This window comes from Haliotis cracherodii, unplaced genomic scaffold, assembly GCF_022045235.1.
Source record: "Haliotis cracherodii isolate W230 unplaced genomic scaffold, xgHalCrac1.p SCAF_1, whole genome shotgun sequence".
Taxonomy (NCBI): Eukaryota; Metazoa; Mollusca; class Gastropoda; order Lepetellida; family Haliotidae; genus Haliotis; species Haliotis cracherodii.
Window position 1 is genome coordinate 34,652,914 of NW_027266264.1, and position 144,179 is coordinate 34,797,092.

At 38.5% G+C, this 144,179-nt stretch overlaps 2 protein-coding genes and 1 long non-coding RNA gene across 4 annotated transcripts in view; 1 reads left to right on the forward strand and 2 right to left on the reverse strand.

Moving 5' to 3' along the window:
* Positions 1-3,535: 3,535 nt before the first annotated feature.
* LOC139476717 (RCC1-like G exchanging factor-like protein) lies at positions 3,536-70,760 on the forward strand. Its single transcript, XM_071259432.1, has 12 exons — positions 3,536-3,837; positions 11,315-11,529; positions 12,867-12,964; positions 14,786-14,915; positions 15,998-16,126; positions 17,023-17,141; positions 18,063-18,147; positions 19,110-19,220; positions 19,860-20,018; positions 22,483-22,656; positions 23,884-23,969; positions 69,826-70,760. Exons 1-12 carry the CDS (start codon positions 3,728-3,730, stop codon positions 69,901-69,903), a joined length of 1,494 nt encoding a protein of 497 aa, XP_071115533.1. The 5' UTR covers positions 3,536-3,727; the 3' UTR covers positions 69,904-70,760.
* LOC139463898 (uncharacterized) lies at positions 34,800-36,314 on the reverse strand. The gene is made up of 4 exons (XR_011653079.1): positions 36,080-36,314; positions 35,842-35,905; positions 35,447-35,540; positions 34,800-35,081 (listed from the first exon to the last, which is right to left on the reverse strand). It is a non-coding gene; the product is annotated as an uncharacterized lncRNA (long non-coding RNA).
* Positions 70,761-73,680: 2,920 nt separating the features above from the next.
* The window catches only part of LOC139476690 (syndecan-like), a 70,744-nt gene continuing 245 nt past the window's right edge, over positions 73,681-144,179 (reverse strand). Inside the window, exons 1-9 of one of the 2 annotated variants that reach the window (XM_071259430.1) lie at positions 144,079-144,179; positions 96,398-96,445; positions 89,735-89,852; positions 83,690-83,911; positions 82,512-82,718; positions 81,692-81,795; positions 81,516-81,582; positions 80,442-80,534; positions 73,681-79,531 (exon numbers count right to left, since the gene is read on the reverse strand). The exon at positions 144,079-144,179 is cut by the window's right edge and continues 242 nt beyond it. In XM_071259430.1, the coding sequence (XP_071115531.1) occupies positions 79,365-79,531; positions 80,442-80,534; positions 81,516-81,582; positions 81,692-81,795; positions 82,512-82,718; positions 83,690-83,911; positions 89,735-89,852; positions 96,398-96,445; positions 144,079-144,171 (1,119 nt within the window). In that variant the 5' untranslated portion in view covers positions 144,172-144,179 and the 3' untranslated portion in view covers positions 73,681-79,364. The remainder of the gene's footprint in view (positions 79,532-80,441; positions 80,535-81,515; positions 81,583-81,691; positions 81,796-82,511; positions 82,719-83,689; positions 83,912-89,734; positions 89,853-96,397; positions 96,446-144,078) is intronic. The other variant, XM_071259431.1, reaches the window with a different exon arrangement.

Below are 144,179 nucleotides of genomic sequence, written 5' to 3' on the forward strand. Positions count from 1 at the left end.
TGTGATGAAGAAGTTTGTTATAAATCATTGTATCTCAAGTTTAGATCATTTCAACAGTACATACCTGCTATATATTGTGTGTCTGTATGAAAGGGTAGGCACGTGTGGTAAAACCTATGAGCATGGCAATGAAACGCCGTGGACCATAGTTAACGTGAATGAGGGATGATACCCGCGTCTGAACCCTTTCAGTAATATATTTTCAAGGCTGGTTCCTTGATTTTACAACACGGTGAAAAACAAAAACGTTTGGCATGGAATGTGTGCTTTGGGACAACCATTATCTTTCAGAGCTTGTGGCCGATTCATTTATCTTCTGACAATGACATATGTTTAACTAAAAGAAAAATAATAAATAATCATGATAATTGTATCCAACCAGGTGTCGGAACAGATATTAGATGTTACCACTGCTTTGACTGTTGTTTAGTCTTTGTCTGATTGCGATGAACCCAAGACTCTCACGGTTACAAATTGCTCAACAAATCCATCTGGATCTGCTTTAAAACGAAGCAAATTATCACGAGAGATGGAGAACCTGGAGCATTTCTCGCCAGGAATCGGAAGCCTTGGACCGCAGCGCTCTGAAACCTTGGTTATACCCTGTTCATTCGTGATTGTCAACTCTATAATGAGAGATGCCTACTGTGTTGGCTATGAAACGTGTGGTGAGTGGTCGAACATCCATAGTCATATCATGTATTTTATAAACATATTCCACAGTGGTGGATCTTCCTGATCTTGGATCATCTTCGAGTCTCTCACGAATGGCGCCATAAGTCATTGTGCAGAGTTGCTATGATCCTATGGTCAAGGCGACCAGTCCTTGTTTGTATCCCCTCAAAACCGAGCGCCAGACAGGGTAACAACACGTGCCATCTCTTAACACGTTTTGGTATGACTTTTCACAAATACAGTATACTGTGTAATCCAACATCTCCCTAACATTAGTACATGTATTTTGTATACAACCTTAAAAAAACACTCACTTAAAGCTTATCTAGGATTCATCTACAGTGATCCAATAACTGTTCATGATGCTTGGGGCAACATAAGGGTGCTATGATGCCGAGTTTTGCTTCAGACGCACATTTTCATCTGAAAAGTGATCGTTGTGCGAGAATTAGTTTTATTTGTGTTATTCAACAGTTCATTATACATTTTAAATACATGTATATATATATATATATATATATATATATATATATATATATATATATATATATGTGTGTGACGTCAGACGGTGAGTACTCGAGGAATGACGTAATACATTGTGCTCCTCGGCATGCAGTTATCATATACACTGCGGAACAAGAGGATTAAACTCGGAATGATTTACAAATTTGCAGCGCCATCTGGCGTTCTTTATTGTCAACGTCCTTTCGTGCTCACTGACGATATTTCGTACACATTGTTCTTTCTTTTCTCATGACGTCTTTTTGTAACATTTGACTATTAATATTGCGTACTTTTGACATTTATTTCAACTTTGTATGTGTTTGTTTTGTATTTTGACCTTTAATAGTAACATTTAGTTCTTTATTCGTAATATTTGACCTTAATTGCGTACTTTTGTCCTTTTTTTCAACTTTGTATTTTTTGAGCGAATGGCCGCCCATACAATTATTTGTTATTATTTGTCCGGTGAATTAAACAATTTAAATTGAAACAATTCATAATTCATCATATTATGAATACGTAACAACTTGTAATGTGTGTGAAATCGTACTAAATTACGCTATTTGAAGGCTCCGCTCTTCATTTTCATTGTACTGCACAGAACCTCTCACACAAACCGAGACCCGTGAAGATCCGGGGTAGAATCGGTTTTCAGCAACCCATGCTTGCGGTAAAAGGTGACCATGCTTGTCGTAAGAGGCGACTAACGGGATTGGGTGGTCAGGCTCGCTGACTTGGGTGATGCATGTCATCGTATCCCAATTGCGTGGGTCGATGCTCATGATGTCAATCACTGTATTGTCTGGTCCAGACTCGGTTATTTACAGACCGCAGTCATATAGCTGGCATATTGCTGAGTGTGGCATTAAACAACAAACAAACACCAAAACCGACATCATTCATGCATATATGTTTTTTGTCGTTTAATTTCAAGTAAATGCATTTACAGTACGTGCTACCTTCAACAGATACAGAATACAGTGCAGTAAAAAAATATATTCAAAAGGTGGTTCAGACTTCAATGAGCAATGTCCAGAATACCTGCCTGTCTAGATTACCATGTCAGAAGTATCTTGGTTGGACCATAGTATTTTAATATATTCAAGTCGCCCACATCCCAGTCTATATTGACATTTCCAACTTGTTCTACGTTGGGTATGGCAATATTCCGAATTTCTAACTTCGTCATAAGCACAACATAGAGTGATACAATCACGTGAGCCCATAGAAATATCTCCACTGTCATGACAACATGCTAACAATGTGTGTTTGTGTCCTCTGGGCCATGTTAATGTTAGGGTCCTGGTGAGACATACGTCCATCCAGCCAGACTACACAACTACATGTTAAACAATATCAAATTCGTGTAAGCTATGACTTAAAGGGCACGGATAAATTAATTAATAAAGTTCATGTAGGGATGATGTTGAATATTGAAACCCACGCAAAAAAAATCAGACAGTGCTTTTTATTTTTACTGTTGTCTCGGAGATCTTGGCTACAGGATGGAGAGCAGTGCAGGCACATAGTAGCTAGTCTGTCTCAATGTTATCAGACATATAGAAATATTGACTTTCAAATGTGCAACATGACAGTCTTTAATATGTCTGGGTGTGTCCTTTGCAATTTACTTGTAGACAGAATTGGATATTCAACTGAGTACAAACACCATCTTTCAAAGCTATGCCATTTTCATCTTTATTTTCAAAATCAAAACCGTTAAAACGTCATTGTAATGAATGATCTCATGAACATTCTCTAAGGGAGAGAAACTATGCCATGTACCACACGGAAAGACTCTATGTACCTATTGCTGTCCATATAACAACATATTACGTAATTCTCCCAAATTTCTCACCGTCGAACCAGAGTCTTATGATAGTGACAAATTTCTATAAATGGCTCACCAAAATGTTTTTTTTGTGTGTGCTTTTTTTTACCATTGAATCAAATCTTCATGATCCCGAGATCTCTTAACTCATTCACGATGAGAAAATCTGAAACCACAAGTTCTTGTTATTATACAAAATTGGGTCCAAAGAAAAAAAACGTATCTTGTGTCATATATAATATATACAGATACGGATAACGTTTAGAGACGGAACCCAGTTATATTGTTTGTATGCATATTATAAAATATGGACGGAACATGATTTTCAAAAGCGAAACATGATTAATTCAATATTGCGAGTCATGCGGATATGGAATGATTAGTGTTTATTTTGATGTCACAAAAGGGTATTTGTACATATTAAATCGGGGCGTGTAGGTAAATTACCATGAATCTTACAAATACTTTATTGTACTTTCGCGTTCTTTCGCCCTTTTGTCTTTTAAGTTAAACCCAAGATGTCAGCCCCCTGACCCATTGACTGAATGGAAAGATCAACACATGTTCCAGTCAAGTTTATTAGAGTTTAAAAAAACTAAGGTATTTCATGATTTTGAATTTTGTGCATGTAAACTTAATGGCACAGATCTGCATTTATATATGTTTTATGATTGATGACAACGCCGTTTCATGTACTAAGTGGGAATTTAACATCGGATGGAAGTTGCCGGGTGGGCTTCCTGCCTGATCCATTTTCCAAGATTCTTGATACGGCAACTCATCTTGTTTCTCAGCCTGGGATGCACAGATCACACTTCACCTTCTATGTACGTATTGCTCCAAATATTGTGTGTTTTCAAGGTAAAAGTAATATATTTAAACAATAGCCACTGTCAGTGTAGTTTTGACGGACAAGAAACATTTCAAGTTCTTTGATTCCCTACTTATAATCTGTATATGGTGATGACTGGTCTTTTGGTTTGACCTAAAATGATGCATCAACATAGGTTTTTTGTTGTTGCTATTTTAGACAATCCTATATGAAGGCAAAATGTAGTTGTCTTCAGTATTAATATGTCCCTTTCACAGATATTCTTAAATGTTCTGTAGAGTGATGTCAAGCTGCACTCAACAAGCCCAGATATAGCCTTACAATGTTCTCCCATCACACAACCTGCATAGACAATTTGTACATTCATTTTGGGGAAAGCTGTTTAGTTACCTGCCCCTGGTTACAAAGCCTGAAAATGAAAAAAAAAAACTGACATGGATGGTTCAAAAGTGGCAAAAGAGATTTTTTAAATTATTTTTTTACCTTTTGTCCACATCATGCCTTTCGTAATGTGTCAGATTCACAGGGGATTAAAATAGCTGTAGCCATGGCCTAAGGCTCTTCATACTTCAAGACGCAAGATGTGTGTCCAAAAGAAACAATGTGGTACGTTATAATCAAGTTCAATTTGACAGATTTGTGACCTACCAAAAAATAAGATTTAAAAATAAATGTTCTCAATCCCTACCAAGTCTGTATTGAAAAAGTTTTGAGAAACAAGAAAATTTTAATCACCCTTACCGAAAAATGTTTTGCTTTCAGGATGAACATGCTGAACATGAACACAAAGCCTTTTGTGTGCGAAATCTGCAACAAAGCTTTCACTGTGAAGTCTAGTCTCACAGTTCACCATCGTGTGCACACTGGGGAACGCCCAGTCCAGTGTGAAGTCTGTCGGGGGGAACCTTTTTGACTCTCCAGGGTTGCATAAACACATGAAGATTCATACAGGGGAGAAAAACCATCATTGTGAGATCTGCCTGAAGAGTTTTGCATTGCGATGTGGCCTATAGGAGCACCTTCAGTGCCACACCGCTGAGAAGACATTTAAATGTTATTTGTGTGACAAGATGTATTTTAGACAGAAAAGTTTAACACTTCACTTTACTACCCATTTCGAAACAGCTGATAAGAAACTCCATGAATGCAAAAAATGTGGTAAAGTTCTTTCATTGATATATGCATTGAGGGATCATGCTAGAATTCACTCTCAAGAGAGACCATTTCAGTGCATGGTTTGTTCTAAACAGTTCAGAACTTCTAATGAACAGTCAAAGCATAAACTGATCCATTCCAGGATCTGCAAGACGCAGTTTGCTCGAAAAAGAGATTTACTATCACATACCCATACCCACAGCACAGAGAGAATGTTCAAGTGCAGTTTGTGTGCTAAAGGCTTTGCACAATATGAGTACTTGAAAAGACACGTGAAAAGTCATCAAAAGGAAGACAAAACTTCACCATTAACAGATCAAAATGTAAAACCATACAAATGTGATCAATTTTGGACACTTGTTTTACAAAGATCTCACAATCAGAAGGCACATTCTTGTGATATTTGTTCTAAAAGCATTTGATGCTGTTGGAAAACTAAATCTGCTTATGGAGTTACGTTCATTATGTTTATCAGAGTCAAATGTCAGTGGTCTGATGAGCTGCTGAGCCCAGAGAATGTTATTTAAAAAGATTGTGTGAAATAAAGTATGGACTGATTATATGCAAATACTCCATGTTTTATAGAATGTCATTAATGAGCATTTCACTCTGATCCAGAAACTTCTTGGTGATTTGTAATTGAAACGATTCAGTTTCTGTAAAACGTTACAAATTAGAACGGCAAAGGACAAGGCATTATGAGGCATTAAGGGCCCTCGCCCACAGAGTTTGTATATTTTAGGAAGTGGGTGTAACAGGGTGTGTAGTCATCCCACAGATGACATCCTTACCTTGTGGGCCCAACGTTGGGCGCCAATGTAGTGGCCATAAAATTTCTGAGTCCCGTGATGGGATTCTAACCACGGACCTTCTGATCCGAGGTCGGACGCCTTGTCCACAGGACCAAAGAGGTTAACCCCGTCAGCAAGCTGACAAGGTAAGGATGTCATCTATGGGATGACTCCACGTCCTGCTACATGGGCAAAAGAGAATGTCATACAATTAATGATTTACCAGATGTGTTCATCATTTTCATATGATTAATAATTAGAAGTGTACTTGTTCATTTTTACCCTAGCAAGGTTTTGAACTTATAAGCCACTGAATGTTCAGATAGACTGTGCCAAAAGGTTTTGAGAGGTTTTCAGGAAGTGTTTTGTAATATTTATTCACAAGTAAGTTCACTGATCAAAGTTAGTTGCCTTAGGAGATGTAGATAAAGACAGTGGAAATGTAAAATCAGTGAATCATCTTGGATCACAGACTTGGTCATAGATCATGTTGATACTCACAAAGTTTGGCCATACTCACGTAATTGATTATGTCCGTAGTCCAAGAATTGTACAGTTAAGAAAGAGACTATTTGGCAGCACGTTATACATCATCTTCCCGAGGCAAGAGAGTTAACCGACTATAAAAGTCCAGTTTCCACCCTTGCCCAACTAGGCTGGTATTATGGAGTTACATTTTGGCTGGACTAACGAGTCCATGCATAGTCCAATCAAAATCGCGCTCCAAAATCGAAATCCGGTTCGTAAACTGTCATGCAGATTTAGGTCGATTGGATGATTTGCAAAGCATGTACAACGCCAACTCATTGTCAACAGATATTTCCTAAATCTTTTCATGTTTTTAATCAAGGTGCTTATGTGATTTAATACACTTCATGATATAAGACGATATATAGATCTTGATTATCGATCAGATCGTCTTGACTGGGCACCCCTTTTTTGTTTGAAACAAATGCAAGTGATATGATAGGTTGAAACTGATTGGTCCGTAGGAGGGACATAGAAGGGACATAACTAGTAATAACCACTGGTGGCGCTACGATCGAGCCCAGTAATTCCAGCCTAGTTAGGCCAGGGTGGAAACTGGACTTTTAAAGTAGGTTAACTCTCTTGCCTCAGGAAGATGATTGTACATGTCTGATAATCTTGATGTTGACAGTTCAAAGTTATCCATGACTTGAAGATTTGATTTTTCCAGTGGACCAATATGTTATGCTTCAACATCTGTGAACATACAACTGTCGGATATATTAAATGTTCGCAATCATTTCCCTGCGTGTTGTGTTTGATATTATTTGCCTGTTCATTCAGATCAATGATCATGGTTAGAAATTGATCTGCTAGTGTTGTCATCTAACGAATGGTAGAAGTGGTAGTCTACATGTAAATATCACTCATACTTCCTGAAACTTATTACTAGTCTCAGACTAAGAGGCTCATGTTAATTTGGAACTGGTTACCAGATCATCACGCCATGAGGACACTTGAGTCTGTGTTGCAGGAGGACAATCTGACTCTCTGGTGAGCAGATCATCACTGCCATTATGAGGCTGTTAAATGAAGACTATGCTCCACATCCTGGTGATCAAGTCTGATTGTTGTAAATGCTGCCATGTGTGGAACTGACAAAGTGCCTCCGTGTAGTCAGGCTCCACATTCTCCCTTGGAGATTCCATGTTAGAATTGGTCTCCAGATCTAGGCTTGGGCAAAACTGTAGTCTTTGTTGGTTTGAACTTGGTGTCATTCAAACAACACATTTCTTGTTAGCACCCAACACAATGGAGCCTTGTTCATGCTGTCCTTGTGGCAACCCCTTCTTTGACTAGGCCACATATAGCTGGAATATTGCTGACTGCTGTATAAAACAACATTCATTTATGAAGCATATGCTGAAATAGGTAGTTAAAATGTCAAGAAATCAACGTAATGTCCTAAGCAAATGAACACTCCTGTTGGACACATTAATTGAAGTGTGTTTCTTATTTTGACTGACCGCCTCTGTGGTCTTGTGGATAGAACATCTACCGGGCAGATGGTTGGTGGTTCAATCATTCCTAAAGATGTTAAAATTGGTACTTTTTGTTACTCTGCCTGGTACTCCACTCTAAGGTAAAGAAGCAAGAACTAGAGGGCACAGAGTACTCACTCATGGATGCATGCAAGTTGTTGTATGACTGCAATAATCTTTAACATGATGTTACACCCCATTTCTCCTTATTCCGACTATCTTTTTACATACTAGTAGGTCCAGGGTAGATACGTCTTCAGCAACCCATGCTTGCTGTAAAAGGCAACTATGCTGTCGTAAGAGGCGACTAACAGGATCGGGTGGTCAGGCTCGTTGACTTGGTTGAAGCATGTCATCGATCCCAATTGCGTGGATCGATGCACATGATATCAATCACTGGATTGTCTTGTCCAGACTTGATCATCTACAGACCGCCGTCATATAGCTGGAATATTGCTGAGTGCGGGATTAACAACAAACAAACAATAAGGGTTATGTAGCCTACAACTTAAAACTAGCTACGTATCTGTAGATCAGAAATGAATAAACTAAATCATTGTCAGCAGTTTGCTTAAAGACCAGGTTGAGCCATGTCAGCCAGCTGCGTTTTTATTGATTCACAATCTTTAGCAAACATTAACTAGGAACTAGAATTCTAGAACTACCCACATATTCTTTTATCAATACATATATATACGATTGATAGTGTGGTATAAGGGGAGGTAACTTTGTTACCATATATGTATGGACAGTGTAAGGGGGATAACCATAAAAGGGTGTAAGCGGGTGCATGGTAAGAATAGAATGAAGGAGAGGGGAGTTTTAGACCCTTAGGACAGTTGAATTAGTACAGTAATGAAATAAAGACGTGTGTTGATTGTAGTAACGACTAGCATGTGGTCTCTGGAAAAGTTTAATGATAACAATATATCACAGACACAACAGAAAGATCTCAGATTTGCTGGAGGAACAATGCAATAAGTACAAGTCACTTGTCCGTTTTCAGTCTAGAAGAGCAGGGTTCAGTCACTGTACGTTAAGGCACAATAGATTTTCAGCCAATGTTTTGAAATTTGGGAGGCAGGATTCATTTTATTTTGTTTTCATTATTGTTTAATTATGCATGGCATCTGTGTACATTCTTCGATTGATGCGATTCTCGTGATCAGTGTATGTGGTGCATTTCATCAAGTAACAAAGAATAGAACTTGCATAGGAATTTCATTACCCAATACACCTATTGCTGTTATTCGAGAACCATCTCCATAGTCTAGTAGTAGAGCATCCGCCCAGAGAGTGGAAGGTCCAGGGTGCTATCCACGGCAGCATCATATCAAAAGTTATCTGAGCATGCAAGTTAAATAATGATTTTAGACTACTCAGGCTTTGGACTAGTTGATTAAGTTCAGACTGCTTGCTTAGAAAAGAGCTTGGGCCTGTTTTGTTAAATAACATTTTGAACTCATGACTCAGATAGTGTCAACAGTGTGTGACAACTCATGAATATGTCACTCAGGTGTTGGTGACTCAGATGAGGAACCTCTGATGACAGAGTTGCCCCGATTACGATTCTGTGCCTGTCAGCACTATGGTTGTGGTCACTAGAGCTGTCTAGCGGAGAAACAACACATGTGCACCAGTGCATTGTGAGTTTTCATGCAGTGATTCGATACACGATACATTTAGTCTGTGTCGATACAAGCTGATAAATTTGCTAATATAAATTACTTTTTGTTTCATGACACACACCCAGCATTTTTGTCAGTCAAATATCGCAAAATGTATTGTAATTAGTTTTCTAGTTCATTTCTAAAATAACCACTATGAACATGTGTACTGCTAGCTTTTCCCTTTGAACCTGCTCGGAAATAATTATAGTCAAGAAGTTTCCATGCAATTTGACCTATACATCGTGATGCGTATCATATTGTGACCTTGCTGTATCGTTTCACTGCTAGAGCTGATACACCATGATGAACTAAGATAGTATTTAACGCTGTGTTAAACTAGAGGTACAGGCATAAGGTGAGTGAAGGAATGTTGTGTAATGCCTCGTGGTGACACATGGTTTTGTGCACACCGCACAGATCACAAATCAGGTGAAGTTAAGCAACGTCGGTCTCGTAGAGTATTTGGATGGGTGACCATGTTCAGCAGCTTGACTGCTGAGAGTTTCTAGGTCTTCGGGCCTGCCCCACTCTGAAGCACATGTACCACATGTGCTGTCTCCTTAGGCAAGTGACTTTGTTCGAAATGTGCCTCTGTTCACCCAGCAGTGAGTGGGTACCCGGTAAGATGAGATGGTAATGTGGCTGTTAACTTTCTAGCGCCTCACAGGCAGCTTGGGTTGTATACTCCCCAGGGCAATGAGAATGAAAATCGAGTGCTCACTGATCCATTGACCGGGGTAATAAAAGTGTAACGCTATGAGCATCTACTTGGTGAATGGAATCTGGTGCATTATAAATGCACTTATTATTATTATTTAGACATCAATGTTCCAGCAGTGTCATGGGTTACTATCCAGATTAAAATTGGTCTTCAGCAACCATGCTTGCAGTATGGGGTGACACATGAGATCCGGTAGTCAGACTTGCTGACTTGGTTGATGCATGTCATCATATCCCAACTGTGAAGGTGGATGCTCATGATATCAATCACTTGATGTCTGGTCCAGACCGGATTATCTAGTTTCAAGTCTTACATACAAACAATGTAAATGTTTCAAAGCACATTCATTGAATGTAAGATCGATTTAAGACATGACAAAATTCTAAACTACACACTGTACACAAGCGACCTTCAAGTTCCACCCAGCTACATGAGTGGAAGAAATATTGAAGATGGAAATGAAATTCTACATTTCTGCTGCCCAAAGATTGTGTGTTAAGGTCTGTCATTGTAAGCCTAGAGCGACACCGGGCTGGCAGTTTCATAGTCTTCAGAGAGTGACAGCAACGCTTACAGTGTCAACAATATTTTATAGCCCTACTCAGTATTTATAAGCTGAGTGTGAGTGAAATTAAACTCGCATAGATACGAAAGTTGGAATTAACTATTTATGATAATAATTTCTATATTAGTCTCAGAAAGTCTTGTAACCATAGTAACTAATATAATTTCTCCAATTTCTAGATTATCATTGATTTCTAAGGTTTTGGTAGAAAATAATCTCACAAGGATAATGAACAACCTATTGACAAAACCAGGAATTTGTTGAGGATCAGTAAAGCTTTGTATACAGACCATACGTATCAGTGAGAAATGCAATGTCAGTTCTTTTTCCATAGGTAACCTCCATCTAATGCTGCTGGTTCCAAATGAACTTCCCAGGCATCAAATACTCAATGAAAAACCTGTTTATCTCCTTAATGCAAGTACATGTATACATCTCTTCAGGGAAAAGTTTCTTCACTTTTGAGATGTACCCCTAAACCATTGCACCCCCCGCCCCATCTATGGAATCTGTTGTGTTAGAATGAAGAGGAACTATCAATGTTTTATCTATTTTGTTCAGAATGGCTCGTGTAGTGCAGAAGTTTCTATCCCGTCATCCAGACTTGATCTCCCAGCATTCACTAGTGGTGACTTGCTGTCGCCGCAAAGGAACATGGAAACAGAAGATATTGAAGCGCGAGGACAAGAAGGATCGGGTGGTTCAGTATGCTGCAGAGAACGCTAGACAAGCGGAACGTGTGTATGTGTGGGGATGTGCCACTACTGGGGCGCTCGGTATGTTTTATTTCTATGATAATGATTCTGTAGCAACTTGATTTCCAAATTGAAAAGCAGAGGTTTATCCAGAAATCAGTGTGCACAGAAATAAATTGTGAAATCAGTAAATGACCACACAAGATCAATGATATATATTTAGACACAGTTTTAGGTTTACGGTAAATAAAGACAATGCAATGTTTGCTGCTGTGGACTGTAGTTTAGATTTAGCCACTTGGTATATTTTACTAATATTTCCAAAAAATTCTGCCACTGACAATTGCTACTAATATATTCACACAAACATTACTTCCACAAGACAAAACTGTTATATCTCCATCTGGCATTATTTTACTCAGCACAACAACAAATGCTCTTTCTGGTTCTTTACTCCATTTTAACTGTAATTCAACTGACACTCATCCACTGACAGGGGGAACGGGTGGCCCAGTCGTCTATGGCGCCGCGATTCGCTGTGCAGAGTTGCGTCCCTTGGACACACCAGAAACCTATGATTGTGGGTTCGAATCCCAGTTCACCCTGATTATGTTTCTAGGTTTGTCAGCACCATACCCGTGCTCGTGGGTTTTACCAAAGTGGTAAACGTCTGAGACCTGCATCACTTCGGGCTTTCCTCCCACATTAAGCTGACATGCCGTGATATGACTGGAATAATGTTAAAAGCGTAGTTAAATCCAACTCACTCACTCACTCACTCACTCATCCACTGACAACCCTGTTACATTTTAATTCATATCCCTGTATGCTGCTATCTTTGTTGTTGTGAAACCTGTATCCTAACTCAATTCTTTCAGCTCCAAAATTCACATGCCTCCAGCCATACAATAGTACTGTCCATCAAGATATTATCATTCTACAGGCTCTGTGGTCTAGTGGTAGAGCGTCCACTTGGAGAGTAGAAGGTCCAGATTTCGATCTCCGGCTATGTGATATCAAAAGACGTTACAGGGTGGTACTTGTTGTTACCCTGCCTGTGCTCGGCATTAGGGGCTAAAACAAGGACTGGTCGAATGGGAGTCGGTATACTGTGTCTGAGTGGGGTATTCATGTTAAACTGCGGCATGGTATCTCAGTGGGCTAGCATTATAAAATCGGCACTATTCCAGACTAGTACAAGCAGCCACACACACACATGTGCAATAATCTTGAACATGACTTTAAACCCCATTTCACCTCACCTCTGTCTGCAGTTTCTGTGTGTTTGCCCTTTTATATATATCAACTATTGTTAATCAGGAATTCCATGGATGTTGAACACGTGTGTCTTCTGTAGGGATCAGTATCGTCACCATGCTGCCTTCATTAAGTTAGCTTCATGATGTTCTTGACTCCAGGAATTCAGACATACATGAGGCCAGACAACAGACAGGCTGCTATACCAAGACAGAAGAGACCTGCAAGATTAAAGTTCACTGACATCCACAACATCAAGGTACTGCCCTGCCCTGCCCTGCCCTGCCCTGCCCTGCCCTGCCCTGCCCTGCCCTGGTCCTTCCATCCCCTACTACAGCAATAGCTGTAAAACAACAACATCACGCAACACCAATATTCCCTTGATAATACAGCCTGTTGGAGGGAGATGCCATCACGCTCCAAAGTGACAGGATTTATTATATTATATATAACACAGTCTTTATTATTTTCCATTCAGAACTACCGGTTTATGTTTGTTTTCTGAATTACCAATTTAGTTTACTTCGATTGCTTGTACTGATAAGTTAGAATCTTCAATCCCAATGGGCGATAAGGACGCTCGTCTGACACAATGTGTGAAGTGCATCAGATGTTAATGTAGAGAGGTATCCTATGAGAGTAAAACATGTAAATGAGAATGAGCTGCATGTATGTCTCTGCATGTCTCTCTGTATGTCTGCTGCATGTCTCTCTGTATGTCTGCTGCATGTCTCTCTGCATGTCTGCTGCATGTCTCTCTGCATGTCTGCTGCATGTCTCTCTGTATGTCTGCTGCATGTCTCTGCATGTCTCTCTGTATGTCTGCTGCATGTCTCTCTGCATGTCTGCTGCATGTCTCTCTGCATGTCTGCTGCATGTCTCGCTGCATGTCTCTCTGCATGTCTCTCTGCTTGTCTCGCTGCATGTCTCTCTTCATGTCTGCTGCATGTCTCTCTGCTTGTCTCTCTGCATGTCTCTCTTCATGTCTGCTGCATGTCTCGCTGCATGTTTCTCTGTAGACATGTCTCTCTCTTCATGTCTGCTGCATGTCTCTCTGCATGTCTCGCTGCATGTCTCTCTGTATGTCTGCTGCATGTCTCTCTGCATGTCCCTCTGCATGTCTCTGCATGTCTGCTGCATGTCTCTCTGTATGTCTCTCTGCATGTCTGCTGCATGTCTCTCTGTATGTCTGCTGCATGTCTCTGCATGTCTCTCTGTATGTCTGCTGCATGTCTCTCTGCATGTCTGCTGCATGTCTCTCTGCATGTCTGCTGCATGTCTCTCTGCATGTCTCGCTGCATGTCTCTCTGCATGTCTCGCTGCATGTCTCTCTTCATGTCTGCTGCATGTCTCTCTGCTTGTCTCTCTGCATGTCTCTCTGCATGTCTCTCTTCATGTCTGCTGCATGTCTCTGCATGTCTCGCTGCATGTTTCTCTGTAGACATGTCTCTCTCTTCATGTCTGCTGCATGTCTCGCTGCATGTCTCTCTGTATGTCTGCTGCATGTCTCTCTGCATGTCTGCTGCATGTCTCTCTGTATGTCTGCTGCATGTCTCTCTGCATGTCTGCTGCATGTCTCTCTGTATGTCTGCTGCATGTCTCTCTGCATGTCTCTGCATGTCTCTGCATGTCTCTGCATGTCTCTGCATGTCTGCTGCATGTCTGCTGCATGTCTCTCTGCATGTCTCTCTGTATGTCTGCTGCATGTCTCTCTGCATGTCTGCTGCATGTCTCTCTGCATGTCTGCTGCATGTCTCTCTGCTTGTCTCTGCATGTCTGCTGCATGTCTCTCTGCATGTCTCGCTGCATGTATCTCTTCATGTCTGCTGCATGTCTCTCTGCATGTCTCGCTGCATGTCTCTCTGTATGTCTGCTGCATGTCTCTCTGCATGTCCCTCTGCATGTCTCTGCATGTCTCTGCATGTCTCTCTTCATGTCTGCTGCATGTCTCTCTGCTTGTCTCTCTGCATGTCTGCTGTAAGTCTGTCAGTTTGTGCAGAACATCTTTAGGTTCATTCAAGTTGTTTCACATATGTGATTCTCAATGTGCCCAAGTTACAGTGAGACTCTGCCTGTACAGGTGCAGAGCGTGGCCTGTGGGTACGGCTTCACAGTGTTCACAGCCAGGACACCGAGTGGACAAAAGCTGTTCGCGACGGGAATCAACACAGACTCACAGCTGGGGTACCATGAATATCCACGAGGTTCAGGTGATTGTTTGCTTCTAAAAAGTTCACTGTTTTTTGTTTAGATAACTGCCAATGGGAATTAATGTGGCTTACTTATGCATTTGCAACGCTCATACACTCTTTACACTATGATTGTTTAACAAGTGGTCCAGTGATCTAAGGCACTGCTGTGGAGAGTTGACTCCCTTGGTTGTCCAGGATCCCCTGAGCATTGGCACAAGTCACAGATTTGACCTGATTACTGTCCTAGATTTGTCTACGCCATACCCATACATTTATGTTTCACCAAAGTGATAGGCATTTATGAGCTGCATCACTTCAGGGTTTTTTTCCCACATTAAGTAGTTACACACTGTTAAGAGCAGTGTTAAACCAACCTTAACTCACTTTGACTTTGACTGATTGTTATAACAGATTACTGAGATGGAACAGGTGGTCTGGCTCAGATGATTGCCTGTCTTCATACCCAAACAACATTTGATTTAGCTCATAAATCAATCTCATTAAAAGCAGATCTTAGTTCTCGCTACCGCTAAACAAAGATCTGAGGACATCCGCTTACAGGTCAGGTCAGAGCGACCATTCATCTGACCAATCTGAGCGTCGCTTACCAGATCATGAAGGTGACAGTCAGAATGTGTTTTCTAATCATTCACCCTTGATATATTTAACACTGAATATTCCGAACGACAGTTATGGGCTTTATGCCTGAATCCATACAATCTAGGCCATCTATTAGCCATTCCAGAATGTTCTTTTGTTCTGTTTTCAAATTTGTAATCTAGAATTTGTCACAATATGTTTCATTCCATTGGTCTGTCAAAGTTCGCAAAAGGTCGTTCTGACGTGACCTGTAATAGGATTTCCTCAGATCTCATGTTTAGTGGTAGCGAGAATTAAGATCTTAATTTAATTAGATTGCTCATTAAGCTAACCTCTGATGTGTCAGGCCTAGAATCAATTATTCACAGGCCACAATGATATGCTCCTTGTCCTGGAATAGCGCTGACTGGGACCACCACAAACAATCTCTCATTTACTCTCACTCGTGAAGTGAATGTTATTTTGCACAGACCTGTTACTTTCAAACTGCTTTGTTTCAGGCCGAGTCCTTGACATCATAGTAGAACCTGTCCCTATTTCTCTCCCCTTGTTGTCCCCGGACACCACCAGGGTGCGGGACGTGTCGTGTGGTCGCTCCCACACTGTTGTCATCACAGACAAGGAGGGAGGTATGACATTCTATTCCAAATACAGACAAACAATGTTGTTTCGAACTTTGATGTGTCAAAACTACAGCTTTCACGAAGTAATATCTTGGACCCTGCGTACATCTTCTTTATTCATAATTATTTGACCTCTGATATGTCGGATCAGATGTGTTGAAGGTAAGGTTGTCTTGAAGTCATTTTCCAGTCTCAAGCATGTACTCATACTTCCATCCCAGATTTACTTAATATTAGTCGACATCTATTTAAGTTCCTCATTGTTAGTTGTCATTCAACTTGAATTGTTTACGTAGGTCCCTTTCACTTCGTCGCAACAGTGTTTGACTGTAAATTGCTGTTAGTATCATGTACTGGAAGAGCCGAACCAGAGTTTTTAGAAATGTATGTAGTGGCTGTGTTTTAGCTGGTGACTAAATATCCAGGTGAGCTACAGTGCCCTGGCACTAAGTTACAACAATTTGAAAAATTAAATAAATTCTACTATCAGCATTATTTGATATTCTTTTTTAAACACAAACAGCCTGAAATTCGTCTAGACCTTTGATATTAGAAGAGCTGCAGAATAGGTTCATAGTCAAAGCTTTTTTACTGTAATAATCCATAGTGTTTATAGTAATGGAGTGAAAGAATGGTCAGATACCTGAGTGAAAGGATGGTCAGATACTGGAGTGAAATGATGGTCACTGTACTGGAGTGAAAAGATAGTCAGATACTGGAGTGAAAGAATGGTCAGGTTCTGTAATGAAAGGATGGTCAGATATTGGAGTGAAAGGTTGGTCGGGTTCTGGAGTGAAAGGTTGGTCGGGTTCAGGAGTGAAAGGATGGTCAGATACTGGAGTGAAAGGATGGTCAGGTTCTGTAATGAAAGGATGGTCCTTCTTGACATTGTCTGTATCTAGTTTTCAGCCTGGGCAACAACTCGTGTGGTCAGTGTGGGCGGTCAGTGGTGGAGGGCGAGGTGTATGCCAAGAACCCAAACATCAACAAGATTCCCGATCTTCCAGACAATGTTGTGAAAGTAAGGAGGCATGTTGAGAAGTGGCTGTGGATGTTCTTGCCAGTTTACTGTTATCGATACATATCAGGTCTCCAGATAGGAATCCAGTTGCATACTCCTCATTAATATTTAGCTATTCATCATTTTGTTGTGCAGTAACTTCTTCTGTAAATCTTTGGAATTTGGATAGTTATTATTTGTAAGAAGTATGGGACATATCTACTGCTGTACCAAAGGCATAAGAAAACATATTTATCAATAGATGTATGCAGCATGATGAAAGAGATTAAAGTTAAACATCTCTCATGACATAGAAGTGTAACATATTTGTGTTCAGATATTTAGTGTGTCATCAATAAAGTGTATAAGATACTATATTTTCTTGGTTGTAATGATTCATCTATTCATCAGTGCATTGTAAACCCTACTATCAATTCATGTTTTTATTCTCTATCAGTTTTCAAAAAGTAAAATTTACATTTATGCAATGTTCCAGCCCAATAACAGTTAATTTCTAAGGCTAGTCTTATAATTTTACTGTCTTTTGCGAAACATAACGCTGAATCAATATGATTGCATAATACTATTAGAAAGGGCCTATATTAATCTGTTATTAAACAACAACCTTGTCAACCTAAATCTCAAAATTCCCAAATTCTATATAAGCAACCCCTAAAGCCCCCTCTTGGGTTGCACACACCACTTTTGCCCCTTTCGGAAACATATTAAATGGCCTGGCCGGGCCCGTGTGCGAAATACGCATCAGTCGGAAAGCGCACGTTAAATCTACAAAGTAAGTAAGTAAGTAACAACCTTGTGTCAGAAGGGCTATATTGTATTGGGACTGAATTAATACAATATGTTTCGATACATGAGGCTGACATATTGTGACAGGCCTATAATTTCTCTACCTGAGACCAGTCCCTGTGTTGGTTTGTCCAGGTGGTGTGTGGACAGGACCACACCTTGTTCCTGACGGACACTGGTCAAGTTTACAGCTGTGGGCTGGGTGCTGATGGGCAGACAGGTCAGTGACTCCATGACCTCTTAACTTATTCTACTCTTTGTTCAAATATTCATTTCAAGCAGGTGGCGAGGTGATTGTGATCTTAATGATTCTACAGGACATCTGGCATGTTTTTGTGTTTACATCAAAACATGGGATAGGTTTTATCGAAGATATCAGTCAAACTGACAAATATACAGCATTTTGTATCAAACAGGTCACATCATATCCTGACTGATTTATCATAGGCTCTCACTAAAATGTGCATAAGGTGTCGGGTGATGACAATGTGTCACATGTCCGTGTGTCATCATATCCAGACTGGTTTATCATAGGCTCTCACTAAAATGTGCATCAGGTGTCGGGTGATGACAATGTGTCACATGTCAGTGTGTCATCATATCCTGACAGCAAGGGAAGATACTCATGCTATCAGTCACTAGTTTATTTAGTCCAGACTTAGTTGTTTCCACACTACCATGACATAGATGGAATAATGATGAATGTAATGTTAAAAAACATGTAAGTGATGGTCGTCTAAGGCATCGCGATTTGCGGTTTGTCAGCACCAAACCTGTGCTCGTGGGTTTCACCGAAGTGGTAACCGTCAGACACCTGCATCACTTCGGGCTTCTCTCCCACATTAAGCTGACAAGCCATGATGTAACTGGAATACTGTTAAAAGCAGCGTTTAACCCAACTCACTCACTCACGGAAGTGATTAGGGGAGCAGGGGCCCAAAGAAACCTTTGAATCATGCTGGAGGTGAGGTGGGTTTCACCTTGCATTCAATAATATTGCACTTACATAGCATTTTTTAATGTCTTTTTATACAATGCAGCAAGGGAATCAAACCACATTCTTCCACTATCCACTCTCTCCACAGGACAGTTGGAACACTTCTGTTTAACATCGTGACTTGTCTGTGGAATACGTCTGACTGTAGCAGCTGTGTGATGTTGGTCGCATGGTCTCTGTTTCAGGATTGGGAAGTTACAAGAACGTGTCGGTGCCGACCCTGGTAGGCGGGAATATCAAGAATGAGAGGATTGTGAATATAGCGTCTACTGCCGACTGTGTGCTGGCTGTCTCAGGTGGGTGCACAACTGATATTAGGCTTTGTTAGGCTAAACAAACTTTTGCTGTTTGCTCAAAAAGCACCTGGATAAAAAGTATATTATGTCAGGGTATGAAACTCCCAAAAATTTCAGCCAGACCACAGGACTGGCTAGCTGAAATATTTACCAGCCCTGACCATAACCTGCCTGCCCACTATAATCATATGTTTCTCAGGATAATTTAATTACAAATATGAAATGTTAGCTTGTCTAACAGCTAATGGAGTTTCTTTTGGTTACATTTTATCATTCATCTTTACATGTGAATTAATGCTTATCTTCGGGAAATATTTAGAATATTTTCACCTATGAAATATAACCCGACTGTCGGGCAGGGAGATTTGAAAATCTGGCAGCCCGAGTTGAAATCAACCCGTTTCGGACGGTCGGACAGGCAGGTATTTCGAACGCTGATTATGTCTGTTTTCGGATAGAAACACCCAAGTAACACTGACACAAATCTGCTGTTTTTTGGCCCCACCTTTTTGTTAATCACCTCCCAAACAATCAGTTCAGCTTTGATGTGAGGCACTGGCGTTTGGTAGTGAGTGGGGAGTCGATGAAAATCTGATGATAAATTTAACAGAACTCCAAATCAGTTTGTCATTGTTTCAGACAAGGGAGATGTATTTGGATGGGGGAACTCTGAATATAACCAGCTCTCCATGGTAACAGACCATGCTCAGGTTTCTGAACCTAAACATCTTCCTGTGAGGAATTGTGGGAAAATTATCAAAGGTGTTGCAGCTGGCTCTGCATGTGCTATACTTAACGGTGAGTGTCAACATGTCTTTGTATCTGATACTTTGTACCTTGTGAACCATCCACAGAGAACCCCCTGTTTGAGGGAAAGCGAGTGTGTGTGTTTGGTTTAATGCTCCTTTCAACTGTATTACAGTTTTGTCACAGTGATGCAGTTCTTAGACATTTACTGCTTTGTTGAAAACCATAAGTGCTTGGTGCTGCTGCAGACCTAGATTAATTATACCTGTCAAATCTATGAAACAAAGCCACCACTGTCAGATTCTTGATTCAGTTTGAGATGGGAGGAAGCCCAGAGTTGTGCATATGGGTGGAAAGCCCAGAGTTGTGCATATGGGTGGAAAGCCCAGAGTTGTGCATATGGGTGGAAAGCCCAGAGTTGTGCATATGGGTGGAAAGCCCAGAGTTGTGCATGTGGGAGGAAAGCCCAGAGTTGTGCATGTGGGAGGAAAGCCCAGAGTTGTGCATATGGGTGGAAAGCCCAGAGTTGTGCATATGGGTGGAAAGCCCAGAGTTGTGCATGTGGGAGGAAAGCCCAGAGTTGTGCATGTGGGAGGAAAGCCCAGAGTTGTGCATGTGGGAGGAAAGCCCAGAGTTGTGCATATGGGAGGAAAGCCCAGAGTTGTGAATATGGGTGGAAAGCCCAGAGTTGTGCATATGGGAGGAAAGCCCAGAGTTGTGCATGTGGGAGGAAAGCCCAGAGTTGTGCATGTGGGAGGAAAGCCCAGAGTTGTGCATATGCGAGGAAAGCCCAGAGTTGTGAATGTGGGAGGAAAGCCCAGAGTTGTGAATGTGGGAGGAAAGCCCAGAGTTGTGAATGTGGGTGGAAAGCCCAGAGTTGTGAATGTGGGAGGAAAGCCCAGAGTTGTGCATATGGGAGGAAAGCCCAGAGTTGTGCATATGGGTGGAAAGCCCAGAGTTGTGCATATGGGTGGAAAGCCCAGAGTTGTGCATATGGGTGGAAAGCCCAGAGTTGTGCATATGGGTGGAAAGCCCAGAGTTGTGCATATGGGTGGAAAGCCCAGAGTTGTGAATGTGGGAGGAAAGCCCAGAGTTGTGCATATGGGAGGAAAGCCCAGAGTTGTGCATATGGGTGGAAAGCCCAGAGTTGTGCATATGGGTGGAAAGCCCAGAGTTGTGCATATGGGTGGAAAGCCCAGAGTTGTGCATATGGGTAGAAAGCCCAGAGTTGTGCATGTGGGAGGAAAGCCCAGAGTTGTGCATATGGGAGGAAAGCCCAGAGTTGTGCATATGGGAGGAAAGCCCAGAGTTGTGAATGTGGGAGGAAAGCCCAGAGTTGTGAATGTGGGTGGAAAGCCCAGAGTTGTGAATGTGGGAGGAAAGCCCAGAGTTGTGCATATGGGTGGAAAGCCCAGAGTTGTGCATATGGGTGGAAAGCCCCGGTTGTGCATATAGAGGAAAAGCCCAGAGTTGTGCATATGGGTGGAAAGCCCAGTGTTGTGAATGTGGGAGGAAAGCCCAGAGTTGTGCATGTGGGAGGAAAGCCCAGAGTTGTGCATATGGGAGGAAAGCCCAGAGTTGTGAATGTGGGAGGAAAGCCCAGAGTTGTGAATGTGGGAGGAAAGCCCAGAGTTGTGAATGTGGGAGGAAAGCCCAGAGTTGTGCATGTGGGAGGAAAACCCAGAGTTTGCAGATGTTAGACTGTTACCACTTTGATAAAACCCATGTGCACAGCTATTGTGTTGACAAACAAAAAGACATTTAGGGAGAACCAGTTTCGAACCAGTGATCATAGGCTTCTGGCATAGTTAAGGGATGCACCTCTGCACAGCAAATTGCAGCTATTGTGATGACTAGGCCATCTGTGCCACAAGTGACTAAAGGAAGACGAATTGTCAATACACTGGTTTGATGTGATATGGATATACGCACCTCGGTAAATATGCTAAGCGGTGAGGCAAAATAAAGAAATGAAATATTTTCAAACTGACACATAAAAGGGATCGGTCATTTATTACAGGAGTGGATGGGTCAGAGGATTTTGATGCACTGATGTACTGAAAATAATGCTTTAAATATTTAGGGACAACCCTTCCCATGACCTTGTGCATTGTTTTGATGACCCTCCCTGAAAAGACAATAGCAAAATAACTTTATATTTCATTTAAGATGTTTATTCGTCATGACCCTCCCCAAATATGTGTATTATTTTGTATGCCCCTCCATTAGAGACGGTCATATTTTTGGGTGACTCTCCCTGATTCGCTCTAAGCAGCCCCATCCTATGATAAATAACTGTTCCCTAATGCAGACTCATCAATAACTCATGATATGCACCAACCCTTCCACCCCCGTCTCCCTCCCTCCCTCACTCTCACCCAAAACCAATGCACTCACTCATTCACTCAACTGCCCGACCACCCAGTCACCTACTCACACACCTACTCCCACACCCACTCACACACCCACTCACACACCCACTCACACACTCACTGCTATATTTGTTCCATTGCAGACAAAGGGGATGTCTATGTGTGGGGATTCGGGATCCTCGGCAAAGGACCAGCTCTGGAGGCAGCAGATCGGCCTCAGAGGATTCCACCAACATTGTTTGGCCGGCATGAGCTCCAGCCTGAATCTAAAGTTGTGGATATTGTGTGTGGAATGGGTCACTTTGTCGCCAGGACAGGTTAGTTTCAACATTCTTTCAACCCTGTGGGGGAATCTAGTTGGGATTGTTCCTTAGCAATCCATGTTTGTCATAAGAGGCAGTTAAATGTCTCATATAAAATGGCATCATATACCTGGTATTTTACTGAGCATAGCATTAAGCAACAAACAAACGTTCTTTCAAATATGGGGGTACAGGTGGCCCAGTCATCTAAGGTGCCGCAATTGGCTGTGCTGAGATGTGTCCCTTGGGCACGCCAGATTCTATAATTGTGTGTTCGAATAATGTTTCTAGGTTTGTCATCTCCATACCCGTGGTCGTGGGTTTCACTGATGTGGTAAACGTCTGCCCCCTGCATCACTACGGGCTTTCCTCCCACATTAAGCTGACACGCCAAGATATAACTGGAATAATGTTAAAAGCGGCGTTAAACCAACTCAATCAGTCTTTCAAATATAAGGCACATAAGGTGTGACAGAAACTATTTCAAGCAGAGCAAAACCATATTCACAATGTGCTGGCATGTTGTATGTCTTACACAAGGCTGAAGTTAAGTAACATGTGTGTTTGGATGGCAGAATGTGAACAGCATGATGAATAATAAACTACAGCAAATTGTTGTCTTTTGTAATTGAAATGTGCAATTATGACAGAAGATTTCAAAACTGGTTATAAATATTGCTGCATCATCAGTCAGTTGGGGGTACAGGTGGCCCAGTTGTCACAATTCCTGATACAGAGTTACCTCCCTTAGGCATACCAGAAACCTATGATCATGGGTTTAAATCCCAGATTCACTCTGATTATCCTCCTAGGTTTGTCAGCACCATATCCATGTTCTTGGTTTCACCAAAGAGGTAAACGTCAATGACATGGATCACTTTGGTCTTTCCTGACAAACAGTGATAGAGCTGAAATACTGTTCAAAGCAAAAGGTTAAAAGTATTGTTGTTTGTGTAAAATAAACAAATAAATTAAATCCAAAAAAATTCTTTTGTCATGACAAATTCCTTCACTATTTCGACCTTCTTTGAATTTCTTGAATAACCTTGAAGAGAAAAGGACTGTTCTCAAAATAGTAATTTTATCCCCCATTTGTGAAATTTTGCTATCGGATCCATAAAGAATGTATAATTAATCAACACACAGTAGACTGAAGGAACTAAATGTCTGCTACAAGGGACGTGTTCACTTAGCCCTGAAGATGAGGATGCCAATGACATGTTTCACCACTTTTGTCTCCAGACACTGGTGATGTGTATACGTGGGGGAAGAACAGAGAGGGCTGCCTCGGGCTCGGCAAGACAGAAGACCAGTTTTTCCCTCTCAAGGTAGGTCTGCATGCACTGACTGCAGTCACTAAGACAGCCACTGTGACAAGAAAACATGGGATGTCACCATTAATTGAGTTGACACCTGACGTTATGATACACTATACATCTACCCATGTGTTGATTCATGTTTGAAGTCAATCAATTTTTAAAAAGTTAAATTTACTATGTTTTGCAATAACTTTGCCTGAGTGCTACTTGAGCTTCCATTTCCTTACAAGATGTGCAGAAGAAAACAAAATGCTAAATTTGATATCTGCATAAAACTATCGGAACAATCCTATATTAATCAGTCATACAAGTTGAACACAAACTGGATGATAGCAACAGTTCCTGTTAGACGTGCCACATAAAACGTGGAGAAATTTATCCTAAAATGATATCGCGATATGTATTAATATATGAGACACCATATTTGCCATTATAAACGCCCCAGGAGGTGCTTATTAAAACCACACACAAGTTAAAGTTTTCAAAGGTCAAACAGAAAATGAACTTAGTTCAAATATTGATAAAACTAAACCTATTTTCAATAATAGTTAAGAGGCAATTTTAAACCCCTTCTACGCTGCTGTATTTTCTGTAAATAATATTTAATATACACCAGAATACAGACAGTCTTGGAAATGTTTGGTCTAAGTTTTGGGTGCTAATAAAGATTACTTGAAATTTATACCCCTTCTACACTGCTGTGTTTTCTGTAAATAATATTTAATTTACAAAGAAAATATAGACAGTCTTGGAAATGTTCAGGCTAAGTATTGGGTGCTAATAAAGATTACTTGAATAGTCTGGAATAAGTGGTGCTTATTGAAGTGAGGTGCTTAACCGGCATATAACATAACCATGAAAATTAGGTAGATGTAATTCACAGTTTTATTGGGGGTAATTTCACCTCATGAAAATACTATCTTTGTTTAAGGCAAGGCTCCGGAATATTCTATATTTAATGCAAAAAAGTCCCTCACACTAGCTTGCACTGTTTACACAAGTGCCCATGCCAGGTGCTCGTCAACGCATGCCCATTTGGAGGAGGGGGCATGAGTGGCCCAGTCGTCTAAGGCACCATGATTCGCTGTGCAGAGTTGCGTCCCTTGGGCACGCCAGAAACCTATGATTGTGTGTCCGAATCCCGGTTCGCCCCGATTTTGTTTCTAGTCAGTACCATACCCGTGCTCATGGGTTTCACTAAAGTGGTAAACGTCTGAGACCTGCATTACTTCGGGCTTTCTTCCTACATTAACACATGATTAAACTGACATGCCATAATATAACTGGAATACTGTTAAAAGCGGTGTTAAACCCAACTCACTCACTCACTCATTTGAAGGACATACATGTTGTGACTTGGTTTTTAATAAAATACTTAAAGTTTGCCGAAATTGTATTTGAAATCAGGTGTCTTTGTAATATGTTTCTGAATCAGAAATTTGTCTTAATTCATGTTTACCGCTGTTATTATTGAATAAGCTATGCATATTTTAATTATGGTTATTTGGGTTTGCTGTTCTTGACATTTTGTTATGTTTTATATTTTTACCCTGTTTACAATCTTCTGTGGATTCCAATATTACTATGGACCCGTGAAGATCTGGGTTAGAATAGGTCCTAAGCAACCTATGCTTGCCATAAAAGGTGACAATATAATGCTTGTCGTTAGAGGCGACTAACCATTGGTGTCGTTGGGAGGATGTAAACAAGACACTCGGGCACGTGAAGCATACATACAATTTTTGTGGACTCGGTTATTTCTAACCCAACAAGTAATAAATAACATGGCTGATCATAGTACCTAAATGATGTACCCCGGTCCATGTGGAGAGTCTTTAACTTTTTCCAAGATAGGTATTGTTAAAATTTGTGTGATTTAATCAAGTTTCCAAATGAAAAAATGAGGGGGTTTATGTGCATTCTAATGTGCTAGGTGTGCTTATTATAAACTGGACAAAATTCACACTTTACCAGTGGCACATATGGAAATCACTCACTCTGTTAACACTTTTGCAAAAAAGCATAATTAATGATTACAAGATAATTGAGGTCGCTGACTTTGTTGATGCATGTCATCGATCCCAATTGCTTGGATCGATGCTCATGATGTCAGTCACTGCATTGTCTGGTCCAGACTTGATTATTTACAGACCGCTGTCATATAGCTGGAATATTTCAGAGTACACAATTCCTGTGATCCAATACTAAATATAAATATAAAACCAATGAAGGAATCGTGTAGTGATTGAAGCACCCATAAAATATATCATAGCACCACACTGCAATCAAGTCCAGATGCTGAGCTTCTTGACTAGGGCATGTTATCATTAGCCTGCTCTGATACTCAAATGTAATAATAAGTTCAGCTAATAATGGTCCATGCAATTACACTAAAATCTTATGAAAATGAGGGAAGAGACAAGTTAGTCTAGTAGCTTTAGATTCTGTATGCCATGTACATGTTTGTGCAGTCTGATGTCTGTGGTAACAAGTTACTGCCACAACACCAATATCATCTACATTTCATGTCGTCATTCAATTTGCATTCTGGGCATGGGTGGATGCAGAGAGGTATAAGGCACCATGATTCACTGTGTAGAGTTGTGCCTCGCCTCTCTTACACGCACATATTTTTTAACAAAGATTCACCCACTCTCATCCTCTTGTGTCTAGCAACCTATACAGATCCCCATTGCAGCTCCTAAATGAAGAGGCTTGAGGGTTCCTTTAATACTCATGACATAACTTTATTTCAGGGACTGTATGTCAGACAAAGTTACGTCCTTTTTTTGCCACTCACTCACTCACTCACTCACTCAGAAGTAATGCATGCCTAGTCAGAAACTTTAGTGAGTTTTAGTGTTACCATGAAGTCATTTAACAATATGTCACTTGACTAACCACATTTCCGGTAGTACTGTGGGTTAGGCCGCCTCCGTGGTCTTGTGGTAGAGCGTCCGCCCGGAGAGTGGAAGGTCCGGGGTTCGATATCTGGCCGCGTTATTACCCTGTCTGGCGCCCAACATAAAGGGGCTAAAACAAGGACAGGTCGGCTCGGAGTCAGTATACTGTGTCTTAGTGGGGTATTCATGTTAATATGCGGCATGGTATCTCAGTGAGCTAGCACTACAAATCGGCATCAGTCCAGACTAGTACAAGCAGCCATGCAAACACGTGCATGCACGTCGCTATAAGTGCAATAATCTTGGACGCGAGGTTAAACCCCATTTCACCTCACCTCACCTCACCAACCCCAGTTACCCGTCCCAGTCAAAACTGCTCTCTTCTAATAGCACAGATTGTGGATAAAAGGAAAGCCAGGGGGAGGTAACCCTGCTATTTGCTAATGGTATCCTGCAGAAGGAATGTTTAGGAAATCATCAATCAACATTTTCTTTTTTCAATCAGAAATATTTAGAATCGATCCATAATATATGCAGATAACCTCTAAATAACTTACCTGTGAATTGTTGTGACAATGTAGACTAAAATGTAAGTATATTGTTAAATGTGGGGTACTGAAACACCAAACTCGCCCACTCAACACTAATGGAATAGAAGGACATGGCAGTAAGAAATAGTCTTGATATGTGACACTGGTGTCTATGGTTCAGTGTTTTACATCATATGTGCATTATAGTATCATATATGTCCGTGTAGGTGTGATGTACTTTCAGCAATAACCTTTGGTAAATAGATTAGGTGTATTGATTCACTGGAGTGCTTGTCTGTTTGAAATGTCAGCGGGCTTTTGTTACTCTTCTGTAAGCAAAACATTTTATTGTTAATCAATCATAGATATTTACTTACTTTGACTGCCATCAGTGTATATAGACATAATCAGGACCAGCTTCAGTTTCATAATATTATTACCCATAAGGATAGAATAATTGTGTGTTAGAACTTTACAATATTTGCACATGTGCATTTTAGAGATTTTAATGCTGATTGGTCAGCTGAAGCCATACAACATCACAGTCCTTTATTATTGGAATAAATATGGTATCATCCATTGTTCGTGACGTCACAAATTGATTACAGTACGTCATCTGAAGAATAGGCTGCCTTCAGTGAGGATTCTCTTTAGTGTTGACATTTCATATGTTTTTTGTTTCATTTTCTCTCTTCCAAATGCAAACTTGTGCATTGTCAAAACAAAATGTGCACGCAATATGTTTCATATTAAGAGAGGATTTACTTAAAACAATGCAGATGTGGTGTCAGATAACATTTCCTTTCAGTACAACGAAAAATCAGAAAGATTTGTTTTCATCCGACTGTTACACAAAGATTTATCCTCGCAGCCCTGTCTGAAACATTTGTCTGAATCTCTTACCCTGATGCAGGAATTGTGGGTAGTTGACGCAAACTCAAACAATGCCACAAATAAAACAACATTCACTCACTTGAATCTGCTTTGTGATCAACTTCATAAACTTTCAGATTTTTTTTTTTATACTCTTGAATACATTTATGAATGATGACAATAGATGATCACGTTTTGATCAGGTAATTCAGTCGAATAGACAGCTCAAGAGTCACATATATTCGATAAAAATACTCCAAAAAAATGTTTCTGCCCAGTATGTTATTTAGAATTAGATGTGTTTCGTCAGCAATATAAACAGTGAACATGGTGTATACATAGTCTGGTGTGATTTGGACTGATAGCCTGGAAAAGTGTCAAAACTCAGGGACTGACCCCCAGATTTTGGTGGACGTGTTGATAGATTGGCAAGCACATCTGCAGAATATTTTGGCAGACCAACTGACATAGTTGTGAAGGTGTTTACATGTGGTGGTTAGGTTTCCCTGCCATCATACACAGATTCATTCACAGACAGATATCACAGTCTGGATTCATGAATTAGAAAAACAGGATGATTAAACTGTATTGATAATCTGCTTGGGTGTCACTTTTAAAGAGACCCTCATGTACCAGCAGTGATTGGGCTGTATAACTCTATCAAATATCTTAACCAAAACATTTGGACACACCTTTTTTATTACTTGATTTAGAAGTCTGGGTTTTGATAATTTGAATAAAACTGACATTTCAAATGTTTTTTGTCCAGCCAATTATGCCATTCACGCAATGTTCATTACATTTGTCTCGTCAGTCTTACTGAATCATCTATTTCTTATTTCTAGATGTACATTTTTTTTTTGTGGTTAACAACTGCTGCCACAATAAATTTATTATATGATTTGTGGCCAAACGTTTTAAGAAATGAGAACTGGGAAACTTTATATTTTTTTCTTATTACTGTTCAAGGAATTAATAACATTAACTGTTAATCAATATAATTTGCATGAAGCATGAATGTTTGGTAGGACTATGGTACATGGTATATGGTATATGGAACATGGTACATGGTACATGGTACATGGTATATGGTACATGCTTTATGGTACATGGTTTATGGTACATGGTGCGTGGTATATGGTACATGGTATATGGTACATGGTTTATGGTACATGGTACATGTTATATGGTATATGGTATATGATACATAGTATATGGTACATGTTGTATGTGGTACCTGGTATATGGTACATGGTATGTGGTACCTGGTATATGGTACATGGTATATGGTACATAGTATATGGTACAAGGTACATGGTATATGGTACATGGTATATGGTACATGGTATGTGGTACATGGTATGTGGTACATGATACATGGTACAAGTCCTCAAGTAAAGAACCAAGGAAACACATAGAAGAATTTTCTTGAGGAGGAGTGATTTGTAGGCTGGCAAGAATTAAACTCTAATGATTCATTTATTATGGCCTATGTTTGTGGTGGGGGCATGGGCGAATCAGTCGTTTAAGGCACTGCCATTTGCTGTGCAGAGCTGCATTCCTTGGGCATGCCAAAAACCTGTTAAGTGTTCAAATCCTGGTTGCCCCGATCATGTATTAGATTTGTCAGCACCATGCCTGTGTTTGTGGGTTTCATCGAGGTGGAAAAAGACCTTCATCACTTTGGGCTTTCCTCCTGCATGAAGCTGACACATTGTGATATAACTGGAATACTGTTCAAAGCGACATTTAACCCAACTCACTCACGGCTATATAAGGGTTTTGTCCTGGAACACATGCAAAAGGTATCTTAGCATTATGTATAACTATACTGTCAATATTAGCAGAATGTTACGGGAATCCTGATAGTCTAAAACTGCTTTGTGCATGTGGTCCTGGTAGTTTCAATGTCTCAAAAATTCACACAAATTTGTGTCATTGTACCACAATCGTTGGGTGGATGTTCATGCTATCAACCCCTAGTTTGTCCGGTCATGACTTCATTCCACAATATCATGGTAATATTGCAGACTGGGGTGCTAGACTTGTGTTCCATAATCGAGGTAACCAAGTTTCTGTATACAATTAAAGACAGGAAGTGATTTAATTTCACGCAGGGCTTTAATCACAGTGTCTAGACCTTCTTTGAAAGACTAGGCTCCAATGTCCACTGTCAGTTGTCGGTCTAGGAAATTAGAACCTTGCGTGAAATTGAGATGTTGTGTGTAGATAATTAGGCTAACTTGATCCTGCCACTTTGATCGCAATAATGAAACCTGAGTAAGCTGATGACGTCAAAACAAACGTATTCCAACTTCGATTATCACCATATATAGCCCTCTGACTGCAGTGTATTATTGCACAATCTTGTGTGTCAAATCTTATAAATAATTCTTTGAACATTGATATGTTTTACATCAGAGACGTTAGATTTATGTTTATTTGGTAGATGCAAGTCAGGATGAAATGACATTCTTTTATATCACCCTAAGGCCTTCCAAGCAAGTGAGATACAGTAGGTTGTTGTTCATTGTGCAATGTCTATTTCAAAACAAGCAAACAAAGCATAGTACATCAATTCAGGAGTTGTGCAATTTTTCTGTTGTTATGTTATGGAATTATAATTTAGATTTTTGAAAATACTATGTGCAGCATTACTATCCAATGAAAAGTACCATTACTAATTAGAAGGTTTGGAACACACTTAAAGAATAGAGGGAATCATTTGGTTTAGTCTTTAATATTTGCATTTTTTGGTATAAAGAGACATACTTTTTGTTATTTTATGGATGTATTAAAAAGGGCAGAGGATATAGATGACCTGTATTTATTGTTATTTCTGTTTTTGTAGCAACCAATTCTAAGCCATAGTATTTACTGCTGTGAATTAGAATCAACTTGCAGCTTTCTACTCCATCAACTGAACACCATTAGCTTTAACATTTCAGTGTATGTTATGTTTTGTACTGCGGTACATGTTATCATCAACATTATTTCGTGTTGGGAGTCACATCTAACATCAGGATCAGTCATCACTTCAATACAAGTTTCCAATGTTTCACTGCGGATCGATCTTGACAAGACACCTCAAATCAAGTGTGAATTAATAATTCAATCACCAAATGTTTGTTTAATCAAGCAGTAAATCATCCAGTTTGTTACACATATTACCTCCCGTGGGGATTCGGGGTAGAATAGGTCCCCAACAACCTAAGCAGGTTGTTAGATGAAACCCGTGAAGATCCAGGGTAGAATAGGTCCCCTGTACCTTACCTGATTGTTAAATGAAAGACCCATGAAGACCCGCGTTAGAATAAGCCTTCAGCAACCCATGCTTGCTGTAAAAGGCAACTATGCTTGTCGTTAGAGGCAGCTAACAGGATCTGGTGGTCAGGCTCGCTAACAGGTTGATGCATGTCATTGATCTCAATTGCATGGATCGATGGTCATGTCTATCACTGGATTGTCTGGTAGGCTCAATTATTTACAGACCGCCGTCATATAGCTGGAATATTGCTGAGTCAGGCGTTAAACAAACAAACAAGCAAATGTAAGATGAGACTAAATGGATGAAGTGGAAAGGCACTGTGACATGGTTTATTGTGTGTCATCGTACAACACCAACATGGATCGTTGCACTCTATGTCAATCATTGGATTATCCAGACTTGATTATAAATTAAGCAACAAACAAAACAGAAGATGTATTCCTTGTCTACTCTTGCACATCTTTATATAACTCATGTATCAAAGAAAGTGTAACTCACTGACAAAGAATGTATTTGTAGTATAAGTCAAAACATGTCCATGTAAAACCTGATTGATTATTTCAGTATAAAAGTTTAACAACGAGGTGTCGACTGTGATCATTGGGACCACAACTAATACTATTTCAATTGGATACACAAAAACACAGTGAGGATGCTATTATGTTAATACCAACAATTAAAAATGATAGTCAACCTGCCCTTGATAATTCCCCTTACCCCACTGATCATACTGAACATAAGGATGCCATATTCTGTTTTGAAGAGTTATGTCCCTTACCACATGTACCAGGATCCTATGATCATGGCTTGGACCCAAAATTTGCCCTGATTATTACCTAGGTTTGTCAGCACCATACCCATGATCATGTTTTTCATTAAAGTGATGACTCAGACTTGCCTCCCTTAGGTGTGCCAGAATCCTATTCATCCTGATAATGATTCTTGCTTCGTCAGCCCCATGTTCGTTGATTTCACTCAAGTGATAACCTCTACATCCTGCATCACCTCTGGCTTTCATCCCACATCAAGCTGACATGCTGTGATATTACTGGAATACTGATCAAAGCAGTGCTAAACACAATTCCCTGACTATTGTCAGAACCCTATCTGTCTCACAGCCCCTGAACCATATTATATTCCCCTCTGCCCTGCCCTTACTGTAATGCTGAGTCCTAAATAAAGCAAGTCTAGGTTTTCCCAGGTTCCGAATATGCCATCTCAATGGGAGCACCTTTTCAATGTAAATTATATGTTTTTAGAGACTTAGCGTTGGTCTATCAGAACCCCAGGAACTGTGGTTTTTTTCCACTCAAGTCGTCTGTCTGACAGTAACCTAGCTGTGCTGGCCTGCTGGTGGAAACAGTCCCCGGTGACCCATGCCTGTCATGGTTGCCTCTACAAATTACAATAAGGAGACCATATATCTAGGCAGGGTCTCTAATTATGTTGGCGACATCTTGGTTTGTCATAATACTCCCCCAGTGTAGTGGATCCATTCTCACTTCATTGGCTTTATATCTTTTGGGGTTTCTCACCCATGACAACCAAAAAAAGAAACAATTGTGTAAAAACTGGATATAAATGCTGTAAGTTTATTCTGCCACTGGCCTGTGAAAGTTGTCCCTTCAAAAAGATGCATACGCGAGAGTTAACTGATGACATAACTGGAAACTCTTTTTTTCTCACTCACTTTCAAGCCTCTTAGAATGAATAGTTTTAGTTCTTGAATATTGATGAAAATCAAACTTTAATATTATTCATTTTTCGAAAAAAATGCAATCATTAAAATAGGATAATTTAGAAAACCATGGCAGACAGCTTGATTGTGGAGAATGTTGCAGTAAATCAATTCATTGATTATATTTCTCAAGATGAAGTAGGAGCCATTTATTTTGATTCTAATAAAATCAGGTGGAGGTTTATAAAGTGAGTGGTTGGTAGTGCAAATTTTAATTAGTTCCTCATGGGCTAATCAACCAGAAGAATGCATATGATCATGCCATGTTCCTTATGGATCTGTCAGAAGCCTTCAACATCAAATCCCCAGCACATCTTGTTCATAAAAATATGTTTTAAATTCTTCTGGATCATTAAGTACAACTACTACTTTGGGATTTAATTTCGAGTAAAAGAAGATGCTCTTTTAAGATGGGCCTCTCCACATTATTTTAGCCCAACTAAGAGCAGAAACAATACATTTGTAGATGGCCATATGCGTAGCATCTCAGTGAGGCCCTGGTTAAATACTGTATATTTTCAAATTAATGTGTCTCCAATTTATTACGACTGCTGACCCCTAGCCAAAAGTGAGACTTAATATCAATGCGATGCACCCCAGCCTATCCCCAGTGGAATGATACATATCCTTACCTTAATCCAATCAAACAGCAAATAGCACCGCTTATTAACGCTGATTAGAACACTTGCGTAAAAAGAATAAACATTGTTATTTTTCTAAAAACAACCCAGCAGGCATTACAACGTTGAAACAACGTTGAAACAACGTCACTCTTCAACGTTGAAACAACGTTGCAAATTGGTTTCATATGAAAATTGAACTGACGTTGACACTTCAACGTTGTTTCAACGTCAGATGTCAACGTTGTTTCAACGTCAGATGTCAACGTTATTTCAACGTAGCTTCAACGTTGTATCAACGTTGATGTATCAGAGGACCCCTTGTAAACCTTGAAAAAGTTGGGGTTTTTCAGTACAGCATCAGCTCAAGAAGTGGTGGCCTCCCTGATATTTGAGATCAGTGAAATATTCTAGACGGTCATAATACACACCAAAAAACGAACCATTATGTTTTAGTTAAACAATAAATAAGCTGAGCTATAGCTAGCTTAATTAGGGTGTTAAGCAATTTCACTAACCTCAAAGAAGTGTGGAAAAAAAACTAATACTGTAAATCTGGAAATTAATACGACTGCTGACCCCTAACCAGAAATGCCTCTCAATATCAATGCCAAGGTCACTGATTGGTATGAGATGGCCTCAGCAGTGATAATTCACCAGCTGCCCATTGTGTAATTACCTTCCTTTGAATGGTTTGGGTTTCCAGCTATATGATGGCGGTTTGTAAATAATCAAATCTGGAACAGACAATCCAGTGATTGACAACATAAGCATCGACCCACGCAGTTCGGACCGATGACATGCATCAACTTAGTCAGCGAGCCTGACCACCCCGATCCCGTTAGTCGCCTTTTATGACAAGCATGGGTTGCTGAAGGCCTATTCTACCCCCGATCTTCACGTGCCTATTCTTTGAATGACATTGTTAAATACTTATATCTGATGCTGATGATGAATGAACAACAAAGATACATTGTTTTCAAAAATTGTATTCAAAGATAATTAAAAAAAACAACTTAATTTCAAATATATACAACATAAGCTCTTCTTTTTTCTGGGTGGCAAAGAGGTCCTAGTGCTTAGGCCTTCCATCTCCCCCACGTTCTGCCAGGGGGATATTTAAGAAATCGACTGATCATATCCTGAAGTTCCGTTTCCATTGTCTTTGGAAAGGTCAGGAGGACTGAATCTGAAATAATATTAACATGCAATTTAATACTATTATTAAGTTATTCAAAACTTGTGTGTATAACATTAAAACTAAAACGACAGATATTGTGTTATTATATATAAAAGAATCTTAATTATGAATATCCCCTAAGCTTACTCACTGAATGAAATAGTATCACAGATACATTTCCTTTTAGATTTCATTTCATGTGTACACAGTATCCTCAGATCTATATATATATATATGTGTGTAGTGGTAGCAAACACAAAGATATGATTTTAGTTTGAACAAAAGGTGTTATGTATACAGATCGCTTTATATGAGTGATGGTTTAATTTCTCTCATATCTCTATATAAAAAATATCATTATAATTACTTTGTACCTTTAATCAACACACACAAAGTAGTACATGAAACGCAGTCTTGGTTTTCTTCCCCTTCATGTTCATTTTGGACATGGGCGAGTTTGTCATCATTCTGAAAAATATCCAGTAACATATCTGAGGATGCAAATTCAAAGTATGGATCGATGTTCTTGATGTACATATATAATCATTGACCAACTGATTAATGATTTGTGTGTGGATTAACACCACTTCCTTATTATAAACATTCCACTTATCTTACAATGAGGCAATAAAAGTATATACCTTACCACATTTTCAAAACTCAAAAAACTTGATCCCTACCACTACTTGTACCAGTCTATATGGATCCATGGACCTGAGTTCTACCTACTGAGCTACTGTAACCTTTCACCAATTTCATTCTATTTTACCTTAGCATAGCCTTTTCCACGTGGTCATCGGCATTCGCCCCACCAATCCTCCTTAAGTAATTTTCTGTAAAAAGAACATTTGAACTTTATATGTGGTATGAAAATCATTATATAAGTATATTAATTCAACCAAAACTTATGGCATCTTACTGTTTACTTTTGTTTCCAAGCAATTCATAACAAACAACATTCTAATCTTACAATGTAATAACAGTACCATAACTTCAACTTGACTTACCAAGCTGGCCTGATATTCATCCTCTCTCAGTCTCCCCTCGAGAGTATCCAACTCATCCAGTGTATTGAGTTGCTCAATAGAGCTTACTGATACTGTGTCTGCCACTGAGTTGATTCTGTTTCATTAGGTTCCTAATTTCCGTCAAAAGATAGAGAACCCTTCTCTGGAATCCTGTGAAAAAGAAATAAATACATAACAATAAAAGATAGTTTGTTGTAGACATAGAATGTAACAGGTATAGATTCCTTTAGTGTAACTCAGAAAGTAGCACAATATGTAAAGCAAATTGCAAAGCCATAAATACCCTAATTATGATAAGTTAATCTGAGCGAGTATGTCTGTAGGCGCATGGTTTTAACATCAAAGTTGCCTTGACAACATTTCTGAAAAGGTATAATTAAACAATCAAGCAACTTAATTAAAACAAAAACAAATCACATTTAAGGTGCTAACAGAACAAACTGGAAATGATAATACCAATTGGTAAATTATATCTTTACTTCTGTTGGAATGTAAATAATTTATCTTTTTTGCCAACAAACTGAAACACCATTTACAACAGTCGCTATTTCATGTCTTAAGACCTGCATGCCAATGAAATGAACAGCTGATGGTGGTAGACATGCATCCTAAACGATCTATAATTGACCTTGCAATTAATTGTCCTAAAGTCAACAATGAACATATATATAAATATAAATCTAATAATGCATTAATTTTGGACACTATTGCTAATATTTTAAAATATTCATCGGAATAATAATGTTCAAAACTATCGGAGGATATATCTGTATAATCTAGTAACATTAATTGCAACATAATTTGAATCAAATACCGAATATCAAATAGTTTCCACATTGACAGCCAATCAACCAAATCTGACAACCCACCCAATTTATTAAGACCTAAGTATTGGCACTGTAATAATTCATACTGTCTAATGGAACAGTTTCATAATTTCTTCTTGTAGAGATGGCAAGTTATTAATTTGACGTTACACGTGCATTACACCCCGGACACCTATCCGCCATGTTTGTTCGATGCTACTAACGAAGCGGCACGTGACAGCATCAATACTTGAAAAAATAGGGCGATAAAGGTCAAAATAAGCAGAAATATTACCCCGCTTGCATTTCTATGGTTTAATATGATTTTACTTTGAAATTGAACATCAAAGCGATTCATGAAGTCGAAATTTGGACATCAACACAGAAAAAGTACCCAAAAATAGAAGGTAAATGATGGCGTGCACCGACCTCATTATTGACATCCGTCGGAGTGACATTTCAACAGACACGTTGTATTTTGTATGTACATTGGTAATACTATTTAAACATTTACTTACGAAAGAAGTTAATTCAAGCCGTTGTGTGTTGGGCCCCCTGTTAATTTAGCAAGGCGAAATAAATGTCGTCTAACGAACTTAGAAACCGTCACTGAGGAATGAGCTCGTGCACAAATGGCGCAAAACCCATGTCATTTTAGCGAGGCCACAAAAAATGGCGTCTGAAAAAATTGGAAACCATTAGTAAGGAATGAGCTCGTGCACATACCTTACCGAAAAATGGTAGGAGTCCGGTATATTGTATTCAAAGCAAGGCATTAAACATTGAAAATCTACTTCATGCAACATACTGATTGAAGATTTACACTGAAATACCGTAACACAGAAATTCGATAATGGCGCGCGGCAACCTCGATCAACATGGCTACACCCGCTCCGTGCATCGGGTCCACATTTCAACAACTAGGCCCATGTAGACCTGGTATTTTTCAGTAACTTAACTCAAACATATACGGATATAAAAACAATTAACTACACGTCAGTAAAAGTCAATTCATATATTCGCGCGTGCCGACTGAGCCATGTTGTAGCCCACTTACACAGCCTGCCCAGCCTATCAATGGACCGATTGGATGGGCTATTTATAATCTGTTCATCAAAGGTGTGTGCGAAAATGCAACTTTACGGATCTACGTGTCATAACTAAATGACCATTGAACTACAACTCATTTTCAACAAAAGAATGGAAACAAACATGCAAAGAATGTCAAATGTTACTTGAACTTACCTTCTCGATCGAGTGTCCGCCAAGTTTTGAATTTTCTGCGCAGTCGCAAATCCACTTCCTGTCCTCGCTGATGCTAAATATCCAACTATCATCAGCTGCAAGTACCGAGTTCAAGTCCACGCGTCAAGATATTTATTTTTCAGGTTAAACCCTTTTCAACTTTTTTTTTTCAACTTCTCCCTGAAGATAACACTGAAACACGTCGGGGAATCGTCCGTGTTGTGTAATTATTTTGTGAATTTCTTTACATATGTGCACGTATATATATAAAAATACACATATATAATTTAATATACCTGGCTTGTTCAAATTTGAATAGGCAGCCTAACTGATCATGCTTGGGTTTCAACGCAGTGTTTAAACAGGTGAAACGGAGTGGAAAAGTATGGTGATTTGTCGATTTTCGAATAGGCGTACGTCAAATTGAAATGATGTACGTACGTCTTAAATTCAAGGTTGTTGTGACGTCAGTATCACAACCATGGCTCAACGTTTAAGATTTAACGTTGATACAACGTTGCGTTTTGGTTGATCAACGTCACAACCTAAACGCAACCAATTTTAAACGTTGATCCAACGTTGCGTGCCTGCTGGGAACACACAGTTGATTTGTTTACTCTGTTGACTGGCATAGTTCAAAGGCAATAAACAACAGTTCACTGATTGGTATGCAGAGAAGGTATCAACAAGCTTGACATGAGTGGGAAGAACTCTTGGCCCCAGCAGTGATAACTCACCGGATGCCCATTGTGTAATACCTATTCTTTGAATGATATTGTTATGTACTTGTTACAGCTGCTGCTCAATAAACCGTATTTGTGTTTATATTCAGGTTGGTATTTCCACTATCCAAAGTGTGCAGTGAGGCCGCCTTATTGTTGATAATCATTTGGAGACATAAATGTGAAGTTAATAAATGCGAGCAAAGACCACTCGCATTTTTTGCATTTAATTCACGCTTGCGTTAATTCCAAGATTTACAGTACCTCAACCATGTAATAAATGAATAGTTTTTACTCATTTTCATTTTATTCTTATGCAAATAATTTTTTATCACTTTGCCTATAATTCCTCAAATACAGTTTATGTGTAGGATATTTATCGTAAAAAAGTGTGTTGAATAAGTAATTTATTTTTAGCTTGATACTGATGATGAAGTTTGACTATTTGCTTATATCATATACTGAAAATTAATTGTCAATGTTGATTTAAGCCAAATCAGTAATATTTAAACTATTTCAATGATACAGGTAAGTAATTGAGTCTTGAGCAGACAAACCAATGAATGAAAGCATGAAAACCAATCCACAACATCAGGTTATAATGACAGTCAGCTATGTTTCTAGGCCTGACTATCAGATCAATTTGAGTCAACTCTTGCAAGTTACATGGGACCAATTCTGCTGAAAAATATCCACGAGGAAAAAATATTAAAATCCAAAGTGCGAACGATATTATGGAAATAATTATGACATTACCTTCTCTTGTTTTCTGTGGCATATTTGTGTCTTCATGTGACTATTTTTAGTAATAATATGCTGTATATTTGGTATATGAAAGGGTAATGTAGGTTTATGCTGCTTTCAGCAATGTTCCAGGCAAATCATGGCAGCTGTCACCTGAATGAGCTTCACACATTGTACCAAACTTGGGTATTCAGCATGACAAGCAAGGACTTTTATCACCAGGCTGCCCCACAGTGTACTGTGGGGATTCAGGGTGGGTACCCAGTCCAATATGCTTGTCACAGGGGATTCAGGGTGGGTACCCAGTCCAATATGCTTGTCACAGGGGATTCAGGGTGGATACCCAGTACAATATGCTTGTCACAGGGGATTCAGGGTGGGTACCCAGTCCAATATGCTTGTCACAGGGGATTCAGGGTGGATACCCATTACAATATGCTTGTCACAGGGGATTCAGGGTGGATACCCTGCACTTCATGCTTGTCACAGTGGATTCAGGGTGGGTACCTTGTACTTCATGCTTGTCACAGTGGATTCAGGGTAGGTACCCTGTACAATATGCTTGTCACAGGGGATTCAGTGTGGGTACCCTGTACTTCATGCTGGTCACAGGGGATTCAGGGTGGGTACCCAGTACAATATGCTTGTCACAGGGGATTCAGGGTAGGTACCCTGTACAATATGCTTGTCACAGGAGATTCAGGATGGGTACCCAGTACAATATGCTTGTCACAGGGGATTCAGGGAGGGTACCCAGTACAATATGCTTGTCACAGGGGATTCAGGGTGGGTACCCTGTACAATATGCTTGTCACAGGGGATTCAGGGAGGGTACCCTGTACAATATGCTAGTCACAGGGGATTCAGGGTGGGTACCCTGTACTTCATGCTGGTCACAGTGGATTCAGGGTGGTACCCAGTACAATATGCTTGTCATAGGGGATTCAGGGTGGGTACCCAGTACAATATGCTTGTCACAGGGGATTCAGGGTGGGTACCAGTACAATATGCTTGTCACAGGGGATTCAGGGAGGGTACCCTGTACAATATGCTGGTCACAGGGGATTCAGGGAGTGTACCAGTACAATATGCTTGTCACAGGGGATTCAGGGTGGGTACCCTGTACTTCATGCTTGTCACAAGGGATTCAGGGAGGGTACCCTGTACAATATGCTTGTCACAGGGGATTCAGGGAGTGTACCCAGTACAATATGCTTGTCACAGGGGATTCACGGTGGGTACCCTGTACTTCATGCTTGTCACAGGGTATTCAGGGTGGGTACCCAGTACAATATGCTTGTCACAGGGGATTCAGGGTGGGTACCCTGTACAATATGCTTGTCACAGTGGATTCAGGGTAGGTACCCTGTACAATATGCTTGTCACAGTGGATTCAGGGTAGGTACCCTGTACAATATGCTTGTCACAGGGGATTCAGGGTAGGTACCCTGTACAAAATGCTTGTCACAGTGGATTCAGGGTAGGTACCCAGTACAATTTGCTTGTCACAGGGGATTCAGGGTAGGTACCCTGTACAATATGCTTGTCACAGGGGATTCAGGGTAGGTACCCTGTACAATATGCTTGTCACAGGGGATTCAGGGAGGGTACCCTGTACAATATGCTTGTCACAGGGGATTCAGGGTAGGTACCCTGTACAATATGCTTGTCACAGGGGATTCAGGGTAGGTACCCTGTACAATATGCTTGTCACAGGGGATTCAGGGTGGGTACCCTGTACAATATGCTTGTCACAGGGGATTCAGGGTGGGTACCCAGTACAATATGCTTGTCACAGTGGATTCAGGGAGGGTACCCTGTACAATATGCTTGTCACAGTGGATTCAGGGTGGGTACCCTGTACAATATGCTTGTCACAGGGGATTCAGGGAGGGTACCCAGTACAATATGCTTGTCACAGGGGATTCAGGGTAGGTTTCAGTCACTGGTTTATCTGGGTGAGACTCAATTATTTACAGCCTGCTGCCATAGAGCTGGAATACTGCTGAGTGCAGCGTTAAACAACACGCAAATAAACAAAACAGTTTGTCAGTCCCAGACTTGATTATGAACAGACCATGATGTACGTGACTGACTGTGTCATTAATCAACAAGCCGATAGTCGGGTGATCCTAGACACAATACCACCACTGTTAAAACTGCCTGTGGAAAAGCATGCTTGATGCAGTTACTTGATGAATACTGCAGAAAGGTTTAGAGAAACATGAAAATTGCATTTAGCTAGTGTTTCAATATATGTGTAATATATATGTATGCCTGGCAAACTGATGCAGTAGGTAACTGGTGCGATGGGGAAAATCAATAAAACTTTTCATGCTGTTTCATCATATAAGTTTCATTCAATCATTCTTTGTCAATTTCTACAGATGATGTTTCAAATTGGCTGTAGATATTTCATCTTGTGACATAAAAGTATACATTATTACTTTAATATTGACAGGATTCTGAAACTAAACGTATGTTGATAAGCTCCAATGGTGCCAACGCTGGCCTTGCAGGAGATAACATATTATACATTAATGTTGTGTGTGGATACTTTTATCACTATCACTCTGACTTTGCTGGTGACATTATATCACAGGGGGAAAAAAATGTTTTTTGAGGAAAGTGCAGAATATGCAATAAAATATAATTCATTCATGATTCACAATTTCATGATTTTAACATTTTTGGATAGAACTTGCATCTATGATATTTCTAGTTTCAAAAGCATCTTTAGAACATTTTGGTTAACATTCTGCCTGAGGTCTGAACCGGTCTTAACCCCTGCTATCTTAGCTATTCAGAATGGAGTTTTAAATGTTTTGTTTTTATTGAAACTTTTTTGTCTTCATGTTCAAAGAAAATGAAGAGAACTCAATAAGTGAAAATATCATATATGATAGTTATGTGGTCCCCGTATTATCAAATGCATATCTGTGGCCCTTGATATCTCTTTGATCCATGATGGACGATTATGTTAGGACCCATTTAAAATGTCTAAGTTTCTGTCCCTTTTTTTGATGGAGTAAAATTGATGTGATGACTTTTTCATCTATCCTTTTAAGTATTTATTCTGAGTGACACCCCATTACATGGAATGTAAATTAAGGTTCAATTGTTACCGAAATACTTGCTATGCCTCTGAAATCTGGTTAGCGTTATCTTCTCTAGATGTGAAGGAAAATCTTTGGAAAGGTATACGATGAATAGCAAGAAAGTGAAAGGTTTTTTTCTTATTTGACCTTGTCTTTTTTCTGTTCGTCTCTCCAGAATTAAGGGCAGTAGAGTAGCCTTGTGGTAAAAGCATTTGCTAATCATGCCAAAGATCCAGGTTTGACTTTCCGCATAGGCACAGTGTTTGAAGCACATTTTTTTATCAACATTGCAATGATATTTTGTTTTCGTACTTCGTATTTTATGAATAAGTACCATAAATGTTAGGTTAGGTTTTCTAACAGTTATAGTTTTAAGTATATAGCATCATTACAAAACTTATGTTCATATTTAACGCCTAGGATAGTTGAATCATAATAAACATTTTTAACAGGTCTTACAAAAGTATGCAGAAATCGGATCATGATGTTGAAATCCATATAGGTTTATTGCAAACAGAACACAGCACATACAAAAACAGGCCATTTAAATTCCCTAAAATACATCTATTACTATTAAGAGTCTGTTGGTAACACGTATAACTTCATACACAATGTACATGATGTACACTCAAAGCGCTGCTTTATTATTACCCCTGAAAATTGCACTAGATTTTTCATTCTCAGCTCCGTGGGGAGTATACATACCTAAACACATTTTAGTTTTAGCTTTTTTAGCTTTTTTTCTTTACAGTGTGTATAGGCTATTCCAAAGACATTCACAATAAATGCTACTCCAGCAGGATCTGGTGGGGATGTTAAATAACTTTATCTTATCCCATATTACATTACCATCCTCTACACAGTTTATCTTCCATCCCGACAGACTTGTGGTCCTGAATATCCCCCCATCTGCCTCCAGGATGTGCTCTGTAGATACACAGTGGGGCTGTTTTGTATAAACCACAACCACCGCACAGAGCAACTGTCAGAGAGGGTGTGTGTAATCTCGCCTGCATCTGTCTGTATCTTGTATAAACATGCAGGGTCAGCTTGGAGGATGCTGCAAGTGGGGTGTGGGGAGTCTATCTGGTGCACAGCTCTCCAGATACCTGCAACTCTGGAGATGGATCACAAACCGGTCGCCTTGGCGAAATTAAATGGATGTTGGCAGAAACCATATAATAGATTTTATTGTCTCTGATGTTGGTAATATTGTGTTTATATGGTAATTGAATCAAATGTTGTCGTAACTTGAATTTCTCATGATGGATGCGAGGTATGCTGGAGGGGATGTGGGGTAGCCTAGTTGTTAAATTATTCGCTCCTTTAGCTCATGATAGCTGGGCTCCATGCCACACATGGATACAGTGTGGGAAGTTCATGTTTGGTGTCCCCTGCCATGGTGTTGGAGGATGTATTGCTAAGATCATGGTGGAGGGCACGACTAGGTGTTGAGGCATGACATGGTCACATGACCCTCTTACTGACACTGGTACTTAGTCACATGACCCTCTTACTGACACTGTAGCCTGGTCACATGACCCTATTCCTAACACTGGTACTTAGTCACATGACCCTCTTACTGACACTGTAGTCTGGTCACATGACCCTCTTACTGCACTGTAGCCTGGTCACATGACCCTTTTCCTGACACTGTTACTTAGTCACATGACCCTCTTACTGCCCTGTAGCCTGGTCACATGACCCTCTTACTGACACTGAGCCTGGTCACATGACCAAATTCCTCATACTCAGGCGCAGTGGTGACTCAGCATAACACCACAGCCACAGGCTGATTTGCATATCACGTGACCAGACTTTACTCTTGTTTGTAAACAAACACGCTTTTTTAGAAATCAATATAGAATGGACTAATACAAGTATTTGAGGGCGCTTTACATATTGTTTTGCATAATTATAAAGATATACTACAACTGCGGCAGTGAGTTGCAAGACAATATATATTTACACATCAAAGTGACGGTATCGCTAGCTCTCCGTTGGGCTTCGGTGACAGCACGTGGAGCCGTACAACCAATGTAAACAAAGGATAACTACGCAAAAACAAGTAGATTTTCGCGTAAGGGATACTTTCTTAATGAACTGTAACCATTCTTTGACATTTGTTTATGAAAATGTGCAGACTTGTCAAACATGAAACGGATGAAAAGCATATGCTATATCTTAAATGGACTGTGAAAGATGTGACGTATCGTCACATGGTGCTGGCCTGTGGCAGAGGTACTATGCTGGCTGGCTGCCCGCCGCATGGAACTCTGGGTAGGAGAGTGCCAATTCCTGACACTGTTACTTAGTCACATGACCCTCTTACTGACACTGTAGTCTGGTCACATGACCCAATTCCTGACACTGGTACTCAGTCACATGACCCTCTTGCTGTTTTATATTTGCATCTGTAAGAGTATAGCAACTGTGATATCATTCAAGCCAAGCAGATCAGTGTTTAAAATCTTTCGATGTTTACCATTGCTGCATGTAGCTAGACTTCACCATGTTTATTGCGTATGGTAGTTGTATCAATTCAATGTGTACACCATCAACATTGCCTAATTCCTTGAAATATGCTTAGAACATTTTTTTAATTTGGAGTTCCTCCAGATATGAAGAATAACAGTCGTGGCACGAATGTGAGTCTAAGAAGGAGAAACGTGAAGGATGGTTGCTATTTTAGGATGTTTAGATTGATTGATTTGCCAAGTTTCATACAGAGTTAAGTGGGATGATGTGTTACCAGTAGAACATAGGTCTGTGTATATAGACACATCTAAAATAGCCCTGTCTACAATACACGCCTAGAATCTGCTTGATATGTACTTATGTCATGTGTTGTTTGGTTAAGTTTATGCTTTTGGAGTTCATTAGAAGTGTCATGGAGAACTTTACTAGGATGACATCTTGGACAAAATTGCGGCCAACTGCTGGATCTTGGCTGTTCATTGTCTCTTTGATAATGAGTTCAGATCAGGCCAGGCTGGCCAGGCCACGTCAGGTCACTAGCATGGTCTTTCATTAAGCTGCACTATGTACTATTAGCTGTAGTGCTCTGGTTTAGTACATCAAATTACAAGATGGCGGAACACAAGGATGCATTGCCTTGAATGTCTGTACTGGCTGAAGTCACTCCGTCCAGGCCTGGTTGTTCCACGAGGTGCAGTGTTCTTGTACAACTGGCTGAGAGTGATGTGGTTGTACCAGTAGCTGAAGTGATGAGGTTGTACCACTGTCTGAAGTAGTGTGGTTGTACCACTGGCTGAAGTGGTGTGGTTGTACAGCTAGCTGAAGACATCAGGTTGTACCACTGTCTGAAGTGGTGTGGTTGTACCACTGGCTGAAGTGGTGTGGTTGTACAGCTAGCTGAAGTGGTGTGGTTGTACCACTGGCTGAAGTGGTGTGGTTGTACAGCTAGCTGAAGACATCAGGTTGTACCACTGGCTGAAGTGTTGTGGTTGTACCACTGGCTGAAGTGTTGTGGTTGTACAGCCAGCTGAAGACATCAGGTTGTACCACTGGCTGAAGTGTTGTGGTTGTACCACAGGCTGAAGTGGTGTGGTTGTACAGCTAGCTGAAGTGATGAGGTTGTACCACTGGCTGAAGTGGTGTGGTTGTACAGCTAGCTGAAGACATCAGGTTGTACCACTGGCTGAAGTGTTGTGGTTGTACAGCTAGCTGAAGTGATGTGGTTGTACCACTGGCTGAAGTGATGTGGTTGTACCACTGGCTGAAGTGCTGTGGTTGTACAGCTAGCTGAAGACATCAGGTTGTACCACTGGCTGAAGTGTTGTGGTTGTACAGCTAGCTGAAGTGATGAGGTTGTACTACTGGCTGAAGTGGTGTGGTTGTACAGCTAGCTGAAGACATCAGGTTGTACCACTGGCTGAAGTGTTGTGGTTGTACAGCTAGCTGAAGTGATGAGGTTGTACTACTGGCTGAAGTGTTGTGGTTGTACAGCTAGCTGAAGTGATGTGGTTGTACCACTGGCTGAAGTGATGTGGTTGTACCACTGGCTGAAGTGTTGTGGTTGTACAGCTAGCTGAAGTGATGTGGTTGTACCACTGGCTGACCTGATGTGGTTGTACCACTGGCTGAAGTGATGTGGTTGTACAGCTAGCTGAAGTGGTGTGGTTGTACCGCTAGCTGAAGACATCAGGTTGTACCACTGGCTGAAGTGGTGTGGTTGTATAGCTAGCTGAAGACATCATGCAGTGAAGTAGTTGCACTCTGCAATGTCTATTGCAGGCTTTATGATGGCAGCCTGTAAACAATCGAGTCTGGACCATAATATGTCACGGGGGGATCTACACCTACTACACCTAGTGACAACAATTGCATGTCACCAGGCTCAACACTCTATTCTTAAAGGGGGACTATGCTGCAGCCAATTGGCAGTCCCAGTTTAAGTCAAACCCCATGTTGTTTGTCTGCAACTTCTTATTATGCAGGGGCGGTCGGGTAGCCTAGTGGTTAAAGCGTTCGCTCGTCACGCCGAAGACCCGGGTTTGATTCCCGACATGGGTACAATGTGTGAAGCCCATTTCTGGTGTTCCCCGCCGTGATATTGCTGGAATATTGCTAAAAGCGGCGTAAAACTATACTCACTCACTCACTCACTCTTATTATGCATGAAAATCTACCAGCTGATAATTTCCCCTTTCACACAGAGTCAGAGACAATTTCACGCAGGATTATTTAATTAATCCAGGTTTAGATTCAAATTCTGGCACCAAGCATTGAAACATCATTTTTCACCTTTTTTTTGTTCAGCCTTTGAATTCATAAAGTCATAAACAAACCTCCAGGGTATACCTTGCCCTGTGGTTAAAGAAAACACTTCACAAAGTAAACAAATTAAAAACTTCTGTTTTTGTATTACCGTATGTTTTCAGATTGTGAAGTGTTTGTCGTCAACTGCCTTCCGTTTCTCATAAACTTTTACATTCCTAAATATCAACTGAAACAACAGGACCTGTGAAAGTGAGACTGCTTGCAGTGTGTGAAATAGTTTCACAACACAACTAATCTTGTTGACCTGTCAAGACTGTTACACTGCATGATCCTGCGTGAAACTTACTCCACCAAACAAACAAAAACAAGCATAAACAAAAATAAACAAACTGCAAACTAGAATGAAATTTGGACATTTGGCTGGATCATTAATTCACAAGCTACACAGTGAGCCCTTAAATTAAACATAACTTTCCAACCCAAGCATTCAGCTGCAACAGACACTGGTTTGATACAGCCACGACCAATGTGGCAGTCACGATCTGTGCTATTCTGACATGGAAGTTTAACTTGACTGACAGATACAGATAGCAGTGGATTAGCTGTTAGCTAGGTACCTATTTGTACCCTGTGCATGGGTGAATACAATGGTGTCAATACAATCATTTCAGATTTTAAACATGGCCACCATAGAGGCCATATCAATATGATAGTTTACCTATTAAGTTTCCACTTTTGTGTGGTTTGAATTGCAATAGGTGTATAAAAGTGACTATATATGTATACCATATTTGACATAATAAGCGCCAGGGGCACTCTCAAAATTAGAAATAGGGGGCTCTTATCAGAATATTATTTCGGTGAAAAACAACAGAGTGTGAAAGTTTGTAAATTTCATGGTTTATGCCTGAAATGTTTATATAAAACAGATATATATTTCCAGAATTTAATTTCCCATGATTAAGGATGCATATAACACACATATTATTCACGAAAAACAGAGTTAAAAGATTGTAAATGTCGTAGTTTATGCTGACAGCCTGAAATGATACTAAAGAATAGTATGTGCATATCATACACGAAGGATATATTTTCCAGAATTTAATTGCCCAATCGGAAGGGGTGCTATATATATGTATGTATGTATGTATGTATGTATGTATGTATGTATGTATGTATGTATGTATGTATGTATGTATGTATGTATAATATGGTGTGTGTGTGTGTGTGTGTGTGTATATATATATATATATATATATATATATATATATATATATATATATATATATATATATATATATATATATATATATAGAATCCATAGACAGAAAACAGCTGCAGGACATATATTTCATACAATAACGCTGACCCATTTATTGATTCCTGTTTTAATACTGTATTGATTTCAAAAAGTAATATTTACAAAGTTTTGCAATAAGCCAGCCTGATATCTTCCCAGACTAGCATAACCTTTCGCGAAACGAAATGCTTAAATTATATGCATAAAACCATTTGTTAGGCAGATTGCATGGAACATGGTGCAAATCTATTTTCAATATATGTATCTTATCAGGACTCAAGTATTGAAATACATGTATTCTAGGGTAGACTTGGTTCACTGCAGTAACCAGCACTGAGATGATCACAAAGGTTTATGATAGGTGTAGCGCTAAGATTGCTTTGTGGATATGGAACCCAGCATGATAATATGAGCAAGGGAGCCAAGCATGAGATGCAGTTGGACAGTTTTCTCATTGAAAGGAGATGGATTAAATCAATGAGCAGATGGCGAGATATTTGTCATTCATTTACTGTAGTTTCGAGAAATGGAATGCTTCTCCACTGCATTGCAACTTGAATCACAATGCAACAAGTGATACATGATTGTGCATATTACAATATGCAACAATATTACAAAGGTAATAACTTTTTAGCCTTCAGCCTTTATGTGGATCCTTCAGGTACAATGTGAATGTAAGAGCCAGTGTCTGTTCTCATCACTATTGTTGTTGGACTCCCTGTCTTTGAAATAGACTTATGATCATCTCTTTAATACAGACTAACAGTCTTGTAAAACTATGACTGTTTCAGATCACAATCTTTAATATAGACTTACAATCATCGTAGAACTATGACTGTTTCAACACCCTGTTTTTAATCATCATAGCTCTTCGACTCTTCGACTATTGTAACACCCAGTCTTCACCTGAAATTACCATCGTCATAGTGCTTTGACTTTTGAAACTACCAGTCATCACATACACTACGATCATCGTCTTCAGTCTTCACATAAACTTATGATCGTCGTAGTGCTAGGACTATTGTAACACCCAGTCTTCAAATAAACTTACATCGTCGTAGTGCTACGGACTATTGTAACACCCAGTCTTCAGTCTTCACATAAACTTATGATCGTCGTAGTGCTAGGTCTATTGTAACACCCAGTCTTCACATAAACCTACGATAGTTGTAGTGCTAGGACTATTTTAACACCATGTCTTCAGTCTTCACATAAACTTACGACCCTCGTAGTGCTACGGGCTATTGTAACACCTCGTCTTCAGTCTTCACATTACCTTACGACCGTCGTAGTGCTACGGGCTATTGTAACACCCAGTCTTCACATAAACTTACGACCCTCGTAGTGCTACGGGCAATTGTTACACCTTGTCTTCAGTCTTCACATAAACTTACGACTGTCGTAGTGCTAGGTCTATTGTAACACCCAGTCTTCACATGAACCTACGATAGCTGTAGTGCTAGGACTATTTTAACACCATGTCTTCAGTCTTCACATAAACTTACGACCCTCGTAGTGCTACTGGCTATTGTAACACCTCGTCTTCAGTCTTCACATTACCTTACGACCGTCATAGTGCCAGGGGCTATTGTAACACCCAGTCTTCACATAAACTTACGACCGTCGTAGTGCTACGGGCTATTGTTACACCTCGTCTTCAGTCTTCACATTACCTTACGACCTTCGTAGTGCCAGGGGCTATTTTAACACCCAGTCTTCACATAAACTTACGACTGTCGTAGTGCTAGGTCTATTGTAACACCCAGTCTTCACATAAACCTACGATAGTTGTAGTGCTAGGACTATTTTAACACCATGTCTTCAGTCTTCACATAAACTTGCGACCATCGTAGTGCTACGGGCTATTGTAACACCTCATCTTCAGTCTTCACATAACCTTACGACCATCGTAGTGCTACGGGCTATTGTAACACCTTGTCTTCAGTCTCCACATAAACTTACGACCATCGTAGTGCTACGGGCTATTGTAACACCTCGTCTTCAGTCTTCACATAACCTTACGACCATCGTAGTGCTACGGGCTATTGTAACACCTTGTCTTCAGTCTCCACATAAACTTACGACAGTCGTAGTGCTACGGGCTATTGTAACACTCAGTCTTCACATTAACTTACAATTATCGTAGGGTTACTACTTTTGTTCCCCACTCCCAAAGTGTTTTACATATCATTGACAGCATTTTGTAACTTGACAGTGGATGTTTAAGCTTCAGATGGAATCGTACCATGTTCTTCTAGACTAGATATTTCTAGAAACTTCTAGGCTACCCCACCGCCCCTAAAGACTGCAACATGCAGCTATACTATTGTTGACAACCCTCAATAGTAGACATGTGAGTGTATTCCATTTATAAACTAATTTTCTCAAAACTTTACATGAAGCCTTTTTTCATGCTATTGTACTAAAGGGTTTTTCAATTCAGCAACTATTATGTGATTTAAGGAGGCTGGCTGGAAAGTATGTTAGAAATTCAGCAGACAAGAAAATGTTAACTTGTTTACGCTTTGGCTGGAAGCTTCTTACTGGGCTATTCTAAGTGTTCCAAGAATTGTTAAGCTGATTTGACACAATTTTGGTAGCCATTTTGTTTGGGGGGAAAAGGAATAGGATGGTCAATAGCTATTGCTTTACAGCAGATTAATTTTAATTTCAGAGGAAGCTTTTATGGTATTTAAGACATTTGGAAGATTTTACAGATTTTAGGCTGTAGTCACTTTTGCAGAACTGTATTTCAAAGTCTTTGAAGTAAATATTTAGGTTTATCTGATCTTTTTACAATAAGGAAGATTATAAGAGGGGGCGTCCTAGTCAATACCGGTACATGTCGCTTTTTCTTGTTACGTTCTAACCATTAATATAACAAGCTTCCACTTTGCAGTGATTGCATCCCATTTGTAGTGCCAATAACCGGTTCTACAATGAATTGGTAGAAATAACGACCAAAAATAATTCAAAAATAATTTGTTAATTTTCCTTTATAATCTTATACCACACAAATTAAACATCTGAAAAGAGAAGCTTATTATATCCTTGGTATCAAGATCAATTTCTCTTTATAACGCACAAACATGGACATGACTGAGTCCATTTCACGCAATAATAGAAAACTAATAGCCATCGTTTCAGCAGTAATGAACGTGTTAATGCATTCCGTAATTTTTTCCAGCAACATTCTGTTCCCAAGGGTTTGTCCAATGATATCCAATTTCCATTTCAATATGATTCCATAGAGGAATATTATTGATTATTTCATGCAGGCTGTATTGACTCATCGACTGGGTAAATTGTCCGACAGTTTCTATTTCAAAGATCAAACAATCACTAATTACCAGGTATTTTTATCTACAAGAGATGGAATCCTTGGAGGGAATTGTGATGGAATTTCTTCATGGGAAACTACAAAAAAGTCTGGACTGTCAGGAAGGTTTTCCCATCTGCGACTGGATGTGGTGTATTATTAGAACCAACTTTCATAATAGATCTAATACTTTTTCTCTGTCGTAAGTCTTAAAAAAACATCTCTTTGAAAATTACAGTATATCTTTGATTTAACGAACAAGGGCTATAACAAGTTATACACCTGTAACATATTGTCTCATTCAAATCCTTCAGGAAATTATTTTAACTGTCAATCTCAGAAAGAAGAAGAATCTTGGAATAGTTACTTTTATTCTCAATGCAATGAACGATTCTTAACAGTTCTCCAGTGTTGTTCATGTTGTTTGATTGTTGTTTCCGTGCTGCCTCTGGGTTGCAGATGGTGCTGCGTGTCAGTGTTTGGCAACAGCAGACAAACAGAGTAATGCTGTAAGAGATTAACGATCACTTTTGTCTGGCACTTCAAAGGAGCAGTTTAGTTATTTGACAATGGCAATTGTGTTTTTTAAATATGTCAAAGCTTTACTTTGTAAATAGGATTCTACCACTTTGATGTGACTTGAAAGGCTACATGATGTTTACTGATGTTTTTGCTAATATTGATGCTACCAATTTACCACTACTGATAACTTCTACTACTGTATTTGACATAATAAGCGCCCAGGGCACTCTCAAAATTAGAAATAGGGGGCGCTTATTAGAATATTTTTTTGGTGAAAAACAACAGAGTGTGAAAGATTGTAAATTTCGTGGTTTATGCTGACAGCCTGAAATGTTTATATACAACAGATATATATTTCCAGAATTTCATTTCCCATGATTAAGGATGCATATAACACACATATTATACACGAATAAATAAGTCTTGTGTACATTGATCAATCGGAAGGGGTGCTAATTGGGATTGTTCACTAGCCAATATATTAGCAAATATCACCATGGGCGCGTATTAGAGCGGGGAGCTTATTACATCGAATATGGTATACTACAAACAAAAAATAAGGGAACTAATGATTTGAATGCAGCCATGAGTGTACATTTACAATACTGTGGCATTGCATTTAGCCCTGCATTTGAATGCCCTCATCTAATCATAATGAAATTTCACATCATGTATGAACAGCATGCGATGTGTGTAAGCCAAAGTGTGTGGTCCTATAGGCGAATGTCACAATCACTAATGCAATTGAGCTAAGTACATGCTTAGAAATGCCTCAGTAACTCACTGAACAGACGAAATAATGAATTGTGGGTGCAGTAGAGGGGGCTATTCCCATGTCCCAAGTTGCCTGAATGTTTGGCAAATCAAAAAGTCTAAAAGTGTAATTTCTCACCTGTGAGGTCAGGTGAAATTGGGTTTAACGTCACATCCAAGATTGTTGCACTTATATGGCGACATGAATGCACGTGGGTGGGTGGGTGTCTGTGTGGCTGCTTGTACTAGTCCAGACTAATGCCGATTTATAGTGCTAGCCCACTGAGATACCATGCCACAGTTTAACATGAATACCCCACTCAGACACAGTATACTGACGCCAAGCGCCAGACAGGGTAGCAGCAAGTACCAATTCTTTTAACGTCTTTTGGTATGACGTGGACGGGGATCAAACCCCGGACCTTCCGCTCTCAATAGACGCTCTACCACTAGACCACAGAGGTTGTCTCTCACCCGTGGGACAGGTGCTGTCAAACTGGGTGGGTGGGGGGTGCTTCAATGTGACCTGGGCGTGGCAGGCCTGATTAACATGGGTTTTTTGTAAAGTCTAAATGGTTTCTGGTGGGAAAGTTTTGGGGTCATTCAGGAAAAGATACTGATGAGGCTGTTCTGTTTTGGCATGCGAATGTTGGTAATGATGCCACTACTAATACTTATGCTCCAGCTACTAATACAAGGTCATAAATCCGAAGTTACTGTTACTACCACTACTGCTATGCTACTATGATCGTAATACTGAAGCTCTTCATAATCCAGACAATCCAGTGATCGTCATCATGAGCATCAATCCACGCATTTGGAATATGATGACATGCATCAACCAAGTCAGTGCGCTTGACCACACGATCCCGTTAGTCGCCTCTTAGTCTTACAACAAGCATAATCACCTTTTATGACAAGCTTGGGTTGCTGAAGACCTATTCTAACTCCGGATCTTCATAGGTCACTACTGTGATGATATTGCTGCTGCTACTGCTACTCATTAGGACACTGATGTTGCTGTCCGTGCCTCCACCATCACTACAACTCGTACTATTGACTGTTTCTGCTGATGCTGTTTTCATTGGAGATTCCGGGTCAGAATAGGTCTGCAGTACCTCACAAGACACACATATTGACAATAATTGACTCTGTTTTTAAGCAACAACTTTTAAATAATAGCAGCACATGGGGACATTACAAAGAGCAATCATTGAAGGGTCCAGCAATGACTTTTAACAGGTTCATCGTTTTAGGACACTTCTGCATTAAAGGACTGCAGCAATAGACAACCATGATGGGAGAGATGTGTCAGTTGTTGTCCACGATCTTTCAGCTCTTGAGCTTCCTACAAGGTGTGTCTGTCGGGTGTACTATTGGCAATTAGCACAAGCCGCAGTAATTCAGGGACAGGCTTCTCTGTCAACTTCCATTTGTCTCATCTGCTTAAACAATCTCTTTAATAATACATGCTCTTATGTAGTTTGTTCTGGTGGCTTGATTTATCTATGTGGTCCCTAGGAATGTTTTCTGATTAAAATAGTCATGAAAAATAAACTTTTTGATGGCAACCTTAAGAACCGTGATCCAGAGTCCTCAAACTGTGGACCTGCAGTTCAGCGTCAGAAGAACCATATGGAAACTCTGGAGTAAGATTGGACCCCAGCAACCTTAAGAACCCTGATCCAGAGTCCTCAAACTGTGTACCTGCAGTTCAGTGTCAGAAGAACCATATGGAAACTCTGGAGTAAGATTGGTCTCAAGCAACCTTGGCTTGTCATCAGAGGCCTAATATCTTAGATCAGGTCACTTGGTTGATTGTGTGTCTTCATACATGGCACATTGATTATGCTGTCTACCTCCAGTTTGTCTGGGTATTCCGGGTAGCAACCAATTCTTGTAGTTAGAAGGGACTTTGAGTACATGTACTCGACTATGAGATTGACAGTAGCCATTTTTCCTTTTTGTGTGTCCTTTCTCATGTGTCATGAACATTATAGTTACTGGGACTGGCAGTGTCAGTTTGGTTTAGGGACCCCCAATCCAAAATACTGAGTATTAATCTTTTTTAAATCTTATTATCACGGCTAAGTGAAGAAACTTTCGTTTGAGAATAAAAAGAATTATTTCTTGAATCTTGCAATGCAGTAACGACATGACATTGCCAACAATGCAGTGTTGACACTAAGGGGTAATACGTCCAGCCACACCGAGGTACCTTGTATCCCATTAATCACTCATTTTCAAAGTCAGCTTTTTGATATGGACATTCGACTATCATTCGTAAATTCTATCACTGACAAAAAATTTAAACCCAAATTGGAGTAATGCTTCAGTAGAATGCATTTCAGACAGGTACAGACAAGTAGGAATTAGCCTTGTGTCTACCCATGCTGTACTTGGCTGCACCTCTACTAACTGCAGGAGAAATCCTTACTGCAGTCACCAGTCTCACCATGAAGCGTCACTCAATCCAGGTCTTGAATGAAGTCGTAGGGACATTGGCTGACAGTTGAAGATGATAGATCGCCCTTGACAGTTTCTTAACATGACATCCATAGCCTCTTGGGGAAGATATTGACAAGTTAAGTATCTAACATGAAATATCAATAATTTCCTTGGTACCCGTATCAACAGCAGGCTTCGATCAGTGACCACAATCTGAAACATCAGACATGTTTTAGAGGATTTTTGATGTGTCTACGCATTAGGTTTGGGAACGATATGATTTGTGAAAGTAAAAAAAGAATGAGATACTCTGCTTAATGAAATAGCCACTTATCACTGTGTGTTAGTGTTTGTGTGACTTGAAAGGAAGAACTTTGTGGCAGATGAACAGGTAAATCTTAAATACCACATATTCTGAATTTATGAAATTTTCATCTGTATTCCTTGATAGTTGACCATCATGTAACCTAATCTAACTGTTTTTTTCTTTTTACCAGAATATCCATATTATTAATGATGAGTATAGTAATAACATTGATTTGAGTTGATGTAAATGATGCTGATATCGACTCAGTGGGCACAGACCCAGTATTTAGCCTCCCTCTTCTCTTTGAAAGGCACAAAGGTAGTTATAGATGTCTCATTAACCACACTGTGTCCCACTGTATGGGAGGAGGTCGAGGGGAACCAAGTGCTTAAAAAGAACGCTCAGTGTACAGATTGAAATGAAGACCTCTACAAGTTTATCACAGTGTATTGTGGAAGACTGTCAATCTGGTTGATGCTGGTGACAACTACATGTTGTTGACACTGTCAGGGCCGGTAGCTAGCTAAGTTCTGGCAATCCACCAAATTCTACCCTGTGGCCAAACAAAATTGTTTTGTTTTTTCAATTACTGATTGGCATTCCTGAAAACTATTAAAATACTTATTGTCTCCACGTTCTTGCTGGTGTTTTTCTGTTTTGTTTTATCATTATTTCCACTACGTATTATCTATAGTTGTTTGCTATGAAACAGTACATGTTACTCTCCATTTCTGAGCCATCTATTTCTGTACCTGACGTATAATTTTTCAAGGTAGATTGGTGTCTCAGGTGTTCAAATGAAACAGAACCTCTGTTGTTTTCCTTTCTACTTTGCCGTTGATTTCGGGTCAGTTCTAAAACAAATGCCTCCAGCATTTTGGTATTAAGTCCAGAAAATCCATATTGTGAACTAAAACTACTCTGATTAGATTAAACTCACTCACTCACTCACTCACTCACTCACTCACTCTTTCACACACACACACTCACTCACTCACTCTCTCACACACACTCACTCACTCACTCTCTCACACACACACACACACACACTCACTCACTGACTCACACTCACTCACTCACTCTCTCACACACACTCACTCACTCACTCACTCTCTCACACACACTCACACACACTCACTAACTCACACTCACTCACTCACTCACTCACTCACTCACTCACTCACTCACTCACTCACTCACTCACTCACTCTCACTCACTCACTCACGAGTCACACTTGTCTATTCCCCATGCACCATGTAATCAGATGGGGGAAGTCATATGTGCTTCAAGGCCTGCTTAACATGTACACTGCACTATCCACCGACTCCATTGATCATGCTGGTACAGCAGACCAGACCTTTGAGCCGAGACAGTCACTAGGCAAGTTCTTCTAGTCTCAGTGTAGCTGTGACGACCTGCCGGCCATGAAGGACCAGTCATTAATTTGTGGGCTGCCCAGTGACATTTGGGGAGGTTCACCAAACAAATATGAGTCTTCAGGGGACAGTCATAATGAAACTACTTAATTCAACATATCAAGATCCATGCCACTAAAGTATTTACTCTATCAGTATCATAGATAACATCATCTGCTTCTTTTACTGTGTATTGTATGTATTTACAAGGGTCTACATGTTTACTAGGTTCTACATGTTGACAAGGTTCTACATGTTTACAAGGTTCTATGTTTTTACTAGGTTCTATGTTTTTACTAGGTTCTATGTTTTTACAAGAGTCTACATGTTTACTAGTTTCTACATGTTTCCTAGGTTCTATGTTTTTATTAGGTTCTATGTTATTACAGGGGTCTACATGTTTACTAGGTTCTACATGTTTACTAGATTCTATGTTTTTACCAGGTTCTATGTTTTTACAAGGTTCTTCATGTTTCCTAGGTTCTACATTTTACTAGGTTAAACTTCATTACAATATATATATATACAAAAACAGATGGATATCTCTCAGTGTGTTATCTCATTTCGAACTTGATTTTCTTCTGTGCCTAACAGTGATAATCATTATTTAATTAGCACAGTTATCGGGGAGAAGAAGCATTAATGAATATGATAAATGATTCAGCATGATCATCAACACCGGTTTCAAACACGTCCGTTTTTTGATAACATTGATTAGCAAAAGTGTTTTCACAACTTTTGTTATGTACAGTAGCAATTATAATACATCCATCCATGTAAGTATCAGAAACAACAATCTCTCGTTCATCAACAATGAGACAGTGGTGGTTTACTTGGTCGTTACCATAATATCGATCGCTGGGAAATAAAGGTCTCCTGTGCAGTTTTTTATTGGGACGTAAATAACATTGGGTAGACAATTGACTGAAACTTGGAATATGAAGGAAGGAACTGAAGGAGGACAGAAAGTGGGTCATCATCCATGTTCTAATATTTGATATTGTATGCCATAATATATATCATGCTTTTTAGAGTGAATGAGTATGTTTTTATGCCACTTTTAGCAATATATTACAGCCGGGGACACCAGAAACCAACACACCTACCCATGTGGGGAATTGAACCCAAGGCTTCGGGGATGGCAAGCTAACACTTTAACCCCTAGGCTAACACATGTTTGTTGGAGAAGGAGAGACATAATCTACCACTCACAGTGAGTGAGTATAGTTTTATGCTACTTTCAGCAATATCCCAACAATATCTTGTCAGGGGACACCAGAAATGGGCCTCACATATTGTTCTCATGTGGGGTCATTTGAACCGCCTTCAGCATAACAAGCAAGGACTTTAACCTCTTAGTTACTACACAAACCAACCATTCATAGAACCTCATCAGTCTTAAGAAGGGGGCATGGGTGGCCCAGTCGACTAAGGCGCCGCTTTTCGCTGTACAGAGTTGCGTCCCTTGGGCACGCCAAACACCTATGATTGTGGGTTCGAATCCTGGTTCACCCAGATTATGTTTCTAGGTTTGTCATCACCATATCCCGTGCTCGTGGGTTTCACCAAAGTGGTAAAAGTCTAAGACCTGCATCACTTCGGTCTTTCCTACCACATTAAGCTGACACGCCGTGATATATCTGGAATATTGTTAAAAGCGGCGTTAAACCCAACTCACTCAGTCTTAAGAATGTAGAGTGTGGCACATGTCTGTTCTCTTGAATCACTGACATATTATAATAATCTAATATTATTATGATCACTTGAAAAATCTGATTGAATTAAGAATAAAAATGTTAGCAAACGCTTGATGGTTAAAATCCCCACAATGGCAGGGCTCCATCATTGTGACTCTTAAATTATGATCCTGTGTTTGTTCTGAAGAATAAACATTTCATTCTACATAAACACAAACTGTTTGCTTACCTGTGACAACTGGTGTGGGGATTGCAGTTTGAATCGGTCTCCAGTAACCTGTGCTTACCTTGGACAGCGTCTCTAAGGGGCATTGGTCACACCCGGTGACATGGTTAACTGCATGACTTCAACCTTAACAGTATTGGACATTGACATTTATTTTTCTGGTCCAGACTTTATTATTTACTGGCCACTGTCATATAGCTGGAACACTGCTGTGTGTGGCCGTAAAGAAAAAATGATCAAAGTTATGATAATGGACAAAATAAACTGACAAAAAGGCACTTGCAGGGAGGGTTGTTTAATGGAGGAAGGAACTTGCTAATGGTAATATATAGGAAAAGTCTAGGATTTAGAAATAAGGTTGGGTGCACCTGATCCCTAAGTCACGAAATAAACAAAAATATGTAATAGGGTGACATGTTAGGTGTCTGAAAGGGGAGTTGGCAGGTGAAATATCATTATTCAAATTGACTTAGATTACATCATGTTGTCATGGCCACATGTTTTTTTCTGAAAATGTATAAACATTTTGTGGGATTAATTATTTAAACATCAAAGAAGGCAGCAACCCACTTTTTGTTCATTTTGGTGACAAACTATCAAGGGGAGCCATAAATTCATATCTGTAACTACAATTTAACTACCAGTGCATCAGTGGCTTTGCACATTTTTAACTTCTTCAACTCGTTCATGGGAGAGCTAAAACTTGTGCATGTGTTCTTGATGTAATTGGGCTTGACATTGTGTAGGTGTTCTTGACATGTGGGGCTTGACATTGTGTAGGTGTTCTTGATGTAATTGGGCTTGACATTGTGTAGGTGTTCTTGACATATGGGGCTTGACATTGTGTAGGTGTTCTTGAAATATGGGGCATGACATTGTGTAGGTGTTCTTGATGTATGGGGCTTGACATTGCGTAGGTGTTCTTGATGTATGGGGCTTGACATTGTGTAGGTGTTCTTGATGTAATTGGGCTTGACATTGTGTAGGTGTTCTTGATGTAATTGGGCTTGACATTGTGTAGGTGTTCTTGACATATGGGGCTTGACCTTGTGTAGGTGTTCTTGATGTATGGAGCTTGCCATTGTGTAGGTGTTCTTGATGTATGGGGCTTGACATTGTGTAGGTGTTCTTGACATATGGGGCTTGACATTGTGTAGGTGTTCTTGATGTAACTGGGCTTGACATTGTGTAGGTGTTCTTGATGTAATTGGGCTTGACATTGTGTAGGTGTTCTTGACATATGGGGCTTGACATTGTGTAGGTGTTCTTGATGTATGGGGCTTGACATTGTGTAGGTGTTCTTGATGTATGGGGCTTGACATTGTGTAGGTGTTCTTGATGTAATTGGGCTTGACATTGTGTAGGTGTTCTTGATGTAATTGGGCTTGACATTGTGTAGGTGTTCTTGACGAATGGGGCTTGACATTGTGTAGATGTTCTTGACGTATGGGGCTTGACATTGCGTAGGTGTTCTTGACGTATGGTGTTGAACATTGTGACAGACACTAAAATTGCAAAACTGAACACGCCACAAACCAACCAGGATGATCATTTAAAAATGTTTTTGACCAAAGCCCACAAGCCCTTTGGGATTGAAAGTAAAATGGTTGACATGTATTTTATATATTGTTCAAATCATTTTTATATTTGGTATATGGCCGCAGGTAGTATTGGAGGTAAAGAATGAAAAACAACTATATACAGGTGTTAGAAGTAGCTTGATTAACTCATAATTGAGATAGGTATGGTCTAGTTTGTGAGGTCATAGAGTCACTTCTGAAAGAGTGTACTATGTAAAGTAACTTTCAAAGTAGCTTCGAAATTTAAGAATAATCATTTCTATCTCAACTCTTGAAGTAAGTAAAAGGGAATCTGTCCCTAGCAACCATTGCTAGGCTGACAAGGCAATGTAATATTTGGGGTGTAAGGCTTGCTGACTTACGTGGATTGTTGCTCATAATATCAGTCACAGGATTATCTGGTCCTTAATTATTTACAGACCGCTGTCATGTAGCTGGAATATTGCTGAGTGTGGCGTTAACAACCAACACACAGACACATAAAGGGTTAAAATTAGTCTCGGGTACACTAGGGTAAGACTTTTAGATTGTTTCCGTTTATGAATGGACAGGCCAGAGCAAAACCTATGAATGGAAAATGATGTAATGAAGCTATCTGTATATTCATTCACTTTTGAAGGATGAAAAACACAAGGTTGACAAGAATATTTGAAATGCAAATGTAATAAATGTTTAATAATACCCTTTTCTATCAGAAGAGGGGCATTTGGGTAGTCTTGTGGTTAAAGCATTCGCCCATCATGCGGAAGACCAGTGTTCAATTCCCGACATGGGTACAATGTGTGAAGCCCAGTTCTGGTGTCTCACACGGTGATATTGCTGGAATATTGCTAAAAGCGGTGTGAAACTCATACCCCTCACTCTAACAGAAGACTCCATTTGTGAAGCCCGTTCAGGCTGACCCTCCCAAGGTTCACACACCATGAATGGAGTTTGGGTTAGAATTGTCAAAAGAAGCAATTTCATGGAAGAGATGGTTCCCTCGTGAATTAATGTTGCAAGTTCCTCCCCAAAGTTCAGAACTAACAAAATAAATTCACTCGAGATATGTATAGATTTTCTCTACACATGTTCCATGGATATTTGTTACTGTAAGGTGGGGTCAGTGGGGTAGCCTAGTGGTTAAGGTGTTCACTCATCAAGCTGAAGACCCGGGTTCGATTCCCTACATGGGTACAATATGTGAACACCATTTCTGGTGTCCCCCTCCGTGATATTGCTCGAATATTGTTAATTGTGTAAAACTATGCTCACTCACGCCCTTCTATAAGGTGGATGTATATGTCATGTATTCATTCACATATTGTTATACAATAACGTAGATGTTTGCCACACTACGTGTCGCATTGTTGAACAACACTACACTACAACACTACACCCTTTGTTACATTGTTATACGATACTGTACTGACATTGTTATATTTCTATATGGTACATCTTTTTGTTTATTCAAATGCTAAAAGTCGAGTAAGCTTGTGTCACAATCTCATTAAAATCAGACCTTAGTTCTCGCTACCGCTAAGCAAAGATCTGAGGACATCCCATTGGGGGTCACGTCAGAACGACCTTTCACCTGACCAGTCAGTGCGTCGCTTACCAGTTTATAAAAGTGACAGTCGGAATGTGATTTCTAATCATGCAATCTCGAAAACTTTAACATGGGGTATTCCGAATGATAGTTACGGATTTAACGACTGAATCCTTACAATCTAGACCATCTATTAGCCATTCCAGAATGTTTTTTTGTTCTGGTTTCAAATCTTAAATTGAGAATTTGTCAAAATATGTTTCGAAGCGTAGTCGCCAATTTGAAATTAGTGCCGTAAAGCACAAGAAACCTGCCTTCTGACTGGTCATTCCATTGGTCGGTCAAAGTTCGCACAAGGTCAGTCTGACATGACCCGTAATGGGATGTCCTCAGATCTTTGTTTAGCGGAAGTGAGAACTAAGATCTGATTTTAATGAGATTGGCTTATGTCAAGGTCTGTTTGTCCAGCCTCTGGCGTCAGTCATCCGGTATGCATCATAAACATCTTCTCATGAGAAACCACTGGACCAAAGAAAATGAAACTTCACATACTTGTTCCCACTTATGATGACTCACCAATTTGTTCAAGGTTTGAATCTGAATTTCAAAATGACCACAGCAGCTGTATAGAAAAAACATGTTGTGGCTATTACTCAGCCATATTTGTTAAAAATGTAATGAAATGTATAGTTAGTAGTGGGGTTAATAAATACATAAGTTCTGTTTTTTGCAATTTATTAATTCTTGACCTTTATTTTACATTTGCACATTTACCATGCTCCTGAATTCTCTCTGGCTGCATAAACACACTGTAAACATAATTATACCCCTGTTTACGAAGTAAATTGGGGGTATATAGCGTTCCGTTCGTCCGTCCTTCCGTCCGAGCTTTTGTACGGCCCATAACTTTTTAACCATGCACCCTAGCTTCACCAAACTTGCTACACACATTTACCACAATGAGTACTTGTGCCTTTTACTTGTTTGAAGATTCTTAATTTTTTTATTTTTGCCGTTTCCATAGAATCATGGTGAACATGGGTACAATGTGTGAAGCCCATTTCTGGTGTCCCCCGCGATGATAATGCTGGAATATTGTTAATTGTGGCATAAAGCCATACTCACTCACTCACTCACTCACTCACTCACTCACTCACTCACTCACTCACTACAGGATCTTATTACTAAATCTATTTATGGCCATTACATGGTCATTTTCGTAACATGAAATAACATTTGGTATTTGTTTAGTTAATTGTAAAATTTAACACACATGTTCTGTATTTTTTGCTGTATTTATAATATTGACCTTGTTTTGACTGCATGTTTGCATGTTTGGCTCTGTAAACTCTCTTCAAACATTTCCATGACTGAAGTTTCCACTTATGATGACATCATAGAGACAAAACCCTTTCCATACACATAAGAAATCTCTGCTTATAGAGAGCTACAGTGCAATGACACTAGTTTTGTGTTTTTCAGTGTTGAGGTGTTCCATTTCCTTGCAGATAAGCTTGTGTTGTCATTGCCATGCACAATCATACAGATACAATCTTGTCATGCATTATCAATTTCCGATCTCAACCAGGTAACATCGTTGAAAGTGTCAGGAAGCAGGCAGCAGGATCTGGGCTCTCCCTGTATGGGGTGTATGACTGAACTACGTCAACACCACATTGTTAGGACATGGCAGTTGTAATCTAAACAAACAAAGAATAATTTTCTGTAAACACCAAACAGGATATGTTTTTTTTTTCTTTTGGTCCTTTTTTTTTTTCCGTTTCACTGCATTCAACATCATCTTCAGTTTTTGCGTGTAACATTTGGGTTAGCTCTGTGGAGTGCATGAGAGGACAGAAGCTGTTTTTCTGGGAATAGTGTTATCAATATTATCAGTTCCGTCCTTGTTATGAATGGTTATTAAAAGTATGCTAGTTCATCAAAGAATTACATATATTAGTGAATTATAGCCTGTTTCCATTTGTTTGACATGCTTGTAGATCACCGCGACCTTCAACAAACAAGATTAGGTTTGCAGCAGGAATGATATCTACAAAACTGTCAAACTATCCTGCGTTAGTGGAGTCATTCTGAAAATAGCTCCATAACTCACAGTTTAAGATTGCAAGGTGGATTTTCCAAATTCTTTACAAAGACATAAAATATGTGCTTCTAAAGTCTGTTTGCAATCGTTTCTGATGAATCTATTTTTAGCCAATACCCCTGCTAGGATAGCCAATAAAATTTGGTTTATTGATGTCCTATATCTTTGCACAGAGCTGGCTAAATCCCACATCAAACAGAAGTTGAGATAATTATTGAAAAACACTGAGGGTCTGTTCTTGCTTCTTTCTTTGGACCAGACAGTTCAAGATCTCGGTGGATGGAGGTGATTAGGGTATAAAGTTTATTTGCACTATGCATATATTGTATTTCATCTAGTAAAGATTTGTGGGAATACATGTCACAATTTTCTGAAAATCATGAGTGAGTGAGTGAGTGAGTTGGGTTTAACGCAGCTTTCAACATTATTCCAGTTATATCACGGTTTGTCAGCTTAATGTGGGAGGAAAGCCAAAAGTTATGCAGGTCTTAGATGTTTACCACTTCGGTGAAACCGACGAGCACGGGTATAGTGCTGACAAACCAGGAAACATAATCTTGGCGAACCGGGATTCGAACCCATAATGATAGGTTTCTGGTGTGCCCAAGAGACCCAACTCTGCACAGCAAGTCGCAGCGCCTTGGACGACTGGGCCACCGCCCAAGAGACCCAACTCTGCACAGCAAGTCGCAGCGCTTTAGACAACTGGGCCACCCATGCCCCCTGGAAAATCATGAAACTCAAAGGAAAATGATATGATTGATTTATCAAGTCCTTAATAAAATTGAGCTTCTTTGTAATGGGCAAGATTCCTCACTCAGCATGCTCAAAGTGCTGCACCAATATTACCCGGTCAATGGATCAATGTCCTCTCAAATGTAATTCTCAGCTTCCTGGGGAGTATACAACCTAAGCTGCCTTACAAGGTTAACAGTCACATTACCATCTCATCCTGAGGGTGCCCATTCACTGCTAGGTGAACAGGTGCATTTTAAATACAATCAACAAAGGAGACACTACATGTAACAGTGGTCATGTATTGAGTTATCACACCTAACAATGCCTCAGTGAACCAACCAGTAGAAAAACAGATAGTGTACGAAAAAATTATATAAGTTACATTCAACAATAATTGGCAATATCTTTTTACATTTGAAACACTTTGAACAATCTCAAATGATGTGTTGCATGATGGTAAATCTACCATGATAAATGCAATGTCTACTCTCGCCACATTCTCCTGCGACCACCTCATACATAATGTATTCCACTATGCCCGTTGTTTGTATGATTTTGTCCGCCGACTGCTCTATTGCTTCAGTCTCGCTGTGACTGTAAGTGTGGCACTGTGTTGCTCATTGTTTAATCATCAATAATGCACAGTCCTCCAGCGTGTTGCGTGTTGTTCGCGCCAGCTACAAGTTGATGTGCTAAGGGTTCCGGACCTTTATAACACAGTAGTGCAATATGTGTCGAGTGGTTCCGGACTAATGTGTTAACTATACACCGTGACCAGTAGTAACGGATTAGTTGGTCCTGTTGTCAGACTGCTTGGCCGCCTCCAGTAACGATATATTACTGTCTTGAAACCCGACTAAAATAAATAATGGGTTATGTGCTGGTACTGTGTGGAACGGACTCTCTCATTGTCAAAGTCGTAGGTTGAAGACCCTATGTAGCAATCAATACTGACATGAAGCAAGTGTGGTCCCGCTTGGCTCATGTTTCAGAGAGATTATGGACCCGAGTAGTTTCCATGGAGCCGATTTTATCGTCAAAGGTGAATAAAATCTGGATTTGATGGTCACAATGGCTGCTGAAATGGATAGTCCTCTGTCATCACAAAATACCTGCCAACATGATGTGGATCAATGCTTACTCAACTTGGCACTTACAGGATTTGGGGACTCACTGTTCACTCACCTCACCTCACCTCGCCTCGCCTCGCCTCGCCTCGCCTCGCCTAATAGATGGAGCTGTGAATGTTATTATTTTGGAGATAGAGTTTATTGAGTACACATGGATTTTAAAGGATTCTGGATTCCAGCCTGTCAATAATTAAATTTTAAATAATGTTCTCCACTGAAACCACAGGGTTAATCAGGCTGAAATATTTATCGTCACTGGAATAGTGTCTCTAATTCATTTGCTTTACAGAATGCAGATCAATTTTAAACATTACCGTCACAGCAACCATATTGTACTTCTCACTTTTGTCCAGTTCTCAACCACTTTTGTGCGAATCAATGAGCAGTCTGACAGGCACAATGACATGCATTATTCTTGTTTCATGTTCTAAATTTGACCCTGTACTATTACTATAAGGCATGTTAAGAATAGTCATGTGACTTAATCCTGTCACATCAGGTGTCCATTTGTGTATTTATATCTTCTCAGTGTAGTTTCTATCCTTTGTATGTGTATGATACCATTATATTCGTTATATAAAATCTACATATATAGTGTTTGGAGGAATATATAGTGTGAGGCTATTATGCATTATGATAAAAATTTTGCTTATTTTGAAATAAATAACTGTGTAACTATTTCACAATGTTGTTTGTGATTTGGTCACATTATGATGTAGGTTTGTATACATAAACATACATCCCCAAACATCTTGTGATTACATCATTTTCAACATCTTTTCGACCGGTGAAGGTCCCGGGTAGAATAGGTCTTCAGCAACCCATGCTTGCTGTAAAAGGCGACTATGTTTGTCGTAAGAGGCGATTAACGAGATCAGGTTGTCATGCCCGCTGACATGGTTGGAACATGACATGGTATCCCAATTGTGTGGATCGATGCTCATGATATCAATCACTGGAATGTCTTGTCCAGCCAGACTTGATTAGTTACAGACCAACGTCATATGGCTGGAATATTGCTGAGTGCAATGTTAAACAACAAACAAACAAACAATAAACATCTTTTCTGATACTATTTTGGGTAAATTTTTCTAAAAGCAAAACAATCGTTATTGTGCATATGATGACTCTTTAATTAATGACAGAATTATCAGTATTGTTTTTGCTGATTTCTACCCTTCTTTACCTTGATTTTGAGTCCAATAATTTGATTTATCATATAGCAGATCTTGTAAAAAGATTCAGTTGAGCCAGACCCTCATGTCTCCATGTTTCTTCCTGTTCTTGTTCGCCGTGTTTCATACATAGATGTATTGATCCGTGCTCAGTGACGTTAACTTCAATAAAGACACAACTTTCAACTTTCTCCATTCAAAAAGACAATGTGCTGTTTTTGCCTCTAATCCTATCCCCCCTCCAGCACATAACAGTCTTACATTTACCAGGATTGATAGCGCCAGAAAATGGAACGGTACTGATGAGTCACCAGAGTTAAATCAAATAAGCTTAGTTGTAGATACAAGAAGACATTCTCGAGTTACATTGCGTAAGTGATTGTGTCTGTATATCACAATAACTCCGACCTATGGGGACGGAGATTGGTCTTTTTGTATAAGATGTAGACAGATATCGTCTAAGTGTGCGCTAGGCACAGATTCTAGATGTGTCAGGATTTGAGATGAACTAGTCTACGCTGATTGGATTGTCGACGATACCTTGGGTTTGGGTGACTGTACATTCTGTCTTTGTCACGGATCACCCTTTGTCCCTGGCCAAGACTGAAAGTGATATCTGTGAATACAATGTACAGTTGTTGTATTCCTGTTATTATACAACTGTGTCAGTTTCAACATAGTAGTTTTACTTTTCTTATTTGGTCACAAATCAGGAAAACAGCCTAGTTGAATGAAATAATTGTTTAATCAAGGAATCCAAGTTACCTTCTAATGATATCCTCAACATGTGGAATAAGAAAAAGTAGCATAAAAACGTGAATTATTCAATGTTAAGTAGTGTCAAGAATTGAATTATTCAGAATTAATCAGTGTCAAGAATTGAATTATTCAATGTTAAGTCAGTGTCAAGAACTGAAATATTCAATGTTGAGTAGTGGCAAGAACAGAAATATCCAATGTTGAGTAGTGGCAAGAACAGAAATATCCAATGTTGAGTAGTGGCAAGAACAGAAATATCCAATGTTGAGTAGTGTCAAGAACAGAAATATCCAATGTTGAGTAGTGTCAAGAATTTAATTATTCAATGTTAAGTAGGGTAACATCGGTTTTGAAACATTTACTGCAATCAACGCGAATGTCACTGACCACATTTTACAAATATGGAAACGTCATAGAACAAACCAGATGAACTCACCATAATATGTGACGTCATTTTCTCTACCCTATGATGTCACCTTACAACAGGCTTGATAATGGCCCGTCGTCAAGCAATATGAGGGCATTATCAAGTTACAGTGGCCCGCTCATTTCTGATAACATGCGGGCGGTTTAATGATATTTCTATCCATTTAAGCTATAATCAATGTTAAGTCAGTGTCAAGAACAGAAATATCCAATGTTGAGTAGTGTCAAGAATTTAATTATTCAATGTTGAGTAGTGTCAAGAACTGAAATATTCAATGTTGAGTAGTGTCAAGAACTGAATTATTCAATGTTAAGCAGTGTCAAGAACTGAATTATTCAATGATGAGTGGTGTCAAGAACTGAATTATTCAATGTTGAGTAGTGTCAAGAATTGAATTTTTAAATGTTAAGTCAGTGTCAAGAACAGAAATATCCAATGTTAAGTAGTGTCAAGAATTTAATTATTCAATGTTGAGGAGTGTCAAAAACTGATATATTCAATGTTGAATAGTGTCAAGAACTGAATTATTCAATGTTAAGCAGTGTCAAGAACTGAATTATTCAATGATGAGTGGTGTCAAGAGCTTAATTATTCAATGTTGAGTAGTGTCAAGAATTGAATTATTCAGATTCAGTGATAAGCAGTGTCAAGAACTGAATTATTCAATGTTGAGTGGTGTCAAGAACTGAATTATTTAATGTTGAGTAGTTTTAAGATTTGAATTAATCAGTGTCAAGAACTGAATTATTCAATGTTAAGCAGTGTCAAGAATTGAACTATCCAATGTTGAGTAGTGTCAATAATTGAATTAGTCATCCATTTTGTTCTATGCTTTGTTGCTGAAACTTTACTCACTAACTCACTCACATCAACACAGAATGTTTGACTCATGAAATATTTTTGTTATTTATTTAATTGTTGGTATTTCTTGTTGCCAGGTGTCAATGCCTGCTGAAGCCCACACTGTCCGCTGTGGGGTGGATCACACTGTCATACTCTGCAGGTCTTTCTGCTGAGTGGAAAAAAATAGGTGTTATACTGTGATTGACATAAGAACAACATTGTGCATGACAGCCTTCTTGGGGATACACTATGATTGACTTCATGGCGATACACATCGATTGACTTCATGCGGACGACACCATGATAGCCTTCATTGGGACAACTTTGGGACAGCCTTCTGGGGATGACATCATGACAACCTTCAAGGAGACGACATTGTGACAGCCTTCATGGAGATGACATGATAGCCTTCAAGGGAACGACATTGTGACAGCCTTCATGGGGACGACATTGTGATAGCCTTCATGGGGACTGTTGGTTAGTTCTCTCAGCATGCTCAGTGGGAACAGATATGACATGTGGTATCCAAGTGCAAGAGACACGCTTGACATTCAGGGCATGTGTTTTCTAGAACTAACCCAAATAATGATAACAAGGACATATAAAAAACAAGGAGTTTCTTCTCAACAAATGGATACCAGATGCAGCAAGGGGGAGACTTTTCTTCAGTGCCTGGTAGTTCAGTTGACATTTAGGAATAGTTTCTGTTGAGGAGGGAAATTATTAGATGAGTTGAAGATGTTTGCTCTATATTCAAAGTATTTAACAGTTTCTAAGATTTGTATTTTTATTATCTAGATGTCTTATTCTAACTTTCCCATTGATACAATGAGGTGGTTTGTGTGTATTCTATTGAGCTTTGCACACTTATTGAAAACCATGCTAAACTCATACTTGACTATAGAGGCCTATAGGAAAATCACTCATGATCTTTACACCTACATGCAGAAAGGTTCTAATGCTGAGGCTGTATGGAACATGAAACGTGGTTACAATGCAGTGACTTCATGGTATAAAGAACATTGCATCACTACTCTTGTTCTCTCTTGCCATACACAATACACAATCTGTTATAAATTCACAGTTTGTTTGAAGTCACACTGTTTTGATGATTTGTCTAAGGCACCGCAATTCGCTGTGCAGAGTTGCATCCCCGGGGCACGCCAGAAACCTATGATTGTGGGTTCGAATCCCACTTCGCCCCGATTATGTTTCTCGGTTTGTCAGCACCATACCCGTGCTCGTGGGTTTCACCAAAGTGGTAAATGTCTGAGACCTGCATCACTTCAGGCTTTCCTCCCACATTAAGCTAACACACCGTGATATAACTGGAATAATGTTAAAAGTGGCGTTAACCCCAACTCACTCACTCACTTTAGTCTATGATTCGCTGTAATTAGCAATAGATTAACGTACTTGCCTTCTGATTCACAACCGTTCGAGTTGTGAGGTAAACACAAATCCAAACCTGCAGACCTGCAGACATCCTAAACAGTCCATTCCCAGGTACCCAGTTGAAATGTAACTGGAGATTTGGGCTGGAGATTGTTGTTAGTATGTCACGGTCAAATATTTTTTTATTCTTTTGGTGTAATGTAGATATATGTGTTTGTTTATTCTTTAGTAACATTATTGTTCAACAGTCTTCCAGCTATATGACCATGGCTTGTAAATAGTTCAATCTAGACCAGATAAAACAGTGATTGATAATATGAGCAAGGTACGACACACATCAAGCCAATCTATAAAGTCACCTCTTATGACAAGCATAGGTTGCTGGAGTTGGAGGATATGGGGCTTAACTTCCTGTTCAACATTATTGCACATATATAGAGACGTGTGCGCACGTGTGTGTACTAGTCTGGACTAATGCCAGCTTTATAGTGCTAGCCCACCATTTCAGATAAAGTATCACCGAAGACCCGGGTATAATGTGTGCAGCCCATTTCTCGTGTCCTGAGCTGTGATATTGAAGGAATATTGTTAAAAGAGGCATAAAACCATACTCACTCAGACACAGTATAGAGTACAGAGACTCCAAGCCGACCAGTCTTTTTGTTACCCTGCCTAGCCCTCAGGGTAAAAGAAAGTATTGGCTTGATGCAGCCAGGGGATCAAACCACTGACCATCCACTCTCCAGGCAGACACTCTATCCACAAGAATGCTCAGGGCATATCATTACTGATGTGCTGATTGCTGATGCTGTGCCCAGAGAACCTTACGTAATTGTTGGAATAGAGGCATCACTAGAGTAGCCTGAATTATTTTTGTCTTATTTGATATGGGAAACTAGTGAAATATGACATTTATTACATAGCTGTGTGCTGATAGACAGATGTACTCAGGTATAAGCTAGAAATAGACTCATCAGATTATCCTGAGATTAGATCACACAAAAACCCATCGCTACAAATTCCAGGAAGCAGTTTATATAAATACCAAGATCCAGTCACCATGTACTTTCATTGCTTAAGCTGAGGAGCCTGTACAGAGTGGAATGTTGGATGGAGCCTTGGGCACACCATGCAGTGTTCGATACCCATGAAGATTCGGGGTAAAACAGATCTTCAGCATCCCATGCTTGTCGTAAGAGGTGACTAACAGGATCTGGTGTTCAGGCTCACTGACTTGGTTGATGCATGTCATCGTATCCCAATTGCATGGATCAATGCTCATGATGTCAATCACTGGATTGTCTGGTCCAGACTCGATTATTTACATACCACCGTCATATAGCTGGAATATTGACGAGTGCGGCATTAAACAACAAACATCAAACCAGTGTTTGAGAACGGAAGTGTAATGCAGACTTGATGGTCGCAAAATTTCAAAGAATGATTTTCTTTCTGTACAATACTGAAATAAGTAACATTTAACTATCTGTCAGCAGCAACACACTGGGCTGATGCAGTTCACCAAAGTAATAAACACTGAGAAAGATACTTTCATCCCACTTGGTGGTATCTTGACATGACTTGGATCACTCACTATGTGCAAATCGGAACTTGTACCCTTGGAGGTATTGATGAATCTTCACAATTATTATTAATTGTTGAAAAATCTATATAATTGTTTTGGATGATTAATTAAGCCTGCCTTGATGAATGTGCATCATTAACAACAGCAGGTGTAGTGTCACCTGGATATACTTGGTTCCCTCTGCTCTGAAACATTTACTCACTCGCTGTCACCATGGCATTTGAATCATGACATCACCATTTTTGGTCCCTGAACCCCATTGTTACCGGCAACCTAAAATATATCAGGTGTTGCACTTATATACCACTCCAATTTTGATTGTTTTATGTATCATGGAAAGGTAAAAAGAATATCCCAGATTCTCATATGTGAAGTGTATGTTTCAACAGAATGAAGGATATGTGATGAAAACAAATACAGTAAACTACTGTTATAACGAACACGCTTATAACGAACTGACGGATATAACGAACTTACTTTTTGGTCCCGACTGCTTGCTGTAGTCATGCTGTATATATACTTATAACGAACTACGGTTATAAAGAACTAAAATTAGTAGTCCCTTTGAGTTGGTTATAACCGTAGTTTACTGTACTTCAATTACATCATGGTCCAAATGATCTGCAGTCGGGTTATGGTATGTCGGGTGAATGGAGAAGTTCTGAAAGTGATGTGCACACACATATTTAATGGCCTACTCGACCCATCTTCGGGCGGATGCTCTACCACTAGACAAAGGAGGCGGTCGCACAACTACGAGACAGTTTGGCATACCAGAGATGGCTGCAAGTTTTCAATCACTGTGCCCATTCATTATGGTAGTAAAATGGGCAGTTGGGTCAATTGAGTAGTGTGCACTCATCATGCTCATGATCAGGTTCCATCCTCAACACATTCCTGCAATACTTCTACATGCATCAAGAAATAAACACCCACTTGAACAACAATTGATGATAATCAAAGACAAAACTCTTGGAAAAAACTGTTTATTTCAAATTACATGTTTTGAGTTTCAAAGTTTAGATGAAAACCAATTATGTTACATACTATAGCAGTCTGAGAGGATAACAATTGGTCACAACCAAACGAAAGATCTGATTGGCTGCTACACTTTAACATGAGATCTGATTGGTACAGAACATCCTATCAGGTCAAAAATAACATGACAATAACAGATACATTTCTGAAACAAAAAGGAAGATATTCATCACATTTTATCCATTGTACTTATATAATGAAGAATTTGTATGTGACCACTAAGAATAAACTAAAGCTTGATGATGCTGTTTTGATTGTTAAATATCTATATTTTGACTGACATTGTGTTAGTGTCAACCGTACAACAGTACACATAATACGATCAAATCTTGTACAAATAAAATATGTTCTAAAGAGGACAAGACCAGAGTTAACCTTCAGTCAGATGCCACATTTTTAGCCCACTGAATCTGACCTATCATTTTTGAGCTGTAATTGTTAATGTCTGTTTTTGTCCTCTGATAATGTGCTAAGTCAGTGTGTGAAATACACGTTAAATTCCCAAGTGTATATATGTATACAGACCTATTTACAAGTATTGATGATTTCAACTTTCACATAGAAGAGCTTGCAGTAAATGCATGAAAATCATATTAGCTTCACATTCAAATATTATACAATGACTCAAGAACCCAAATCAAGAATTCCAAATAACTGTTGTAAAAGCTCTGCTATTTCATAGCGTCAAAAATTAACAAAATAGTTCCGAATTTAATGAATTAAAACAACTGGAAGCATACTTCTCAACATTTTTCTGATGAATATTGGCCTCACCGTCAGAAAATATACAACCTGCATACCCGGTGCTGCAAGGAATCACACCGACCAATGGCCAACTGCATGTCACCAAACGTCAGTATCAAGTTCTTAAAAATGTCTTCATTAACTAAATCCACGGTTAAAACTCCTGCAAAAATATGAATACATGCAATTGCCCATTGGTCAATTCAAGATTCCTTCTTGTCTTTAAAATAAGTATATGCCTATCTAATGATGCTGCCTGTATTTCAAGATGGCTCGTCAATGACAACTTCGTACATATCATAGTTCATCCCAAGATGTTAACGAGATCCATATTTTCTTTTTTTTCTGATGCCCTCTTCTTCAATTTATCACTGTAATAGGGGGAGAACAAAATTATTGTTACATTGTTGCTTTGAGGGACTGGCTAGGTGTCAGCCTGCACACATCAGAATTGTACATTTGTTGCCTCACTACTTTAAATATATATAGTTGATGAATATTCTGTCAAGGGTACTGGGTCAGCGTAGGCATAATTTATAGCAAAAAAGGCAGAAGTTTGGAGACCTATATGAAGTGATCAGTATTTGCCAATCCAAAATAAATTCGAAGCTATGGCAATATTTACATTGACCTACAAAATCAACTACACGTGCATTCACACGGAACTACCTGAACCTATTAGGATATGATACAAGTAACAGCAGAGAAAAAAATTCATTCTCTCATTTCCATTGCCATGCAAATTTCTCTTAATTAGCAAATATGTCTCAGCTTGAGAAACTAGAAAATGTTGTATTTCTAGTTACAAGTAGCGTTAAACACACCGATAACGTTTAAATATTTCACTATGAATCAAAGTCGTTGTGACACCAGGTGTTTGTTTAAGGGACCCTGGTGGTATTCTCAGTTTCTCAAGCTTGAGCACCAACTACGCAGGTCGTAAGAAGCAAATGTGTTACATGTATAGATGAAACAGTTATTGCAGTAGACAGGACAAAAAACAATCAATATACAAATGTTTGCAGTCCGGTAACGAGACAATTAAGAAACACCTGCAACCTTTGATTAGCAAGTATTTTGTGATTCGGGAAAACATCGTACAGTTACAAACATCAGATTTTTCTCATGGAAAAACGACCATTTTTCTTCAGGACAGGTGAAACTGGACAAAATAGAGTAAGATATCCATGACAGAATTCCCTCAAAGTGTATGTCTGCCCTGGAGGTCTACAGCATGAATGAGACTTGAAGACATCACTAAAGACCACACATAGTGCTGTACTGAACACAATATACACCATGGTTGAACTGGGGTTCTTCCTGATGGACACACACTGAAAACTTCATCCTAATAACAGCACTTGAGTAGCTTGGTGAACATTGTCCACCACCATTAACTGTTTGCAGTTATTTGCATAAGACATGGTTAAATCTGTTTCTAGTATCACACCATGCCAATATGCAAAGAGAAGAACCTCCTGCTACAGTTTTACTCCACTCAAACTGAGTCGAAAAAGGCAGAACACGAAATTATACACACATTTGAAAGAACATAAGAAATGTGTTGAGTCAGCAAAATGTGTGGACTACGTATACTACATACATTAAAGCTGAAGTTGCACCACAACATTCTCACACACATCCATCCTAATACATCCACATCATAAGAAGCTCTGAAACTACAGAAGTAGGCCTCTGGACAACACCTTTACACTGCTGCTATCTGGGAAACATTTTGGCATCTAAATTCTAACCATGAAAATACCATTTGATAAATTTCCTGTTTAACCAAGACAACTGATCAGCTAATATGAAATATGGGGGCAATGGTTCTAAATGTTGATTTGACCACAATGGCTTCCTGATGGAAGAAGTACCTCTAAAATTCTCTGTGACACAGAGCACCTTTGATCTGAATCCTATCTAGGGCAAATAGTTTAGCACAGCAAGCCAGCAATAACAATAATAGCTCTTCTATTCCATGAGATAATTATACAATGTACAAAGTTGTACTTTGTTGTACAGTTTGTGCTAAGGCACCCCATATGACCCATCAGATCAGGATGGGCACAGCGTGATAAATGCCGCAATGCCTGGCTCCTAGTAAACAATACCTCACCAGAATTCTTCACTGATTTCTTACCACTTACATGCTGTGATGAGACTCATTGGGTCACAATCCCACTATTTCCTTGATGGTTCCCTACCTTTATCCAACACAGACGTGTACAGATTACTTCAACCTATCAGAAGCACCACACACATGAAAGAGAGGAAAGTACAAGGGGTCATGTCAAAAGTTGGCCTCACTGTTAGATGAAAAGGAAGTCATTACATGTGTCTACAAGCAAAATACTATGAACTCTTGAAATGACCCCTGCAATATACAGAAGATATTTTCGAACCTGGTCAAAATTTGATTGCATGTTATTCATGTCAAATGACAAAACACATTCATAGATAAGAAAAACTTGTCAAATATCCCCAAGATCTCAACATCACTTCTAGTGCAATGAATGAATACGTACTTCAAAAAGTCAATTCATAGTCCTATTAAGCAGCCCTATGAACAGTCATGACATTTAATCTCAATGAACTATTCGGAGAAAGGTCTACGCATTATTGTACAAGCAGTCTAGAATATCTTAATAAATGAATTGCAAAAATAAAATGGACCTGACCGAAAAAAATCTCTTGTAAAATTGAATTAGCACTACAGGACAGCTTGGGTTACTTTGTACAGTGACATAATTATCAATATATTCTGTATCTAGAGATAGGTAGAGATGAACAAAAGAGACTTCAGCTTTGAAGCCAGAACAAAACACAAATTATTTACCAAGGTGGGCAAGTATATTATATACAATGTAGAGTTAAACTCAAAATAAGGACAATGTGCCGATTTAACGTACATGTTAGGCCACAATAGATTAATTATTAGATTAATATCCTAATATCTGCAAAAGGAGACGCAAGACATTCCTTAGATCCATTTGACAGAATTCAGTGGAAGTCCATGACACCACACCTTTTGGATCATGCAATGACCACAGGTAATCCTGATAAGTTTAACGCAAAAGGTACTAGGATGACAACCTCACGATTAACCCATTGTGACCTTCATTTCGGTGGGGTTCTTCTCGATGTTTTCATGGCTCATATTGTCCTTGCAATTTGCCCGTTTTCTTGCATTGTACACAAGGCAGTAATGACTTAATACATACATAGATTTGATTAAGTGATAACTGACCCATGCGTTGTGCTTATAAGACAAACAGATTTTGACTTATACTGCATTTGTTTCTAATTCAAACCCGTATACATAATTAAAGGGGAACTACGCTCCAAAGTCTTTCTCTAAATTTTAAGTTTAGGTTATGTAATGGAACTTAGGAGAAACTGTAACACTGTGCACTTAGGCTACACATTTACTGTTGGATTGATATATATCATTAAATCTAGGACAACATAAGTGGTGCTTGAATGACCTTAATCACACTGGGACCGACTATTAGCCTGAGCCTAGTCCCCCTTTAAGGATAGCGCTGGACAATTATTATGAACATGATTATTCAAAAGCCATAAAGATTAACCATGTTCATAATATTCCGATTCATCCAAAAGCCCATCGGAATTTCTGACAGTGTATAATAACAACCTTTTCTTGTGTTCCAGTTATTTTCATAGTAGCATGATGAGTTGACAGAAGCAAGTTCTGCAGATATTTCTCCTGATAATGATTTGTGTTACATTTCAATTATTTGGTTAAAATTGAGCAAATAAGACAATAGTTATTTCCATGGAGCCTACAACTGTTGCACTTTGGGGTATCAAGATTTATTACATCATAAATACTGGGGAAACACCGCCATGTCATACAATAATTGGTAAATAAAATGCTGCTCTAAAATAGCTTAAGATATGAAGAACAATCTGTGCGGGTCATGTGACATCGTTGCTATGGCAATGACCTCCCTGACCCGAACCAGTCCAAGCTGGCAGAGTGGAATGTTCACATCAGACAAGTTGTCAAGCCACATGACCATTTTCAGAAGAAGTGTCACCATGGTAACAAAGACCCAAGAACATCACTCTACCAAATCGAGACCAAGTGAAAATTATGACTTCTTGAAACTAGTACAAACACTATATATACTGTATCAATTATTCCTCAACTCATACAAATATCTAAAATGCAACAGCACAGAAATCAATATTCAGCACCATTATTTGCTTTATTGAGAATTATCTCTTTTCCCACCTGGAGATGATCAAAATGTACTGTAATAAAAAAATAATTTCACTCAAAAAAAACCCAATCTCTGAACCATATGAGAGCAATTGTCTGACAGACCTGTGTTTTTTCCATCATCCAAAGACCCCAACACTAGTCCGAGTTTTACTGAAAACCACAACATGGGCGCTGACACCTCCAGATAGGAAAAGGCAGGTTCTTCTAAAACTAGTCACAATTTTCACCTGGTTTCTGAGGTATTTCGTCAAACCGCTGTCCTTGTGATGTTGATCTATGGCTTCTGGGCAACATCTATACATGACGCTCAGTAAGAGTTCACGTAAACGCCTACCATCAACATATGTATGTACAACCAGGCTTCGCAGCCACTGCATCCATGTTCAACGCAACACTTCAAGGAAGACCTACGTTCAACATAAGTGCATATAACCACCTGTAACGCAAGCACCCACAGCATCGTTAAATGTACACACGTACAACTGTAATGCTGCTTGCAATGGAAAAATATATCGGCCACAAATTTTCAATTGGCAACAGTATAGGTCCCTTCCTAGGCCAGACTTTCTGCTTTTCAGATATAAAAGTTAAAGTTTCAACAGGTGACATCCTTTTTTAACTCATGCATAGTACTCCTTTTCTGATTGGTTGATTGGGGAATATGTTGACTTTTTCCTTGGTTCGTCCAATGCATAACTTCCTTCATCCTTCTTCCTCATCCTATACACTATGAACATGACGAGTAGTATTGCACACAGTAAACCAACAACAGCTCCGCCAATGATGGCTGAAAAACAAAAATAACAAAATGTGACATTTTAAAAGTTGTATGTGATCCAATCAAAATGTTACATGCATGTCAGTATGGATTAATGCCTACCATCCTATCATAGCACAGTAGGGCACACTAGTATGGGGAATCTAAGCTAGGTCTTTGCTTGATGCCTAAACATGTTAACAACTGGACTACCCCAATAGTAATACAACTAACATGGCACAATTGTACTTAATGTAAGAAATGACAGCTTGGACGTCTCAGTAGCCCCCTTTTTGTGAAAAAAAACACTATGCCTGCAGGCAATTTGGAATATTGCTTAGCGTAGCGTTAAACAGCAAACAAACAAGAGGTTGTAGTTGAGTCTGGGCCAGGCATACAAGGTGAGGTGAAATGGGGTTGAACATCACATTCAGGATTATTGCACTTATATAGCGACCTGCATGCATGTGCATGCGTGCGTGTCTGGCTGCTTCCACTAGCCCAGACAAATGTCGATTTCATAGTGCTAGCCCGCTGAGATACTATGCCATAGTATAACATGAATACCCCACTCAGACACAGAATACTGACTCAGTGCCAACAAGTCCTTGTTTTAGCCCATTAATGCTGAGCGCCAGGCAATGCATACATCTTTTGGTATGACACCATTGTTATCGAACACCCGACCTTACACACTCTGGGCGGATGCTCTACCAGTCGACCACCGTGGCGGTTCAAAGCATACAAAAGGTTGATGACATGAACAGAGCACATGACAGATGGACTGACACGTGTCACCTCAAATTCTCATTTTAATCGCCACTTATCACATACATGGGGTGCAGGGGCCTATTCTGTCACCAAATACCGAGGTTTCAATTGATTGGGAGCAAGTACATGTCTTTCCCTCAGCCTCAAACACCCAGTATGCAACACTGACCTGCAAGAAGTCCTGGCTGAGTCATGATGTGAGCAGAGGCCACAGAAGCCTTTTCTGGATCATCGCCTGTTTCATTATTCTTATCATCTTCCGCTGAAATAAAGGACATCAAAATAAGATTGATAGAAAAAATCTGTTCTGAAGCACGAAGGTTTTAACAAATGTCGTTTGTTTTTGTATTTGTCTTTGTTTTACTAAAACCTAAGATTACAGGTCTGGTTCCACTAAATCATGTCTCTGATGGGTTCACATTATGTCAGGTCGACAGACAAGGAATTCCAAATGTGAACCTGGCAGTTGAGTAGATTGCTGTAGGTAGTCAAGTATTACATACATTGAAAGACTGTCCAATGCTTCACAAATAGATGTGATTGTTAACAGAAGTGGGGCAGAAAGGGCTGTGGATACCACAGGGTCACACCAAGATACAGTGATGTATACAGGAGGGTACCCCGCTGAAACAAGCATACACTGGGTTTCTCAATACCCAGGTATTGCGAAACATACACAACAAACTAAAACATTTTGTAGCCTTTGAGAATAGCTTTGGTTGAGATCGTTACAGTAGCTTTCTTGACACAATCAACTCGAAACATGTTTTATTTCCACTATTAGTGATCTTCATTGAGACAATTCTTGGATTTGAACCATGGTTACAGTAATGAAAGCAACAAAACATGGAGCCTGGTCAGCTTGGTTGCATACCGCTGGGACCAGTATTTCAGTCATATCACGGTAGCAGCTACACATGGTGGGAAACCTGGAACAATATTTGACATTAACCACTTGCCGGAAACCCTCGAGCATGATGCTGACAGACCAATACACAGTAGAGCAAATGAGGGAATGGAACCCACAACCAACAGATCACAGGCAATGCTGCACAACAAATTGTGAACATCGACAGCATGTGTCCATTGTCAATGCAACTGAATTCCATGTACTCCTAGAACAACTTGTATTCATAATATAGCTATTAATATGCAATATAATTTTTCCATTCTTCAGGAAAAATTAATTTGTTATATATTCTTGAGAATGTCATTTTGTAATACATAATTTTAGGTTACTTACGTATTTCATTATTGTCCTTGTGATCCAGTTCTGTATCAGTTGCAGGTGTTTCTGGGGCAACAGTGTACTGAAACAATAAATATGATTCATGAACATGTTCTCCAAAAACCATAATATGGCAAATGGCCTACTACTAAGAGAGATGCAGTATTCTACCGGATGGCAAAACTCCTTACCCCTGGCTCCTGTGGTTTGGGCTTGCGTGGTTTACCTCCCTCCACCACAATACCGCCATCTGGCTCGATCAAAGTTGGGAACGTTGGTTCCTGGGTAGTGACTGCTATAGAAATAAATGCAGTGAGTTAGTTGGATGTCCCTCGTAGCCTTATTGCACTAACACCAAATAAGGGCACAGCAAATTGTACACATGAGAGAAATTAACCCAGACCTCGACTCAAAGAGGAAACATGTTTACTAGTAGTTGGTATAGCATGTCCTCAACTTTATAGCAGCAATAACAATGAGTAAGAGCTAAACAAATGCTTATCCTGTTGGAATCTAGAAAGAGTTAGGACTTAGCTGCTTTGTACAGTTTTCAAGATATATCACAGCTTGTCAGCTTGAGCAAGACCTGAAGTGATGCAGGTCTTGGGTGTTTACCACTTTGGTGAAACCCACAGGCACAGATCAAGTCATTGTACATATTAGCCACAATTCTACTCGATGACCATTTTTACCATCAGATTCCCTTCCCTTATTTATGTAACAAAATCAGATTTTTGTGTAAACATCAGGTCCTGCACAGTTGTTCACATGTCCTAGTGCTGTGTCTTAACCCTGTCACAGTAGCCTTATTAGTAATGTAATGAACAACTGAATGCTCAAGCTGACACTGAATGATTGACTAAAATGGCAAAACACCAGATACGTTGTTGTACCTGGTAAGTAAAATGCATCATTTCAAAGGGTTCATCATTGTAAAACCCAGGATCCCACAGCCTCAGAAGACCATTGCATGAGGGCTAAATGTAAAACCTTCAATGTTACAAAACTTACGAATGCATTTTTCCGTTTTACCATCATGGATAGGTACTTCAGTTCCAAATATTTTTTCACCGCTGGCATCAACACAGAAGCATACTGATCCGTGGCACTGAAGTTCCTCAAATTCTCCATTCATCTTACACCGTGGACGGAAAGTGCCATACATTGGAGAACGGATATGCTGCACAAGCTTGAACACACATGGGTGTAAGTTTGAGCCTGGGAGTAAGGAAAAAGGAACATAATAAGAATTAACAAATACGTTGATATCAATAATCACTGATAATATATAACAAGGGAAAAGGTGAGCAGGGTCCACAAATATCCCCAACCTCGACTCCAAGATATTCAAGTTCAAACAAGAAAAAAAACAATATTTTTTTCAGAAAATCCACCAGAGAATACATGTAGTTGTCATCAAGTTATAGGCTGCACAAATAATTCATTTTCTTTAATCCAAATATTGAGATCAAACTTCACACTACATATCTCCCATTGGTATAGAACATTCACCAAGTTTGAAAAGAATCTATTCAGTACTGTCAAAGTTGTAGGACGCACAAGAAAATGTCCTCCGAAGAATAGATGACGGAATTCCTTGGTATAACTACATACCCCAGCCCTTTTAGGTCGGAGCTATAACAAAGCACTGATGTTGCATTTCCTAATTGCTGCTGAGGCTACTTTATCTGTACCAAACTAATACATATGTCACAAGACCATACAGTAGCCCTAGGAAATGAACATGGGTCTCAAACAAAGAAATGTTACTACAAAGCTACTTCACAAGTCTAAATATCATCAGAATAAATTAAAACAGTAGCCTCCCCTTTTTAAGCTAAAGCGGGTTTGCTATTCACACTTCTAATCTCAGTGATAGTGCCAGAGACACACAGCATTAGGACACTTTTGATACCACATTCTCCAATTCATAACCAAATTTGAATGAAATTTTGATGATCAGCAAATGTCCTAGAAAATGAACGGCCCTTAATCGCTGCAACTTGGCTTAACTGTTCTTGCACATCTGAATGATGATCATATGTAGCATATTAAAAATATCAAGCCTATTTTACAGGGTCTTCAAGCTTTTCAAAAACAAAACACTATGTTCAAAATGTCAAAAGATATGTTCAGGAAATACTGAACTCAAGCTAACTCTTTTACTGAAAGGCCATGATTATACATACCACTTTCACAATCTGGATGTCGTGGTGGGTCAAGTGCAGTTCCGGGTATTTCTGCACCATTACTGTCGGAGCACCAACATTTTCCTGTGCCTGGGTGTCCACGGCACTGCATCGGTGCATACTGGCCACTGGGCGTACAACGGGGAACATAGTTTCCTAGCAGGTGCTTGCTGGCTTCTCGGAGGTTCTCGCAAGGTGTCAGGGGCTTAGGTGTGGTAGAGTCTGAAACAAGAGTGTATTGTGTAGTGATTGCTGGTTAACAAGGACTCCTTGGGCAGTTGTTTGAGCAAGGATTCTGAATAACATATGCTCCTGTAGCATGATGGAGGTTCAAATTCTTAAAACCATCAGTGAGTGGATTTATGCCACTTTGTTCATTATTTCAGCAATTTTCAGCAGAAACACCAGAAATGGGACTTGTAGTACCCAGTGTATGGGTCTTTATGGCCTTCAGTAAATTTCTAAGTTGATTTAATTGTCACAATAAGCTGCAGGTTTTGTTGGGTTTTTTTAAATGAAGGCGTAAACAGTTTAGTCAGGGCCCGTGGCTTCTAAAGTCAGTGGGTCTTGATGGTAGCCTGGCATTTTTCTTTATGTCAAATACCGCATATAGGGTACAATGTACCCAATACACAAGGGGTGAGTGAGTGGCTATGGGTTTATGCATCTGTTGTAATATAACCATATCACAACACCAGGTGTCACCAACACCAGATGTCATCACTGATTGTCAAGGATTCATTCATAAACTTTCATCGCTATTTCTCCTTTTACTCCCAATGGAATCTATTCTGGGGGGATAATTGACACTGGTTATTCTCTGGCATTGACATTTTCAATTTGGGAATCAACCTGTGTCCTTGGTAAGTCAGGCCAAGCCACTAGGCAGTCCAACCATCCTCATCAACATGGAAGACGACTCAGTCATCAATAATTCAAACATAGGTAGCACCCAACAGAGGGAGATGACCCTGCATCTACATTTTGTATGGGACTGTTGAGAACATTATGTTCTGCTGGCGCTTCTCCCACCTCAATAGGACTACTACTCAGATCTAACCATGATTCTGACAGTTAATATTGATTACTGCTGTAATCAAACATGGAGACAAGGGATATTTTTTTTTAATAACTAAATCATTGATGCTGATGACTGATTGCTGATTGCTGGTACTTTGATACGACTTTTCGGGCACATACACTGCTGAAGTCATTCTTGTGGTTTGGTTGACACGGATGATGACCGCTGTGCACCTGAATCCGGTGACATCTAGTCATACATGATTTCTAGGGAGGCCTGACAGGTCTACGCCTACTGTGCAGATTTAAATATTCTACATGTTGCTTTTGATGATTCAAACATTTCAGATAAACACGTTTGTAATTACTGATCTTGCAATCTCTTTGACACAATACATTTCAGTGAATGGACAGAATTAAAACAATGTGAATGCTACATATACTCCAATCCAGTCTTAACAAAGATAGATTTAACTGCCAATAACCATGTATTTGTATTATATCTAGCACGCTTATCATCTAATAACAGTTTGTAAAAAATATATGAGATTTTAGTTGCTTTTCCTGACACATTACACGTCCATATATTTGGATATAAAGGGATTTTCTGCCAAGTTCTCTGTAAATCATATATGATGGGGGGTGTTCTTTTATGAATAAATCTAAATGATAAAAGTTCAGCAATTTTCACATGATTATGATTTGAACTCATCAATTAGTGAATGCGATCAGGGCTAGCACCGCTGACTGACTATAATTAAGCCCTCTATCGTTCTTCGGTCTTCTGCTTGCTGTTGTTTTATCAATGTTGGGCATGCTGGGTTATAACCGGCTGACCATGCATTCCCTTCCCAATGTGATTCCCGGTGATGTATGTGTATGCAGGATTGAGTAACAACGGGGTCAGGAAGTGACCCCATCCCACATCCTACTGTGACATTTATTGCAACGACATTCCCACACTCCTACAGCCCAGGCCACCTACCCTGTATTAACTCCGATGCTCATCCACCTCAATACTCACACCATGCTCTAAAAGGTCTCATACAGTTTACCAATCTATTCATCACTTATTTGCTTATCATTTATTTTGTTATTGTGACAAACAATTTGATTGTAAGGAACACATCTGAAATTACAAAGTGAATTATAAAAATAAACAGCGTAGGTATGTCAGAAATGGTTCCTCAAATGCCAAGGCAGGTCATTCACACATTCCTGCAATTACATATCAATAAGGGCTACAGCTAACCAGATACTGTATTACCGCTGTTATATATCTAATATTGCTGAGTGCAGCGTTAAACAACAAACAAACATAGCGTACTGTCCCATATTTAAATGACATCTGCACCAACAATCCATTCATTCACCACTGACTTTAAACTCCAAATCATCAAAATTCATAAATGTTTCTAAAAGTAAATACTTCTACCTATCGTTCATAACACAGTGAGCAAGCATGGTAACATACAACATGCAACAGAAGTGCACCGCCATGACAACAAGTCATACTACCATGGACGCTAAATATACAATCGTATTTGCCCAAGATACAAGCATGAGTGAGTGAGTAAGTTGGGTTTAATGCCGCTTTGAACAGTATTCCAGTTACCCGGTATATCATGGTGTGTCAGCCTAATGTGGGAGGTAAGCCAAATGTGATGCAGGTCTCAGATGTTTTCCACTTTGCCTACAAGACATGCCCACCCCAATACTACCATGAAGAGTCGGTACAATTCACTGATGCTTTACAATACTCGGGGCATAAAAAACTGAAAAATGTGTTCATGAATTTGAAAAAAGATATGTCAGCATAAAAGAACTATGTACATGTATATAATGCGTGAGGTACCTTTTAAATTATTTAAAATAAAATAAATCAAAATTTTACTTTGCAGCAGGTCCATCAGTACATAGTGCTTTGTTTGATTCATTGTTACATGGTAAGGAGTCAGTAGGTCAGATGAGCATGTGATAAGCCAGGAGAACCTGGGATGGTCTGCAACAAAGCCTGTTACTGTTGACCTTTCACTCAGAGCAGGAACACCAAGGTCAGGGATTGTCAGTACTGGTGTTTGACTGAAGTGTCCTGACATCATCACATGCATTGGAGGATAGTGTATAAGTATCACCCAAGGTGCAGGTAAACCCATGCTGAGATAAAACTGAGCAAATTGGCCAAGTAGCTTTTGCAAACAAATGAGGACCAGTTCCTTGTGTCTCCATCTAGAATTAACTTTCTAACATGACTGTGCAAGGACGTCACAATGGTATCAGAACATGTATTGTGTGTATGGTTCTACCAATATCATATTTGATGCAGGGCGACCCTTGCTGTTATCAAACAGCAAATTGGCTCAAGTATCCGTCATATATCTGTCGGATGAAGATTATACTAGAAACTCCAGCTGTGTTAAGTATACCAATATGCAAACAGTTCATTTCTGAACAGAGTGAGCTCTGTTCCATGCTGCTGAGCTGTGCAGTCACAAGGAGTTAACTTGCAGGGAAGATGAACTGCATCTTTCAAATAAGTACAAAGTGATAATTACACCATTTGGCATAAGTTAATGGGTACAATCTGAAACAGTATCTATTGATATTGCAGCTGTATCGTGGCGGCACACAACGAATAGGCTTTACTGTTTGTACTAATGTGGTGGAATATACCAGCGCTTTAAGAACCTTGGCTTGACAAACCAATGCTTTGACCAAGGCTACACCACTCCTTCACAAGTCAAAACACAAAGAGGTGGGGAATCAATCCCAGGCCTTCCGAGTGACAAGTGTGCACTGCATGGCTACCAAACAGTCCCCAAACATTGGAACGAAGCAACGCTGACAGAGTGTGTGAGTTGGGGTTTACGCCACATTTCACATTATTCAAGTCATATCATGGCGGGAGGAGATGAAGAATGTGCTTTACACATTGTATCCATGTGGGAAACAAACCTGCATCGTTTGTGTGAATAGCCAACCAGGCTACCCCTACTGCCCCACATCGGTAAGATGCCACGCAATGAATCACAAAAACACGAGTCATTGATTCATAAACCTTCAATTACTGCATGAACTGTTCTTCTCTCCATGCATGCACACCAGCCTCTGCATCATTAAACAATATGCAGGCCAACCACGTCATGTGAAAACAGCTAAAACCATCAAGACTGGCAGGTGTTTCATGCTATAATGGGCAAGGGTGACAATCCAGGGATTACAAAGGTCTGCTTTTTGTACAACATGTTCGTAAGTTAATTACATGCCTGTAATCTGATCTTGTTTACCATCAGACAACTGCATGAGCTTCATCTATCTGACAATCATAAGTGATGTGATACTGTGCTTGCACTGGTAAAAGTAACCCTCTGGGTCGTGTTACAAAAGAAGGTTGAAGAGAGTGTATAAACCTGCCCTGACCTACTTCAGTTAAATGGCTGTATTGTCTAAATGCCGTCACCGTGTTCAGTCTGCGACAATACGTATATATGTATCATGTAACAAAGTGGAGGAAGTCGGCTGACAGGTGCCTCTCAACTCGACCTGGTCCCATAAACGCAGGTGCTGACATAATATGTCATGTCTCTGTAGGAGGGTAGGGACTACATGGTCTCATGTCTCACACAAATGTATATCAGCAGAATACACATGAATACACAAACTGATCGTGTCTCATCATATAGTAGGTGCTTGCACAAACCAGCAATGTCTCTCCATAGCAGGTGCTTGCACAAACCAACAGCGTCTCTCTATATAGCAGGTGCTTGCACAAACCAGTTATGTCTTATCATATAGCAGAGCTTGGACAAACAACAGTGTCTCACCATAGCAGGTGCTCGCACAAAATGAGTCATCTCTTCACAGCTCATGAATACACAAACTGATTGTACATATAGCAGGTGCTTGCACAAACCACTGTCATATATTACACATTTTGGCATCTGAATTCCATTTATATATCAGTATCAAATCTATGAAAAAGGTAATAAAGTGAAAATACTGCTGGTTAAACCACTGACCAAAATATAAGGTAACACTAACATGGATAGAAGAACAGATGACATAGAACATATGAACCTCTAAATGGTATACAAGATATTTACTGTAACCTGAAACAATATGACCTAATTGAGACAATGAGGGGACATCTCGTTTTCCTGGCAGATAATGAAGCTAGGTCAGTGTTTAACATCCCTACACTGACCCATTTCCACTCTGGGTCAACCCACATACCACGTTAAACAATCAGCTCTAATTGATTTCTTTTCCATTCCTCCCCCTCAGCCAAAGCAAGCTATCATAGCAATACAACAGTAAGTATAATGTCACACATGCTAATTGCATACACCTTACACTTTTCGATTGTTGGATCATACATCTAAAACTAATTTGTTTTTTGTTCTTTACAATTCTCTTATCAAATTGCACAACTTGTAATTAGAAAATATTCTTTCCAACACAAAAACTACACCTTCATAATATCAAATCAATTTCAATTTTGAAAAGTTTTTCTTAATGGGCACAAAACTGTTTCCGTCAGAAGACATCAACGGTGATTTGACGGAGACAAAATTATTTGTAAGAAAAATCTTTAGATTATATTTGTCACACTTCACTTTACAAGCTATTGATCTTGGATAAATAACCTTCTTTAATTTAGCTTGGAAGATCTTTCAGGCAAAGCACTTTCTTTAAATACAGGAAATAAATAACTGATCCAAAACTTTGTTTGCAGAATATCACTGAGCGACAGCCTGTCTCCACTTCTCATAGTTGAAGTTCATATCAGGTTTCAACAAATACAAAGTTTTAATCTCACAAATGCAGAAGATGGGTGTAAATAGACATTTCGAGAGGAAGCTAAAGCATTCATAATGTGATCTTAGTACACTTGAGAACACTTTCAGCTTCAGCAAAAATGTCTTCTACATAAACTAACACTGCATAGCTTGAAGTCAAAACTTCCACAAAGATTCGGAACTAACACAGACCTACAGAACCTTTCCACAATGCCTCAGAACTTACCTGTTTCTACTTCTTCAGTCATACGGCTGCCACTACCTGACCCTGAAGATTTATCAAGGTCATCGTCATCATTTTCGTCTGGATCTATTCCCGAACCACTTTCTTCAGGAACTTCTTCCTGTAATACAAAAGAACATCATCTTGAATTCTTATTTATTTACAGGATATAAATACAGCAGGTAGACTTGGTGAGGCAAAGTAATGCACTGTAGTTCCAGACTTGAAGTGCTTGTGTTAATGTGCAATTACTAACTAACCACACAGCATCCAATCTGATGTAGATTGAAGGGACCAGCTATTAGAAAATTCAGCTCTTGGGCATAGAGCTCCGAGAGCAATATGGTTCTTTTACAGGACAACAGAGCAGCATCACTTCAATATTAATTATACATCCTGAACACAATAGGAAATCTTTCCACAACTTATTTTAGACTAGTCATAGATACACATCACTGCAAAATTAGTCCTTACAGATTTATGCTTGTCTAGCACACAAGTGGAGTTGTCAACTACCGATTTAGCTTCAAGTTATGAATACTTTACTAATGCAGGCTTTACAAATGGGGCTTTAGCCTGCAGGCGATTTGATGTATGCAGACTCTCAAAGAGACCAATAAATGATTCCAGATAGGTAGCAAAGGCCCAAGTTTTTAATTTAGGGCCCTATTGAAGTGTAAGGAGGGCTCTTTCACAGATGTGCTATCTGTTTCTTCTAACATATGATAAGAGAGTTGGGTTTAGTTTATTAACACTGCTTGAACTGTATTTCAGTTATACCACAGCATGTAGGTTTTATGTGGGAGGAATGCCATAAGCAAATAAGGTCCTCTGCATTTATTGCACAAAGCACGGAGTAGCTGATCCTGACACAAGTAAGGTTCCACACCACTTGGCCCATCCAGGGAAAACAGGTGTATTTCATCCAGAGGTCAGTTTTTACTCAACTTGCTTCTTCACCTTTCCAAATCCTATTGCTTCCAGAAGGACATGAGTGAGTTGGGTTTAACGCCGCTTTTAACAGTATTCCAGTTATATCGCGGCGTGTCAGCTTAATGTGGGAGGAAAGCCCGAAGTGATGCAGGTCTCAGACGTTTACCACTTCGGTGAAACCCACGAGCACGGGTATGGTGCTGACAAACCTAGAAACATTATCGGGGCAAACCTGGATTCGAACCTACAATCATAGGTTTCTGGCTTTGGACATGAGAAACATTGAAAAGTACAACACAGTCAGCAATATTGCAGCCACATCATGGCAGACTGTAAATAATTGACTCTTGGCAAGGAAAACTTAATAATGATCCACAATGATCCACATCATCAGGGTACAATGACACCTTCAGCCAGGTCACAGTGTTTGTTGCTTAATGCTGCACTCAGCAATATTACACACAGCAATATCAAGATAACATCAAGACATTGTTGTCAACAGATGACAAGTCTTGCCGTGATGAGGAATACCTCTGGGCTGTCAACACAGCCTCTCACTGTGAGTATCAGAAACACCACTTCTTCTGGACCTGTCCTGGAACCTATTTACTGAGACTGCTTGTCAGTTCAAAGTGAGACCACAATATTGATTATTTAAATTCCTAAATCTTCCCTCTGCAGATAAAGTATCATTTATTTCTGAGGACTCCCACAGGGAATATATTGGGTTAATTAATTAATTGTCTTCAGTGAAACTTCTTCAAAATCCTTTCAAGGAAAAATAGTTCTGTGCTGTTGAAAGACACATTAGAAAATATTATTCTTTTTAAGAAATCAGGAAAAGGTTCTGATTCTGATTGTGCTTGATGAGAAAACAAGAACAAAACATTCCCCAGTTTTCACGATTTTTTTGTTCTGTCAAGACACAGAATTTGGTGGCCATAATTAAATTCAGCATGAAAATAGAAAACAAAATTTTGTTAAAATACACAATTATTTCATTAAAGGTATCTCCACACGGAATATTTGACTTCTTGCCAATCAGTTAAACAACATATCTTACCAGCACAACCACCCTATTTCTGCAACTTTCAAGACAAGATTAAACTTCACAAACTGAATTTAGATAATAAAAAAATAATTTTGAACACATCATAAAGGGTGAGACTTTTTCCTCCTGAATTATGCAACCAAATTATGATTATTTTAAATTCCAATACTTCAAACTTAAGCATTGTGTTAAGTGATATTTCACCCACTCCTCAAAATAGCAAAATATGAATATTTCCCTTAAGTGTGAATAATTAACTTCAGAGACCCTGAAAACGGCGTTATTGATAGGGAGAGTAAAGGTGACAGAAAAACGTGATTGTGCGGTAATAATGAGTGTGTACAGTGCGGCAACATGACCCTACGACCAACCGTTTCCCTTTCATCTTCACCAATGAAACTTCACACTGAAATGTTGACCTACAGGACATCAAACGAGTTGCTTCATAAAGAGTGTCCACATTTCCACCGCTAGCTGACACACGCTGTTAGTTAGATCTTAGAAACTGTTTCAACTCAAAAGTAAAAAAAAACCACTGGAATTGAAACATTAACTACTGGAGAGAAATCCTGAAATGACCTTTACAACAGATACATTATTTTTAACATTTCTGTTCACGTCAGATAAAATAGTCAACTTTCATCACATCCATCAAGAGTTTATTTCATGTAAAAAAAATATGAAATATTTTTAGAATAATCTGTCTCTTCTAAAAACAGACAGAATTTGCTACATAGTGACAATCTGTAAAAAACAATGTTTCATTATAACAAGAACGTTCTGGGAATTGAGTTTCTGTAGAAGGAAGCTTACAAACAGGAAGGTATTTTATCCATGTCATTTGGGTCTGATTTTTTACAAGCTATAGAATTTTCAATGGAGACAATGATGTGTCAAAAAGGAACTTCCAAGATTTATTCTCAAACTTCTTCATCTCACTGTGAAGGGCTACAAACAATGAGGAGACAGGACACCGAGTCTGTCCTCTTGCCTTGGAGGGTCATGAAGGCTTGTGAGCAATCATGTGGACCCTCAAACAAAATCATCGAGTTGGTATTGAAAATGAGAAACTGGAATGTTTGGTTGGACATTTTCAGAGTCTTTTTCTTAACAACTACCAAATAAGGCATTAATTAGAAGATTTTCACTTAGGAATATATTACTGCTACATATATAAAACATTACCATATGATTTCTATAGAGAGAGAGAGAGAGAGAGAGAGAGAGAGAGAGAGTGTGTGTGTGAGTGTGTGTGTGTGTGTGTGTGTGAGTGTGTGTGTGTGAGTGTGTGTGTGTGTGTGTGTGTGTGGGAGTTGAGGTGTGGTTGAGGCTAGAAAGGAGCAGTGGTGGGAATCGGGTTGAGTGTTGAGGTGTGTGACAAACAGGTCATTTGCTTTGAAATCATTCAACTGTTACATTTTGATATTTCTGGTCACATTCAGATAACAATATCCTTCATTCACCCTAGAAATATGGAAACAATAATCTGTCCCAATGACTTCCTGCATGATAAGTGTGTGCGTTTGATTGCTCTATCTGTGAAGGAAGTGTGACGTACCCTTTTCACCACAGGTAGCGTCAATACATTTGTGTTAATCTTTTCAACCATTTATATATGAGAATGTCATAATGGCGTGAATGAAACTGTCATCGATGTGCAACATGAACACTTTCCTACTGAGAGGGAAATCGGAATCAAATGGGGAATTACTACAAACTTCCTGTCATGACTAATGCGTTTTAGTGGCTCACTTTATAGAAATCTTAAAGCCATGAATCTCAAAATACCTCTCATTACTGTGACTGGTTCTATTTAAGTGTCTCTTCAATGACAGGTTTGATTTTATTGATGATTTTATGAGTGCTTAAATTAACACATAGTTTCATATCATCCAATGCCATGAATGATCCTCCCCTTCCTGCTACCATGTGTTGAGAATGTCAAGTTCAGAAAGAAAAAAACAATCTTCCAAAGTATCGTCTTTTATTCTTCCCTCTTGTAAAGGTCAACCCAAGAAACATGTGTACATCAGAGCCTTGTAGAGGGAAAGTGTCAAAATAATAAACTCAATTTAACTTTTTCCCAATTTTCAATTTGCTCTGCTTTCAGGAAGAATATCTTCTGTTTCTCCCACATAAAATGAAAGATGATAATGGCAGAATCCGACAAACATGAAAACTATCTCAGAAGTTTAACAAAAAAAACCACTCTACAATCATTTCGTTTGAAATCCACCCCAAGCAAATTTACAATCTGAGCTGCTAGCAAATGGCTACCAGGATTACCATGCTACCAGGTCTGCTAACAGATTGGCAAATAATGCCTGTTTTACTGGCTCCATGGGTGTAAATCCTGGAACAAAAACACCAGCTAGTTACTTCAAGGTGTAATCCCAACAGAAACACCAACCTAGACCTCAGTGAGGCTGGAATTACCATGCTTGCTGCTGGGTGCACTTTTTACCTTCTTTGAAATATGGCCTGAGTGTTCCATGGATAGGTTTTTTCGCATCTGTTTTTGAGGAAAGGTGGCGAGTGTTTTACTCCTCTATCTCGCTTAACACAGGGTGCATTTGATTCAACCATGTTATGAGAGATAGTCATTTGACCTACCACCACAGATGCTTCCGACCTACATGATGATAGTAAAGACCCCCACATAGCTTGGACACAATCATGGAACATAATCAAAGCAAGATGCCAAATAGAGTTACTATCTGATTGATTACAAAACCAGATCAGTTTATGTTTGATCAGCCTCCTACCCCATTTACATAATTATTCTTGTCACATAGTACATCACATTACTTGTTCTGCTGGGAGCAAAGCCCAATGGTAAAACCAACAAGTAAGGGTATGACTGACAGACCCAAGGATCATAATCGTGTTGAATCTCTGATTCGAACCTACAATCAATTGATCCTGAGATCAAGGGATGCAACTCTGCACAGCGAACAGCAGAGCCCATGACCACTGGGCCACCTGTGCTCCTAGAAATTTACAGACAAAATCACATTATGGTTACAACACAGATGAAAGACAAAAGCTAATATGGCTGACATGATGATGATGGTGATGTAGCTGAATATGAATATGATGATGAATATGAATATGAATATGATGATGATGATGATGGTGGTGGTGATAACAGCAGTATTTGGCATGTAAGTACAGGTTATCTCATAGACATACATGAACACTATCTGCACATGCAGGCTATCTTCTTCATGAATAACATACATACAAATAAGCTAACAATCTGTCATAGACATACTGTATCTAAACTGCATCATTATCATCTAACAATGTTACTGGGAAGCTAATTGCAATATCTAAATAATATCTAGATTTTGTTAATGGCAGCTGTGATAATTTCAAGTATCACATATATTAATAATTTATCACATAGTTAACAGATTCAATGTGAACAAGTTTGGAATACAATCAAAATATAAGAACAAACATTTTCCTTACACAGATATAAATATGACAATTGAAGAAACTTTTCAAGTAACAAACCATCAAGGCAGCATATTTCTTACATTACATTCTTCTAATTCACCCAACACAAAGTACTTTTGTGGAATAATTTTTATTTATAATTAAGCACTAAGCATATGATTTTGAAAACTATATCTTTAATCCATGAAATAAACAGATGCCTAAAATAGTAAAAAAAAAGAGGACATTTTCGGCACAAGATTGTACTGGTATGCTGCACCAGTATAACCATCAATTGGTTAACAGCAACTGAATTCAATGTGGAACAATGTTTTCACTTATTACTGAATATTCAAAATTTGGATAATTGTTTTCCTATGAATATTAAATATTCATTTACTAAACCAAGTTGAGTCTGCATGAAATATTGAAATAGCACACTATTAACGTTTCTTCCAAATTGACATTTCGATTTACAGCATACCAAAACCTTTTCCTTCATGAAACCAGGCCATACAAATCATATCCACCATTAGGGCAATATTCCTTACATAATACCACACACACACTAATACATGTGTTAGCAGTTTTCTAGCACTGAAGTTCTGTCAATATGCTAATGTTCATAGCAAACATGTGCATGAGATTCTGACAATATCAACTCAATAACACACAGCTGCTGACCAATCTCTCAAATGTGTACGAGCTGGAGTCCATTTTCAATTTGAAATTCAACATCATGCTCATAATTTGAGAGAAAACACATTTATTGAAAGATGAAAAGAAAAAACACAAGTCAATGTGCATTGGAAGTGGTTTTCAGAAACAACTGGTACTGCTACCCAATTTCCTGAAAATGTAACTATGTACAGATTTTATGATCAACAGACATCGTCTGATTAATACTTTATGTCTATCACATTTTAAGATTTCATATTCTTTTAAGATAAAATAGATTAGCTCTGGAAAACACAGAAATATTTCTTAATGTACTCTCAGTCTTCGGCTGGTGATCTTTATGATTTCATTGCAGTCACTGAACTATTTCTTTAACAAACAGATTTCATGCATTTTCTGAACACACATTAAACACTGAAACAAGATATCATGGGTAAAATGTTCACACATGTTGAACTGCAAGCTGTACTCAAATATACAATCATCTAACGAGAATATAGCATGGTTGTTGGGTGAAAGGCAATAATGCGCAAGCAGGATAACCAACATGCAACAATACTTACTTTTTCCTTCCCAATCTCGGTATCGATGTCTATTAAGTTCCCTGGTGGCTGAAATGAAGAAAACGAAAGTGCATTTAAAAAGGTTAGTTTCATGCACGTGAGGTTAGTAAAAAGTCACTGTTCATAATGATTGTATTGGTGGGTGTTTTTTCCAAATATTCTGACCATAAATTCCACCAGTCAGTAAATGTCCAAAGAATGTCAAATTGTTTAAAATACCAGCTTATATAATTTACAAGTCTGTGAATAACACTGTGCCTTTAACATGTATCAGTGACGTGGTTCAAGTGCATCAGTCTGATACACAACTATCTGTATCAGTAACAGGCTGATAACAGTTACACAACCCAGTACAAGATTGTAACTGAAATTCATTTAACATATGATGCATTGAAAATCCAGCCTACCACTGCATTCCTATTTTACCATCCTTCCAGTTCAGACCTATCATGTTACCAGTGAATCCAAAATGATATTTTTCACCTGTTTAATCATTTTTAGTATTTCATGCTCTAAAGCTTGAAGCAAGTTTATAAAAGATTTCAAAGTATTAGGGAGGAAATTGTAGAGAATGAAGGGTCGACAGTATTTACCATGGTAAGGCATAGTGATAGTCATAACATGCGCACCTATTTATAGTTTCCACTGCATGAAAACATATCATGAATATTTATACATTTGTCAATACTAAATAACAATAAATATGAACAATGTGTTTCACGATGATGCACCACTGATTGTGAATACTGTACATGATGTACTCTAACTTGTTGTACTGTGTTGCAACAGATGGTAAGGATGTGGCAAAAAAACATTAAGTTATTGTAAACACAGCTTATGTTGGGTGCAATTACAGAACAGCTAAGCACCGTATTTGTGGCATAAGGAAGTTTCTTGAAAGGGGAAAATAAAATAATGACAGCCTATACATCTGGGAGAGGATCTATTCTACAGTTCCTGATGGCATTCCTATAGTATAAGTGTTGCTCTTTATCCATTTCTTCATATGACTGAATGAGTGAGTCGGGTTTGATGCCACTCTTAGCAATATTGCAACAATCCTGGAGTTATGTGTGACGAGTGAACACTTGGCTACTTCCCTTGGCACCGAGAGAACAAGGTTTTTATCAACAGGATGACATATTTAAGAAACATGACAAGACCACTTCAAATAAATTATTGATCAGGGTTAGTTTTGTCAAAATAGTTGGATGTTTTAATTTTTAGACATAGCTGTTATAAAAATATCATCTTTTTTGCTAGATGAACACATCTGATACAACCAAAGGAGTGTCCATGTATTCCTTGTAGGTCAGGAAAGTATTTTTGTACTTAAAATAGAAATTGGTCCTATTTGGAATAGCTGAGCTTTTCCATTATAAAGTCAACTTGCTGTGTCATTCTAACATAAGAAATGAAACAAAATCAGCTATTTCCATGTATAAGTCTGTGTTTTGCATGTAACTGCTATCTTGCTTTCTTGTCTTCCATCATGAGGAAGTGACAGTTTTTTCAGGCAACAAATTGAAACTATATGACCCTCAGCCATGACCAAGTGAGTGAGTTAGGGTTAACACCGCTTCTAACAGTATTCCAGTTATTTCACAGCGTGTCAACTTGATTTTGGGGGGGAAAACACCAAGTCCTGCACATCTCATTTTTGTGTACCTACAAGCACAGACAGATCGATGACAGATTGATGACAAACATAGAAACATAAGCAGGGTAAACAGGGTTCGAACCCATGATCACAGTTATGGGGACTCAAATCTGAACAATGAATTGTGCCGCCTTAGATGACTGGGCCACCAGTGCCCCATTAACCAGGGAAATATGACCCCAATGACTTTTCCGGATACTTGAAAATCGTATCACTACTTGACTTTTGTCAGACTGCAAAGTAATTGAATATCACATCACTGGAATGGGAACACTGACGGAAGGATCATCAAAGTAAAAACAACAAGGATTGAAAAGAGACTAAAAAAGTCAACTCCAATTGCAACGTTCCACATCACTTCAACTGCATTATGTATCAACTCTGTAACAATATCACAAATACAACGCAACTTATGGAGGCTGACAAGTCTTTCATCCCATTATTCTGACCTATTTCACTTGCTGCTTTTACAGTGCTGCTAGATGCACCGCATGGCATTAGCTAATAGATGTGGATCTGTCCTGGATACAAACACAACTTCCTATCTCACAAAACTCGTTCAGAGATCAATTATTAAGGTTATTGCCTCACCAGGAAACCATCATCAGCAAAAAGCAGTGCTTTTTCAAGATTAAAAATATGTGATGCAGAATGTATGCTGAAATGCATATTGATTTCATTGGTCCTATTTCTGAAAGAGCAGACCCATATTGAGATGACAAGCATCGCGTACAAGATTTAGGCATGAGCCTACTGCTCAAACCATCATGAATTGCGCACACCCGATGAGCACACACATATTTCACATACATAAATCATCATCATCATTCGCTGCTGAATCACACGGGAACAGTTGGCTTTAATAATTTCAACCAAAAGGTTGAGTAATCATACCATTAATGCTTAGGTAGCAAACAAAGCAAAGTGTACTTTTTAATCTAACTAACAAGTCCGATATCAATTGTGGTGCTCTTATCTAAATGAAAATCAGCTTTGTAATGACAAAATATTGCTAAAAAAAGGTGATTCAGAAATAATTTGCTCTGAAACATGTCAAGCAGTATTTAATATGTTGCAAGTTATGGTGTTGTATTTACTTCTATTCAGAAATCTTATGGTACTTATTTTCTAATGTTATCTTGATATGAAATCAAAAAGGTATTTACTATTAGTTAGAACTTCATACGACAACTGAAACAAAATATGATTTCAACTTGAAGTATCCTTGAAAACCTGGCATAAAATGTCAGTGTGACTCAATGTCGATGTTTCGCAGTCAACAATATTAAGGCTGTCAACAATATGATATTTGGATCCTGCAGACCAGTGGCTGATGAGCAGCAATCTATGCAACATTATCCACCAGGTCACACATGGTCAGCTCTCACAACATACATTGGGTACTGGGTACAACTTCTGCTATGGAATTCCCACACCTTGTGACTAAGTTTTCATGGTAGAGCTGGGATACCTATAGATTTACAGCACTAACTTGAATTTGGAACCGAACGTGCAGAATAAGGTTTCAAACGTTAAATTTAGCAAGGTTAAATCTACAGGTAAACTATCTCTACAATGAAAACACAGAATGTTTATCTCCATAAAATGCAACCTCTTTGGTGTTTGCAAATATATTGAGTGAAGCAGCATGGATTGAGTTCAGTGTTTTGAGTGAGTTGTCATTCTGAATTACGAAATCACATACTACAGCCATTAAACAAAATATGGCACTGTATATGCTCAAGTAGTAGGTTTACATCGTAATACTACACTCGAACATATGACAGGCATTGAAAGCATATAAGCATGGTAACTTGCTAAACCTTACTTGTAGTGGGCACCCTTAAAGAAAACTAGGCAAACTTTGCAAAGCGTTGGTCCTACAGTGAATGTCTCCATTATGAAGTCATATTGCTCATTGTGACGCAAAATATATAACATCATAGCCGTATGTAGAAAAGCACCAAATTCCAAGCTTTCAATTGTCCCCAAAACTTAAAATGCATTCTCTTTGTAGATTTCTATGATGTTTTCTACATGAAATGTATTGCCACACATCTTTTGAATATTGTAATAACCATAACTTTGCATTTTGTAACCTATAATTGGAGACATAATTATTGAAATATGCCTACCGACAATGACTGAAAAAAGTACTATTATATGAATTTTAGCTTCTGTTGTGATGCGGCTTTCAAATCAGCTGTTTCAATCAGAGGGAGTTTATTGTGATTTGACAACCTCTGATTGACCAATCAGAATCAAGTAATTTCCAAATTAATGGAAGAATGTATTCAAAGCCTCTCCTATGCTCCGTTTTAGCTAATGCTAAAACATCAGGATGTTATTTTTTCTCTTTTACTGAGCCCATAGGTTTAACTTAAGAAATCAATTTTGACTGAGTGGCAGTATTACACATATAATCTAGACTGAGAGGCTTCACTGGTCTCCTCAATTCAAATGTGTATTTTTAATAATAGTTTGGTGTTTAAGAAGAGTTGACTCATTATTATTGACATTAAACTTAAATCAAAGAGTCTTTAGTCATGTCTGCACATTTTCGGTATTTAATTACACAGATCTTAATTTTGGATGAAACATTCAGTATTAAACATGCGGAAAAGGTGATATAACCCATTATTAGGCTGTGTGCTTAAATATGTGCATTCAAAGTACCCACCTGTCTTACACTGTTTCAGGGGGATATGAAACACTCATTTCTGACAGTAAGGCAAGGGAGTTAACTGACCAGAAAAGTCTAGTTTCATCTTTTGTAGAACAAGGCTGGAATTCTAGTTCAATTTTGGCTGGACAAAAGGGTCTATGCACAGTCCAATCAAAGTCGCGTAACGAATTCAACATCCGGTTCGCAAACTGCAGTACAGATTTCACCCATTGCAGGATTTTCAAAACGTTTGTACCGCCAACTCGCTATCAACAGATATTTTCCAAATCTTTGCATGTTTTTAATCAAGGTGTTCATGTGATTGGATGCACTTCGCGAAGTAAGACCCTTTATATTACAAAATAGATTTTGATAATCGGTAAAATTGTCTTGACTGGGGGCTGCCATTTTGTTTCTAGCAAATGCAAAAGATGTGAGAGGTGGAATCAATATGGAGGACACAGAAGGGACATAACTCATTATAGCCACTGGTGATGCTACGATCAAGCCCCAGAAAGCCAGCCAGCCAGTTCAGTAAGGGTCAAAACTGGACTTTTATGGTCAGTTATCTGCCTTGCCTCAGGAACATGGACAGTATATGAAAGCGATCTCAGTCCATCATAGTTCTGTGGACTCAAGTTTGTTAATGCTGGGCCCTCAGTCACTCCCTCAAAAATAAATACAACTCTTGTCAAGTGACTGTCACACCATCTATCAGATTGCAGCCATGAACAGTCAAAACACATATCATATTACAAAAAAAGTGTAGGGATACAGCTGCACTTGCAAACAGAACTAGTTCCTTATTTTATTTTATTCAATTCATATTTTACAATAGTTTCGTAGATGTTGTCATTTCGGACTTTCATTTCAATTGCAATCCTGAAACTCCAACAAGTAGTCATAAGAACGACTTGCCAAAACATACAATCAAAATCATTCTTAACTTACAACCTACCAGACAAAGGTAAAGGGCATGTCATCACAAACATACATGTCTACATTATTATTATTTTCTGGGTGCATGGCTGGGTTGTGGTTACTAATATACCCATTCCCAGTCACTCAAGAAGCAGTGATGACACATACTGGACAATGGATCGCACACAATCATTACAGATAAACGTTTTCAATTGACAAAGTGTCTTGAATCAATAACAGTATTTCTACCTTTATATCTGAGACATCAAATTATTGATACCTACATACGTTGGCCTTTCTACAAGAGAACAAGTGGGCGTTTTCAATCTATCTCAGGTCATGCATCTCACTGTCCTCACTTTCAAAACCTTTTAATACAGCTCAATATGTAGTGACATGGGCTGAACAGCTGTCGGCCATGATAATCCTTACCATGGATCCAATACAACAATAATGTTAACACATTGTCATCAAACCACTTAATATTGACAGTATTTGTCAAACAGCTGTCAACTCTGCTCAACTATAATCCAGCATTCATGATCCGAAAACTTCTGCACGTCTCAATTGAACTGACGTGTCCCCCACCATGATATTGCTGGAATATTGCTAAAAGTGGCATAAAACCATTTTCACTCACTCACTCACTCACTCTGGAGGTTTCTTCAGCAATGTGATATAGCCTGAGACGGCTTGGATGAACTAGTCACCTGTAAACTAAGCAGATACTACTCAGACAGATGTAACACCCTAACAGCCGAGTGAGTAATTTGTGAATCGTAAGGCATTAAATAAACTTAATCTGTCTCTTGCATGTCTGGCAAAAATGCAATTTACACAAATTTGGATGTGGTCTTAAGAATTTATGAGGACATCTGTTAGACCAGTTTCCTGTTCAATTTTCACAAACAGAACCACAATTGTGGCCAATGAGGATGCATTCTGAATCTTTGGCATCCCCAAATATTAATGTTATAAGTATACAAATTTTCCTTTAAGCATTATAAGTTTTCTGAAATAGACACTGACAGATAGGATCACATATTTTAGGTTTGATGGAATCTCCTAAAGCCCACACAGCACTGGCTTACTCGAGACCCAGATAGCAGACGGATAAAACCACAGATACTACTTTCCTTTCAAGCTACCTCTCACCTCCTTGAAGTTGGTTGAAGGCATGAATAAGGCCAGCATGCTGGCAGCAAGCCAGGATAGATGCTTGTAAGTATGATGAATGAAGCGATAACTCTCCAGCCATATGTTTCTGTCGTGTTCACGCACATTTTGCTGATGCAATTAACCTAAACTACACTTTAACTGATGCAAATACTTTTGTACTGTTTTTGTAGGTGTAATAAAGCCCTCAAGCCTGTCCATAACAGATCATCAGCTCAGGTTGAAAACAAAGGCTGGTATCAACTTGTATCACGAAGCACGATAGTTTTTCTGCTGATGGAATCTGATGGTATTCTCAATGTGTACATAAATTTTGCACGTGTGCTGGAAAATCCATCAAGGCATGTCTCAAAAGTCCATCATGGGGAATATGTTACAAGTCCTGAAGGAACAATGAAGTTCTACCCATCATGTTTTGCCCCGGCGAGAAATGTTTTTGGGCCATACCCCTGTACTCTTTAGGGTTGTTTTGGTCCTAATTCCTGCTGATGAATGCATCAAAATGTAACTTTTCAAACTATTCTATATGTATATAATACACTTACCATCAATACTCTCCTTCGCTATGGGAATGATTTTGAACAAAAACAATATTAAAAAGCAAATGGAAATTAGAAATTATTCCATAAAAATATCAAAATATTTCCCCCCAAAACAAGTTTGATTTTCTGATTTTATAAGATTTTTAGTATTTATACACCTAAACAATTAGACATTTACCAACAATAATATTAGTCACAAATATATCTCTACATTGTCTAAATATTAATTTGTTAACCCATTAGCACAATTAACTACACCATTCAGAAGGATGGCTCACAAGCAAGAAAAAGGCTGATCTGACGCCGATTTCGAGCCATGCTTGTAAGCAAAGTCATGGATCACAAAATAACTCATGCAATCACTTCACTAACAAATCACAAGCAGAGACCAACATGACGCTCTGATAATGATGGACAATGTGTATGGGGAATGTATGATTCAATGATACAAGACATAAACAAACGTGGTGGACAAGGACGAGACTGTTCAATAACTTGTAAACATGAAATCTACCATAACATTCATGGCATACTTTCACAAGAAATAGAAATTTCAAGACATTCAAATTAAATTTTAAATTGACAAACAAACACAGGACTAGACCATATTTATCACTGAAAAACACCAACATCAGCACTATATGACTAAGATAATATTAAATATATAGTGTAAAATAATTAGGTAACTAAAGTCACTTACCCCTCGTCTCAAGTTATACTTCAAAATGACACAAGACTGAGATTAACATATTTATCAGGAAGAGAATCACATCAAAAGTATGAATAAAAAAGGGATTCATGACAAATCTATCATTTAAAATGAAAACTAAACTAATTATGGATTCAATGATTACATGTTCCTCTTGACAAAAGGACTCTCAAACCTTTAGTTTCCAACATAATATAACCTATTTTTTCTGCCTTTTTAATATACTAATGTCCTTTTCAGTTGTTAGCACTAACATGTATCTAATGGCAACATACCACTTTTCCAAAGCAAGATGTACACAAGATTAGATGGTACTTGTACTGTGTTCATTGCCACACAATTTTATTTTGCTTTAGTGCCCTATTGGGATTCAGGACTGTGTAGGTGTCCAGACAGTTAACATACTTACATCAATGCCCACCTCCCACAAACACACACAGCCTCCAACTAGTTCTCTACATCTATACCAGCATTCTTTAAACAAAACCCCTCCAAAAGAGGCATCTAACGCTTCAGTGCTACCAAGCAAATACTGTAATCTATATTTTGTATGAAAATAAATCACAGCCAATCACCTTTCATACTACCAATTGACTTGCACAGTAACATCAAAGAAATACATATATAATTCACAAGTTATTGGCAGACCCTCTACACGTTAGCATTCCTATTTACAAAGTAACCGCAACTCTGAATAATTCATTGCACCATTTCTTATCAATGTCATTCATTTCTTTTCTGAGGTATACTTACAACAAATATAATGAAGGTGTTTTTCAATACGTACATTATGCAGAAAGCAGGCTGTGTGGGTATCATATTACCCTTAATGGAAATTGGTCTGGTAAATCTTTAATATCATGATCATTTAAGACAAAAACTATTTCTGGGTTTCCTCACAGTAAGATCATGATGAAAGACAAACTCAATTTTAATGTTTAAAAACCGTGAAAAAATGCTATCACGATATAGTGGGTGACATCGTGCATCTCTGATGTGAAATTAACTTATCGGCATCAGTAGGCATAGGCATATCGCTCGAGACAACAGGAAGAGTATAAAATGATTTTCAGTGAAAACTTCCTAATGTGCAGGAATTCTTCATAAAGCCATACAAGAAAGACATTACAGGTTTCACACTGCAGGCACAGCTTCGTAAACGTCTCAGAGCAGTAACCACTGAAACAATCATGAAGGATATTTTCTAGATGAGCAAGTTTGGAATCGCTGAAAACCTACTGATATTCTCCATCAGATGTAATATACTGAACAAAAAAATGTTATGGATCATGAATATTTTTGGGGATATGTTTTTGTAGTGAAGACTGAGCACACAATCTTATCAAAATAACCCTAAATATATTAATGAACCCTCACTTTTTGGTTCAGTATATATCATGTCACATGTTCCAGAACAAGTGCAGTGGGATGGCATTACCATACTAGAAAAAATTTATCACTTCCAAATAATGTAGCCACAGTTCAAATCTATTGAAATAGACCCAATATACCAAAAGAACTCCAACCATATTGTTTTTCCCTGTCATTTCAAGAATCCTGTGCCCATGCACTGAGCCTTCTGGAAGTCTTTAACTTCCAATGACCTCATTAAATTCAGTTAAGGTTGCTATATCAATATGAGAACATAGGCCTTCTTTACACTCAGAAAAAAGACTTTCACCATTCACAATTCAACAGTAGGACAGTATGATTGAAACCCGCAGCTAAATCTTTTTTCCCTCGGATGAAAAAGCCTTTCAGCCAATTGGTTCGAGGTCCGGAGGATCACTCCAGGCCCATACCAAACTTCTTGAACCAGTGAAGTGCTGGAAACAACTGTGGCTGCATCAAATAATCGGAAGTGATTCTGTAAAGATGGACGTGCAAGGTCCTTCGTCTTCAGGCCTAATTCCAGCCGCTAATATTGTTTGATATACGCAAGTCAATAAGGGAGATAACCCCCAGTGTGTTTAGACAAGCGGACAAATTTGTGCAAGGCAACAGTAAATGTTGACGTTCCACACAATCAAAAAGTGTTTCATTTGAACTCTTTGAGAGTAAATTTTGTGTAGCTATGTTCGTGGGACTACATGTTTGTTATTCTCTAATATATGACAACTGTTTCCTCATTATCTGGGTAATCAACGTAGAGATCAATATGAGAGACTCTAGTACTGTCTAACCTTGGAAATATACGGCAGATTTTTGGAGTAGATCTGGCTACCAAATCTCTTGCATTTGTAAGATTTGATGATAACAGCAACACATGATAGCAACATCATATATATATACTGTAACACCCCTTCATATTCTGGTTTCAGAGGCATTTCAACATTCTTTTGTAACGTTGGATTCAATGTTGTGTTCAAGGTTCTTCTGCTTTATTGTCCTGTTATCAGTAGCATACCAGTCACTTGGAGCAAATCATCACATAACTTACAACCGTGTTAATGTAAACTAGGAAATTTCTAACTCCCATTTGGAAATTTTGCTGTCATTTGCTGCAGACTTTGGGCCTCCCTTATAACATCAGTTTGAGGTGTATTAAGGTCATTGCTGAGAATGCAATTAGCAGTATCTCGCAACATCTTGTGAGAATTAACGATCAATGTAAACTTCTCTAATTGAGGCCCTGAGTAGAAATGTTACAGTGTAATGCAATTTTTCTTCAAAAAAGAAACTCGTCTTGGCCAACGCAAAACCACAATTTCTCAAATAAGAATAAAAATAATCCAAGTGATAAGCTAGTGCAAAACATCAAGAAAAAACGACCCCCAAAATAGATCCAGTAAAGCTGATCGCCTGTCTCCCTAAACAGGTAGCCAAGTGGCATATGATACATGTGTATCATGAAGCCTATTTACAGCACCATATCAATCGTTTAACTGTGTAAGTTAGCCTAACATCATGTCTCCGAGAAGAAGGGCCTATTCACAAAACATCTTCAGAACACTTGCATAGTGTCAAGCAGGCACATATCCAATCACCTCAATCTTCACTCTACACCCAAATCTCCATGGCTTACAAAATAAGGGAGGAAAATTGGCCAAAGGGTTTACATCATGTACATCAGCAAATATTCATTGACAATTTTTTTTTATTAAATTCTCCATCTCAACTGGGTTTGAAAATCTCGTAAACAATTTCGCCAAGTGTGATATGCCAAGAATGATGAAAGAAGTTATTGGTGAAGTGTAATCCAGCCATACTCGTTTCAATTTAAAGACGAGAGCCTATCACTGATGGAAATCGATGTGGTGTTGTGTTTTTTCTTGATCTACTCAACTTGTGTGTTTTACAGTCAGGAAGGAGGCTTCCGATCCACTTCTGTATGCAAGAACGAGATAACAGTGATTACTAGGTAATTGTCATGGCTGATCATTATTGAGGCAATTACAGCATCACCATGCAAGTAAGAACGAAAGGCTGCTTGTGAAAGACCTTAGTCTATCTCAACCACTATCCTGAACAGAAATGTTCATTTCACATAAAATCCACTTTCATAAGATGTCTTTGTTGCCCTCAACAACAGTAATTCACATCCAGGGCTTCCTGAAGAAAAGCCAGAAAAGCCACAAATTTCCCAGTTTCCCAAAACTGAAGGATCTATCAAAACATTTACTCTCTTCTAGAAAACAGAGTACCATTATGCTATAAATGATATAACTTGCAGTGAAGCTAATGTGATTTTTTTGCCATTTATTGAGCTTCCTAATTCCTGACCTTTCAAATGCAATGAGACTTTTTAAAATCTGTACTTTAAAGATTTAATCGCCCACCATGATCCCGAGTATATATTACCTTACAGAGAAACATTCAATTAAGAAATTACATCAGGAACCTACCTCATCAACAAGTGAAAAAAACAACTCTCACACACCATGTGTGACTTCCTTCAGTGTCAATGAAAAAGCAAGGCAATAATTCACACATTGGCTGTGATTAACACAAGTATTTATCATGATAATAAGAAAGGTGTATTGTCAGTGTTTTATTGATGAATAATCTGTAAATCTTATATAGCTAAGGTCAGAATTTGAAATCAACTCTCCAAATTGTGAGAGTAAATGTTTTATGCCATAATCAGTCATAACCACAAGTGGCGGGAAATGCTAAAAGATCTAACATCATTTCGGGTCATTGATCTATTTATGTCCAGTTATTACTTCAAGTCTTCTGCCTCAAATGACGTAAAAGATTGGTTCAAATAACAAAAGAGGCTTCACGAGTTGAACCTTCCTTACGCTGACTTCACAAGGTCAATCTTAAGATATCTCAGTTTGTTAATTGTTCTTGAGGTATACCCACTGGACATTGATGAACTTGATTAATTGGAACATCATGATTACAGCAGTGGACCCTACCCATCAAGTCTGGACATAACAGTGTTTGACAATATGGGCAACAGTTCATGCTGTCAAGGACATTGGCAGGTTGTCGTCTCTCATGGCATTGGTAGGCATAAGGAATTCATTCAACTTGTTCACAATTCATTTGGAGAAGCACACAAACATTTTGTGAGTCAACTACTTTACAACTGAAATAGAACATAAGCAAGCATACCAAGCAAATTTCAGATGGGTATTGAATTGAATGATTTATCAATTTCTGCAGACAATGATACAAAACTAACTGTCCTTTTTCCAAAAGCTTTGTTAAATATTTGAGGAGACTAATAACCAGGTACAATGTCATTTTTCACAGATAGATCCTCCCAACAAATCCATATCAAGACTCCAGATTTAAGAACTGCATTTGCCCGGTGGCCTACTTCTAATGAAATATCAAAGAGACGTGGATTTTCCCAAAATACATATTTTTTCTTTGGAAGATAGGGGCAAAAGCGTCTGCAGGCTAGTGGCATTTACATCACGATGCCACCATTGCCATAATAAAGCAAGATTCCAGACCAAAAGAAGAACTCACCATTTGTATGCTTGGGTAATTATTAACCCATTACTGTCCACATAAATCCGATTGCAATTACATTTGAATTGAATATACTGCCCATTACAGTCAAAGGGTTAAATCAGACTGCAAGCAATGTGTGATCAGGCAACCTCTGCCCTGCTTTGACCCAATACATGCTATGAGGACAATCAACTGTCTGGACAAGGATGATTACAAACCTGCTCAATACACATTAACCCCTTCACTGACAAAGAGTCATGCCCATACACACTTTCATGGAAATATTCTCCAAAGCCTGCCAATCCAAAAATAAGACATCCCCTTGAAGTTAACACTGCAGCTAACACTAGATTATTATTAATCAAAATAGTGTGCCATCAGGAGCAGGAGTGAACAAAAGTTTACTTTAATGGGGTACACAGACCCAACAAGAGCCTAGTCAGGTAGCAGCTGCAAGGTAGTCTTCCTGATAGGCAATCATTAAGCCTTTCTCTCTCTTCCCCCCACACCCCCATCCCGATAGCACTTCGATGATTGCTTAACTGCATCCTGATGTAAAAATAACTTCTTGACGTTAAGGACTGCACTTGCTGACCAATAATTACCTGTGTAATCTGTCAGTTATGATGCACTTTAATGTCCCTGGCTTCAAGGTACGGCATCTCATAACGCTATTACCGGCCAGTCCCTTATCCTCACTGATAAGAAGATCTCTAGACAACACAAGATACAACAAACAGGCTTACAAAAGTGGATTTATCCAAAGCCATCTTTTATCCAGTTGTTTGATTTGCCATGACCACTGAGTGAGTTACGCAGACCAATAAGAAAGTGCTTCACACATCGAATCGAACCAAGGTCTTAGGTGTGGTGAGACAGACAGACACAGACACAGACAGACAGACAGACAGACAGACAGACACACAAAGGCAAGTCACGGCGACCCAAGACCTTGTGGTAAGTAGTTCTAAGAATGTAGGCGACATGATAGCTGCTAACATAACGGTTCCAGAACAGGAGAGATCTATACCCTTCATTGTCAGATTTTAGCAGACTACAGCTAATTGCTTACATCCCACAAACATGTCCAGTCTCAGCTGGTCATAAAGACAATCTTTCATTATAGGCAACCCTTATTCACAAGACACAGGTTGTCAGAGATAATGAATTCAATACGACAGTTCCATTCTTGAATATATGGGTCAGTCCTAATTGAGAACAAATGTCCATCTATGATTGAGAAAAATAAATTTCTTAGAATATCTTAGAACATAAAATGGAACCATGAAACTTTTTTGAAAGACAAAAATGTGGGCTTGGGGAGTATCAAATGTCTTATGAGAAAAACTGTTTCCGCACCATTTGTTTCTGCACTATTTGAAAAGGTAAAGTCAGTGGACAGGTAGGCCTACATTTAAGGAGACAGAAAGGCATTCACGATCCAGAGTGTTTTCGTTGCTAGATTTGTATCACATGATGGACTGGGTACAGTATTTTCAAGTAAAATACAAGTACAAATGTCAGAGATACACATTTCCCCACTGGAACCTGTTGACCCTACACACTTGAATTCCTCAAACCAGCATGGTGTTCCTTGAGGATGACAAGGACTGTAATACTGACCTTCCACTTGCAACTACATAATCGATTCTGACAAATGTTTTTACATCTGTTTCAGAGGGACATACCTCATTATTCAATTTACAACATGGTTATGACTTCGGCACTTAAAGGGTGAACACTCGTGGGATCATCACCATCGACAACTACAAGGACTATTTATATCAAGCTAGAAGGTGGTTATAGAGGTAGCAGGGTCAGCCATTCCCAGAGGAAGCTCGACCCAAATTGAATGTTGGTCTGCATTGAAATCAGTGAGAATAGACTCCCATAATGACTTCATGAAGAATGTCCGGAATCATCCAAGTTGTGGGAAAAAAGCTTTGGAGGAGTCATGGACGTATGTTGCTGGAATAATTATAGAAAACCCTGGTAATTTCATAAGATTAAACAATTTGCTCCTAATGGAATAATGTTTTGTTCCAAAGAACACCCTATTTCCAGATCCTAATGCATATTAGATTTTACAGTAAAACCCATCATGTTACATAACCTGGATTATTCTGTTAGGCAGAAAAGCTGTCTTCTTAATCCATTCAAAAGCTGTCCTTTTAATACAATCTGCTGAGAACATGATGAAGATGGAAAACAATGTCGGACGAGTCTGCTTCTGAAATATGTCGAAGACAGGAAACTTTCACCATGTGAAGAACTATGTGCATGTTACTAAGATATATTGTCAGTGAATTTTCTTTTTGTGGCAATGTATTACACCTCTTGGTGCCATACCCAGTATTCTATGCATGTCATAAGGACTGATTAATGAAGATCGGGACAGTACAATGCATGTGCAGTTTGGATGATGGTGTCATCGTGCCATGACTGTTCGGCTCATGCTGTCAACCAACCGTCGGCTAGATTATTTACAGACCACACTGATATAGCTGGATATAGTATATATACCATATGGCCTACCTTGCCAAGCTGAAATGTGGCAATAATAGTGCTACCAATGTCAAATGTGATGTTGGGAGTAAATGATGTCACATCAAACATTGTCAATGACATCAGACAGTGTGGGTATTTACACGACAGGCCCTGACCAATCAGAGAGCTATATTCTGCCATGACCAATGATAATACCACAATATGTTGCATTGTGAAGTGAATCAAACAAGGACCGTACTATCTGTGCACAGAGCAAAACAAAAGGCCTTCACAACCCTCAGGATCAGCCCATTCAAGAAGATTCATGTTTAATATTACCGTCAAAATATGAAGCAATCTATGCCTATGGAAATGACAGCATCATTTCCATTGTCATCCAACAGAGCGGATCAATACTGAATTCATGATGATTAATGTTTTCTCACACCATTTTTAATTCCGTTCTGTTGCTGGGGTGTTACAGCAGTGTCATAATTAAGTGCGACGTTTAACCACATAAATCTGTTCAATCTTGGGCCCACACTTCTTCATGGTAACCATTATTGATTTTGGCATCTTCTCCATGACTGTGATTCAAAAAGGTCATAAAATCACCTTCTTTTTCTTGGAACATGTTAACAAGATGTTTCCATACCTAAAGCTTTTACAATCTTTTCATTTCTATGCACACATTAAATACCAAGCCCCGTTAACGTCATGCGTAATCTGCCCAAAGGGAGACCACCCAAAATGTTGAGTAACCAATGAAAACTGACTCCTTAATAAGCTATCCTGAATTATTTATTCACACATCTCATGTAACAAAATATACTAAATGAACATAAAGTGCCAGGTGTTGATGGCATTGGGAAGTAGATCCATGCCCTACAATTCGACATTCTCACCTGCAGTGTGTGAGTACCTGGATTAGCGCCAACTTGCACCACATACATGATGAGATACATTTATACAGTCTAGATCTGGACATGAACAAAACATAAAACATCAGATAATTATAAATCTCGGTCGCTGCCTTGGACGATCAAGCTTAGCATGTGGGACTCTGACTCGATCTGTGCAAAGGATTGGTCAGCTTTGTGGGCCTTACTTGTCTGGGTATCGTAATATATGATGGTGCAAATCAAATCTTGTGTTCACGGTGTGTCAGCTTAATGTGGGCGGAAAGCCGGAAGTGATGCATATTTCAGACGTTTACCACTTAGGAGAAACCTAGGAGCATGGGTATGGTTCTGAGAAACCTAGAAACATAATCGAGGCGAACAGGGATTCGAACTCACAATCATAGATTTCTGGCTTGCCCTGGGGATGCACTTCTACACAGTGAATTTCAGCACCTTAGACGACTGGGACACCCGTGCCCCCTGGATTTCTTGTTAGTGATAATCACATCCAACATGGAACTTTTTTAATGTAATATATTTATTTTAATATATAAAAAATAATTAGATAATGTTTTTAATGATTTTTCAGTTTTGATGTATTTTAATATGTTGATCACAATGGTTGCATAAATTTTTTTTATTCTATTTAAAACAAAACTGAAAAGAGTGTGTGCCATGTATACCATGTTTGTGTAGAGTGGTGTTAGTAGGTTGGATGTGAAGGAGAGGAAAAGAAAATATGCACTTGAAAATGTGATTTCATACAAAAATTAAAAACATTTTCAAACGTTGCTGAGTTGAAAAGTCACCAGAACATTGCAGACTTAAGGTGTAAACACAACTATGATACCTGCAGCAATACATCTCCATCAAAATAGCCACTCTCGTGTTTCATTTTTAGCCAACCATCAAACATGGGTGTATACTTTCTCTTGCCTGGCAGTTTATGTCAAAACCACTGCAAAGCTACATCAAAGTACATTGGAATGATATCACGTCATAATTTATCTCTATTTATCACCTCAATTTGTATGTGCATTGTTCAATCAATTAATAATCTTAAACATTTGCCACTAGATTTCAAACTGCTGAAAGTGGAATTCCCAATTATTGTTCTTAAAATACTATTCGCGAAATTGATGAATTCATGCTGTTGATTTCATCACATCTTTTAGAAATATCACTCTAAAAACCCAAAAGACACTAACATAATTTGAGAGACTTTCTGAATGATACTGGCACTTCTAATAAGGACAAGAACATACAAAGTTGAAGCATTATGTAACATAATCAATTTCTTTTATCTGTTTAGACATCAAACAATCTAAAACCTCTACACAAATCAAACATGTTATTGAATCTGACAGAAGATTGCTAGTTCAGATTCATAATATCAGTAATACTCCCCTTCAGCTTTTTCTATAATCAAAATGGCCCATAACAAAACAGTCCAGGCACAGAATACGCAGGAAATAACAGTTGATATGAAAAAGTCAAAATTGGATCAAAATGAATGGTTTCCTAGTTCACTGAGCCGGTTGAAAACACAGCATTGCATTTGGAGGCCATGGGCTAAGCTAAGGAATCGATTGCCACTTCCAATCACATATTACACATTGTCGTGGTGCCATACCCTTCACCTAATCACATCAGATACAGATGGAAGTTGTTGTTCTGTATCGTAACTTAGCCATTAATCATATGAGTTTGTAATATCTGATGAATATGTCTTGTCCCCGTCTCTGTCTCTCTGACACAGGTGACAGTTTCTGCATCCGAACATACCATTGTTGTTTGTGCTATCATGAAGATTGTATCTACATGATTCAAGATATGAAACCCAGACAATTTGATTCTTGTACACCACACTGTGACTAATTGTCACAACAGAGGAGAATCTAAGAGAATCAGTTTTGTTTAACATTGCTGTTAACAGTATGTAAGTGAGTGAGTTTGGTTTACAACTGTTGTTTACAGTATGTAAGAGAGTCAGGTTCTTTTAACACTGCTGTTAACAGTATGTAAGTGAGTCAGTTTGGTTTAACACCGCTGTTAACAGTATGTAAGAGAGTGAGTTTGGTTTAACACCGCTGTTAACAGTATGTAAGTGAGTCAGTTTGGTTTAACACTGTTGTTTACAGTATGTAAGTGAGTCAGTTTGGTTTAACACCGCTGTTAACAGTATGTAAGTGAGTCAGTTTGGTTTACAACTGTTGTTTACAGTATGTAAGAGAGTCAGGTTCTTTTAACACTGCTGTTAACAGTATGTAAGTGTGTGAGTTTGGTTTAACACCGCTGTTAACAGTATGTAAGAGAGTGAGTTTGGTTTAACACCGCTGTTAACAGTATGTAAGTGAGTCAGTTTGGTTTAACACTGTTGTTTACAGTATGTAAGTGAGTCAGTTTGGTTTAACACCGCTGTTAACAGTATGTAAGTGAGTCAGTTTGGTTTAACACCGCTGTTAACAGTATGTAAGTGAGTCAGTTTGGTTTAACACCGCTGTTAACAGTATGTAAGTGAGTCAGTTTGGTTTCACACTGCTGTTAACAGTATGTAAGTGAGTAAGTTCGGTTTAACACCGCTGTTTACAGTATGTAAGTGATTCAGTTTGGTTTAACACCGCTGTTAACGGTATGTAAGTGAGTCAGTTTGGTTTAACACCGCTGTTAACAGTATGTAAGTGAGTAAGTTCGGTTTAACACCGCTGTTAACAGTATGTAAGTGAGTAAGTTTGGTTTAACACCGCTGTTAACAGTATGTAAGTGAGTCAGTTTGGTTTAACACCACTGTTAACAGTATGTAAGTGAGTCAGTTTGGTTTAACACCGCTGTTAACAGTATGTAAGTGAGTAAGTTTGGTTTAACACTGTTGTTTACAGTATGTAAGTGAGTAAGTTTGGTTTAACACTGTCATTACAGTATGTAAGTGAGTCAGTTTGGTTTAACACCACTGTTAACAGTATGTAAGTCATATTGCAGCATGTCAGTTTGAGGTGGGATGAATGCCCAAAGTGATGCATGTCTTTAGACTTTTATCAGTTTGGTGAAAGCCATGACACGAGCATGGTGCTGTCAATCCTAAAAACATGATCAAGGGAACTGTGATTCAAACCTTACTTATTACTGCGTCACTAGATAGGTCTTTAGCAACCCATGCTTGCTGTAAAAGGTGACTATGCTTGTCGTAAGAGGCGACTAACGGGATCGGGTGGTCAGGCTCACTGACTTGGGTGATGCAAGTCATCGTATCCCAATTGTGTGGATTGATGATCATGATGTCAATCACAACCATTAAATTCAAAACAACCTCAATGTTTTCAGAAATCATGATTTAGTCAACTTTTCTTCATATCCGTTGCTGGCATACGACATGTAGCAGAAATAATATAAAGTTCAAGGGACACTTTCTCCAGTTGAAGCCAATTTTATTACATCCAATGGAGAAGCTAACATTTTCAAAGTCCACATCTCCATCAAATGTATCAAAATCGACAGCTATAACCTCATTACACCACAATATGAATTGGACTGGTAAGGAACATTTCCCATATCAATAAGACCCTCTAACCTTGTGACAGAGAAATCTTGAACAAGGCTCCTAGCAAGGAAGTGTGCAAGTTTATCAAATCGTGTCAGTTGTGACTCCCAATGACTAACAATGCCAGGAATCAGGCCTCTTTCCATGGGGAGAGAAAATCAATAACACAGGGAAATAACAAAGTGTTTCTTTGCCATCATTAGCTAATTTAGGCTATGTTGCATATGCTCGTTGGTCACAAACGCAAACCAAAGGCATAAATAATGAGGATCACATTAATGCTTCCTGTGGTACTGATCTGAATAAGTTTCACTCAAGTTCACATCCTACAAGCTTAGGGACTAAATAGTTATTGACATGCTATCAATGCAAGCCCAAAGACAAAAGATTCTGAGGGCACTGAGTAATGGAATACCTTATTTAATGTACACACAAATACTGAAGCAAATAATTTATCTAATACAATTTATGGATGATTTAAATTTTCTGAAAATATATTACTATTTTTGGTTTGTTTGTTTGTTGTTTAACGCCACACTCAGCAATATTCCAGCTATATGATGGCAGTCTGTAAATGATCCGAGTAGGGATCAGATAATCCTGTGATGGACATCATGAGCACTGATCCATGTAGGTGGGATACAATGACCAACCAAGTCAGTGAGCCTGACCACCAGATCCCGTTAGTCACCTCTTACGACAAGCATACACACCTTTTACCGCAAACATGGGTTGCTGATAAAATATAATTACATAAACACAATGTTCACCGTATTGCTATCAATATGGCATATAATATATTGAGAGAACAAGAAAGGGGGGAAGGCAGTAATAATGGTCTGGAACTTAATAGATATAAGTCATAGGAATTATAAGAGTAGAATTATCTTCATCTTTCAAAACTCTTTTGGAATATTTTGCCTCAAATTCTTCTATTTTTGTCAATTCTTAAGCCAGCATTTCCAAATCGTCCCTTGATACTTGAAGTGTTATAACAAATCATTTTTATGAAACTAGATAATAGAATATTACAACTCCAGTGTTTAGAGGCACAAAATAAAATATGCATGGTTCCGGTAACCATCAATCCATCAATTTCCTTGCAACCCTGAAATTATATAATTTGACTAGCAGTCAAGAATAAAGAATATAAACTTGTTAAGCATGTTAAGGGCATGCTACCTCAAAACAAGACATTGTGGGGCCTAATGCATCTTATGAAGCAACACTGCTACATTTACATTATTACACGAATGGAGCAGCCTCAATATTCCCATCCTGTGTTCCCTGTGGTGATCCCAGGGCATGTCCATGTGACAACTCGCGTATCCCAGGAGTTGACAAAAGAGGATTGGGTGGTTACAAGGTGACTGTTGATTGTGTCATTTATGCCACAATGGCACAGTTATGCTATCAACCAAAAGTCTGCCTTGCCCAGATTTTAGTATTTACAGGCTAATGTTTTTGTTTTGTTTACAATGTTTACACTTGTTATGTAAATACAAGTAATTGACTTCATGAGCATCAATCTAATCAATTGGGATACGATGACATACATGAACCAGGTCAACGAGTCTGATGAGATACAGATGGAACATTGCTGGCCAGTGATATAAAACACTCTCAATCTTAAGTCTGTGATTTTGAGATGCATCCAGTATAGCTTGGACCATAAACAGAAGGTTCACATATTAACATCAAAGCTCACCTCCCTTAAAATACACACAAGCATTTATTTCTATCTATACCAGCATTCTCACTCACTATTTCTGTGGCATAATTGAGATGTACAGGTACTTCTAACAAAATGGTTCTTTGAAGATAAATTAGCCACATCTTAGCCAGCAGAACTTGCACCAGAAGACATTGCATTGCAAATGAAGCCAAAGATCTCCTATTTATCACTAAAATATACACCCCTTCCAACACTGATTATAAAAGATAGCCTACTTGAATGTTCATTAATTTGTCATACAATCGCATCCTGTCCAAAGTCTTTGCATGAGAAGATGGAACTAACCTCATCGTAGGCACATTTCATTAATCAATGGAGATTTTTTAAAGCAACGGCTGGCGTGCTAATTAGAACCAGTCTATCACATTACCTCTCCCCCCACTAATGACTCCATATCAATAATGTAAGGGGAACTGGAATCATATCTCGATATTTTCACATTTACTCTATCATGAAGCATTATCAGTGTCGATCGAAGTACCACCATCCAATTTTACCCGATCGATGTGAATATGTCTCTCGTTTCATACCTACGCTTGCCAAAATCACTGAAGCACATTCACACAGGAAATTCTCCGTCCATCATACAGCGAATTTAACAAGACAGGAAATTAAAAGATTTGGATCTTGAATCACTGTCAAGGGAGGTATCTGGCTTCATATTTAGAGGTAGTGCAAAGAGTAAAACATTTTTTAACTATTACAGCTTTCGGAAATTTCAATTGAACTGATATCAACTGAGACCCACAAAAACGTGCAGCATAATAGGATAACAACATCTAGATTATTCTGCTAAATTTTCATTTCCTTTGATAGTTACAAGCAGTGTTGTGAAGGTAATACAAAATGCCTGCCTGAAACAACAGATACAGATAGAAGTGAGAGCAAAGTTCACACACAGATTGTATTTACGTCTTGCCACCAAACTGGCTTGTCTCATCAAAACTTAAACTGAAAGAGACAAAATGTGAAAATTAAGATTAATTTCTAAAGAATGGCATAGTCACAAATATTGATACATGTTTTTTGCAAAGCAAAACTAGACACTTCATTAAAATAAGAAATAAAACTGAATGTCACGAGTTGCACATACACATACCAAAACAAAAAAGAATTTTTAAAACAGACATCTAACGGCCATAAATGAACAAAATGCCATCTACACTTTTAAAGGAATGCTACAATTCCAAACTAGTCATAAGGGTAATAACATTAAAACTGACACTACATTCCAGACAACTGTTTATAGACAGAGCACTGAATGACCTTAGTGTGTTGGCGTCCACCTTAGAGCTACATCTACTGCTGTCTAAATATAGCCAGAGGCCCCAATGTATCCTTACAATGCCTGTCACACTCAGAGAAACAAGCTGACAAGCTTACTCTGCCAGCTACTTACTTCCCTCAACTCACCTGACATCAATAGCAGGCTACCAGGCTGTGTGATACATTACATATCAAGTTTCCAGGTGGTCAAAAGATATTCATCATCATACAATGCATGACATTTAGTGATATTGATTTATGCAACTGAGATTGAAATTAAAGAAGAAAGGCAAGGGGTCCTTGTCATAATCCTAATGTCATCAAGACAACGAAGCCATCAAAATCCCCAAACAATTTTAATATGATCACATTAGTCACAAAAAACATTAATACTAAAGTTTGTGAGTACAACTGGCTTCATGATGACTACAGTAAATGATTCACTCTATTCTTTAAATTCTTTCTGTACCTTGCTTCCAAGGATCTTCTGCAAAACTTGGAATAGGCAGGGGATAAAAATTGAATATTCATGCAGATGTTCCTTGATTTAGAACAAAAAATAATGTAGGACACAGGAACAGGAAAATTGATGACACTTCACAAGGGGGTATAACGTGCTGATTAAACAGATTGTTATTCTTCTGAGAATATTTTACATTCAAAACATCAGTTTTGACAGTACCAGTACCATACAGTTCTTCTAAATTGGTGTTTCTTAGATAAAAAAGTTCAGCACAATCTGTGGCCCTGTACAGGTGACTACCCTTTCATAGACCTTTATATTAACCAAGTGCTGAAAGTGGGGCCCTGTACAGGTGACTACCCTTTCACAGACCTTTATATTAACCAAGGGCTGAAAGTGGGGCCCTGTACAGGTGACTACCCTTTCACAGACCTTTATATGAACCAAGGGCTGAAAGTGGGGCCCTGTACAGGTGACTACCCTTTCGTATGAACCGAGGGCTGAAAGAAGGGCCTCACTACTGATAATGATGTTGTGTGTAGGTGAAAAACAGGTACAGCAACTCCCACAAGAATTAATTTATGAGTCACTTTCTTCAATATCAGCTGCTCGCCTACAATACCGTGATCTCCCATCCCACTCCTCTCATATAATTTATTGGACCAGAAGGTCATTCTCATTACAGACTCCAACCAAAGCTGGTATGTTTTCCTTGGGTCTCCTCACATGGGTCTCCTCACATAAATAAACAATGTAATGTACAAGCTTGTCTAGTACAGTTATTGCCTTGGACATTTGTAAGATCTTTCTCCTTGTTACAATGTGAGGAATGAAACCTTTGTCCTTGACTTTAAGAAGTGTATTTTTTTATCAGTATGTGACCTCATCAAGCCTTTAAGGATACTGACACAATCAGAATGTAAATCTGGTCAAATTTGTTTTGTTTTAAATTTATTAACAAAATCATTCAAACTTGATGTTGGTACATCTATAGATACTGATACCATCAAGAACTTAAAAAGATGAAGATGAAGTTATTATTGTGTCTTTTGTCTCTCTTAATCTATTGAATTCAGGCAGGTAACCAGCAAAACACGGAATGCACAAGTTCCAAAGTCAACATGCATAAAACAATGCTAAGATTAACATACTGTAACTCCACAAGAGCATATCCAAAACACTATCATTGGTTTGTGCATATGATCTCAGGCAGGCAAAATAACTACAAAAAAGAACAGTCAGTGTGGCTTGGAACATATGGGAAGTCTATGGTTCAAGCGCCGCTGAGTTAAATTGCTCACATGGGTAGTATGTGTAAAGCATTTCTTTTTATTCTCATAATTACAGTGCTACAAGTATGAAGAATTAAGCAGCAAAAATGACTTTCACTCATTCACTCATTCTTGCTCGGGCTAAGCTTGAATTGTGAAGGGTAGCCCGAGGACAAATTCCACAAATGGCCATCAGTGGTAAATAGGTGCTATACAGGTATATAGGAATTCAGAAATGCTAGATATCAACAGTGAGGTTTATATCACAATTTGCATAGACAAGAACATATCATTTCAACCGTGGGCCACAAAGGGCAAGGGTGAGATAAGCCATGGATGTTTGTAGCTGGAAGTCTGTGGGTAGCTGAAAGAATGTGGGTAGTGGCTAACACAGGATTATCATTCCATATGGCGTCAAGGGGTTTCCACACTGTCATAAACGGAAATTACTCAAATTGTAATTTCCAGTGGGTATTATAATGATAAGAAAAAGGCTATGAAAGTTGATATATTTATGTTGTGGGGCATACCTATTCATGAACAAGCAATTCAGGGTTTCTCCACGGTGGACGTTATCTTTGACACCCCTTACATCCGACTGACAAGTGAGCCAATGAGGATTATATTGACAACAACGATGAAGCCCCTACCATCTATTTTGTAATTGTCAGAAACGTATTTCTCGTGGATCTCAAAATTTATTCAATATAAGAATCTTGTTTCAAAGTATCATGTTTCCTTCAGATCTCAAATCAAATCATCCCAACAACAGCCTTGTTCCAGGACACCCATGAGGTTTCTACACCACACACGACCTGAAAGTATTTCCTTTGTGTGGGTCGGGCGCCATGTCATCATGTCTCACAATAGCCAACACGAGGGAAGAAGAACCATGTGTGTCTTTAGCTTTACCTGATAATACCTGTAGCCCCTGTCCAATCTAGGTCACACACACACACATAACCCACCACACCTAAATCCCTATCAAAGAGTTCTTTGCCAACACAATAACATTCATTTAGTATTGGAATTTGAAAGGCCTATGTTCAATTTGTTCGACATGTATGCGGGATCACCATTTAATGTGGGCTGATATCAATACACTTAACACAAGATACTCAACATTCGGATGAGAATATTGCTATTTTGCACACTGTTGCCTGCCAAACTTTGAGCACAACTAATAACGTATAATTTCTTATTTCAACTTCAGATGAAACTGAAAATCTGGCCGTATGACAATGTCTCCAATGAATCACATTCAGTCCCCATAGGGATACAAAAATAGCCCTATCATGTATACTTCACCTCATTATAATGAGCGACACATTCTGGGTTGTCAGATCACCAATACTGTTCCTTTTTTACCATCTATGACACAATGAACAAGGGTTCATCAAATGTTACCAAGTCAGCCACCAAGACTAGTGCCACAGAAAAATCACTGGTCCCACAAAAAAGTGGCTTGACAATTATAAAACTTAAGTTCCATTTAGTTTAATCACATTGACCAAATTCAGTTAGTTCCTGGCCTTTCAATTTGTTAAGGAACCTTAATTTCATGAATACTGGTCCTGATTAATTTGTATTGGTATTTGTCGTTTGATCCCTGATATAAACTCAACTTATTACACAATAAATCATTCCTTGGTGTTCAATCAACTAATTGTAGGCCAAAGACACATGAAAATCCTTTAAACTACACACTAACTTTCCACAAGTTTATCCATTCTTTTCACCTCTGTGTTTCCACATTTAAACCTCAGCAAAATTCTGTTTCCTTTTGAGGAAAGTGTAAAGTAATCTCCAAAGTGTGTACACAAAGAAATTGGTGAGGACATAGGAAACACGTTATTATTCAATTATGCCAAAATACATGTAATAACCAATCTGGCAATATAATCAAGGAAACACAGGAAACCACATTCTCTGACATGTATAAAAAACATATCTTCCTGCATTTAATATGTCTAGGCATAGAAAGTATTTACACATGCAAGAAATTGCTTTAACACATCTGTGAGTTGTTCATCCGGATTACTTGAACACAGATAGCCTCTATAAGAGAGGGTTTCTGTCATGTGTATAATCACAGAGAACTTGGGTTGCTTTTCGTAAAGGGGAGTAGCTAGTAGGAACAGGGGAGGGTAAGCCAAACAACAGACATGTCCAGGGAAAATTGTTACTGAACCCTGCTATGGCCAGTCAAAAAGACATTCTTTCATTAGTTCTTAAAACAAACAAAATATTGTTGTTTGTGTAAAAGCAATGGGGAAAATGGCAGGTTAATGATAACACTTATATTATTCTTTTCCAAGGACAATATTGTTGTGGCAATTTGTCAACAAGGCAAGATTGATGAAAGCAAATGACATTCAGAAAAAGGCAGTATATCTGACTCCCTCCAGAAAGAAGTCTCTAGTACCTTTTCTATGAAGATCTGGGTTAGAAGTGGTGACTAACAGGATCAGGTGGTCAGGCTGGCAGATTTGGTTGATGCATGTCATTGTATCCCAACTGCGTACATGTTGTGAATCACTGAATTGTCTGGTCCAGGCTTGATTATTTATACTGCTGTCATATTGCTGGAATATTGCTGAGTGCGGCATTAAACAACAAACATCTGTTCCATGATTAGCAAGCATGTATCAAGTACATGTATCAATTATTCAAACGTTTCATTGTACATTTCTTAGCTTTTTACCAAGACAGAAACTGTTGACTGCACTTCTGATCTGTTTTACACATAAAGTGAATGCACTATCATTCATCAACAGATAGTGTTTCTATCTGCAATGACAACACATGAACAGTGGGCAGTTGCCATCCATTTTTCACAGAAAACCGTCTAGACACCATTGACTCAAGTGTCGAGCAGACATATGTATTAAAGGCAATATTACTCCCATACATCTTTCCACATTGAATTCCCACAATTCCTCATGATGATCCATCAACATATAATTGAAATTCAAAGTTTGTCACCGGAATATCTCCCTCACTCAAGGTTATTCACAAATCAAAACATTTGATGCCACATCTCACTAATTCAACTAATGACTATATGTTCAAACGCAAGGTTGTTCAAAATCACATTTAAAAAATTGTCAGTACCTGCCTCTCATATATGTCTACTATGCATCCTTCTTTGTCTAGATGCAACCTTCAACTATCGTAGTTGTGTCACGAAAAAAGGCTGAAAGACCAAACACATGCAATGGGAGATTATTATTACACATAATTCCTTACATCTGCAGAAATTTTAAGTGTCCATCCTTCAAGATCAAAGAAAATAACCATGGGGATTCTTTCTTCTAATGAAAACTAGGGTTTTGATGTTGGCATCGTCGAGCCTGTCGAACTGTTGACATCAAAATGAGGCTGATCATCAAACTGTCTCGACCGCAGGAAGTCACATATATCATACTGAACAGCATTAGCCTTTCAATTCTGCTGAATATAAGTTCTGACATTACCAATACATTGGGTACAGCAATGAGCTCGAAATGGAATCATTTGATGTGTCTACATTATGTTTATTACCACAACCATATTGATTAGAATCTTCTTCCTAACAGGTAGATAGGAAGATAACAAGGGTTCACGAGATCAAAAACACCATGTTTACATCCTGATAAACTGACATATAAAGTTTCATGAGGAATTATCAGTATCATTAATATCAGGCATTTTTAGAAGCATCTTGCATGCTTGTTAGTGAATGGCTATTGACATGGTTCTTAATCCAACCATATCTAAGAAAACACTTCTTACAAGACAATTTTTAAGCCTCCTGACAAAACTTGTGTCAATTCCTTTCTTTAAATAGAAATCAGTAAATGGATTGTTCTGCCTTATTTCTAGAGCAGTAAGGTCATTCTAGACCTGGACATTGATAGGTCCTACTAGATCACCCTTGGTCTACTGCACATGGAGCCCTATCAATATGAATCTAAATGGACATATCAAAGTAAAAGCAGTACTGGGAAATATTCTGCCTTGCATGGATTGGTACCAGTATATACAAAATGATGTGATGTGATTTGTGAGATCAATATGTTTTCTAACATACAATGGAGTTGTGTGTTAAAGAAAACATCAAGGAGGATAAGAGGCTTCATTGATTGACAACAACGCTCCCTGTGTCTCTACCATCTCAACTAATGAAATGCAAGAAAATTAAATAAAAATACCTTTTAAGTAAATCTGTTACAAACCCTATTATTACTGAGCTGGGAGACAATAAATAAGGACCCATTGAAACAAAACAGTAACATTATTCTCTACTATGATGAAATTAGAAGAACTATAGCCTTTATACACACACGCACCAAGTTTATTTGATTACCTAAAACTGTAGAGAATGGCAGTGACCTGAAAGTCCGATGGGAAATGTTCCTACAAAGCTCAGCGTGGTAGCACCTCTGGGTACTGACAGCCAAGTTAAAATGGTAGTGCTGTCAAATCAATAGGATGCCCTGCAACTAAAGGACAAGCGTATCACTTCAGTAAGAAGGTCCTTCGGGACTTAATCCTTTAGCTGGGAGGTGTCAGATCCACCTAAAATGGAATTATTTTCGTAAATTGACTGGGGTTGATTGTCAGCATTGAGTGAATGACCCAGCTAAATAGGACTGAAGAAGCTGTCAAATCTGAAAGCACTTCAGTCTTCAGGTGTGTCCAAGTTGTAAGGAATGAGTAGGGTTTTGAAGCCACAAATGGCTCACTATTTGCAGCAATATGATTTGCTTCACAAATTGTACTCATGAGGTGAACGACACCAGGGTTTCGTACACAACAAGAAGATGTACTTACTATAGGACCACAACCCTCATTGAGACATGATCGAGTACTAACAATTTACTGTAAACCAGTCGGGGAGAAGCTGGTATACAGCGATGCTACATTTATTCCATACTTTACACACTACACTATACAGCCAGCTTGCTGCATGCACCAACACTCCTGAGGCTTCCACTAGGGAAATAAGCTCATTTGTGGGTGAGTGAGTTGGATTTTACACCACTTTTAACAGTATCACAGCGTGTCAGCTTAACCTGAGAGGAAAGCCCAAAGTGATGCAGGTCGTAGACATTTACCACTTCAGTGAAACCCACAAGCAGGGATAGGGTGCAGCCATACCTAGAAACATAACTGGGGCAAACCAGGATTCAAACCCACAATCATAAATATTCAAGAATATTTGAAAATCTTCAAAAACATTCATTTCTTGCTGCAACTTCACAAACCAACATCAAACTCAAGATTATTATAAGATACCTATTGTATGCTTTGCCTTAAATGAATGTCTAAAGTCAATGTAACATACCCTTCATCTGGTAGAGTGGATAACAGTACCTATTTTGTACAGAATCTGGTGTACAATCTGGTCAATCTTTCTGTATCTGTCCCAATGAGTGTCACTTAACTATTTTCAAGAATCCATGAATTATTAACCACAATTGGGACATGTAGAGAGAACACACACTTGACAATTCAAATTAGTTGTCATTTCCATAGTCAAGGCCATATTTCACCAAGTAAGTTTCACCCAACAATCATTCAAACTTTGAGCAAGATTTTCTTACTCTTAAATTCATTTCCATTTTTTGTGATGGAAAACAAACAAAAAGTGTAAAAAATCTAATACTGCACAGCTTTCAAGGCCTTCCCTTGCCTATCTATGGTTATTGCGATTTTTCTTAATGTGTTTGTGTTGTATAAAACAATGTATGTTTTTTCATAATTTATCACTTGGAAGTATACATAATGCAAAAATGTTTCTTTTTAGACCGATCATCAATCGTTTTTTCAAATAAATTTGAATGAGTCCTCATCCCCCCCAAAAGGTGGCCATTTTTCATAAAGTTATATTCCCATAACCATTTGAATACAGAGACACTGAGATGGACTTACTTTACTTGTAGAAAGAAGATTGCTTTGCCAAGTGAAAATGTTTGCCAAATGTAAAGTATACCGACAAGCCCTGAATAGATTCCCAAACAGAAATATATTTCTAATAAAATGAAATAATAATAGTTTCCTCCGCCTCGGAGCCAACAAATGCCCTTATTTCTACTACCCATGTGATACTGGCACCACTAGCCATCATTTGGAAAGAGATGCAAGAGAGTACAAAATTCCATTTCTCCAAGGGCTACAGATGCACCCTTGCCCTTCAAGGTAAACGGAAGACGGGAAAAGAAGAACTCAATTTACTAATTGAGAGCTAAGCCATGTTTATCACCTAGCTGGCGAACTTCATGTGTAGATGAATGAGGCTCTTGCGCCATCTTTTTCCAAGCCTGTTCTCCAACAAACAGCAATCACTCAAGGCGTAATGCTGCCTAACCAAGGCACTTCTCCATGTTCAATGCTCAATGGAGCAAATTTATCAGCTTTTGTCACTGAATATGATACCGAACGTGTGCAAATTCTCTTGATTTAGCTGACAGCATAGAACACACGGACAGACATACTCCTATTTCATGCATGCTAGAAAATATTTCCTATCGTACGGTACTTTTCCATTGCAAATTGTTATCGCCTCAAACCAAAAGCCTCCTCTGTAAATTGCTGCCTCTAACCCTTAATATGGCAAGCAAAGGAATGCCCCATCTCTGTCTAGATGCAAGGCTGTCAGATGTGTTTTGAGAAGGGCACCTGCTTACCCACCTAGCCTTTCTCTGTCACTTATTCCACTGGAATAATATCGAGGCATCACCATATTCTAGAAGTGAATATTGTGGTTAAAAACACACCTGCGATACAGCTGCAATAGATTTATGAAAACTTTCACCTTCTACACATTGTATTGCCTAGACTAGCTTATACTACCTCAAATAAATTCCTGTATACGGTTAATTACTGCTTCTTGCCTGGGGGAACCTTTTTAGTCTTAGATCTGAGAATGTCATCAGTAAAGGCTGATAGAGTTGAGAAGGGATTGAATGTAGGAGATAATGTTGCATTACATGCATAGTGTGATCCAAACATGTTTGCCATTTTCAAAGTTCAATAGAATGTATTAAAGATAGTTAAGTGAGGTAACTCTTTTTAGTAAGATTATGAAAATACTGAAAGACAAGCCCATTCAAACAAGGTGTAATGTGATAAAACAAATGTTAAAGTAAATGAATCTTCAGCCCCATCAAAAGCCTGAAAATTACCAGCCGTTGGGATACCTTTAACATTGAGACAAACTGAGTTTGGCTAATGAAACATTCTACCACTGTGGAGTTCCACTGGTAAGCAATACCAACATGAGTAAGGCATTGCAGCAGTAACTAGTAATTAACAGTCGAGTAATATTTCTTCACCTAGTAATCAGTTATATTTTTCACTTGATTACATCGACAGCTACTGATAATATTGATAGTGTAGGTTGGAATCAGCTACTGATGTTTTAACATGCCACTCATGTACTGCCATCGGCCCATGGACAACTGCATGGCATCAATGGTTTGATCAATTGTAACACCTCTACCAGATACGGAACAAAATGATGGATGTGATTTGAGAGATCAATATTCCTTCTGACATACATTGGAACTGTGTGATAAGGAAACATGGAAGAGGACGTGAGGCTTAGTTATTTGGAGCCAACACCTATGGCTTTAGCGTTGACCTGAACAACACAAAGCTATGACAATAAACGCATGACATAATGCATGGTTAAAGACAACTTATGTAATTAAACAGTTTGTTCATGGTAATAATGAAGTTATCAACCCAAATATGATTCATATCTAAAAACATTTTGTAACATTTCTTCAATGAAAATGACTAAAACACGCAAAGTAAGTCTAGGCCATTTCAGCATCAGATTTCCTGTGATTACACTTAGCTCCTTCACGAAAGACCCAGAATGCAGCACTACACCTGCTAGATCAAAGGCAGGGTTCCAAAAAGCAATCTTGCATCTCTTGTTTCCAAGATAAACCAGACAAATTGATAACAGTACATGAATTTCTAATTGAAACTTTCTATGAATGAAGAAGCTCCCATTCACAAGCCATGTTTACACTGCACACTGGGACAGGAGTCAACCCAAAACTTCCAAAGAAGACCAAACAAATCAATTATTTAGATTTTTTCCTGAATGTTTACAAAGGAACTGAACCACTCCCATTCTGGGGGTTTCCCACAGGGCTACAAACACTCATTTCTCAAATTGGAACCTCCAAAACTATGCACTAGCTTCTAATATAAATGGAGCTTTCAGTTGAACTTATACACATGGGACGATGCAATTTGTGAGCGAGTGAGTGAGTGAGTAGATTTGACACAGCTTAAACCAATATTCCAATCATATCACAACAGGAACACCAAGAAAGAATTTTATAAATTGTATACATGTTTGGAATTGAACTAAGGTTTTCAGTGTGATGACCAAATGCAGGGAATGTTTAGAACCGTTCAGAGGCCAATAGTCAGGCCAAAGTCTGCAGCAAATATCAGTAAATATTTCCAAAAGAGAATTAAAAAATGTCCAAAATGAAAGAACTTTGTGCATTGAATGCAATGTCACAATACAATGTTAAAATGCCTCTAAAATACGAACTTGAAATGAGTGAGTGAGTGAGTTTGGTTTTACACCGTTTTTAGCAATATTCCAGCAATATCACGGCGGGGGACACCAGAAATGGGCTTCACACATTGTACCCATGTCGGGGATCGAACCTGTGTCTTCGGTGTGACGAGCAAACGCTTTAACCACTAGGCTACCCGACCGCCCCCGAACTTGAAATGACCCAAATTATTAACAACAAAACAATAACTTGTTTAAAACCCCACGTAAATCCCTTCTTTAACCAGCTGACTACACAACCATCCCTTATGCATTTGTGAGTGAGTGAGTTGTGTGACAACAATTTAACAGTATCTAACTCTTTAACAGTTTGGTTGCTTTAAATTGGCAGAAATCCCATACTGATGGTACCAGTGGTTGAAATAGACATTGGCCCGTAGACCTGAGGGTGACAAGATTTGTTCTCAGCCGATAGTTTTAAATATAATTCAATGAAACAGGGTTCGAGCTTCAAAGTACTCCACTCATTAACTCTTTCAACACTGCGGGATGTTGTACAGGCAGCCATGTAAAAAAAATATGTAGTTTCATGAACCTACCTGTCATATCATTAATTTATTTAAATATCACTTTTCACAAAGTCAGAAAATATGTATTTCATTTCAATTTATCATATATTATTAACAGATTTAAAATTATGAACTATTTCCTACAATATTATTGAAAAAAAAACTAGAAATCTGGGATACATGCTTCGACGAGTCCATATTGAACATGTCAAAGACCAGTAGAAAGACATTTAAAGCAAATAAATAAATTAAATAAAATAATTTATAAAATCAACAAAAATTTCTAAAAATTGATACAATTACATCTAAGTTTTTATTTCCATCTTTTCAAGCAATCATGTAATGTTTTTTGCTTGTTTGTTATATAACGCCGCACTCAGCAATATTCCAGCTATATGGCGGCAGTATATGTAAATAATCAAGTCTGGACCAGACAATCCAGTGATAAACATCATGAGCATCGATCCGGGCAATTGGGATACAATGACATGACATAATCTTTTTTTATTGTCACTGAGTGGACAGCTAATTCTATTGTGAAAGATGTGAAATAGATCATACTTTTTAATAATCATTTTCAGATTACTTTTACAATGAAAATAAAAATGAAATAAATTAGTGGATAGCTCTATTATGAAATCTTAAAATTGCTGAAAAATCGCCATTAATTTTTACTTCCTTGGTGCTTAATCTGGATGTTATGAATGTGGTAACTTACTGTTTTTATAAAAACAAACTTAAAGAAGTTATTAATGCATAATTCAATAATGTGATAATCATGAGTTTCACATTTTTATAACCATTAGGATCAGTTCTCTCAAATGGTTTATGGTATGTAGTAGCAAAGATGTTTTACAAGCACATAATTTCCTTGATAAATGTAGGCTTCATCTATTGCAAGAGTATGTTTCCCTGGTTCAGCTAACATGTTTGAGCCTGCAGTATTTCCCTTGGGCCAAAGGTTTTTGAAATGTGCTGGCCCTTAAGGCTCCCAGTTTACTCTGCTTTGCTCCACACACTGATAACTACACACCTTGACAGACATTTCATATATTATAATTAGTATTATTGTTAAAACAATTGCAGCTGTTCTCACCTTAAGCTTAAGAATCTTGATATTTCAATTTGAATATCTACAAGATGTGTACAATGATGTATCAAGACTTTCTTTCTATTAAACAAGGGACATCCTTCACAACAAGGGATACTAGTGTAAGCTTTTATTCTCAAAACCTCACAAGGGACCTCACAGGGGACCTCACAAGGGACCTCACAGGGTCCTCGCAGGGTCCTCACAAGGACCACTCGGGGACCTCACAGAGCCCTCTTAGGACGAACCTGATGAGTGCCCTCTTTATTACTGTAGTTATCAAAACATCAAAACATTCAGTCAACCCTAAGTCATTAAAATGCCAGGCAAGCATACGAGATAGTCCATAACAGGACATCCATGCGTCAGATTCCTCTAGGCTGTAATTAAGTCATGGAGGTCTAATTTGGTCCTACTTTCATCAGTTTATCACAATATAAAAGTTAATTACTTTACATACACAAACAATAAACGTCAAAGCAAGATGCATTAGGGCATGAGGATACGTATCCAAGTTTATAGGAAGGACATCCAAGGGCACAAAAGCAGGGATGCAAATAATCAATTAACCCTCCTTTTCGAAGTAGTATGGACGTCTTGTTTAGACAGTTATACCGGTGTACATGGTGTACAAACAATGGCATTAGGCAATATTATACTGGATTCCCTTATGCCATCTTGTGCCACGACTGATTAAGTCAAATTTGGACTTGTTCAAATAACTTGAAGCGTGGGTTCTTTCAAAACATAAATCAAGTTAACTGTTGAGTTCAAGCTTGAGGATACGATAAGATAAGACTGCTCGGCCCTTTATTCCTTGTCACTGGTGTTGGGTACCAGCAGTTAAAAGGGCTTAACCCTATGTTGTATATATCTCGTATCATAAGAACCAAACATTTATTCACTCAAAACAACTTTTTATCAGTTTCAAGCACACATTACAGACATGTATTTATGCTAATTGACTTCCAAAGAAGTAGAAAATGTGTTCTCACAAGCTGAGCAGTATGTCTCTATGTTCAATAAGCTAAAATAATAACTCTTCTTAGTCAATTTAGCAAGAATAAAACAACATGCAACAATCCCATTCAATTTAATATTGTACTTGAATTAAATTGTCCAATTGGCAGTGTATGAAGTACCTGGACCCAGGTAATGTGAATGCTGCTTGTGACGCAACTAGAGAGCAAACACATCACAGGAATAACACTGTCACTATGTTATCAGGGCACAAATGACCTCATCAGGTAAATCTCAGCTCCTGCCCAGTCACACTCTCAATACCAACAAGCCTGTGCCGGGACTACATTCTTTTGTATTTCTACACTCCTTTTCCAGGTCAGGTATGAGTGTAAAAAATACCCGGTTTATTTTTAAGTCATTACAATGACTTGAGGCTGTTGGTTTTACGTCACCCGAAGCATTGAGAGGGATTTCCAAAAGAAGATTAAATATTTAGTGTTTGATACTCCTGTAAACATGGTAAAAGGAAAGAGTAATTAATAAAGGTTACGATTAACCTCAGGGAACAAAACAACAATTTCTGATTGCAATACTTGACTTTCTGTACTTATTCTAAAAGGTGAAATTCCAAAGACTATAGTCTATATAAGTTAAATCCCATACCATGGCAACAGTTTCATTATCTGCAATCTGAGGAATAAATGTATGTTTAAAGCTTCTCACATCCATAAGATTAATATCTTCCTACCATTCAAACAAATAGTTGAAGTTTTTTTTCTTTATGTTTAATAAAGTCATGAAGAACTTACTTGGAGTGTGGGGGAATATTTTTTTCAAATATTCTTTGGAAAGGTCACTGAATGGATGGCAGATGGCAATATCTAGGCACAAGAAATTTACAATAATGGCTTTACTTGAGATAATGAGTTGAAAATTTCTTTCCTTCTTGGGCATAGGCAAAAGTTCAAACAAGTTTGATTTAATTATGATCTTAAACTACTTTATTTCCCTGTCAGACACCCTCATAATGGATGATGGTACCATACTATTGCATGCCTACGGTTGTCTGTATGTATCATGTATCATATGACAGCCCAACTCATTAGTCATTATAAATCTGTTCACAATAATAAAGCAATAAAGCACAAATAAAGCATGATAGATCTAAACATGACTTGTGAATGCTTCTGTTGGTAATAATATAACCCACAAATAAGGGTATGGAAGATCATAAAATGGCTTTAAGGATGCATGTTTTTGTTTACAGCACACCATGTTCATAACTAACCTTGAGAAGTACAAAACAATCTTTTGAAAGCCTTGACATGTACTATAGTTGTAAAGCGGGCTGCATTCTTCACATGATGGCTTCAAAATAATATTTGCTCATTGCAGGGGAAGTGCTTTCATATACAAGAATCTGGCATCAACACAACACCCCCTCATTATAACACAGAAACAAGGAGGGGTAGGTAAGCTTTTAAAAACTTCAGTGTTCTTGTTCTTTGTACAAAATTATGTACTACAGAGGGAACATACAGGCATTGTTCTGTTTTATCAATTGCCACTAATGACACACTTAAGGTGATATAGTGAGGAGAGGGCCTATTCAGCCAATGAATTTGGCATGTAACAAATATAGTCCCTCTTTTAAGGAACATACAATGAAGAGAACACAAGGTGATAACTACAACATGTGTACCTTCAAGTGCACCAGCTAGCCCTAAACATGCTAAAGCCAGTCATACTGTCTCTTTTCAAATCCACTCTCCCATGTAATCCATAGAGAGTTATGTGAATATACAAGCACAGTGACAACCCATGGAGGTTATACACAAGGACCAGCTGTTCATACAGACCACAAGGTCCAAAACCAAAACTTGACTTATTTATTGTACTTATATATTCAATATTTCAAAATATTTTTGCTATTGCCTGTGTTTGTGACATTCAAAGGAATAGATTTATTACCAGTAAAAGGGGATTTGTAATAACCGGCTCCGGGGCAGACCTCAAGTCTGCAGCAGATGTCAGGAAATATTACCAAAATGGAAAAAAAGTTTCCCATCCATGTCATTATTAATTATATTTATAACTAATATTATGACTTTGCAGGGTCTCAAGTATTTCATTAATAACCGGACCCATTTAGGCTTTAATGATAAGTTGTAAATTACAGCATAAAATGTACACAATTTTAACTAAAAAAATAGCTTTTAAAAAATCCCATTGAACAAAATAATTATTTTTTCCAAATTTTCCTGATAAGAGCAATCATCACCATGATCATCATGGGAAAGAGCTAACCTAACTGTCATTTCACAGTACTAAAGACTGTATATCAACTAACATGACATGAATATCTGCATTTCATAATAATGCATTTTGAAAACTCAGAATTTTCAAACATGGCACCATTAGTTACCATAATCACAAGACATGGCTACTGCCAAAATGCATCTTTTTAAATGTCCATGGTTTTTCTCTCTCTCTTTCTCTTCTTCAGTATCACGTATTTACCCAAATTGGGTTTGTCCTTAATCTTGTTCACACTGGTATATGTGCTTCACGTTAAATGGTACTGATGCTCAAAGTGAAACCGATGCATCAAGGAAATGTACAGTTCTCTGCAAATATGTACAGCACTATCCACCATGCCTCCAGCGACATCAAAGAAATGCCTTGACTCAGACCTCCAGTAATATAATTATTGATACAAGAAATCAATCAAGTAACTTTTCATTGGAGTCTGCTTTTGTGTGACAGTCTGGAGATAATTTCAGTGGTTGAAAAAGCAAGGTAATAAATGTAGCCGATTTCTTTCAGAGCAGTTTGAACAATGGAGGTGCAACAAATGTGTCTCTATCTGAATATTGGCATTGGGACCAGAAACAGATGCAAACATGACTCAAATGTGACGACATGTTTTTGCTTCTTAATGACTACTGTCAATAATGAAAACATTTGTTGACATTGATAGAAGATTGGTTGGGTTGGCACGGCTTAGATTGCTCTTTTTACATTGCAAAATTAGACCTATGCCGACCAGTGCAATCTATTTCTGATCTAGAACGTAGACCCTTGCTGACCAGTGCAGTGTATATCTCATCTAGTACAGGCCGAAAAAACCCTGAAGTCAGAGTCCATTCAAGATTACCATTCCATATTTTCTCTGAAAGGTACATGACATATACATCAACTGGTAAATTCTGTCATCGGAGAACAATTGCCACCATATCCACACTTTTGAGGAAACAAATCAACTATTGTCAGAAATTGACACAAGACCTGTAGTCCTCATGGTCCTTGCAAAACTGCCGAATAGTTAAGGTATCATAGTGACTAGTAGTAATTTACCATTTTTAAGAGTTTTGCTCTATGTTATCATTATACGGACTAGTGGACCAATAATCTTAGTTTCTACTGCTGATTGTGGTCTTACATTAGAATTTTCCCGAAAGATTTTGCCAAATCAAAATATGTGTCTGCACCCCTGTACTATAGAAATGGCATTCCAGCTTATTATCACTGACACAACATAATTACTGGAGAAACTGGGACATCTACATATCATAAATACCAATATGCTTGTGATTAATAACATTAATTATTGAAACACACATCCGTGAAAAGAAAGTGAAATTACGCCACTTATACTGCATTGCACCAGACACTGACATAAACATACCTATCAAAGACAGACTTTGCTACCAATTTCTAGAAGGATTAATGCTGTGGTTAATCCAGCTTGCCAGCCTCAGAACAGTGAGGCCTTCAATCAAGAGTGAATTAACTTTAACCAAAGACTGATATACTGCTACCCTCCCCTTACAGTAAGAAAGGGCATTCGATCAAAAAGAAGGCCATTTCCTTGGCTCAAACAACAAAGACAAAATCAGGAATGAAAGGGTCGAGTCCTAAGAGCTAGTCAAAGAAATGCCGACACATGAGGACTCTGAACAGCATGTTTATGCTAGCTCATGGAATGGTTCTGAATAATCAGTCATATTGAATTTTGGGTCGTATTTTGCGAAAGAAAGGTTACTCTGCACAGGAATGATCAACGCGGCAGTGCAAATTGTTCACCCGCAAATATTCTGTTTAGCATTCAGGCAATCATCTTGGAGACTACCAGCCTGATCTGTGATGGTGCAGGGGTTTCTAGTCAATGCAATTCCTCAGTAATATCTTCCATAGCTATTACAAGTAGCTGGACCTCTGAAAGTTAATTATTCAGTTTTATCACTGGCTTCTTAACTTTTAAGTAGAAACTATCAACTCAGATGATCAGTGTCACACAATGGATGATTCAAAACATCCCCCGTCTTGCCAAAGAAACACAAAAGCACCAGTGTAAAGTACCTGCCAGAATGGTGCTATGATAGTGTCTGCAGTTTCCGTTGCTAGCATGGTTAGCAATGATCCGTTTTCCTGTGCAAGATATAATTCAAGGCTGCATCAGCCATTTAAGCTATGCAGCAATGAGGCTCTTCTGGAAAAAACATCTGATGTAGGATAATGGGCTAGCAGGTGTGGAATTGCCATGCCTCATTTGCCAGCTTCCCATTCACTTCACTGCCAGACAAGTCACAGTCACCATACACATTTCCCTACACACATGTCCACCGACTTGTAGTGCTGTAGAGTAGCGCAGGCACTTCATGCCTGGCAGTGCAATACACTAGAAATACACCTTAGTATAGGTTCCCCATCAACCTATGTGATCGGGTGGTCAGGGTTCTTCTCTGATGATGTGGATCGATGATCGCATCAATCACTGATTTGTCTGGTCCAGATTTGATTATTTACATACCACCGTCATCTAGCTAAAATATTGCTGTGTGTGGCATTAAACAACAAAGAAACCCTGGAAAATGAATCAGATATCCTGATTACTTGTATATCCTGCTATCAGAGTTTAGTCATGATGAAATCCATGTGACCACTGCTTGGTCAATGGGACAGAATTATTACTGGTTTACGTTAGCATGGTTAGTATTGAGTCTTGTCAATCTTACTTACATCTGTCGTTTAGGCTAAAATATAATTCTTTGTGATAAGATTGCAAACAATGTTCACAACATCGGAAACTATGACTGGACAACTATAGAGTTTAACCATGTTAACTGTTTATTTGCCTTGGCACAAGAGACCACACAAATGTTTCCACACTAACCTGTGCTAAGGATAATCTAATTTTATGGAAAAACATTTTAGCTAAGGACAAGAACTATCACTTCACTATGATCAGATAACAAGGTTATCAGAAGCGTTAATCTATTTATATACTCAGGGTTTTTAAAAGATAAAATGATCTTTCAAGTTCAGATAATCTAAAACAAGTCCAATTTGAGGTCACAGATCATTGTTCTATACAGAATATTTGGTATATCTTAAACCATAAGAACAGTTTAAACCACTTCTGTCTAAACATTTCTTTATATTTGAAATTTGATCTGTAGAAGACATTTTGTTAAATGTTCTGTGTTTCATAAGATTCTAAATTCAGTTATACTGAGTCTTCTCCATGCCCAAACTAGGATACCAGTACCTGGACAACTCACTATTTAATAAATCAATAACAGAAAGTCAACAGGCTTGATTGATGGATATAGATTTCTGGCCCGCAAGATAAGCTGGAATATAAAGCGCAAATATTGACCAGAAATTGCTTGACGATCTTGTAACCCTCGCAAGGTGTTGCAAGCACATCCTGTACAAAAGAACAAGCATGACAGTGTACACACAACTTGCACAAATGATAACAGAGAATGTTATATCCATAAGACCTCAAACTATTTGCAGATTCCTATATAAACCGACTGACAATGCCTATCTGTAATGAGATGGTTCTGGTCTCATGGCTCTCACAATGTGGGTAATCAATATATGATGAAACAGGTGAACATGATGCTTATTTGTTGGGTCATAAGGGCAATGAATAATATGGTAATAACAGATCAGAACAATAACAAATGGCTCACTTAGCCAAATTTCAAAAACATATGACACTTCTAAGACTGAGAGTCGATAGTTTCACCATGTGCAGAACTTTAACAAAAGAAACTTACTGAGTCATGATTCTTGGCTTCATGGACCTAACAATAACGATTATCCGAAATCATAAATTTCCAAGCACATCTGTCAAACAAACTGATCAATATAGCACTTAGGCTAAGTAAATAATGCACCTAATATCAACAAAGGTGACAATATCACTTTAACAGTAAATCTTCACAGTCAAATTAACACCCCCATGTGCAACATACTGATAGGAGTATCCACATTTAGTAGACAAGCCACAGCTATGAAAAATGTGGCAGAAAGCCACATATAACCTGATCAGAAAAATGTACAGGAGGCAATATATGACATATCACACATTCCATAACTTGATTATACCAAGGCAATGTAATGAAAGATAGCAGATAGGGAGACAGGGAGATCAGAGGCTGCAGTCGGTGCCTGATGGCAGCAACAATGCTGGAGACAATAGGTGTCAACATGTGTTCACTGTGCCATGGCCTATGCTATGTTATCTCACATTTACAGCATCTAGCCACTGAATCAGATATAACAACATGGAAAGCCTATCACAAAACACCCAGTAAGTATTGATTGACTTTCCGACCGAGCAAACAATATTGACAGGTAAAGTCTAACAACATCAGTGCTGTTACAAGCCATTGCTAAACCAACACATTATGCTCGTCTACTCAGTGCATCATCGTATCAAAGAGGAAATACCTCGGAAGAGGTGGATGATTATTTCTAATTAGATAGCCATCGCAGAGCTTTCAACGAAGTTAGAGTTGGACTTACTTTTCCATGCTATTTGAGGTCTTCATTGACTGTAGATAGGAATAACATTAAACAATCATGGAGAAATACTACATATTTGTTATGCCACATGTAGGACTTAGGGGGCATGACAGTACCATTACTATTCTATTTATATGAACATGACAAAGCAAGCCTTCTCAAAGCTTATAAATTGAAAATGCAGATACTTTGACCATTGGTCAGTTCAGAATACCCCATACTTCAAGCTTGTTTAGAGGGTTCAAAATAGGTCTTGTCCAATTCTTTAATGTTTACATGATGTATATGGGTTCAATAGTACTGGAGGAAGTAGGGTAATCATCGGAAAAGGTAGACCAGACAGTCCAGTGGTGGAGACAAGTCCAATCCAAACGCAGTATTTCCAAATAGTTAAACATTAAGTAAGCTTCACTCATATTTGTAATAAAGAAGTTGTTCATCCATACATTTGATCCTTACTTAGTACTCCAACTTCTAAAAGCCTCTTAAAGAAGCTCAGCTTGATGAATCAAACAACTCGTAATTCAGTCTAAAAGGAGGCCTCTATTGCAGAATATTATGTAAAATGTTACATTCAACAATTAAGACGGATCTTGGGTCAATATTGCTCTTCTACAAACAGATTCAACTCCAAAGTGGCCTATTTGGTCACAACAAGCAAATCTTTACTGCATTTCTTCCTAAGAGTATTATCTTTGTATATTCAATTTTAAAGAGATTTACCTGATAATCTGCAGGTTCAACAACCTCAAGATATCAGGCTCCGTACAACATGTTATTCTGGTTGTTATTTAAACATGGAACCTTCAGATTACATGCAACTAATCCCTTAGGTACAATGGACATTGCTTTGATACAAGGTGTATCACTTACCAGTCTTTGGAGACATGACAATTTGATACAATCTCAGCAGATGTCCACTGCCATTAGCAGGGTAATTACATGTATGCTTGTGTATCTTGATCAAAGCCCTTATAGCATTTCAGTCATACTTGTGTTGTATGACAAATTGACAGGTCTCTCCACGAACAGTTAGTTATACCCTGAAATGTTTCACAAAGCCAATAATAACACAACCAATGTTGTTTATTTTACTTAGGGAGATAATGTCTCAAAATAACAGTTAACAGACACGAGAAGCAATTACTGAAAAGGTTACATCATGGGAAGTTGTGATATTGTTTTTCTCAAACAACTTCACTAGGTTAATCATAACACATTTTGTTCCCTATGCAGCCTTCGAAATTCATGCTGGTCCCCAAGCCCGAGGCTACTACACTGTGCTGGGGACAAGTAAAGATCTCATTGACTGGTAGTATCTGAAAGCCGTAAGTCTGAACATTTTGTAATGCTTGAATTTTGCTACAAATTGAAATTGAATAAAGCTGGCAGGAAATGTAAATATAGTAAACATTATTATCTGTTTCAAGCAGGACTACAAACCCAAAAGACCGGTCAACAAGGTCTGGGCAGCATGTGTACTACCTTTGGGAAGGAGAATTCTTGGGTAAAAATGTAATTTGATTTGAACGCAATGCCTTGGACCATCAGTTGCTACTGTGTCTGAGAGCTGCGACTGATACATTCACACACTGCTCCTCTAGGCTTCATTTGTGAAAGTAAACCGGAATAATTTTCACCATTGATCAGCGATTTGAACTGTAATAAATTGATTATGTGTCTCTTCTTGATAAATACCACCACCATCTCATCTGGTTAAGTGCTAAACTTTGTTTTTATCACCCATGGAGGCTATTCATGAAAATATTAACTTTTCCACTCTCCTAAATGAGACAGTAGAATAATGAATAGAAATCGGTGATTAGTTACATACAAAGAGTTAGCCCTTTTAAAATCATATAATACACAAATGGAATGGCTGAATGAACATGTGTTCAAAGGGAACCTACATCATAAATAAATACATTTATCAAAATGGTGAGTGAGGTGTTACCACATTTCAAACTGCTTTGAGGAAGTTTTCTGTCTCATCACCATGTTTGTTGAATTTTAGTAGACAGACATGTCCTAGTTGTTTACAATTCTTTGAACCAATGAGAATTGTGAGAACATATCAAGACTTATCGAGGCGAGTCTGGGACACTCAACACCCAAACAATGGATCCTGTCTGGAAGGGAAACAACTCTGCACAACAAACTTGGTGAGGACGAGGGATGGAGCAGGAAAAGTGAACAAATATGATGCCTGCGTGTGAATGTGACAACAGATCATAATTACCATAGTTTACATTTGAGGGAGGCTCAAGTTTCTCAAACAAGAACCAACCCTCTGGAGAAGCTGATGTGATACATTGATATCTAGACACGAAAGGACTGCTGAGTAGACAATGACTGGTCATATCGCACATGCTGATGAAACCATACAACTTCCCACCTGGAAGTGAAGAATTGTGCACTTCCCGCACACAAATATGACAAAGTGTGATTTCCTGAACCAATTCAAAGTCGCTATGTATTACTCCTTGTCCTGACATTTGTCAATGGTTGTAGAGGACAGATATCAGTCAATGACAACTGAATTAATTCAAACTGGTTCAAACAAAACCTCAAGACCACAGTTCAAAATGAAAAACACATCTCAATGAACACTTATCAGCCTTTATTTGGTAGTGCACATCAAGTTCTAATCTTTAGAGAACATAATAAAAAAACTATCAATAATAAATTCACATTTCCATGTGTACTACTCAAATGAAGTCACAGAACACCTGATTCTTTCAAAATACTAAATAGTTTATCAACCATTCTCATTACCCTGATCACAAGCAAACTCAGCAAGAAACTAGCTGGAGTGTGTGACTCTTATTTACACACAACCATCAAATGGCAAACTAAGAGCAAAGTGTATGACTACGTTAAATTCCCCTTATCTATCAGATAAATAACGCCATCAGTGTTCGGGCACATAAATTCAATAACAGAATTCACAAAAAACTTCATACAACTCTTTTATGTCTTCAAAAACAATAGTGGATAAGCAAATATTCAAAACCATTGTTGCCTGACAATCAAAGCATGGGGACATTAAGTTAGTCAATGGAGAAACAGTATACATGCTCTGAAGAAAGATAAGAAGCTTTTGTAAATACAAGTCATTTACTTACTTATCAAGATAATCACCTCATACCACGTGAATGGCCTGAGTAAAAAATGCCTTGTTTGTGAATAGCCAAATGTTCAGAAATCTGATAAGGATGCCATATTTACAATACTATCAGAACCACAAGAGACTGATTTACCTGATCTTCTCCTGATAGCTGGACAAACATTTCTTTTTAGTTATTTACAATGTATAAATATACTTATGATGGACTGGAAGCTTTACCTTTATTTTCTGACCACAGTGCCCGCCATCAATTTTCAGAACAAAATATTCAGACTCAATCTTTGCAACTTTTGGCTCCTGATATTTAAAACTATTATCAAATGTAAGCCTGCTCCCTAGGTCCCCTCGTCTCCACTCTTGTGGTTTATCTCTGTGAATCGTCAGCTGATAAAGTTCAATAAAGTTATCATCAGTAACTCAAAAGAAAATCACTGGCAGATGGTTCCTTTCATCCAATATGCATATATACATTTTTCTATACAATAACATATATTCCGTAATTACTATTGCATTTGGTGTGAGAAATTTAGCAGTAGTATGTACATCCAAAGCATATGACCTCATGAATACAAAGGTTTGAAAGTCCTTGAAGTATTAACAATCCTCAAACATTGTACCACAAAATAGTCCTAACATTGCCCCTGAGAGAAGATACACCCCACATAATTAATTTACATGACACATGTTTCAACATCAACCCCAGACAATATACAAACGATCTGTAGACATCACTGTGTAAACACCAGTTAATAAATGGCCCTATTGACTCAGTAATTTGTCCTGAGGTGTCATAACGTTACACAATCAGGGGTAATTACAACATTGTTGAATATACATTCTGATAACCATGGCATACAAGTTATACTACTTGTGAACAGACACTTCCGTCTTATCTCAGGTAGTGGTGCAACAAGAATCAATGATATAATGAGAACATATGATAAATGTGTCTGGAACAGCTTTATTAAAAACTTCAGAACAAGCTTGGTTTAAGTATGTTTTGAAAAGTATTTTAGTGCTATCACAGAGGACCTATGCAAGATAAAAACACAACAAAATACTTTCACATTTCAACTAGCACTTTACAATATTGTTGAACAAATTTGATGTTTCAGTATTCTTTACCAATGTAAAGGCATATTTCATTCCTTGGGACTGTTCTACAATGTGTCATATGAAAAACACTGATGGAATATGATCTATGATGTCTTAATTGGAACCAGTTTGATTTACTGTCATTATGTACAAATAATTAAATAAAGGTTAAAAACGATAAAAAAAACTAGGGTATGAAAGTCATCTGTCTGATTATACTTTCAAACTATTTCCTCTGCCCCAACCTGTCCAGCATTTAAAATATCTTGCCACATGGCTCTGCCATTATTCAATCTAGTTAAAAACAGGAAATTCTCTTGGCAACGTTCCGAAGTTCATAATTTGTTCATTATGGGTAAAGTAAATTACGGGGGCACTGCAGTAGTGCTGGCTGTGGTGTGAAACAAACATGTGTACCACACGCTGGCAACCTGCACACCTGGATAGTCTGTTCTACACAAATCATCTTTTAACACACAAAAATAAATAATACACATTCTGAGTCCTGAGTGTCATGCACTCATTGTTTCTACAACAAAGGTCGTGTCGTTTAAACATAAAATTGTCCATCACCTTAACATGTCAATGTGTCAGATAAAGTTGATGTAAAATGTTATACATGTTCTAAGGAAACTATTACTCCTAATCGGCCATGAGGTTACGCCGGTAATTATAAATGTTACTGTTGTAATAATTGAGGGGTCTTTTTTAAAAATATCTACTGTAAACGCTTCTAGAATTAATTAAATCAATAACGAATTACAATGGTATGCCGTAAAATAAATCATTTACCGAAAACTGTGTCCTTAAAATCTCAGTTTATTTACGAGTGAAATTTCGGTCACACCGCACAGCATGACGTCCCGGCAGCTGTCAAAACAAATCCAGCTTACGAAGCGAATTCACGTCCTACTAGAATCTTTTCTACACAATTATGTAGACTTATAGGCAAATATAGACAGGAACAGGTGTGATTTGACCATGTCAGAGTATAGTGGTAACTATTTCCATGAAAGGGGTGCTTAGTCGTCCCTTGTGTCAACAGTGGCCATAGACACTACCAAATACTCAAACACAGGTGCGCTTACAATCCACGAAACACCGAACACACGAATAACGACTAAATAAATGTTAGATGGTGATTTTGACACGTTTCCATTCTGACTAGTAACTTAAATGTGTTTTATGACATGATATGTGGTGTTAGAAATGGGATGGCACAACCAAGATTTGACCTACCTCTTGCTCGTCAGCGCCTTGCCTCGCCTGAGCTAATGATAGGGTTATGAGGGCCAACAGGCCTAGAAATATTAGAGTAGACTTCCCCAACATGACACCGA

Excerpts from the sequence above, each read along its gene's own strand:
- LOC139476717 (XM_071259432.1), top strand. The coding sequence starts at position 3,728 with ATGGAAGTTGCCGGGTGGGCTTCCTGCCTGATCCATTTTCCAAGATTC. Across the intron at positions 14,916-15,997 it reads TGAATATCCACGAGGTTCAG|GCCGAGTCCTTGACATCATA; the intron begins GTGATTGTTTGC and ends GCTTTGTTTCAG. Across the intron at positions 23,970-69,825 it reads ACCAGTTTTTCCCTCTCAAG|GTGTCAATGCCTGCTGAAGC; the intron begins GTAGGTCTGCAT and ends TCTTGTTGCCAG.